Source organism: Lynx rufus, unplaced genomic scaffold (assembly GCF_022079265.1).
Source record: "Lynx rufus isolate CCGP_SWC_20201006 ecotype Redwood Valley unplaced genomic scaffold, mLynRuf1.p SCAF_1, whole genome shotgun sequence".
Lineage (NCBI taxonomy): Eukaryota > Metazoa > Chordata > Mammalia > Carnivora > Felidae > Lynx > Lynx rufus.
In genome coordinates, this window is record NW_025814823.1 from 187,641,840 (window position 1) to 187,786,018 (window position 144,179).

The 144,179-nt window shown below is 40.5% G+C and overlaps 1 protein-coding gene across 1 annotated transcript; it reads left to right on the forward strand.

The window, feature by feature from the left end:
* Positions 1-12,952: 12,952 nt before the first annotated feature.
* ATP10B (ATPase phospholipid transporting 10B (putative)) lies at positions 12,953-117,950 on the forward strand. Its single transcript, XM_047091453.1, is given in 23 exon segments — positions 12,953-13,227; positions 14,220-14,414; positions 31,733-31,937; positions 49,947-50,032; positions 54,141-54,247; positions 57,667-57,798; positions 61,140-61,267; positions 63,213-63,465; positions 64,566-64,804; positions 74,347-74,538; positions 76,022-76,622; positions 78,990-79,099; positions 80,931-81,057; positions 83,977-84,161; positions 88,420-88,741; positions 91,514-91,590; positions 92,961-93,086; positions 100,294-100,494; positions 101,565-101,645; positions 102,963-103,067; positions 112,424-112,611; positions 117,492-117,837; positions 117,840-117,950. Coding segments are annotated over 23 exon segments (4,392 nt in total).
* The last annotated feature ends 26,229 nt before the right edge of the window (positions 117,951-144,179 follow it).

The window sequence follows — 144,179 nt, forward strand, 5'->3', positions numbered from 1 at the left end:
TTGGAGGGTAAAATGGAATAATAGGGTTGAGGTTCCTTGAAATTTTTAAAGATAATATTGAAAAACAATTTTTTTTATTCATCAAAGAAATCAGATACCTCTTGGTGCCTATCATTGTACTGAGTGGGGAAGGAGGTGTAAAGTGCTGATGGTTCCTAGGAGGTGCTGGAGTAAAGTGATGACTGAACTGGCCAAGCCCTGGGGAAGAGTAGTGACTGCTCCCAGAATTCGCTGGAGGGAGAGAGTGGTCACTGCTTTCAGGAGACACTGGGGGGTTAAAATAGTGACTTTCCCAAGAGACCTGGAGGATAGAGTGATGACTGCCCTGTAGAAGCCTTCAACCTAGAGAAGCACATAGGCTCAATACACAAAACTAAGAGCTAAAATGGGATAAGGACAGAGTACTATGAAGCACATTATTAACCCCTCAATCATACTTCCGGACCAAGGAAGGTTTTCTGGGGGAGGGAACATCTAAGTCATAAAAATGAATGGAAATTAGCTAGGCTTTGGGGGTGAGGAGTAGAGAATTCTGCTGGTATTGGTTGTGATGGTGAAAGAGAGACACAAAAGGAAATAAAATAATTTCCTATGACTAGATAGATCATGAAAGAGATAAACAAAAGAGGAGCTGTATCTAGTTCATGGAGGGAAGGACTTGTAAATCATGTTAAAGTTTTGTTCCTTATTCTATTTTGAAAGCTTGGAAGGGTTTTTGAGCAAGGCAATGAGATGAATGGATTCACAATTTGATGATATCTTTTTTATTTCATTTTGTGAAAACAGATTAGAGAGGAGCAAATTTGGAGAGGGACAAACTATGAAACTGTTCAAGTAATTGATGCAAGAGATGAGAGTGGCTTAGACTGATGTGTAGTGGCAATGAGCCCAGAGGTGAGTGGACAGAACTGATAGAATGTGTATAGGTTAGAATCAACAGGACATGGTAGTTGATTGGATACATTGGATGAGAGAGAAGTCAAAAGGGTAGCTGAAGGGGTAGCATCACCATTCCATGAGATAAGAACTGGGGTCAAATAGCAAGTATAGGAGTAAATATAATGAGTCTCTTTGGAAGCAAACTGAGCTTGAGATTCTTAAGAGAAGTCCAGATGGTGATGTCCAGTAGAACAATTGGATCTTCCTTGAAACTCCTCCTTATATTGTGAATAGAAGTTTGGGACACACGGAGGCCTTTTGAGAACCTTGTCATTACTATATTAATTTAGTAAGAGAGGAGAAATAATAAATATGAGAGGATTCACTTATTTCTTTGGAAATATGAGAATGTTCAGCCCAAAGCATGGATGAAAAAAAAAACTCAGCCAAAACAGATCTACAAAAAAGCCTCTATTTCTGAAAAGAAAGGATCAGTCACTTAGCAACTATGTGCTTGAGATCTTCCTTTTTATGGATAGGCTATCACCTGGGGAGGAAATAGTCTTCTCTCTGGCAAAGTCCCTCATGAGGGCCGCTCATCTCCTTGACTTCTGAAAAGTCAGGGTGGGGATTAAACCTGAAGCAAAAGTGTTAGAGACACACATGGGCCTGAGTGATAACCTGCTCCAATTCCCTCATTCATAGTGGAAGGAACTAAGGCCCAGAGAGCCTTGCTCCTGGCCACACAGCTGGTTAGTGGGATGTATAAACCAGGTGTCAGCCTGGCTTGGTTTACCCTTCCCTTTAAAATCCAAATTAGATGAACTTGAAAAATGAAAAACCCTATGCCACTACATGCCTCCCAAATTTCTGAGAATTTTTATGGGACTTATGTTTCTCCTCATAATCTCTGGTTCTGATTTCTAGTATTTGCTAAGTTTCTTGTTCTCCACTCTTTCTTGTGCCTCTTCTTTTAGCTTCTCCCCTTGACATTGAGCCAAATATGGGAGCAACTCCTTCTTGACTTCTAGACTTTTAATCAAAGGTTACCATTTATAAAAGTCCATTCAGCATTGTGAAGTTTTACAAACAATTTTAAAGTAACATGAAAAGAACATATATCATATTTCAATATCATACATATATTAGTACATATCTGACCTTAAAAAAAAGTCTCATATATACAATGGAATATTATTTGGTCATAAAATAGAAGGAAGCCTTGCCATTTGCAACTACATGTGGTGGATCTTAAGGGCTTTATGCTAAGTGACATAAATCAGAGGTAAACAAATATAGAGTATTCTCACTTATATGTGGAATCTAAAAAGCAAAATTTAAAAAAAATGTGCTCATAGAAATAGAGGACAGATTGGTGGTTCCCAGAGGTGGAGGTGTAGGGATGGATGAAATAGGTGAAGGGGGTCAAAATGTATGAACTTTCAGTTATAAAATAAATAAGTCCTGGGAATGTAACATACAACATATGACTATAGTTAATAACAGGTATTATATATTTAAAAGTTGCTAAGAAAGTAGATCTCAAAAAAAAAGTCCCTCTACCCTTTTCTGACAACACAAGCACGAACCTGATGCCATCTTAATCACTATTTCTTGTGCTCTTACCAGCTAATTCTCTCCTCCTTTCCCTCTCCCTTTTCTTCTTCCCCTTAATTTGTGTTCCCTTACTTTTCATCCCAAGTGCTAATCAGCCTATATTCCCTTCCTAAGGAAACTCTGGAGGCACCTGCTAAAATATCAGTTTTTCTTACCCCATTTTACAAATCTGGTGCAATTGCTTTGCACTAAGCCAGGTGTCTAGTCCATTTGACCTTGACAAAGCTTCTCCCAAATTTCCCACTTCCTTCTCACTTGCTGCCTGCCTCACCTCCATCTTTCCTGGAGGTATTAGTGAGCATGTAACTCACATAATCATGCATATGTTTGGAGTGAGGTGAACTGAGCCTGTCAGTGTCACTATTGTCTTTTAATTGCTTTCAGCCCTGCAGACTTTGAACAACTTTCTTCACCCTTCAGCTCAGCACTGATTTATTCAGCTTGTGCAAGCAATTTGTTCACTTTTAATTAGACCCAACTTAATTATTTTGTCAGTAAAGTAAACCAAAAGAATCTATAAAACAACTTTTAAGTGAAATCACATTTCTGCCTGAAGGGATATAAAAAATGAAATTATGCATCTCATTTTGCCTGCCTCTTACAAAAAAAAAGATTGCCCACATTGTCTTTTTATTTCCCAAGATCTTTTGCCTTTATTAAGAAGATACTTGGGAAATCAGGCCTGTAACAGAGGAAAGAAAATGGTTAAAGGTAGATTTCAATGGAGGGAAGATATGTGAGTGCATAAGGCAGGGTCTCTCCATGTTTGTTCTTTGGAAGTCACTACTTTACAATGATCTGGGAGCTGGTTAAGAGTACATATTTCCCACCCCACCCCTAGAGTGCCTAACTCAGTAGATCCGAGAAGTGGGAATAAGAGACAGAGCTTCTCACTTGCCTCTTCTTGCACATTCTGGACTTATCCCTGCTTCTAGATACCCAAGCTTTCTTATTCACTAATAGACCACTTCTGCTTCTCCAAGAAGCTTGCCTTGTCCTCCCCAGTCACCCATATTTTCTTCTATCTTTGACAACTTCCAAAGTGTCTATGTTTATTCAATTCCCTGTTCATACCCTGTCCATTACCTTTCCTGTGTATATACCTCATCTCTCCAACCATTTTGTTGGGGTGGGAAATGTGTATTAGGGAACTTTCTCTCTGCCCTTAGCCAAATACCCTGTATTCAGTTTCATGTTCCCTCTGCTACACCGGTGTTTCCAACCTTTCAGAGCCCGAAGACCTCTTTTTTCATAAAATATTTTCATAACCTATACGTAAGAGTTGGTATAATTTTAGTATCATGGATTGAGAAAATACATAATAGCAAAAGCTTACCATGAAATCAGTAATGCCTTTAAACAAATTTGCAATATATACATCTCAACCATATCTGCTACACTTAAAAGCAGTGGCTTACATTTGCAATGGCGTGGATGGAACTATAAAGTATAATGCTAAGCAAAATAAATCAGTCAGAGAAAGCCAAATACCATATAATTTCACTCATATGTGGAATTTAAGAAACCAAACAAACAAGCAAAGGGGAAAAATTAGAGAAACGGAGAGAGAGACAAAGCAAGAATCACTTTTAATTATAGAGAACAAACTGACAGCTTTGAGAAGGGAGGCAGGTGAGGGAATGGGTTAAATAGGTGATGGGGACTGATGAGTGCACCTGTCATGATGAGCACAAGGTAATGTATGGAAGTGTTTAATTCTATATTGTATACCTGAAACTATTATAACACTGTATGTTAAGTAACTGGAATTAAAATTAAAACTTAAAGTACTGTCTCACATGTGACTGCAGCACATGATGTGTTCTATCTACAGACTATGCCAGGAGCATGTATGAATTCACTAACATCTCACTATCAGCAGCCTAACTCAGGGCAGCATCTGAGGGCCAGAGTTTAGGGGTCACTCTCTTGGCTTCAAATTTGAAGGAGAACACCCAAATAGAAGGTGTCAGAGTGTTTAGAAAGTGTAGAATCCCTTTCCTTAGCTTATAGGAAACAATGACAGGTCTTACCATAGCCTATGGCCATGCTGGCACATTGCGTTAGTAGCCCTCAGTGGATTAATCCTATACCCACTCTGTGAAAAAATGTCATTTAATCTGGGACCTGGAAATGACACCAGTGCTTACCAAAGATTCTATGTGTTCCCCACATAGTCAGCCTCTCCTATTGCCAGGATTAGACAATGTAGCTAATTGTCACCATTTGACTGAAGCAAAGTGATGTAGTTCACTTCTGCATACTGTTATGGCTCTATTTAAAGCCACATGTTGAGACTGTGATGCAGAGGGAGGCTGGACCCCTGAAACGTTGGATTGAGGAGAGTTATTTGGAACTGCAAACTCTTCATAGGTTGTGCAAAGTCACTGAGATTTGGGACTTTGTCTCATAGCCTGGCCCATGGCCTAGCCTGACTAATATGGTAGGCAAAATGTGAAGGAAGGACCCTCAAGGGAAAGGAACTACCAAGTGCCCAGATTCTCATGTAGGGATGGGGAGGGAAGAGGAGAAAGAGAGAAAGCTTGGAGTGTTTGAGAATAGTTGAGTAAGAAGAAAAGAGGTAGGTACAAGCTGGGTCACATGAAGTATAATGTAGGCCACGGTGAGAAGGCTGTGTTTTATACAAAAGCAAACATAATCATCGAGAGCATTAAGAAGAGACCTGACATGATATGATTTGCACTTGAGAAAAACAACACTGGCTGTCATGAGAAAACTAGGTTGGAACAGGAGCAAGTGAGGATGCAGGACCCTGATGGAGGTCTGTGTAGTGGTCCATACAAGACACAGTGATGTCTTTTATTAGACTGAAAGCAGGAGAAATGTTGATAAACAGATGGATTTGAAAAATATTTAGAAAGTAAAGATGGATAGAACTTAAAAATAGATTGACTGTAGCAAATGAAGGAAAAATCAAAGATGAGTTCCAGGTCATTCAGGTAAAGGGAGATGCTATTCGTAGGAATGGGGGCTACTGGACCAAAGACACCTAGAAAAGAAATGAAGATGGCAAAGAAGCAGTGGGATACTCTTGTCCAAAACTCATGAGTGAGGCCTGAGCTCCAGATATACTTAATGGGAGACCAGCTTGCTGGGTGCCTGGTGATGCCCTAAACTCCAAAAAAACTGGGGAGTAATGGAGTATAGCATAGCAGACCACAGATCTTTCTTGTTGTCTAAGAAACAAAATCATGGGGTGCCTGAGTGGCTCAGTTTGTTGGGCGTCCAACTTTGGCTTGGGTCATGATCTCACGGTTTGTGAGTTCAGGCCCCATGTGGGGCTCTGTGCTGGCAGCTCAGAGCCTGGAGCCCACTTCAGATTCTGTGCCACCCTCTGTCTGCCCTTCCCCCGATTGCACTCTGTCTCTCACTCTGTATCAAAAACAAATAAACATTTAAAAAAATTTTAAAGAAACAAAATCGTTGTCCTTGAAAATCTGTTAGATTAAGGCTCTCATGGACCATGGTGCTAAGAAAAAATCAGGGTAAACAGCATTCACAAAAAAGACTAGCGATGGAGACTGAGTGTGGTACACCATTGATGTCTGAGTTCTATAAAGATCTACCCTTTGATCATTCCTACAAAGACCTGTTCTATAGGATTTCGTTTGTCACGTGTTTTTATTACCTTCTACAGAAGTACATCCTTCAGTTAATTTTACTTAAGGTGATTCCTATTTTCTTTTCACTCTGCCTTCCCCTTCCACACTGGTGCCCATTTTCAGCAGCCTCCAAAAGCCACAATCCCCACCCCACCCTGTGCAAGGGCCTGCAGACACATTTCTTATTCAATATTTCTCTCTGGAGGAAGTCAGCATCTGGCATCCTAATTATAGGACACATTTTGTAGCCTGTGAATGAGGCAAATCACAGCTCCTGCTCTTCCCATTGGGAAGGACAGAGCACTTTCTGGTGCTTGTAAGAACTGATTGCACTCAGCAGCTATATGTAGAATCCCATAGCTGCACAAGACAAATGAAGGCTCTGATGTTCAGCCATCTTCAAGGCTTCTAGCCTATCTGAATTGCATTGAAGAATGTCTCCTCTTGGGTCATTCATTTCCCAAGAAGGCCTTACCAAACTTTCCCAGGCAGGTTCCAGAACTGGAAAGCTTAGTGAGGGCTTTTCAAATTGTGATTTCTGTTTTCTAGCCTGCAACTAAACATATTCCCTTGAATCTAAAATGTCATGAATTTAATAATATATTGTGAGGGTAAAAAGAAAAAAAAGAAACCTATTACCATATCAGTTATGTGACATATCCTAGGTTCAAAACGTTAAAATGTGAACCAAAAATTACATCTTGGATTCTAAAAAATATAGGTTTTTCTGAAAGGGAGAGAAAGAAAGTTCTAGAGAGGAATTATTCTATTCCCCTTTTTGTTTCTCCATCTGTAAAATGGGTATGGGTAAAATAGTTAGAAGACTACATAAAAGTTATGACCATTTCCTCAAGCAAATCCAATTAGATTAAGTGGGGAAAAAACAAAATGAATAGAAAATTGGTAATAAGATTGTTGTATTGCAAATCTTTCCTTGATCTAGTAGAATGCTTGGGGAATATATAGGAATCGAGTTCTCTGGATTTTTTATTTAATTCAGGGTAGATGAAAAACCTTTTGTTGCTGTTGCCTTTGTTGTTTTGACACTTCTGTGGGAAATGAACAAACAAACAAAAACCTTGAAAAACATGTTAGCAGCCTTTCCTGCATTAGTACATAAGCCTCCAATAATGAAAATGACTGACACTTTCTGGATAATTGGTGATGTTTCTGAGCCTCATTCTCAGAATAGCAAAGAGAGATATGGAAGGCCTGGGACAAAGCTGTGATAATGGGCCAACAGTTTTTATTTCAATAAAAGTAGGTCTATGTTAGTGCCTATGAAAAAAAAAATCATGTGTATCAAACCCCTAACTTCAGATATCATTGCTTTACATGAGGCCAAAGACAACATTTAAGCTTTTGAAAAGTTATTTGAGGGGTGCCTGGGTGGCTCAGTCAGTTAAGTGTCCGACTTTGGCTCAGGTCATGATCTCATGGTTGGTGGGTTTAAGCCCGCATCGGGCTGTGTGTGCTGACAGCTCAGAGCCTGGAGCCTGCTTGAGATTCTGTGTCTCCCTCTCCCTCTCTCTCTCTCTGTCCCTCCCCCACTCACACTCTGTCTCTCTCTTTACAAAATAAATATTAATGGGGGCACCTGGGTGGGTCAGTTGGTTGGGTGTCCGACTTTAGCTCAGGTCATGATCTCACACTTTGTGGATTCAAGCCCCACGTCGGGCTCTGTGCTGACAGCTCAGAGCCTGGATCCTGCTTCAGATTCTGTGTCTCCCTCTCTCTTTGCCCCTCCCCTGTTCATGCTCTGTCTTTCTCTCTCTCTCAAAATAAATAAACATTTAAAAATTTTTAAATAAATATTATTAAAAATTTTTAAGTGATTTAACTTAAAATATACTGCACTTAATAAAACAAATGATCTTTGGGTATGGCAGAAATTGGAACAGTGATTCAAGAATGATTACAATTTGGGGAAAACTGACATAATTGATTGATTTAAGGACACATTAACCCCTGACTATTCTAAGGTGGTTATTGTTTGTTAACGAGGTGTCTAACAGGAAATTATCTTATGAGATTTACACATTTTGTAGCACACAGGATAGAGTGCTTTACAAACCCCTGTGGTTAAGTGAAGGCCAAACTCTCTTAGCTTCTAATTAATTCTAATATCAAGATAGTGTACTATTTATTAAGAATCTAAGTATAGATTACATTTAATTTTACAGTATTTTTTTAAAAAATTTTTTTTCAACGTTTTTTATTTATTTTTGGGACAGAGAGAGACACAGCATGAACGGGGGAGGGGCAGAGAGAGAGGGAGACACAGAATCGGAAACAGGCTCCAGGCTCCGAGCCATCAGCCCAGAGCCTGACGCGGGGCTCGAACCCACGGACCGCGAGATCGTGACCTGGCTGAAGTCGGACGCTTAACCGACTGCGCCACCCAGGCGCCCCAATTTTATAGTATTTTTAAAGTTTACTTATTTTGAGAAAGAGAGAGAGCACAAGCAGGAGAGGGGCAGACAGAAAGGGAGTGAGAGAGAATCCCTCTCATGGTCCCACTGACAGTACTGAGTTGAATGTAGGACTTCAACTCGTGAACCATGAGATCATGACCTGAGCCGAAATCAAGAGTCGGACACTTAACTGACAGCCCCCCAGGCATCCCCCAACTCACATACTTTTTAAAGAACTGGACCTTTAGGTAAAGTAATTCTCTAGTCACCACTTATTACTGCTTTCTAGCCTTACTTCAGTTTTCTTTCCATTTTTAAAATCAATGTTTGCTCTAGCTAACAGGACACTTGCAAATGTGGCTTCTTTCTAGAATGCTCACTTACTTCCAGACATACACAGACAAACACCACACACACACACACACACACACACACACACATCCCATCCAGTTACCTCACATTGATGATCCTGATCTTAGCTCAAGCCCCACCTCTTCAGCAACAAGGTCACATCCTTCTGTTATGTAATAGCAGTGTACCCTGTTCTCCTTTGTGGCACTTATCCTAGTTGGTGAGTATACACTTGACCCTTGAACAGTGTGGGGGTTAGGGGTGCAGGCACCCCACACAGTCAAAAATTCCCATATAACTTTTGACTCTCCAAAAACTTAACTACTAATAACCTATGGGAAGCCTTTTGGATAACATAAACAGTTAATTAGCACATAATTTGTATATGTATTATATATTGTATTCTTATAATGAAGTAAGCTAGAGAAAAAAATATTTAAAAAATAGTAAGAAAGAGAAAATACATTTACATTTCTATGCTGCATTGAAAAAATTCCACATATAAGCACACACGTGGTTCAAAGCCATGTTGTTCAAGGATCAACTGTATCGTTATTTCTATGAGTGTTTATTTATAATCTGTCAGTCTCACTAGAGTGCAAGTTCCAGAAGAAAAGAGATAGATATATAGGCTTTACTCACTTGGTACAAAACAAGAGTTCAACAAGTATTTTTTGGCTCAGTGAAAGTAGAATTTGCAAAAAATGGGGTTTACTTGGTTCATTAAAATAAAAAAGGGAAATGGGATTAATTGGAATGTGGGCCAGGCAAGATGGAGAAAGTTGGGAGCAAGAACAGGATTTGTCAGTAAACTGTACTTAGTATGTTAGGCTAATGGCCCACCATATAAAAATGCACCCCCCTAATGCGCCTGGGTGGCTCAATCAGTTGGGCATCCGACTTCAGCTCGGGTCATGATCTCACGGTTTGTGAGTTCGAACCCTGTGTCGGGCTCTGTGCAGACAGCTCAGGGCCTGGAGCCTGCTTCGGATTCTGTGTCTCCTTCTCTCTCTGCCCCTTCCCCACTTGCGCTCTGTCTCTCTCTGTCTCTCAAAAATAAATAAATGTAAAAAAAATTAAAAAGAAAAAAAATAAAAATGTACCCCCCTACCATCTAGAGCACATTTTGCCCAGGGGCAAATGATAGTGGTGCTGGAAAGAATTACTACTTCAAGCCAGAAGGATCTGAGTGTAAATTAGTAAAACTAGAATACCTTCAAGTTTATTGTTAGTGGGAGGTACCATTTCAGAAAATTAGAATGAGAGACTTTATCAGTGACCAGACCTTGGAGAGATGCTTCAGACATGTCCCTCCCTTTATGAAAGCGATAAACCACACCTCAGATCGAAGGATTGCACAATCTCCCTTTGTTTCCTGTTCCAATTTTGGAAAGAAGTAGCTTACTTGGAAGAAAGAGGAAGCAATGGGTTAAGGAGCTACTTTCCTGTCCTCTCCTGGCCCCCCTCCCCAGTCCATCGTTGTGTGCTTCCACCAGAACAAAGCGTGGGATCCACAGCTGTGGTCATGTTGTTTCACTGCCTAAAACTCTTCAGGACTCCTTTATACTCTGAGCATAATAAATAGCCTTAACAGGCCATCTGGTCCTTGTCTGTGCCTCCATCCTCAACTTTGACTGTTCTTTGTCCCTCACTTCACGTATTCTATAGGACACTCTTATGAACTTTGTTTCCAGAGCCAGTTCTTCTACCTGGAACACCCTCACACAACCTTCCTACCTAGCTAAGTGTGTATGTGTACATATGTACACACACACATATACAAACATGTACATTATTTTCTAAACCATTGAAACATCTTGCCCCTTTGCTCATAACTACTTTAGGATGGACGTCCTAGGAACAAAAACATTTTCTTACATAACCGCAATGTAATTATTATAATGGAGAATTTTGACATTATTGAAATATTATTACTAATCTTCAGTTCATTTTTAAATTTTATGCATTGTCCTATTATGTGCCTTATACCTACTTTATCTCCCCCAATCCAGGATCCAATCCAAGATGGATCCATTTACTCGTCATATCTTTTTAGTCTCTTTTAATCATAAATATTTCCTCTGCCTTTCTTTGATCTTTGACACTTGAAAAACATAAGCTAGTTATTTTGTAAAATAATCCCCAGTTTAAAGTTTTTCAATATTTCCTTGTGATATCAGAAATGATGCCATGTCCTTGGTACATCATATCAGGAGGCACAGAATGTCAAGTTATACCATATTGGTGATAATTGCTTTGATCTCTGGGGTAAGGTGGTATCCGCCATGTTACTTCACTGCAAAGTGATTTTTTTTTTTTTGGCCATTGTAATTAATGATTTGGGAGAAAGATACTTTGAAACTATGGAAACATTCAGTTCCCCATCAAACTTACGTCTACTAGTTTGGCATCCATTTTGCGTGTGCTTTATTTTTAAGAAAACTTATTTTACAGTGTTAAGAAAAGTAAAGACAACTAAAATAAAATAAAGAATATGATACAATAAATGAACTTTTTAAACCACCCCACCAAAAATACCTGCATCTCCCATATCAACCCAATCTTCTTTTTTGAAGTTCTTATAACCTAAAATTGAAAGAAGTCTGTTATGTATGGCATTAGACACTGCAAGATTTCTCATTTGCATTTTCAACTCTATTCATGAATTATCTTTTCATTTCCTTTTCTTTTATAATAATGAAAAAATCCATGAAAGGGACGTTTTTTAAAATGAGAAAGAAGATATACAATATTATTTCTGGCTTACCATATGTCATAATATTGCTTTTGGTCACATAATAATGGACATCAGTAATTGCATTTATTTTTTCATGCTTGCTACAAGGATTCACTTAAGACTCTGAAGAGCTCCTGTGGATTGAAAATCATTTGGATTGATTAAAGTCATGAGGAGAATTATGATAAGGGTCCGATCATATGGGCATCAGGAAAGTAAAATATTATCATTTAAACTAGAAATGGAACTTTTTCTCCTTTAAAGGATTATATTTTCAATGACAGGTGGAGTTTCTCATAGTAAGATTAATAATATCTGATGTTTACTCATCCATTTATTCAAAAGAAAATCATCCTGTGAGCCTACTAGGTGAGAAGCACCATTATATACAACTTCTAACCTTTCAAAGTATGTCTGAATAATATCCTTCGTGGTCTTTAAGTAAGAATGGCTAGAGGGAACCTTAAAGTTTTGCTTATAGGTTCCATTAAAAGAGCTCAGAAACAGGAATATCCTAAATAACACAGCATTCGTCCATCATCTAGGAGGATCATCTGAATAAGTGCTCAGTATCAGAAACCACTAAATCGAGTGGAGAGGAAGGAAGGGGTTTCCCACCCTCACCCCCAATCAACACATTTAAAAGAAAAAAAACAAAACAGGTGGTGTTCATGGAACAACATTCTATACAGCCCAGTCACCTCAGGCCAAAGTTTTCTAGGAAAGAAACTATCTCCTTTGTACCACCTATTACTCTTCTATGAGGTTCTGATCACAAATGAGGTTCTTCAAAATATCAGTACCCAGTACCTGAAAATTTTATAGCTAGGGAACACCTTTCCCTTTAAGACATACTTTATATACTATCAATTTCATTCCTTACAAAAAGCTGGTGAAAAAGTAGAATAAGACTAGTTTTCCTCATATTACAGTGAGGAAACTGAAGACCGGGAAGGTAAACAGATAGTTCAGCATTAGAAACAAGCCACAGATAGCATTCTGACCTCTGGTGTCATAGCCCACAGGACCATACTTTTCCTGATAGGCCCAACAAGGTCATCTGCACCTTCCCCCCCCCCACCTTAAATGCTTTCATGGTACTTGTCACAGTGTTAGTTGTATATTATTTATATATTTATATGATTATTTGCTTTACGTCTCTCACTCTTAAACATGTGGTTTGTAGGGATTGAACCTATTTTCCTCACATTGTATTCCATAATCTACCTTGGTTGGATGGGTGAACAAGTGGGTGAGCCAATATACCATATATTTTCTTCTGACCATAACAACTTCATGTGTCTGTTTTAGACCATAGCTTGCTGCCAGAAATGGCACTCTCAGTGGACTCATCCTGGCACCGGTGGCAGTGGCGAGTCAGAGATGGCCTCCCCCAGTCTCCATCAGAAGCCACACCACTATTGTCTGAAGAGAAGAAGAGGCAAAGCTACAACCTGATACAACAACGAGTCGTCTTCCCCAACAACAGCACGTGCCACCGAGATTGGGCAGAGATCACCAGGAGATACTCCGGCAACAGAATCTGCACGACCAAATACACCTTTCTCACTTTCCTGCCTCAGAATCTCTTTGAGCAGTTTCATAGGTACACAACCACTTGGCCAAATGATACACGCTTTAACCAAGTATTTGCCGGTATTTCTGAAACAAAGATGCTGCCCTCTGGGTTACCTATCCTTTAATATCCAAATGCATGTACCTTAAAAAGACTTGTCATTCGTTTGCTCATTCATTCATTCATTCATTCAATAAATATCAGATTCTACTGTGTTAGGCCATGTGTTCACTGCTGGAGATACATGAGGGGGAAAAGAGAGACATAGTCTTGACTATATTTTCTCATGAAAGAGACAGACATTAAATTTAAGAATTATATAAACTGATGTCAAATTAGAATTTAAATAGATACTTCTAAAAAGAGGTATATGGTGATGTTAGAGTAAATAAGAGGGAGATCTGGGCTAGTTAAAAAAGTCAGGAAAGACTTCCAGGAATAAGTGACAATTGAAATAATCTGAAAGAAGAGAATGCATTAACTTGGTAAAAACAGAGAGAAGTCAGGAAGGGAGCCAGGAGAATGTCCCTGCCAACAGACCTTTATGTGCAAAGGCACAGTGGCAAAAGGATGCTAGATGCAATTGGAAAAGTTAAAAATGTAAGCCATAATTTTGAGATGATACATGCAAGATCGTATTTTAATTATAAAGCAAAATATACACTTAGATATCATCCTAAATTTTGTAATTATCATTACAAGTTGTCATTTATTGAGAAACTACTATGACTGAGAACCCTCTATTACATATGTAACAAATATAATCCTATGTAATATTTATAAGAGCCCTTTAAAGTACATAGTACTAGCCCCATTTTACAGCTCCAGAAAGTCACACAACTAATAAACAATTTGAGTTTGAATATAGCTGGATCTGGCTTCAGAGCCCTTACCATAATTCGAGGTCACCCTAAAAGAGGATGTCATTTTAGTTGATAAAGGCCAACAATAGGGAAGAAATAGTGTGGAAAGTATATTTCCTTCTCCATGGTTTTCACTCACACTTTTCTTGTCCCTTCCAGATGGGCTAATCTGTATTTCCTATTCCTGGTGATTCTCAACTGGATGCCCTCCATGGAAGTTTTCCACAGAGAAATCACCATGTTACCATTGGCTATTGTGCTGTTCCTCATCATGGTCAAGGATGGCATGGAAGACTTCAAGAGATATCGTCTTGATAGAAAGATCAACTGCTCCAACATCTGGATATATGAAAGGTAAAAGAAATCACCCTTCTCTTTTCTTGCTTCCAAATAGGTTATGAAAACTCATCAGCATTTTCAAAAGATTGGTCTCTCTTGTCACATTTTATTTTCTTAAGTTCACTTAATTCAGTGATTCTCAACCAGAGCAATCTTTCCGAGGAGGAAACATTTGACACTTTCTGGAGACATTTTGGTTGCCATATTGAAGAGAATGCCAATGGCAGGTAGTGGATAAAAGCAGAAGGATGATGCTAAACATCTTACAATATACAGGACAGCCCCTCCACAACAAAGAATTATCATCCAGCCCAAAATATCACTAGTGCTGAGATTTAGAAACCTTAATTTAGCACATGTAAACACTCAAAATATTAAGCACAAAAATGTTATATTATTGAGAGTAAGGTTGAAATCTCAAGAATTGGTCTCTAGAATTTACTGGATCATCTCAAGAGACCAAATTTAAGAGCGGCTCTTTGGAGAGTGACAGGCGACATCTCTCAAACAAGAAAACATATACCATTTTTAAAGCATCTGAGGCTCTTGGCTAAAAATTCTTGTTTTTAAAACTTAACCAGGTAGGTTTTATGACCAGAGTTGGCACACTTGTTCTCAGCTGCCTGGGTGGAAAAGGAAGATCCCTGTGGGTGACGTCTACATTCCAATAGGTGGAGTCCCAACAAGTAGAAGGAAGTGACCTGACAAGTGCACACCTGTTCTCTGCCAGCTTTTTCCTTGTCATTTCTCCCCCAGCATTTGTAAACCAGCCTTTTGTTTTTAATTTTCCTTTTGAAAGAAGAGAGAGAAATTTCCAGCAAAGAACGCAAATAAAAGATATCAGGGACGTGACTCACTGGCAGCTGAACAATGGAACTGATTAGGGGAAAACACTCTTTTACGGAGAACTCACATGCCATCCTATGAGAATTCAAGAAACGGGATTGAGCAGAGATGGGAAAGGAAGTCAAAAGAAGGGAGAAAAGGAAAGAAGACAAGAAACGCATAGTAATCTCCAATCTGCCCTTTGAAGTATGGTCCTACAAAGAGAATCCCAACAGGCATTATTGTGGGAATCAAATTAAGACCAGCAAGTACACCGTGTTGTCCTTCATACCCAAGAACATCTTTGAACAGCTACACCGGTTTGCCAATCTCTATTTTCTGGGCATTGTGGGTCTGAATTTTGTTCCCGTGGCCAATGCTTTCCAGCCTGAGGTAGGTGTGATACCAATCTGTATCATCCTGGCGGTCACTGCTATAAAGGATGCTTGGGAAGACCTCCGAAGATGCAAATCTGATAAAGTGATCAATAACCAAGAATGTCTCATCTATAGCAGGTAAAGCAAAACTCATTGGGGAAGTCTGGTGGGTCCAGAAGATCTTTCTGTGCCTGCTGCCACTGCTGCTACTTTTTATAGAGGGGATACCGTAGGGAGATAGCATCATTTTATCTCAGTGAAGCTGTTTAATTCTCCAATGTCAGAATCATTACCTAAAACCAAAAACCACATAGAAAAAAGGGTTGAGCCCATGTTTATTAAAATTAGGAGGTCTTTATTATTTGGTGTTTTCTTTGCTATTTCAAATGTGTTTAGCATTTAAGAATTTTGCATAAATTCTCCTCCATTCCTAGTCCAGTGTATGAGCACACTGGAGCATATTTAGAGACCATTGGTGGGAAGAGGCATCACTGTTTTTCAGGGGAGCAGTAGAGCATTGTATTAGATGAACTGGAGACACACTGCCTGGGTCGAATCATTCATTAACTACATGACTTTAGGCAGGTTACCCAACCTCTCTGAGCCTGGTTTTGCCATCTGTAAAATTGAAACCTCTCCTGGGGTGCTCATGAGAATTGCATCCTTGGAAGGTGCTTAGCACTATGCCTGATATATAGTAAATGCTCAATGTGCAAGCTACAATTGCTCTATTTTTATAATGTAAAACTCACAGCGCCATCATCAAGGTTTTCTTTATAATTCCTCTCTGACGTCCCAACAAAAGCAAAAACTGCACACCACCCATCTTGCCACATTATTTAAAATTATTTTATACATGCTGTCACTTTACAAAGGTTCCATTGAGCATTTGGCAAAACAGGGTTGTTAGGGAAAGGATATGATCTTGGTCAGTCATATCTATATTCTCCTCCAGTGAAAGAGAAGAAGATAAGAGTTATATAGGTCTCAATTTTATGACTGCACATATAGCCAAGATAGAAGCAAGAGAGTCAAGTCTGGGCTAAGAGAGAGACTTCCATGACTGAGTGCTTTGTGGGCTAGCCTTTGATGATTGAGTCACTAGCAGGTGAGGGCTTGACTTCTTGGCAGATAAGGAAAATGTCCATCTCTCTCTCAATGAGCACCATTCCTGTCTGACTTTTTCCCTCTGACTTTATCAGCCCTAATTGGCAGAAATTCTCCAGTTGCTCTGGTCCCTCTTAAGATGAAAGGGGCTGGCTTCAGGGTGTGCACTGTAGCCATTTAGGGGCTTCTTTCTAAAGAGGGGTTCTCTTCCCCAGGGGAATGGCAGGTAACCGACTTGTAGCTGGCTGATGAGAGGATTTAATGGGAGACTATCGAATGCAAGGGATTCATTTGTCTTCAGGGCACCTCTACGAAAATCTCCATGTCTCCCCTCAGCATCAGATGCACTTCTGGCCTCTTTGCTGGCAGGGCCACAACTGCACGTCTAAAAAAGTTAATCTGAAGGGTGTGTGTGTTTTCTAATTGTCTCGAATGTTGTTAGCACACTGAACATCTAGAGAAGGAAAATAATTGGCAGGCTGCCTTTTTTCAAAGAGACTGTCACCAACCCACACCTTCACTTTTTGTTTGTTACCTTTCTTTTTCCTTAGTTTTTTTTTTTTTTTCTCAGAGAAGATACACAGTGGTGAGCCAGGAAGCTGATTCCTTAGGGAAGAATGAGTGTGGACCTCAATTAGCCTGATCCTATTCTCCCTGCTCTGCCAGAAATCCTCTGCCCTAAGCCTCCTAGAATCACAGGCCTGGTTCTTGGGGATAATCTCAGTGTTTATCAGACCTTAGACTGACCTGTGCTGAGAACTGGTTTGATGTATGCCAGGCTGTTGTTCTGTTCTCAAAATAGCTTCCAGGAAACAGTGAAAAACCAAGGTGACAGCAATCCTAGCAAAAAGAAGCCTTAGTTCATAGGTTCACTGGCAGGGAGGGACATAAGAGGTTTTATAATAGCAATATTTCCTGAAGTGTATTCAGTGGAATAATAATGACTAAGAGGTGGTCTCCGAAAAAAAAGACACTCATGATCAAAAAATTATACATTAGCCCTCCTAACCCATGTTCCATGGGGAACTAAGATATGCAGTAAAGATATCTGTCCATCCTTAACTCAGTGTTGTTCCAAACTTACTAAACCTTGGAAATTTGGGGAATTTTACTTTCTTCAGTATAGCAAAATAATTGACTAGAGGGTCAGGCAGGTAATTGAATGAAATAAACTAAATACAAAGAGGGGAGCAATGTTGTCTGTGTGCTGATAGATGGGAACTGATACTCAGCATCCGTGTTAGATTAAGACAGGGAACGGTAGGCATTGTAGCAAATAAGGGGACCCAGGCCCTCACATCAGAAGGCAGAGCTAGCCACCATGTGCAAATATAGACCTAGTGTTGCCAGATTGTCTGAATTTTGTTAAAGGAGCTAGAAGTTCATATTTTTATTTGAAATAACCTGACATTTAAGTGAAATAACCTAATATAATTTTTTCAATTATTTCACACCTATTTTGTTTGACCTAAAGTTCTTATTTTGCCTGTGAGCCCCAAATTTGCAGACTTTGCTTTATAATCGAGTCCTAGGAATCTGGATCTCTGCAAAAGAATGATTAGATTCTTCTTTTAAGATTCATCTTCAGTGAGGGAACCACTTAACCTCTTAGGGCAGAGATGGGGTATGACTTTGAAGTAAGAATGCAGGCCTCATACTCAGGAGGCCTAAACTTTAAGCCCAGACCTGTGACTGACTACTAACAACAGCTTAGAAAGTCATTTAAATCCTGGATCTCAGTTTCCACTTCCTAAAAAAATTTGTTTAATGTTTATTTATTTTTGAGAAAGACAGAGTGCAAACAGGGGAGAGGCAAAGAGAGATACACAGAATCCAAAGCAGGTTCCAGGCTCTGAGCTGTCAGCACAGAGCCCGACGTGGGGCTCAAACTCATGGACTGCAAGATCATGACCTGAGCCAAAGTCAGGCACTTAACCAAGTGAGCCACCCAGTTGCCCCTCTCAGTTTCCACTTTGTAAAACCTGGGAGTCAGACTAGATCTTGTCCTGTGAAATATGCTAGAAAGAACAGAATCCACAACCAAATAAATTTGGGAAATAGGACATACTTGATCCTACCAGGACCCTCAGTAAGTAGCCTATCCAATTTTGTGTAACTCAGTTGTGTCCTCTGAAATACTCTCTGTTGTAAGCAGCAGAAACCTCAACTCAAATTTAAACAACAAAGGGACTTGTTGGTTTTTAAGTCACTACAAATATTCTGAGATGGGCAAGTGATCAGGCATGAATCTGCATTCTAGATCTCGTACTTGGCTGTCCATTTCATTCAGTCCTCTCTGCATCATTTTTACCCTCAGGCATACTTTCCTCATGGCAGTGAGATGGCTGCAACAGCTCCAGCCTTCACATCTATATGTGGTAACTCACAAAGGGAGAAAGAAAGGCACTTGTGGGATCATTCTTAGAAGGTCAAGGAAGCTTACTTTCCAGATCCTCCTCACACCTCAGTGACCCCAGTGACTCACATGTCCATCCCTGAACCACTCCTGTGAGTAGGGATTATGCTTATTGAATTTTACCTGAACCACAGAGTTCATCACAAAGTCAGCTTCCCTGAAAGCATATGTGCCACCCAGAGAAGATGTAAAACCCAAATGGAAAAAAATAAGATAGTTTCTAAGTGAAAGGGGAATATATATTGGATATGCCACCTTTATGTACTCATCTTAAAATATTTTTGAGCCTAGACTCTTTGTAAATTGCTTTCCACATATTAGGAACATACACACTTGGCATCATTCTGTACTATAGATCAGTGAAGCTCTTCCAACTCTGAAGTGGATTGATTCTATAAAATATTCCAGAATAGGAAGCCAGGAAATGCTAGATAAGTGTTAGTTATTATCTTAACTGATGGATGCTGAAGGACATTTTCTTTTGCCAAATATCGATGACACATGATAGGATGTTAGGCAAAGGATACAAGATCCGAAAGGACAATTCGTTTGTTCAGGACAAGATAAAAGCTTCTCTCTCAAGCACTAGCTGTATCCATTTTGTCTCAGAATCATACATTTGAAAAATGATATCTTTGTAGCGGGTGGGGGTGGGGGGGAAGGGGGGAGGTAGGGGGGAGGATTTGCATACGCTTGTATGTAATTGAATACTAGGGCCCTTAGAATGTTGCTTAACCCAGTCCCATGCATCATACGGTCCAGACTTATTTATACTGTGAAAGAGTCCTTTTGCAAACAGCAGAAGCCTTGTTAACAGAATTACAATCCTTTTAGAGCATTTTCTTTTAATATAGCAACTGTGCTTGTGGTCTAAAGGTGACCCATTAATCAGATTTATGGAATGACTTTAAGAAGAGATTAGCTTCAGAATTGTATTAGCTTAGTTTCTCCCAGGGCTCAGTTTAATAAATCTGGGAACCATACCCAGCAAGAGATTTCTATCCTTCCATTCAGCTTAGTAAATTTTTATTTGTATTCAGAAAACATGTGGTAAGGAAGCAGAGGAGATCCATGATGGGCTTTGTCTCCATACTGCAATGAAACAAAAGTCCTCCAGTGTCTCAGCAGCTGAGCAGTCATTTGGTCCCAAATATTCACCCGGATCTGGTGTGTGTGCACCACATGGTAGGCCCTGAGTGCCCTCCGGGGGCTCTCAGTCCAGTGATCACAAGGAACTTGTAAACAGCCACGGTGTCCCATGCCTCTGTCCAAAGGGCTATAGTCATTAAGGGGATGAGGTGACTCATCTACCTGCAGAAAATATCAAGGCCAAGGGAAACCTTCCCCAAAGAGGTGACATTTCCAGAGGCATCAAAAGACGAGTAGCATTAAACAGGCAGAGGAAACACAATTTTAGCTCACAGCCTCTTCATGTGTCAGCTAAAGGTTGTATGTGTGGCTTATGCTGGTATCAAAAAGACTAGAATCAAGAAATGTCAGAAACTTAGAAGGATGACTCCGATTAGAAAGTTTAAAATTCTGACTCTTTGATTAATACTTGGAGATTCTCTTTTCTGGAAGCCAGGTGGCTTCTATAACAGAAAAATAATTCCAGATGATACGGGAGAGTGGCCAGTCTTCAGACAGCCTAGCACTGAGGGTCTGATTTCCCAGTAGTAGCCAGCGCTGGTGGGAAGAAAGAAGCCTGGCCTGTAGCCTGTTTTTATTTGTCTGTCTGTTGCCTTTCATGACAGAGCCCACATTATTGGAAAGCTGAGAACGAGGAAACCAGAAGTCTTGGTCCTGGGTCTGCCACAATTAACTGTATGATGTCAGTGAAGTCACTTAAGTGGTTGGGGCCCCATTTGTCTCATCTTTAAATAGTGATCATAATCTCTATGGTATATTTTACAAAAAGACGCGCAGTTGATGAGCAAGAGTGCTTGAAAATAACAGAGCTATAGAAATAAACTATACAATGCAGTACCAAAGGAGGGTGAAAAATAAGTCTCAGCAATGGTGTTTAAAATGTGACATCTTACTAGGTGCTTAGCTTCAAGGACTTTGGCATCAGACTTAGGATTGTCCCAGAACTGCCACTTACTAAAGCTGTGAATATATGTAGTCAGTGGATCACTTGAGATTTCATTTCAACATCTCTAAAGTGGGAACAATACTAGCACCTATTTCCTGGAGTCCTGTGGATTGAATGAGATCATCTTTATAAACCCGTTTAAGTCTGCCTCTGTACCATAAGTAGCACTAAGCAATCTTTTTTTAATCTCCAGTGACTTCAACTCTAATTTTTTCAGTGCCAGGCCCAGCCTCAGTTTTGAACTTTCATACCATACTCCCCACACACACAAGGGAGGAATCACTTACATTGTTAGTAAAAATCAAGGATTCTTTGAGCTGCATTTATCAGTGGGCAGAGTTACAATGTTTTCAAAGCAAAAACCTATGCTGTGCTCCCTCATAAAATTCTGTGTGGCAGAATTTTAAACCTGAAATCAAGAAACCCCTCTGGAGCCTGGTCATCTTTCCCCCTCCTCCTGTTCTACAGCACACCTGAGCACACCTATACCAACATTTACACTCAGGCAAGGGATCTAGATGGCCCCAACCAGCCCAGAGCCTAGGGCACTTTGGCCAATGCAACTTCTAACACAGAGTGTGCTTGAGAATATCACACTTGTGTGGATATTAATAAAGCAGGTATTTGGGCCCAATTTCACTATTATTTCCTCTGGGTAACAGCTCTTTGGGAAACCCAAAGGAGATGAGATGATTGATAAGACAGAATTCAGGCTTTGCCAGGGTTATTCTAACATCAAGACATATAAACATGCTTTCATCCTAAAACTACCTCCCGGGGTTGTTGTGGATACTAAATGAGAGAATGCATGTAAAATGCTTAGCATAGTGCCTGGCATTCAGAAAATGTTAGCTAAAATATTGCTAAAGAGAGTTCTATAACCTTGCTACCCAGGAGTTGCCATGAACTGGACCCAAGAGGATTAAGGAAGAAATGCCATTGCCTAGCATTTGAAACTACATGAGAAAAGACAAACTCTTTAGCTAAAGAACTTGAATTCCAGGCTCTTAATAACATAGCGAAATGGGCCTGAGGGGAGAATCTGAAAAAATGCAGACAACAGAGAAACATCTAGTGTCATATGAAGCATGACCATGAAAAGCACCACTGGCTGGAGTTTACAGACCAGCAGACCATTTCTTTCATCGCACACATCTTTGCTTCACATGTGGCATCAGCAAATGAGGCTCTGCTCTGAAGCATCAATTTTACAAGTGCCCACCCTATCCCCACTGCCTGTCCTGTGCTCACAGAAGGCCATAAACTATTTGGGCCAATTCATTTGTCATTTCAGTATAGAATGCATTAGGTCTTCTCCAAAACTCAATGGATGGAAAAGTCATAAAACAAGAATTCAGGTGTCCCTGAAGCTCTGCCCTCATGTCAACAGGCATGATTTATATTTATATTTTGGCAGGTGAGGATTTAAAGCTTCTGTTAAGGAGCTCACAATTCCAAAAGGTAAGGCTCCAATTTTCAACCCAGCTTCACTTGTTTATGTCACTAGCTTCTGAGGCTTCATCTGCCTTGTACCTCACTCTCATACAAAACCAAGGGTCCACAGTAAGCCATGAAGCTCCTATGGCTGTCACTTGTATGTCCTTGTAGACATACCTATGTGACCTCACCCAAGTTAGGTAACCTTTCTGGGCCTGCTTTCTCATCTATGAAATGGAGATAATGATAACAAAATTGTCTCATTATTAGGCAGCTAAATAAGTAATGTAGGTTAAGTGCTGGGCCCAAGACAGATAAGCGTATTGTATTGTATTGTATTGTATTGTATTGTATTGTATTGTATATTATCAGAAGTCTCCCTGCTGAGTCCATAACAAAAACAAATTGGATGTTAAAATGGCTAAAGTTTAGGAAAAGTTTCCCTTCTACTGCTTCATGTTCAAGACAGATCTACACAGAATCAGTTACTGAATATTTACTGAACACTTCCCCATATGCTAGACACTCCACCAGACCCTATGAAGGAACAGAAATATAAGGCCCAGGGTCATCCTAGCTCTCCACAAGCTTATTAGATTGTTGAAAATAAGAGATACATGAAACAGCAAATAGGGCCATAATGTGTCAGGAAATGGGACAAAGAAAAGTGCACCATTGACACTCACTGCCCAGAAGTGAAAGTGAAAGGTAGTGTTTGGATCTGCAGAGACTCAAGGTAACATTTGGGGTAACATCTCATGCCTTTGATGCCCCCAGGCTGTTTCCCCATAATCTGTGAATGTGATCTTGATGGAGTGCACCTGTGAATCTCCTGACCCCTAAGCAGGGTGTTTCCATGGCCATCACTGTTTGTGCCATTCGGTGCTCATTTCTGCTTTCTGCATGTGACAAAGTGCACAAAGAGGTTAGAGAGTAGGCTGCTCCTTGGAGCTTCAATAAAGATGGGGCTCTTGGAGTGCCTGGGTGACTCAGTTGGTTAAGCGGCCAACTTCAGCTAAGGTCATGATCTCTCAGTTGGTGAGTTCTAGCCCCGCGTTGGGCTCTGTGCAGACAGCTCAGAGCCTGGAGCCTACTTCGGATTCTGTGTTTCCCTCTCTCTCTACCCTTCCCCTGCTCATGTTCTGTCTTTCTGTCTCTCAAAAGTAAATAAACATTTTTAAAAAACTTAAAGCTGGGGCTCTCAGTATAAAGAAGGACTTTAACAGCAGATGTGACCTGTTGTGTTAGGCCTCATTGGCCTCTAGGTGAGGTCATATTAATACAAATAATCCAGTGATAGTTAGACCCAAATTGTTGATTTGAGATGTGTCCTCCCACCCTAATTTCAAGCATCCCCAGATATGCCTGGGCAAACTTACATATGGCGAATGTCACTGTGTCCACCAATATTTCCAGCCAAGCCAGAAATCAAGGTATCCTACCACTCCTCTGGCCTCCATTGTCTCCTTCTGGTACTTTCCTCAATCTTGTGAGCCTGAAGGCCACTCACTGTGGTCTGTAGCTGACAGTTAGATACAGAGGACGAGGAATAGCCAGGCAGGGGGCACTCACTGCCCAGGTTCAGACTGTCTCTAACATAACTGCTTTAGCTTCTGTTCCACTTCCTGGGGCCAGGTCAAGGACAAAGGCCACACAACCTGTTGTCCCTTTTCTTTTCTTTTTTTTTTAATTTTTTTAATGTTTATTTTTGAGGGGTGGGGCAGGGACAGAAGGAGAGAGACACACAAAATCTGAAGCAGGCTTCAGGCTCTGAGCTGTCAGTACAGAGTCCAATACGGCGCTTTAACCCATAAGGTATGAGATCATGACCTGAGCTGAAGTCGGATGCTTAACTGACTGAGCCACCCAGGCACCCCTTTGTTGTCCCTTTTCAAGTCTTCTACACCCTCTTGCCAGATTCCTCCTCCAGCAAAACTAAAAACAAAATCCACGAAAAAACAAGCAAAAAAACCGCTTATGCATATGACATCATAAAAATAGACAATTAACACTGTCTCCATAGCAGTGACCCTGTTTGCTCCAAGCTAATAATAACTATAATGATAATAATAGCAGTAGTAAAGGCCATTTGCTGTGCGGTCATTAGATACTTCTCACATATTATTTTAGTTAGCTCTCACTATAACCTATAGAATATATTTTAGTTGTCCCATTTGATAGATGAATAAATTGAGTGTCAGATAGTTAAGCAGTGGGTTCAAGGCATCACCACATATAGGAGATAGTTCCAGGTTTCAAATCAAGTTCAGCTGACTCCAAAGTTTTTAACCACTCTGTGGGACTGCCTCTACCTCAACATACCACTGGCAAAACAATTGGGTAGTACAAGTATTCCTGAGCCAGCCACAAGGCCCTTGGTTCTCTTTCTTGGCACTGTAGAAAGAGTAGAGATTCCAATGCAAGTTTCATCACTGTGTATGTTGACCAGGTCACTCAGCCTCCATTTCCTCAGCTGAGAATTAGAAATCCATCAAATCCCTTCAGCTCTGATTTGTTTTATTTATTAAGACTTTATTTTTTTAGAGTAGTCTACTGTTGGTTCACAGCAAAATTAGGGGAAGGTACAGAGATTTCCCATTTACCCCTAGCCCCACTCATACATAGCCTTCCTCATTATCAACATCCCCCACCAGAGTGCTACATTTGTCACAACACATCATAATCACCCAAAATCTATAGTTTATGGCTCACTCTTGGTATTATATATTCTGTGCATTTGGACAAATGTATAGTAACATGTATCCATCATTATAGTATCACACAGAATAGTTTTAATGTCTTAAAAATCCTCTGTGTTCTGCCTTTACACCTTCTCTGTCTCACCCCCACAACCCCTGGTGACCCCAAATGTTTTTATGCCTCCGTAGTTTTGCCTTTTCCACAATGTCATATAGTTGGAATCAAGCAGTATGTAGCCTTTTCTGATTGGTTTCTTTCACTTACTAACATGCATTTAAATTTCCTCCCTGTCTTTTTGTGACTTGATATCTCACTTCTTTTTAGCATTGATTAATATTTCATTGTTTGGATATACCAGTTTGTCCATTCACCTACTGAGGGTCATCTTTCTTGCTTCCAAATTTTGGCAATGGTGAATAAAGCTGCTATAAATATCCATGTGAAGGTTTCTGTGTGGACATAAGTTTTTTTAACTCCTTTGGGTAAATACCAAGGAGCATGATTGCTGGACCATGTGGACAAAGTATATTTAGTTTTGTAAGAAACTGTTGAACTTTCTTCCAAAGTGGCTATCCCATCTTTCATTCCCACCAGCAGTGAATAAGGGTCCTTCTTGCTCCACATCCTTGCCAGAATTCAATGTTGTCAGTGTTCTGGATTTGGGCTGTTCTAATAAGAGTACGGTGATATCTCATTTTAATGTGCATTTCTCTGATGGCATATGGATCTTTTCATATGTTTATTTGCCATCTGTATATATATATTTGGTTAGGTGTCTGTTCAGCTCTTTTCTCATTTTTCAGTTGAGCTGTTTGTTTTCTTATTGTTGAGTTTTAAGTTATTTGTATATTTTGAATTGCAGTCCCTTATCAGATGCGTCTTCTGTAAAATACATATTTTCTCCCAGTCTGTGGTTGTGTTCTCATTCTTTTTACCATGTCTTTTGCAGAGCAGAAGGTTTTAATTTTAATGAAGTCCAGTCTATCAATTATTTCTGTCATGGATAGCAACTTTGGTGTTGTATCTAAAAAGTCATCACCATAGACAAGGTCATCTGGATTTTCTCCTCTGTTCACTTTTAAAACTCTTATAGTTTTTAATTTTTCAGTTAGGTCTATGATTCATTTTGAGTTAATTTGGAAGATGGGTGTAAGTTCTGTGTCTAAATTTCTTTGTGGACATCCACTTCTAGAACGATTTGTTGAAAAACTATCTTTTCTCTACTATATTGCCTTTGGTCTTTTGTCAGAGATTAGTTGAATTTCTGTTATAAATAGATGAATAAATTGAGGGTCAATTTATAAATAGATGAATAAATTGAGGGTCATATGTATATATGTGTGTGTATGTATGTATATATATGTGTGTATATATATACATTTATATGTGTGTGTGTGTGTATATATATGTATGTACATATATACATACATATATATACACATATATATATATATCTGAGTTCTCTCTTTTGGTCATTGATCTATTTATCTGTTCTTTCACCAGTACCACACTGTCTTGATTACTGTAGCTTGAAGTCTTGAAATGAGGTAGTAATCGTCCTCCAGTTTTGTTCTTCTCCTTCAATATTTTATTGGCTGTTCTGGGTCTTTTGCCTCTTTTATATAAACCTTAGAATCCAGTTGTCAACATCTGCAAATTAACTTGGTGGGCAGCACTGATTTTAAGGATACACTTTTCTGGGAGTTTGTGCCAGTAGCCAGATACCTAAGTCTTCAATGGGCTGGATTTGAATCCCTCTTTTCTGAGCTTGAGGGAAAGGATTCAATTTTTAGAGTTTCTTGTGTTTGTGTGTTGTATAACTGGGCCCAAGCCACAAAATGCAATCATGGGCATAAAATGGGTGTCCCAATAGCATGAAGGAGAGAGTGCTGGGGCTGGCAGAGTGGGGGGTTAGCACGCACCATGATATTAACAATCATTGTCATCATTATCATTGTGGTCATGTCATCATCATCATCATCATCATCATAAAAGAAGCTTGTATTTATTGAGTACTTACTAAATGCAAAGCCTTAGCTCAGTCCCCTACATGGGTCATGTCACCAATCCTTTCAACAACCCTCTGAGGCAAGTGCACATATTATCTTCAACTGAAGAAACAAAGGCTCCTAGAAGTTATATAACTTGCCCAACATCACATGAGTAATAAGCTGTGAAGCTGGAGTTCAAATCTACTCTTTACCCCTCTACTGCACTCATTGTCCCTGACATTCCCTTTTCATTATGGGGTAGTGATGCTGACTGTTCTGCCTCTGGCATTCAAGCTTCCAGAAAGACAGCTGAGGTCAGTTCCTAACCCTGTTTTGAATAGGAAGTCCCACAGATACCTAAATCTCCTGATAAGTCCTCTTTACTCTAGTTCCTTCAAGCCCTTTTCATAAAACCCACACACTTGAGAAATGGAGCCTTAAGCATCCTCTCCTCCCCTATTTCTCTCCTTTCACCTGCTCCCCCATGGACTCCAGTTGGTTAGGTTTCTCTCTTGCTGTTTATTTCTCTCTTAATAAGCCCCATCTCCTCTCAGAAAGCCATTTAGCACGGCACCACTTAATTTCTCCTCGAAGCAGAATCTGCCAGATGGAGTCTTCATCCCAAACCATGTTGATTTGTCTTATTTTTAAACAGCAGTGAACATCCCATGAAACTAAAATAGCAGTCAGTACCCAGGTGTGACTCACTGAGCATGGAGGTGATCAAGAGCGTATGGACACATCCACCTGAGGCAGCTGTTCCAAATGACTTCCTCAGGTGGCACCCAGCCAGCTGCTGGCCACATCTGGATGTCACTCAATGCAGGGACATGCTGATTTTCCGCATCAACTGGGTTCAGCCACTCATTACCTCCTCTGGCTGGACCCCTTGGGCTGTGCATCCTTGCCTTTTCCACAGACATACTCATATTCCTGATTATTGGGGAGACAAAGTGGACCCCAGAGGACCAAGAGACTAGCACAAAGTAGCCAAGTGAAAGAAGGTCTCATTTTTTACCCTGATGTCTCATTGTTTTACAAAAAAATTCCTTTAAAATTTGACTCTGATTTTATAACCTAGCTATGCTAGGGTTAATATAAACATAATTCTTCAAATTATGTACCAGCTAAATACTAAACTGTATCCTCTTACCCAGCCCCCCAAAAAAACATGTTTTTTTACAACTAACATCCCAAAATCATGTTGATTCCATAGCCTCTGTATTCCCAGACACACATAATGGGATGTGTGCCTGAAGCATGCATGTCTCTGTTTGAGAAGCACTCATTGTATTCACAGAGATGTGCATTCTCTTTCTTGGGGATGGTAAGTCTACAACAGGGACTAAGAATGTTTCTTTACCACCACATATCATCCTAAGGAAAATAGGATTAATATAAAGGAAAGACAGAGGTGATTGTTACTAGTAAGGCAGTGACTTCCCTGAGATCCAAGAAATAATAGAAGTCAGAGACTGGTCTGACTTACAGCATCTTGGGTGGCTCCACTTACCACATAACACCTATCATCATGATGGGAATTGACAAGACAACATGCCAGCCCAGCTCACAAAAGTGACCACTTATAAATATGTATATACCATAAGCTCATCTCCATAACCCTCCATCTTCCATCACCGTTATAGCCCATACCCCATAAGAAGCAGTGGTGTCCTTTATTAGAATGGGGAAGAATGAAATTCACTATTCATGAATGGAGGTATGTTGGCCTTGCCTCCAATATGTCTATATATACACCAATCCCAACTAGCATTTGACAATCTTCTGAACCAGTGTGCTCTGGAATAGTTGGCAATCAGGATATTCCTCAGAGTCAAAGCCATTCTCACTAAACCCAATCTCAAATACCAGTCAGAATGCTGAGATTATAGCAATCAGGTGATACCCACCATCCCCAAAGGCATTATCTGATAGGACACAGAACTCAAAGAGGGGAGGTGGGGAAGAATGTGGACAAGTTCAGTGATAATCCTTTAACACTTGGAACAATTTTGCTACAATATTTAGGAATTTTTTGTTTTGTTTTAAGCACCCCCTTAAAAAGAACAATAACAACAAAAAAGCAAGAGAGAAATCCAATCTTTCTTTGGCCCTGTGAGATTCCTTTTCCCATGGAGAGTACAGGCCATTCCAGTTTCTTTAAGTAGTCTTATAATTGAACATTTAACAGGTGTTCTCAGGGCTACTCTGAAGAAAAAAACAAATCTTTCCCTGAATCAGCAGAGAAACCATGAATTATTTTACAGTAATGTTCACCTTTCTGATGGAGGGGTATCCACCCTAAATATATCCATAAACAGATAAATGTATTTCTGAAGTGCCAGAGAAATAAATATGGGGGGTGGGGACTGACTGTCCTTGTTCTTCACGGGGGAAAAAGAAGGTGATAAAATAAGCTGATGGAATCAAAAAGTGTTTAGAAACCTGTTAAATGTCTTTCCATGGAAAGAAGAAATATTACTAAGATGCTCTAGATGCATTGCCTCCCAAATCCTCAGAGGTGATTTCAATAGACATTTGGGTGATATTGCCCATCGACTGATTTTGCCAGTAGCTGCCGTGCTGTGCTTTCTGGAGCCACGGGAACTTCCAAAGAATTCTATGGGTCTTTAGCATGGCAGGGTGTTCCCCAATACTAATGTCCCTGATTATTTTGTAGACTCTGATCAGACCTTCCCTTGGTTGGCCTTCCAGATAGAAGCACACTCATTTCAGGGGACTAGGGGAGTCATCTTCATAGATCTTTTATGACAAGGACAATGGGGTCTTTGGAGGGCTTGTTCAGGGTTCTCCAGGGGGCACCAAAGAGGAAGCAAGACCTCAAGCCCTTATCCTTCTTAGGGACTTTTATGAAGTCAAAAGAGAAAAGTGAAATTCCAGTCACATCTCTTTCTCTGTGGAAGAGTAGTCTTGTCATGCCTGGGCACCCAGATTCTAACAGAAACTGAAGCAATAACATGCCCAGAGGGGTTCAGCATCCGTAAAGAAAACCAGCAAAGGAGAGCTTACCTCCTTAGGCCTGGCTGGTCTGAGAGGCATCCAGCTGCAAGCCAGCTGGGCTCAGTTGAAAAGACCACATGTAGAATATTGGTTTGGTTCCACATCCCATATTTAAAGAGAAACATTTCTAAATGCAGCCTTAGACGAAACAGCTCACACCTCGACAGCTCTTGAAACTATCATTCATACAAGAATAACAGAGGACACTTGGAAAGTTAAATTTGACTTGGGAAGCCCAAAAGATTTCAGGGGCCACCTGATGAATGCCTTAAAATGTTTACAAAATGGTAGAAGATGGAATATATCAGGCTCTCCAGGAGAGCAGATCTAGCTCAATATTTGGCTATGTAGATGGAGGACTTTCTAAGATGAGAGCTCCTTGAAATAGAATGTCTTGCCTTGGGTAGTAGGGAGTCCTTTTGCTGTTGGTGCAAAAGCTGAGGCTGCATAACCACCTGAGACCCGAGGAGGGAGAGGGATACTTTTGAGGCAGTAGGATCTCCAAGCATTGAAAACTGTAGGGATGTGTGTCAAGCTGGACCTGGTCTCAGGTTTCAGCTCTATTTTTGTAAGACCTTGGAAACTTTTCTTGGACCCTCAATTTCCTCATTTGTGAATTGGGTCTAACAATATCTATTCTAGTGGGTTATTATGCAAGTAAATAAAGTATTAACAAACATTAATGCTTGGCACAGTAGAAATCCTACATTTGTGATTATTGCTGCCACTGTTATATCTGAGCTTGATAAATTGAATAGAAAGAGACAGTTCATAATTTCCTCAGATTTCTTTAGCCCTCTGATTCTATGATCACCATGGGTCCCATCTTGTCAACCTTACTGTTGCTGTCTTCCTAATTCCCTGACTGCCCAGAGTTTTCTGTTTCAGCACAGCCCCAGATCTTCCTCCACAATGGTCTATATCCTCACTTTCCTACTGCCACTTTCCTCTCATAATTAGAAATAATCTTTCCTTGCAACCTTCTTTCTACAGGTTAGCTAGCTATTCTGGAAAATTATGTATATTAAGAGTACTATAATAATAATATAATAATATGACTATGTAGTCACCTTCTCCCTCTTCCTTCTTCGGCTAAGAAGCAAGGCTAAGCACAGTCAACAGCCAGCAGTCAATCAAAACTCTAAATGATCGTGAGAACAGATCTTCTACTAGTGGTATTCTATAGGTCATGCTTAGCTTTTCTAGAGAGAGTATGATGGTGGTCATTTGGAGGTAAAATACTAAACAGTCTTGCGACAGGCTTCCTGGCGGACATTTAGGCACAGGTGGGACCTTCTTCTGTTCACTCATTTTTCTAGAGAACCTTAAAACTCACTCTGACCCCTGTTGTTCTCCCATCCAAGAAAACAGCGGAGCTACGTGAAGAAGTGCTGGAAGGATGTGCGTGTGGGCGACTTCATCCAAATGCAATGCAATGAGATCATCCCAGCAGACATACTCCTGCTCTTCTCTTCAGACCCGAATGGGATCTGCCACCTGGAAACTGCCAACCTGGATGGAGAGACAAACCTCAAACAAAGGCGTGTTGTGAAGGGCTTCTCACAGCAGGTAAGGATCTTTCTAAGATTTCCAAAGGTGAGGTCAAAGGGAAGAAGCAAGCCAACTCCACTGGAAAACTGAACTCAATCTGGTGCCAGAGGAAAAGTAGGAGATGCCTCCTTTTCCCAAGCACTTAGGTACACTTAATCTTCCCAGCAAGCCTCTTAATGGGTATTATCCCTATACCACTGATGGGGAAACTGAGGCTTAAGAAAGGTAAATAACTTGCTAAAAGTCTCAGAATTCCTAAATGGGGGCCCACTATGTTTAAGGAAACTGTGGTCTCTGTTCTAAACCAAGGAGTCTAATATCTATTTGGTTACCCTTGGGACCAACCTGCTTTCCATGTTTATGCAGCCCTGCCCATCCTGCCCAGCTCTGCTCCCTCAACCTCTCCCTCCCTGAATCTTCTCTAGTACTACTTTGACCCCAGCATAAGCTTATAGGAAGGTATTGTTAACTATTTTTTCACTTGTGTACATCTTACCTTCCCTCCTAGACAGAGAACAATTGTCAACATCTTTATTTAACCCCCACACTTACACATATGGTACCTTGAACATCATGGGGAAGTCATTATTGTCTGGAGGTTTAAGAGCCCAGGCTCTGGAGGTTGACAGAGCTACACTACCATTTATTAGCATTGTCACCTCAGGAAAGTTACTCCTCTCTCACTTCTTTATTCCCTCATCTGGAAAATGGGTATAAAAATAGTACCTTCTCCATTAGAGTGATTCTTAAGACTGAACAATATGTATAGTAATTACTTAGTATGAAGGTAGACATATAGTAAGAGACCAGTAAATAGTCTGCAGTAAATATCAACAGTGTTCATAGGCAATGTGTTGAGTAATTGAAACTGGGTGTGATTGATATGCCAATTTTTAATTAAAAATCCCCTTGAAAGGGTTGATTTTCAATCTGGAACCTTTCTCTGCACATGGAAAAGAATAAAATTCTATCACTTTCTTCATTCTGCCAGTCTTCGGCAGGAGAGAAATTGGATGAGTCAGGGGATTTATGGGTGAGAAGGCAAGTGCTTCATTCCTCAGAGATTATCATAAGCTAGAGTTAGGTTATCTAGATTGAAACTTCTTGAGAGAAGACAACTCCACTTACCTCACTTTGCCCCTCCCAAAGCACCGGATGAGCAGTTCTCACAAAATCTCTTTGGTACGATGGATTCCTCAGGAGTCTCTTCTCTCGCCTCTGCGTGTTTCTCCCCTAGTTCTGTTATGAGATTCACATGAGATAAAGGAAGGAGCGAATGAAATATAGGGCTTGGTGCATAGTAGGCCCACAGTAAATGGTCTGTTGCTGATACCTCAGCTGCACTTACTGCCCTGGGCATGGAAACCACCATGACCACATGGCTGCCATCTGCTTTTCTTGTCATTTCTCACGTTCAGAGTGAGAGTGGGGTCTCCAGGCCCCACCCAAGTCAGTCACTGCACTGGTGCTGGGTGTCTAAGTTTTCTCTCCTTTGCTTGTACCCACCACATTCACCAAATCACCCTAGAGTTTACAAGGGCAGGATCTGAGGAAAGTTCACAAAGCCATTCTAGATACACAGCAATCTATTTCCTGGCTCAGGGCCCTGTGGCCTGCCCTCTAGATCAGAGACTTTTAAGCTTCTTTAAACATAATTCACAGTAAGAAATACATATTATGCATGTGCAACACACACAGGTGGATGTGTGTATGTGAGATGTAAAATTGCCACCTGATACTACATGCAAAGCACTCTGAGGCTTTCTATTCTATTTCATTATTTTACAAAGCTCTGGGAGCAGTGAAACGTGTGTTTGCTTACAAACCTACCCCTCTGCCGCCCCTTCCCAATCTCCTCATCTCCGTTCTGAGTCCTCTTTATTCTCTCTCAGGCAGCGGGTTTTCAGGGTTGTTGAGTTTCAACCAGTAGCTTCTCTTTTTGTCTCTGGCAGCAGCTCCCAAGCTGTTTCTTGTATTTTAATTAGTCAGATAGTTTGGGATTTGACTGGAATGAAGAGCCAGATAAAAGGGTCATTCACACTCCAGTGCCATAGACCATCCAATTTAATAACATCTCTCAAACTCTAACCCTGAATTCTCACAGGGTAGTTGGCATAATGATTTACAAAAAAAAAAAAAAAAAAGTTAAATTCATTTGTGAAGGGAAGAAGATTTATTTGAGCTTGAAGGTTTTTAGCGTTCTCTATTTGTTCCTTCATTCTCCCCCTCACTTTGCTTAAGTGTGTTTTTCCATTTCTGTAATAATAGTTATAATGATGACGTACTTTTATTAAGTCCTTACTGAGCCTTTGCATGATTATCTCCTTTATCCTCACAAATCCCCACTGAGAGAGGGCTATTATTGTCCCCACTATACACCTGAGGAAAATGAAGCATAGGAAGGTTAAGTTACTTGTCCAAGGTCACTGAGCCAGGAAGTGCTTGAAACAAGATTCAAAACCAAGTTTATCCAAAGTCTCAACTCTTAAGGTTTGTAGCAGCTCATCTCCCTGGCCTATTGACTATTACCCAGAGTTTACCCAGAGATGTTTACTTGAAAGCACACATTTATCATTTTTAATATTCTTTTCACATATAAGTAGTACATGGTAGGAAGAATAAAAGTAGGCTTATCCAGGTCCCTGAAAAAGGAATCTGGGCTGTTCTTTGCTATCTTGCTTCTCCCTTATGTCATCAGTGCAAAAAGATTTCTGAATATAGGTAGAATTCTCTTCTAACTCTATACTATAGCATTTCTCAAATGTGTTGGGCAGACATTGATGACAGTTGCAAGAAAAATACATTTTGCAAAATCAAAAAGACAGAAGACATTAGGTTACAAATTTTCAAATATTTCAAATATTTCTGCCAGACTTCTCAGGTACTTTGGTAAGCCCAAGGAGGAGAGGGGACAGGTATGAGTATGTACCATTTCTAAACACTTAACCACAGAAACCTTTTATTCCAAGGAACACATTCCAGGACTACTACAGGAGATGTGGGATCACAATTTAGGGATTTGTCCCAAATACATTAGAGGTGTTCAAGATGTACCATAATTACCACAGAATCTTTTAAAAATATACATGCATCCTTCCACATTATCACTAAGTTATGGCTCACCAGGACTGAGTAGGGGTCAAGCATGCATATGTTTTAAATGTTCCCCCATATGATCTCGACATGAACCTACTACCTTCTTGAAAACCTGTACAACAGGTGTCACCTGTGTCACCTTGGGCACCTACAAAAAACACTTTTAATAATAAAAACAAAACTACCATCTCCGTGCTTCTTACATGTGCTAGTTTCTTTGCATGCATTGTCCCTGTTAGTCCTTGCAACCACCCTGCGAGATGGATATATCTATCCTCCTTTACAGATGAAACTCTGAGGAATAGAAATAGCATATCTTACCATTGTCTCAGAGAAGGTTTTGAGTACCCACAGATATGGTTTGTATGGAAATTTTATATCTTAAGTAATAAGTATCAATGGCTTTTGTTTGTTTGCCTTCTAAATCCCTAGGGGTTAATACCTTCACCTTGCCAAGAGGGTTTTTACTAACAGATTTCTAGAAATTTTCCACCCCATTCGTACACCCACACTCATTTTTACATCTTGTGGATGATGAGAGATTAGTATATTCTGTTAATTCAAAATCACTAAGACAAACTTTGTCCCAGCTCCCCTATATCAGCATTTCTCAAAGTGAAGTCTGCCAAATGCTTATCTCAAGAGAGAGTTGTTGAAAAACAAGGTTCATGGTCAAATCTGGATGGAAAAATCTGTGTCCTGTCAACCTCTCTTAGAGGGTCCAGCATACATCAACATAGTAAGGTCTCTGAGAAGATCTGCAGGCAACAGATATTTTAAACTTTAACCCTGAGTTTTCAGAACTGTTCTTCAAGACAATAATTCTAGCATTCCCATGAAAATTTGGGGGGAAAATTAACCTGGATTGTGAAGCACACATGATCAAAGCAGGTGAGCAGTAACAGAGAAGTTAACAATCTTCATGACTTAGGCAATTCATTCTCCACTTACCCAAACAGGTTCCAATGAAATTATAAACATAAAAGAGCTTCTCAAAAGTAATTTCCTCCTGTGACATGAGACATCATTCTCAAGGTTTCCAAAGAGTTGCTTTCTTTTTTTTATAATATTTTTTAATGTTTATTTATTTTTGAGAGAGAGAGAGAGAGACAGAGAATGAGTGGAGGAGGAGCAGAGAGAGAGGGAGACACAGAATCCGAAACAGACTCCAAGCTGTCAGCACAGAGCCCGACACGGGACTCGAACTCACAAACTGTAAGATCATGACCCAAGCTGAAGCCAGCCGTTCAACCCACTGAGCCACCCAGGCGCCCCCCAAAGAGTTGCTTTCAAATTCTTTTTCTCAGAATTCAACTTGGACGAGGCCAATTGTTTTTTCAATTCAGACTTTTATCATGCTGGGTGATCTTGGAATTCACAAAATTATTGACCTATTCTTGCAGTATTTATTCCCACATCCCATTGCTGAGGAAAGGGAAGGGATCCAAAATTAGTCTTATGCTAAGGTCTGCTGAGCAGGTCAGAGGACTTTATTAGAGAATTAAATTGTACCATTTTCTCTTTGGTGACATTCTGATACCTGAAATCTCTTCTTTAAAAGGATTTCCTAGATGAGTACTGGGAATTTAATGCCTGAAAAGGAGTATGTGACATTTATTTTGGTAGATGTAAATTACCAAAGCCAAAGAGTCAGAAATGAATTCTTCCAGTTAGTATTTCAGATCAAACATATTTCTGGGTATATCTTATCCAAGTCACTGAATCCTAAGTCCTACTAAAACATGTGTCAGATCATTTCCCAGTACTAAACAAGTGCTTGCTACAGCAAGTATGATATATGGACTAACCTCTTCAGCATCAATTGGAAGCTTGTTAGAAATGCAGAATTTCAGGCCCTGCCCCAACTCAATTGGAATTTGCAATTTAACAAGATCCCCAGGTGATTCCTGTGCACAGTAAAGTTTGAAAGCAGTGGCCAAGGGCATCAATGATTAATGTAATAACTGTGCTTATCTGTTTATTGCCCAAATTAAAGATTTTTAATTGACTCTCCTTTTTAACTAGCTTGCATTCCATGATGATTAGTGATTTTAAACCATTTTCTCAATTATGAAGAACCATTGTAGCTTGGATCCTCTGCAGTGAATGTGTACACTGACTTTAACATACTTAGGCAGCAGAGCACTTTGCCAAAAGATTGAGATAGGGTAAATGAGTTATTTATTTATCACCCTCGTGGTTCACTGATGATGCACCTGGAATGAAGCAAAAGGTAGATGTTCTCTCAACTCTGCCTGCCCTGACAACCAGAGAAAAAGTCTCTTTCCTGGTGGATTTTGTAATGGAACCTGCCCCTGACAGGCTGTTCCACGTTTCCTTAAGAAAGACTCTAAGGGGTCTTTCAGGGCCCCCGGGTGGCTCAGTTGGTTATGCGTCCAACTCTTGATTTCAGCTCAGGTCATGATCTTGTGATTCATGATTTCAAGACCCACGTTGGGGCTCCACACTGCTGACAGCATGAAGCCCGCTTGGGATTCTCTCTCTCTCTCTCTCTCTCTCTGGCCCTCCTCCACTCACACACTCTCTCTCTCAAAATAAATAAATTAATTAAAAAAAAAAGAACGATAGCCCTTCTACCTATTATCCACTGCTTAAATGTTGAGCAGAGATCAAATTTTCTAGTATCCCTTTAATATAAAATCTACATGATGATATATGATGATAATAAATAATATCAACAGATAGGTTGATTAAACATATACTGTGTGCCATAGGCAGTTCTCCTAAGTGTTTTATACCTGTTATCTCTTTATACTCCCCATAAATAACCCTGTGAGATAAGCACATTGATTATCGCCATTTGACAGATGAGTTAAGTAACCCTGCTAGCAGTGGACTAAGCTTGAACTTAAACTCAGGATTATCTTATTTTAACTCTTTATTATGAAAATTTTCAAGCATATCCAAAAGTAGGGAGAATAATATGATAAGTTTCTAATGTGCCCATCACCTGATTTCAACAATCAACTCATAATCAATCTTGTTTTATCAATAGCCTCACCCTCTTCATTCTGCAATTTATTTCAAAGCAAATCTTCAATGTTGCAACATTTTACTGGCAAACATTTTAATATCTATCTCTCAAGGATAGGATTTCTTAAAAATGCCCCTATACCATTATCATTCCTAAAATATTAGCATTAATTCCTTGATATCAACTTTCAATTCAGTGTTCAATATCTTCCAGTTTATTTGAATCAGAATCCAAACAAGTCTAGAGGTGCATGGGTGGCTCAGTCAGTTAAGCATCCAACTTCAGCTCAGATCATGATCTCATGGTTCATGAGTTTGAGCCCCATATCAAGCTCTCTGCTTTCAGCGCAGGGTCTGCTTAGGATCCTCTGTCCCCCATCTCTCTGCCCTTGCCCCACTTTTGCTCTCTCTGTCTCTCAAAAATAAATAAAAACATTTTTTTAAAAAAAGCAGAATCCAAATAAGTCTAAACACTTAGATAAGCTTAACTCTCCTTTATTTGATAGGTTCCCTATTCATCTTTCTTTTTTGTTTGTTTGTTTGTTTGTTTCTCTTGTATATTTAGTTCTTGTTGCTGAATAAATAAGATTGTTTGTTCTATGAAATTTCCCATAGTCTGGATTTTGCTGATCGCATTGTCTCCCAGTTATGTCATTTAACATGTCTCCCTGTTCATTGTATTTCTGTAAATTGGCAGTTAGAGCTAGTGCCTAAATCTGATTCAGGTTAGATTTGTGTTTGTGGGTGGATATGTCGCTGTTGCATGAATTGATTCCCTACCATCCTGCACAGGTGACCAATGAGTTTGTCTATTTTACTATCAATATGCACTCATGGATTTAAACATATTTGATGTGTGTCAAATCAGTGCGTTTGTTATCTTTATTGATTGCCCCATTTTTAGCCAGTGGGACCTTCTTCACATTGGCTCCTGAGCTCTTTTTCATGACCTCAATAGTCTTCAATAGATCTAGTCCCTTTTAAGAGAAAATGGTGTTTAGAAATCACAATAAGTACATGTTGAAGGTACATATTGGTATTAGATTGATCATTATTTCTGTGCCATTAAATGGACAGAACTAGAACTTTTTAAAGATTAAATAGATGAGGATTTATGCTGGTACTTGAAATTCAGGACTAGAGGTCTTTACACAACCTCACCAATATTAAATATGTAAGTCCTTCTCCCACATTAGACAAAGTCAATTAGCCTCTGTAGTACAAAGTATACTGTAGTTTGATATTCGACACAAACAATCCTTAGAAGTAGAAAGGGAAGAATTAGTAATAATTTCAAGATGGGGAAACAATTTCTAAAAGATTAAATCTTATCAAAGATTCCTCAGCTAATGCAGGGTTATGCCAAACTTGGAAGGCAATTTGGATGTACCTGATTATTTTTCCCTTTGCTAAAGTAATTCTTAGATCCCTTTACATGTTTATTTTATTTCTCAAATAAATACAATTTCACAAATATGAAAATAATGAAACTATACAATTATTTGCAATGATAGTAATGAGACCATGATGGACACAACCCTAAAAAAAACTTACTTTTATTTTTTGCAGTCCTCTGACCTTTTTTTGGTGATTCTCCCCTCCAGAGGTCTTCTAAGGCATGAACGTGTGCGCAGGCATGCGCACGCACACACACACACACACACACACACACACACACACACACCACAAACATGGGAGATCCCTTCTCCTTCCCAGTGTTTAGCACTATTTGAAAACTTCTATTAAAAAGTCTTTTTTAGGGGTGCCTGGGAGGCTCAGTTGGTTGAACGTCTGACTTTGGCTCAGGTCATGGCCTCATGGTTCATGGGTTAGATCCCTGCTTCCAGTTCTGTACTGACAACTCAGAGCCTGGAGCCTCCTTCAGATTCTGTGTCTCCCTCTCTCTCCGCCCCTCCCCTGCTTGTGCTCTGTCTCACTCTGTCTCTCAACAACAAATAAATGTTAGAAAACATTTTTAAAAAGTCTTTTTTTAATTTTTGTCCCTTTAGGGCCTTATGAGGAAGCTCTGCTAGGTTATATGAAATATATGATCATCTAAAGGTGTTAATAAATGATAGCTTCAAGTTTTCTTCTTTCCCACTGTCTCCCTACCCCATGATAACATATTTACATTTTGATAGTGGTCTTCACAGTCTTAACCACTAAGGATAACTGTGAGTATTTCAGCCCAATGTGGGAAATATTTGATGCCTCAAAGGAGAACCATACCAATCTAGTATAAGGATTAGTCAAGACTCTTGACTGCATGTGACAGAACCCCAATTCAAAATAGCTTAGACAGGGGCGCCTGGGTGGCGCAGTCGGTTGAGCGTCCGACTTCAGCCAGGTCACGATCTCGCGGTCCGTGAGTTCGAGCCCCGCGTCGGGCTCTGGGCTGATGGCTCAGAGCCTGGAGCCTGTTTCCGATTCTGTGTCTCCCTCTCTCTCTGCCCCTCCCCCGTTCATGCTCTGTCTCTCTCTGTCCCAAAAATAAATAAACGTTAAAAAAAATTAAAAAAGAAAATAGCTTAGACAGAGACTTTATTGAAAGAAAACAGGGTGAATTGGGCCTTAGGGTCATGTCAACCAGAAATTTGGAATCCATCAGTGCAATGCTCATTTTTTTGTCTGTGTTTCTCTCTGTATTTGGCTTTCATCTCTCACAAACAGACCTACACTCACAGCTTCACCTCTTGAGAGGGACTGGGAAAGAGACACAGGTTGGTCTGGCTGGTATTATGTACCCACCCCTAGACCAATTAACTCAGGCCAGAGGGAAAGGCATCCTCTGCTTCAACTGTATGGTGGAAACTGGTCTAGGTGCAGGAGAGTTCTGAGTGGCTCAGCAATAAATATCCATTATATAATTATGCTATATACACCCAACTTACTGTTGACCAAGTTCCTCTATCCTTAAGGAGAGAGGCCTGAGTTTGTCTGTCTTTCTCCCATGCCCCTAGTGGTATTCCTGCTTACAAAACCTTCCTTCCCTATCTGCCTTCTCTCTGCCTCCACAACATCCTCTGCAATGTACCCAGAGTGAATCTCTCCTTCCTCTGTGCTTCCATAGACTTATCACTCTCAGCAGTAGTGCCTACCTCACTGTGTTTCAGTCAATAAATTCATTTACCCAACTAGTATCTGATTAGATCTGTGCTAGGATATTTTGTTGTTGTTCATGAGAGGTGACACATTATGGTCATCTCTTCTGTGACTAACTTAATATTGAAGTTTCTCAAACCAGAATTCATACTGTCTTTTTTGTGATCTTCTTTGCCAAAAATATGAGGTACAAAATATTGGATGTCATGTTACTTTCTTTGGTCTCAGTTATCCACAGCAAGAAAAACGGATGCAGAAAAAATTTGCCAGTTTAACACTGTATTCTGTTAAGGCAGCACTGCCCACTTGGTGGCAGATGTTCATATTTCAGGTATCATGTATTCACTCACTGATTCACCAGTGAGTCCTTGAATATATCCTCTGTGCCAGGTGCTATAGTGTTCAGCTGTAAATGAGAGAGAGGCTGTGACTCTATACTCTAACAGGGAATCACAAAGACATTTATTAATAAACAGTCCCACAAACAATTAGTAATTGTTTCCTTTTAAGAATGACAGAAAACATCATTCTTTTCCCAGTATTTTCTTGGCATGTCACACCTATGCCTTATAGCTTGGAAAATGTCATAACTTGATTTTGAGATTAAATTTAGTCTTAGCCCTGAATAAGAATCAGAACATGTGTACACTTGAAAAAAGGCCACACAAGACTGTATGGAATCCTTAGATCGCATCTCCTGCCCACAGCCCTGTAACCCAGTCTGTGTGCTTTGGTGGGAATCTCTTGGGCAGGCAGGGACACACACCCAGGTGATTGCATATGCAGATCATTTCCTCACCTAGAGTCAGAAAGGAAAGTAACTGCCAGTCACTCTGTTGCAGGTTATCTTGAAAAGAACCTCAACCACTGGCCAGGGACAGGAAGGTTATCAAATGCTGGTAACTGTCATTATTTTTCAGACAGAATTCTCAGAAATCAGAGGGTTGCTTATTTGTATGCCAGGAAGGAAACCTCAGTCACCTGGATCAGCAGCTAGGGAGTGAAGAACATTTGATTTGAGCTTTCTCCAAACTAATAAGCTTTAAAAAAGAAGCGAAACTTTAAAGAGTATTCTCCTAAGGTTGCGTGCGGTGTATCTCCTGTGTAGCCCCTGGAAGGCTGTAATCTGTGTATCTGAAACCTGGCTCCGCCTCCATGAGCCCTCCACAAAGACTTAGTTCTGCTTTGCCATCCTCTCTCCAGTATGGGGCTGATTTTCTAGTCATCTACCCTGAGGGTCATGTAGAAACAGAGACAGAGCTGCACCAAAGCTTGGTCATCCCGGATTCAATTCTTTTTCACACATGTCCCTGGATCAAAGTAAAAACTCTGTAAATAAGTACATTCTGCGTTTAAGGAAAAAATTTAGCTGACTTCTGTCTCTCTTCTACTAACAGACTCTTTCTTGAATATTTCCTAATGACCGTGGTGGGGTTTCAAAGTGATCTAAAGTATACTTCTTATCCTCTAAGAATTAAAGACTGTGGGTACCTATTTTTTTTTAATTTAAAGACCCTTTGTGATTATCAAAAATCTTTGAAAACCTTACCCCTCCCCAACCCTCATACCTGAAAGCAATTGTCCTTTGTCCATTATTATGAAAATAAAACAAAAAGCTGTGGATTTGGATTTGTAATTTGCTGATCTCAAGAATCCCTGCAGAAATTGGAAAACCATGTGTATGAGACTTATTTTTACTCTGTCTACAGATGGCTTCTTGCTGCATATAGGGATTTGTAGATAAGTTGCAATGTTGAATCTACCAATTGGCTTGTAGAAATGGCTTGGTATTTAACTATTAAGAGTGTAAGATATTACAAGTTCCAAGTGAGTAGTATGGATATTAAGAATTGTCTGTTCAAAGGAAGGAGAGATTGCTATTGTCTGTGGTGGACACATGGGTCCTTAAGAAGTCTAACACTTGAGCTTGGCAATGGAAGTTTAAGAGAATTATCAATATGGAAAACCTGCAAATAAGCATGAAAGAGGCCCAGAGGGTTTTTTTTTTTTCCTGTGGGCAGATAGCATTAAATGCTTACATCAAGGAAAGGACATGTATAAGCTTTAGAATCAGACAAACCTTGGTGCTCATGAGCTGTGTGACCTTGGGCAAGCTACTTAGTACAATCAACACTCAGTTTTCTTTCCAATTAAATGGGACTAACCTGTCCTGAACTCTCTACAGGAAATCTGGGAAGATCGATTAAGATCAAGTAAATAAGGGGCAGCATTTTGTGAACTGCAATTTCACCAAATAAATAAAAATCATTAGTTTTTAAAGATGGAGATCTATCCATGCAAATGAATAGGCCACTGTTTTTATCAGACTTCTTTTTGCAAGAAGCAGAAATAGTTCTGGCTAACTTAAGCAAAATAGTATCCTTGCAAAAATGTGGTGGGAGGTAGGGTAGAAGGGAAGAAGAATCACACAGTCTGGCTCACAGAATCAAAGGAAAGTTGAAACCCCAGCTCCCAAAAAAGAACCAAAAAAAGGAAATCTCAGTGCAATGGGAGAGTATTGGAAGAAGCAATTACTTCATGATCTCATTTGTTTTTCCTTCCTTGAGTCATTGCACTCAAGTCAAAGTCCCAGAGTGAGCAAGTCTAATGGGAAGGGCATCCTGACTTAGAATTCATCAACATTACAAAGCACAGAGGAGAGGTAATTTCTCAAAAGGAAGTCAAAGGATTGTTAAGGAAAAGAGAGCAGATTGGAAGGTGGGTAGCCAGAAAGCAACTATCTACTACAAATAATTTAAAAAACTCTTTAATACATTTATATAATCATATTTATTAATCAACTTGAAATTCATTTGTGAAGAACAGTGGAAAATAAGTCTAGGAAAATAAAAGTTGAGGTCAGTGCAGGGGAAATAGCCTATTCTGGCTACTAGAACATATTTCATCCTGTTTGCTACACCTTGGCCTTCCCAGTGGTCCTTGGGGGATGCAGCTTGTTGGTTCTGAGCCGTAAGTCAGTGAGGATACCTTAACCCCAAAGAAGGGGTTATACATATTGCCATTGATGTACCTGGGATAATCTGGGAGTTTTGAGTTATTTTATGATTGCAATAATTGACTTGTGTCAGAAACCTCTCCCTGGTGGGGCACCTGGGTGGCTCAGTCGGTTATGCGTCCAACTTTGGTTCAGGTCATGATCTCATGGTTCATGAGTTCAAGCCCCACGTTGGGCTGTCTGCTGACAGCTCAGAGCCTGGAGTCTGCTTCAGATTCTGTACCTCCCTCTCTTTCTGCCCCTCCCCTGCTCATGCTCTGTCACTCTCTCTCAAAAATAAATATTTAAAAAAATAGTGAAGAAACTCTCCCTTCTTTCTGATTCTCACTTTCCCCCATGCCTCATATATAATGGATATTCAATAAATGTTTGAATACATGAATGAATGGATAAGAGCCTAGTCTGGCCCATGTTGGAATGTTGGGATCTAGGACTTTATCTATTTTTTTTAATTAGTTGAGCCAAAGAATTTCCTTACAAGAAGAAGTCCTATTCCCATGAATCAAAGTTAAGATTTGTCCCTGGGGCTTTTCCCAATTGTTTTGGGTGATCTTTACAGAGAGGTCTTCCTTTCATCTCTTCATCCATCACCTTTCAATATATACATTCCTAATATCACCCTCTCCAGTACTAACCTTATCTCAACAAGTCTTGGTGGTATGCCTGTTGCCACAAGGTATTATGGGAGATGCCCCAGATGAAGCTAGCAGGCTATGAGAGGAAGCATAGATTCAGATATGTAAGTGTTAAATGGAGTCATGAGCAGTGTGATGTGGAAGCACATAAAAAGGAACAATTCTCATTGGTTGGGGTGAAAGGGTCTATGGAGATTTGGGTGGGCTTCACAGAGGAGGTGGCAAAAAAAAACCCTCTTAAGTGCTTAAAAAATTAATATATGTATATGTGTGTGTATGTATGTATGTATGTATGTATGTATACAATCCTCAAAAGAATGTCCCCTATCTAGGTAGGGTCTTAACCTCTACCCTTTGAAGGTACCCCACTTTAAAATGCAAATATACTTGGAAAAGATAACACATTGCATTGGTTATTAGTTGTGGTCTTTTCTATATATTTTCTACTATATTTTAGACAAGGAATTCACTTTTTTCCATTATCAGTTCCCTTTTATTTTTAACCTTAGCACAGTACATATATTGCAAGGAAACCCCCACCATGCTTATATAATAGACTCCATAGTTTATATAGTATAGAGTGATATATGCAGATGTCTCTTATTACAAGTCATTAGGACCCTCCCTCCCCCCCAGTCAAAAAACCTAACCTTTTTTTTTTTCCAATTGAAGAGAAAGGAAAAAAAAATCCTATCGTGTCCTCTCCTGATGGACAGATAGGTTAGAGGGTGTTCTCAATCTGGGCAACTTTATATCTCCTTACCCTGAATTTGTTCTAAAGCAATGCTCAGTTCTATGCAGGAAACACTGGGCAATGTCCTTAAACATTTTTGGTCATCACATCTGGCAGAAGGGGAGAGTGCTACTGGTATCAAGTTCTTAAAGACCAGGAATGCTGCTAAAAGTCAAAGAATTATCCAGCCCAAAATGTCAATAGTGCCAAAGTTGAGATACTCTGGTCTAGAAATGCCTTGACCTGCCTACCAACTAGCTGTCTATATAGATCTTAAGAAAAAGGATGAGAGTGAGCCAATGACTATAAGAAAAACCTTTCATAAAACATAGAAATCTTTTAGAAACAATCGAAAACATTCAATAGAGGCAAATCAAAGGTCAGCATGACAATATTATGTAATTTAGTTTTTTTATGCTTCCTTATTTGACCCATATTAAAAAGGATGATGCTGATCATGATCATGATAATAATGACGATTTCTAGGCATTGGGGTTTGCTTATTTTTTTATTAAGATATAAGTCACTTATTAGTTTTAGGTACATAACATAATTATTTCATATTTGTATATACTGTGAAATCACAATAAGTCTAGTTAACATCCATTACCTCACATAGTTATAATTTTTTTTCTTGTGATGAGATCTTTTAAGATGTACTCTTGGCAACTTTCAAATATACAGTACAATATTATTAACTATAGTCTTGCTATACATTGCATTGCATGACTTATTTTTTAACTGAAAGTTTATTATCTTTTGATCCCCTTTACCCATTTCACTCACCCCATCTCTGGCAGCCTCCAATCTGTTCTCTAGATCTATTAGCTCAGTGTTTTGGGGGTTGGTTTTTTAATTCCACATATATGAATTTATTTATTATATCAGATACTTCAATTATAAAAAGTAGGGAAGGAACATAGGAAAGGAAATGGAGCCAAGAGGAGACCTTAAACACTGATCTTTCCTTTGTGCATCAAAATAACACCATGGTTTAAGAGAGCAAACCATATGACATCAGAAGTCCTATGGTTAAATCCTGTGTTCTCATTTTGCTATCTGTGTGTCACTGGGAAAATCACTGGATCTCCTTGACCTTAATTCCTTCACTTGTAAAATAGAGATAATAATCATACCTACCTGATAGCATTATTGTGTAATTTAAAGGCAATAGTGTATATAAGATATTTAGTTGGTTCTTGGCACACAGCAAGCACTCAATAAGTGCTGTGGCAAGAACAGTAAAAATAGGAGGACAAAAAGGATTAAACATATCGATGATGGTAACACCAATTGACCATGGCGACAACAATGATGGTAATTAGCTTTGGATTCCAGTGATTTGAGGGGCAGTCATGGTCCTGTTACCAGCCACAAGACAATTGCTTTACTTCAGTCTCCATTTGCACATCTACCAGTTACTGTGAGAACCTAATGACAGGTGCCTGGCACATTGTGTGTGTTCAGAGAAGGTGGGTCTGGCCTGAAGAACTGCAGAGACATACACCTTCCTCTCTGGAAAGGCTTTATCTTTTCCTGGACCCTGATGGCTCCCCAGGCCTTTTTGCTTATTAGTGGGGCTTTCTCAGGTAAAGGGCTGAGTCGGAAAGAAATGTCAGATAGGTAGGCTACATCCGCAAGCTAAAAAGAGCTGTGTGGTAATGAATCAGAAGGGAATCAGAAACTTCTGACCAAGGTTAAAATGAGTACCCTCAGGACACCTGGGTGACTCAGTTGCTTAAGCCTTGGGCCCAGATCATGATCTCAGAGTTCATGAGTCCAAGCCTCACAATGGGCTCTATGCTGACAGCTCAGAGCCTAGAGAGCCTGCTTTGGATATATTCTCTCTCTCTCTCTCTCTCTCTCTCTCTCTCTCTGTCTCTGTCTCTGTCTCTGCCCCTCCCCAGCTTATGCTCTGTCTCTCATAAATAAATTAACATTAAAAATAAAAAATAATGACCCTGACAGATTTATAGGGTTTCATATAGTCCACCTCCCCCCCATGCCTTCCTATCCTTGGTTCTCCTGGCAACTCCCTGGAGTGGCCATAGCAAGTCCTTCAGAACAAGTAATCCTGAGAGGTTATCTTGGAAGGTAGCAAGACCCACATGCCCCTCTTCACAGCCCATCTTGAGGAAGGAAGTAGGAAGCCCAGGGAAAAGGTAATTAGAAAGGGCGAAGTCACCTCTCCAGGATAGAGGGATACAGAGGACCCAAGGCCAGTTCCCAGAAGAAAAAGAGAACAAGGGACACTTGAGGAGGAAGGTGACCAGGAAGCCCCAGCTAAGGGACAAGAGTCGCAAACCTCACATTGCTGGCATCTGCTGGGTATGATTAAACAGACACCGTGGACTGACTGCAGCAGGATCATTAGCTCTGAGACCCGCTGCCACTCATACCTGAAATGAGTTTGGATTTAGAAAGCCTGCAATGAGCCGAGAGGTATAGCTCAGAGTGAAGCACACGGCTTAATCAGAGGCATGAAAGCAGCTGACAAATTACAGCGTGATTTGTCATCATCTCAGGACTCAGCAAGTGTTTGTCCCTGAAAGAATCGATACCTGGAGAGAAAAGGACCATATTTTTAGAAACTCCTGGATGGGTAATTTATTTCAAGTGAGTGGAGAGTTTATTTATGTTGGCGCCCCCACAGATCCAATGGACAGTATATTTATACGAAGCCAGAAAATGCTATCATTTCTTCTAATCAATTTGCCCCTTTGAACAGCTGTACCTTGAAGCTTTTGGCAATAAATTCAGGCCCCATGCCGAAAGCTCTACCCAGGAAACCATTTCTAATCCCATCTTTAACACTCCTTCCTTCTACATAGCATGTTACATCTGCTAAAACTTTCCACATGAATTCTATCTTTCCAGACACAAATGAAATGGACAGGGAAGGTGGTGTTAGCCCCAGTCTACAGAGTAGGAAACTGAGGCTTGAGAATTGAAGGGAGTATTAGCCAACGTGGATAGAAAGCAAGATCTCCTCTTCTCCAGTTGTGTCCCTTGCCCCCAACATTGGACTCTAAGATATTGTACAACTAGATAACCTAATGAAAGAGAAATCATGGAGAAAAAGGCAAGAATGTGTCTGAAGTACTTAGCTATAGGAATGTTTACTTGGGCGGGAGGGGGCAGCATGCTGTGCAAGTAGAAAACAAGGGGCCTGCAGTCATACTTTGGTTCAAATCCCAGTGCTGGTACAGCTATGAGCAGCCTACCTACCCTTCTGAGCCATGGTTTTTCCATCCCTAAAGAGAGGATGATTAGTATTCTTCATAGAATAATTATAAATGTAAAAATAAATAATATGTGGGGCACCTGGCTGGTTCAGTCGGTTGAGCATCCAACTCTTGATTTCAGTTCAGGTCATGATCTCACGGTCATGGGATCAAGCCCTGCATCAGGCTCTGAATTGGGTGTGGAGCCTGCTTGGGATTCTTTCTCCCCCTCTCCTTCTGCCTCTCTCTCTCTCCCTCTCTCTCCCTCTCCCTCTAAAATATATATTTATATATTTATATATATTTATATAAATATATATAGTATGTCCTCATCACAGCATCTAGAAGAAGCAAGAGTACAGCAAAGCCTGTTTATTGGCTACAGTTTTCACATCATGTTTACAACAGAAAAACAAATTGAGACAATATAACTGTTCTCTAGTGAAATGGTTAAATGAACATGGTGGCATTCATACACCAGGTTTCTATCCAGGTGTTAAGATGTATAAAAAATTTAAGATGTAAAAACTTTCAGTTTATATGAACACCATCTCATCTTCCAAAATCCATAAATGTGTGCACATTATACATGTATGTGTTTTGTACAATTTACGCACACACACACACACACACACACACACACACACACATACATATGTATATATGTATTTTAACCCTGGAAGTATTATACACACAAGAATATTAATTCTGGTTACCTTTAGGTGGTGTGATTTATAATCTCTTTTTTATTATTTCTGTGCTGCCCAATGTGGTAGCCACCTGCCACATGTAGCTATTTAGCTTTAATTAAAATTAAATAAAATTTCAAAATCGATTTCTTGGTCCTATTTCCACATTTCACCAGGCACACATGATTAGTAGCTTCCACATTGGGCAGTGAGGACTTACGACACTCCCATCATCGCTGTGAGCTCCGTTGGACAGTGCTGGTCAGGAAACTCAAACCCAGGACTGCCGGAGAAATGTGAGCCAGGCAGGAGCCTCCCTCTGCCCTACATCCGACTTTCCAGCATTTTCATTGCACCTACTTCCTCCTTCTTAATGAGGATTTCACTTTTCTTCTCACATTTTATAACTCTTGCAGTGTGACAAAGCAGGGATTACCTTATTCACAGTGCTTCTAACAGTGATTAGCTCTCCTAGTGATCCCATTAAAACTGAATTCCTCTGAATTAATAACCTCATGGTGATCTCTCTCACACACAGGAGGTACAGTTCGAACCCGAATGTTTCTGCAACACCATCGTGTGTGAGAAACCCAACAACCACCTCAACGAGTTTAAGGGTTATATGTAAGTATCTAATGCCCCTGTGCTGCTGGAAACATTTGTTCTTGAAAGGGCCAAAGAAAGAAGCATTGGGGTCCTGAGGATGTGTCTTGCTTTTTGCCTTAAAGAAATGCTAGGGGCACCTTGGTGGCTCAGTTAGTAAAGTGTCCAACTCTTGATTTCAGCTCAGGTCATGATCTCACGGTTTGGTTCGTAAGATTGATTCCTAGTTGGATCTGAGCTGACAGTGCGGAGCCTACTTGGGATTCTCTGCCCTTCCGTTGCTCGTGCTCTCTCTCTTTCCCTCTCAAAATAAATAAGTAAACATTTTAAAAACTGCTAGAGAAACCTAAATTGGGAAACTTTTCCTACTCTTTTTTTTTTTTTTTTGCCAGCATGGCAGTTAATTATCTTTCAGGGTTAAATTTAACAATCAGACTACACTCTCAGGAAAAGCTAGTATGATGTCATTAAGGTCAGTTTTCTAAAAGAGCTTGTATCGCATCGCAGGTAAGAACAGGGACTTTTTAGTTTGACAGACCTGGCTTTGAGTAAATTAACCTCTCTGGGTCTTGGTTTTCCTATCTGTTAAATAAAGATTCTGAGATCTACATCATAGGACTTTTCGAAGAATTAAGTTATCACATGAAAAGCCCTTAGCACAACTAGCACCGAGTAAACACTCAGTTAATGGTAGCTGCGCTGTTGCAATTGTTATTCTTATGCCTCAACTTTGGTTTGGCCTCAGAATCTTACTGTGTTTCTGCTCCCACATCAGACTACTTCATGCAGAGAAAGACCAAAAACAAGCGGTGGTAACAGATGTGAATAAATGCCCTTATAGCCTTTAGAGTACTTACACGGGACATCACCTCATTGAATCTGTACAACCACCCAAGGAAATGAGTATTATGATCTCCATTTTTCAGATAGGGAATCTGATGATCTGAGGCTTTTCCATATAGACCCAAAGGTGCACAATAGGTACCAGACAGCACCAGGACTTAAATTCAGGTCTTTCAGCTCCAGTGTGTTTCCTCTTGTTGTGCAGAACAGAGCTCTGCTTGATAAGGGAAACTCTTGACCAAGCAAGTCTGGAATGAAGCTTAAGTAGACTTCTTAGAAGGCAGATGTCTGTGCTTTCTCTCTACCCACATTTTCTCAGGCGTGTATGGGATGTCATGAAGAGCAGTATGAGAGGGGAAAGGATAAGAACAATACAAGATAACCAGCAGCTCTTAAACACATATTATTTCCAAACACACAGCACAGATGGAGACAGGCAGAGAAGGGCCTGAGCTCCTGGCAAAGAGGAGAATTCATTGCAGACATCTGTTCAGGTAGAGCTTGCCACCTGCCCCAGCAAAGAGGCCCTCCCTCATGCTGTGGTTTGTGGATTTGATTCATCCCAAGTCAGCTGTGAAACATTCTCTTGTTAGAATCAAAAGAATTGCAAATCAAGGGCGCCTGGGTGGCTCAGTCAGTCAAGTATCAGACTTCAGCTCAGGTCATGATCTTGCAGTTCATGGGTTCAAGCCCCACGCTGGGCTCTATGCTGACAGCTCAGAGCCTGACGCCAGCTTTGGATTCTGTGTCTCCCTGTCTCTGCCCCTCCCCTGCTCACGCTCTCTCTCTCTCTCTCTCTCAAAACTAAGTGGACATAGGGGCGCCTGGGTGGCGCAGTCGGTTAAGTGTCCGACTTCAGCTAGGTCACGATCTCGCGGTCCGTGAGTTCAAGCCCCGCATCGGGCTCTGGGCTGATGGCTCAGAGCCTGGAGCCTGTTTCCGATTCTGTGTCTCCCTCTCTCTCTGCCCCTCCCCCATTCATGCTTTGTCTCTCTCTGTCCCAAAAATAAATAGACGTTGAAAAAAAAAATTTAAAAAAAAAAAAAACAAAAACCTAAGTGGACATTAAAAACAAATAATTCAGTGAAGAAATGGGCAGAAGACATGAATAGACATGTCTCTAAAGAAGACATCCAGATGGCCAACAGGCACATGAAAAGATGCTCAATGTCACTCCTCATCAGGGAAATACAAATCAAAAACACCCTGAGATATCACCTCACTCCAGTCAGAGTGGCGAAAATGAACAAATCAGGAGACTATAGATGCTGGCGAGGATGTGGAGAAATGGGAACCCTCTTGCACTGTTGGTGGGAATGCAAACTGATGCAGCTGATGTGGAAAACCGTGTGGAGGTTCCTCAAAAAATTAAAAATAGGTCTAACCTATGACCCAGGAATAGCACTGCTAGGAATTTACCCAAGGGATACAGGAGTGCTGATGGACAGGGGCACTTGTACCCCAATGTTTGTAGCAGCACTTTCAACAATAGCCAAATTATGGAAAGAGCCTAAATGTCCATCAACTGATGAATGGATAAAGAAATTGTGGTTTATATACACAATGGAATACTATGTGGCAATGAGAAAGAATGAAATATGGCCTTTTGTAGCAACGTAGATGGAACTGGAGAGTGTTATGCTAAGTGAAATAAGTCATACAGAGAAAGACAGATATCATATGTTTTCACTCTTTTGTGGATCCTGAGAAATTTAACAGAAGACCATGGGGGAGGGGAAGGAAAAAAAAGGTTAGGGAGGGAGGCAAACCATGAGAGACTCTTAAAAACTGAGAATAAACTAAGGGTTGATGAGGGGTGGGAGAGAGGGGAAAGTTGGTGATGGGCATTGAGGAGGACACCTGTTGGGATGAGCACTGAGTGTTATATGGAAACCAATTTGACAATAAATTTCATATTTACAAAATGCAAATGGAAATCACTCTGTGATTCCATGCAAGTTAGTGGGGAACCCTAGTGTTGGAAAAATGCATGAGGGCTGGTATCTGTGGCCTGGGTTCTTGAGTCCTAGGATATCCCATGTACTAGGTGTGCAGCCTTGGAAAATTCTCTCACCCTCTCTGGGCTTTACCTTTTTCACAAGGAAGGATAATCACCCTGCTAACTTCCCAGAGCTATCAAGAATCAAATAAAATGAAGTAAACTTAGTTTATAACCACTGTAAGGAATAGTTGGTATTAAAAGGCATATTGAGTGGCAGTATAGCACTTTAGAGCCAGACTTTGTGGACTTGAATCCCTATTCTGCCATTTACTAGCTTTATGAGCTTGCCTCAGTTTCTCTGTCTATAAAGTGGGTATGATAACATAACCTATCTTACAAGGTTGTCATGACGATTAACTGAGTTTGTAAATGGAAAACAATTATAACTGGACCTAGAGAAATGAAGCATTTAAGAACTAAACAGAGAAAAGCCCTACAGGTTCAGATTACTTTTTTTTTTTGTTCCTCCTAATGTTTTGGGGAAGTTATATTTAAATGACCTGAATATCCCCAAGGAAGAGCATTAGGATCGAGTAAGGGCCAGATCCCAAGTTATAACAGGTGTTGGTTGGCCTCAGAAGTTTCTGGTGAGAGGTGGAAAACTGCCATGCACCTGAGGCTAGAGCAGAGAAAGAGCTCTCCCTCTGTTTTAAGGAGCTGCCTCCCATACACTACACAGAGGGCCACGTCCACCTCCTTGGAGGTCTGTTTATTTCACAAGAGACTGAGCAAGAGGAGGGTGATACAGGAGAGAGGCGTGTGAGAGATTTAGCTCCAAACAAGAGGAGCCTTGCCATCTCACAGTGTGAGAAATGGGGACTGTCTGGTGACTTTGATGTTGACAGACTTGCACATTGAACTTGTGCCATCTGGTCCCAGCTGTGGGGTGAGAGTGAGCAGGGAACACTGCCTGAAGAAACACAGCACAATCTTTGTAGGGCCACAAGCCAGTTCCCACACTGTGTCCCAAAAATTGTTTTGAGTGAGAAATCTGAATCAGCCAAGGCTTTTTCAGCAGAGCTCTGACTTGAAGGTGGGTGAGTGATGATTTCCAGAGGAATGGATAATTCCCTTGTAATGGTCCAGCCCCCACCAGGACTCCCAGGAGCAGTGGAGTTTGCACTTGAACATGAAGATTAGACGCAAAGTTAATAATGTCCACCGCTCTTCTGAAAATGAGGCAGGAGAGAGGTCGAGTTCACTCACCACTTCTAGTTTTACGACACTAACCAGTGACAGCATAGAGAGGCCACCAAACCACTCTCCATATTTCCTCATCCCCAGGGAGCATCCTGACCAGTCGAGGACCGGCTTTGGCAGTGAGAGTCTTCTGCTTCGAGGCTGCACCATCAGGAACACCAAGGTGGCTGTTGGCATTGTCATCTACGCAGGTCATTGACTTATCTTGTGGTTTCCCCTTATCCTCCCCCCTCTATGTCTTCCAAATCCATCTTCCATTAGTGGGAATTCACATTTATAAGTGGTACAAGAAACTTCCCATTTCTCAGCTAAGCAAAGAGAGGCTAGAATCCTAACAGCTCACTCCATCCACAAGAAATATATTTAGATTCCAAGCTAACACCACTCATCTGAACAGAAAGAGAAATTCATACTTATTCACCTCGAATGGTGTTTTAACACTAACTAAAGGCAGGAAGAAGAGTGTATCTTGAGCCAAACTTAACAACTCCACCTTTTTGTGAAAAGTGTGATGAGTTTCCTCATCTATGCAATGGCAAGAACATTTGGCTCAGACTCATAGCATACTCATGAAGATAAAATGACCCAACATAGGAAAATCACCCAACACTGTGTCTTAACAAACTGAATTCTCAGTGGGTTTTAGTTGTTGCATGTACAGTTATGCATTTATTATTATCTTTATTCATTTTGAGGTGCTCTAGTTCTCCTTTATGCTTTGATTTTGCTTTCCAATGGGAAAAAAAAGATAACATTCACAATGAATCTGAAGTCTTAGGGTGCAGTCTTGAGACTGCTATAGCCCTCCTACTTCGTGTCCAGCATTCAATTGGGGCTCCATCAATTTCTTTTCTTATATCAACAGCTTCAGACTTCTTCCACAGAGAAAACACAGTCTCCCTTGAGTGTCTACCTTCATTGGAAGATCCTAGAACATGTTTTCCTGGGTCTTCGACTCCCTAGGATGTCTTGATATATTTTGCTTGTTCATTATTTTCTTTGATGTGATTTGTTTCAGAATTCATAGAACTCCACTTTTGATGGGCATGGAAGGGAATTTAAGATGCTAAGATTCACTTTTTGGGACTGTCAAAGAAAAATAGATCAAGGAAAAATAATGTCCCAATATATCTAGCTTTACCTAACTTGGTGGAGGCTGGTTGTGCATGTCAGTTCAGGTAACTCTTTTCGAGGGTTTTTGGCAATGGAGTTCAATGCCATCTGGTGGACCTACTAAGATGAACTCCCCTCCAAATGTCCACCCCTCCAAAAAACCCCTGGTCACTTTTCTGCCTGATCAGAAGCAAACTCTGAGTGGGTGATGGATGTGGTAAATGAGGGGGCAGAGTTGGAAGAGAGTGAATCATGACTCTGAGGAGTCAGGCTGCCTGGGGGTGAAATCCACTCACTGGATGCATGTTCCTGAACATGCTGGTTAAGCTTTCAATACAAGGAGACTAATAGTTCCCACCTTATAGGGTTATAAAGTTCAAATGAGATTGTCTGTGAAAAGGGGTTTAACACAATGACTGGCATATATTAGGCTCTCAAAAATTGTGAGCAAAAATGGTACTAAGTGTTTTTAGTGTAATTGTCTACAGCAAGGGGTTCTCCACCTTGGCACTATTGAAATTTTGTTCTAGATTGTTCTTTGTGGTCAGGGGCTGTACTGGGGAATGTTTAGCAGAATCCCTGGTATCTAGATGCCATTAAGATGTGACAACCCAAAATTTCTCAAGACATTGCCACATGTACCCTGGGAGATAAAATCACCCCTGGTTGAGAACGACTAGTCTAGAGTCATATTTTCTCCTCTGATTATATGGATGGAAAAAATAGAAGCACCTCAGAGACAAAAAAGGCCAAAGCGAGCCTTCCAGAAGAAAGAGATACAATATAGAGGTGTTTGCTCCTCACGCCAAACATTTGAGCCCCTACTGTGTTTAAGGATGTAATTTGTGTACTTTGTGTATATTAATTCACTCTCCTACCCAAACATACCCACAACTATTATCTCTCATTCTGAAAATGAGGAATTGAGGTACAAAGGGATTAATTCACCCAAGGTCATTTATCTCCTGAGATTAATTCCTTATAACCTAATGTCAAGTATCTGCAGGGCCAAGCCCTGTCTGATTCTAGAGACCACATTCCAACCATTATACCATGCTACCTCCCCTGTGAACCCAATGTTTTCCAGGAGAACAGAGGAATCTCAGAAGGTGAGAAGCAAGATGGGTGGAAAGGGTGCTCTGAGAACCCCTTACATGGGGTGAGCCTGAAGGTAGGAAGGCCACAGTGCCTTCAGTGCAGTCATCCCGTGCTCATTGTGCTGTGGAAATCCCCCCACAACTACAGGGACTGGAGTCTGGTTAATAAGCCCAGAGTTTGCTCACTCCTACTGTTTTGCTGCCACTTTAAATCCACCAGGCAACCAGCTAAACAGCATTAAAGCCGTTCACTGCTGGAGCTGATGTATTGGTTTTCTTTAATTTTGCACAGCAAATATGTGGTGTTTTTTAATTTGCTGAGGAATACAGCATGGTGGTTAAGTTTAGCAGCCCCAAAGGACTGTCTAAAGACAGAGTCTCGGTTTGGCTCTCAGCTCTTAGCTGTATGGCCTGGGTAACATGGATTGGTGGAAGGAGAAAGAGAATGGGAATCAGAATCCTGGGTTCTCAGTATGGCTCTGATGTTATGGCTTATTTCCTTTGGGCAAGTCCCTTCTACTAATTGGTCCCCAGTTTCCAACTGGAACAAGGGTGGCTTAGATGAGATTGGTACATTTCAAATTTGTTGTCCTCTCTTTGAACAAAATTTTATGCAGAACTCCAAGATAGGCATGGAGCAGCTCAAGGCTAATGCTGGGGTGGAGGCCCTTACCACTCTTGCACAAGTGAAACCAACACCTTAGGCTAAGAAGCACATAGAAAACTACTGGCCTCAGACACTGTCCTGTCACAGGGCCTTGGCATGTACTGTTCCCGAGCCTAAAACCCTGTTCTCCCAACTCTTTTTTCTCCCTTAAGGTCTTCCTTATATGTCACCTCCTCTGAGAAGCCATCCCTGACCATGTTCTCTAACACCATCTCTTATTTACCAGCCCATTGCTTATTTCATGGGACTTATTACTGGCTATAATTATTTATTTGTTTTCTTGTGTATTTTCACCAAAATGTGAGTCATCTGTCTCATCCTTGTATCCTACCATTAGCCCGTAACAGTGCCTTTGTGCAAATTAGAAAAAAATAGCCCTTCCTCCAGAGAGCTTTCTGTCATTTGCATAAATTTATCCTAATAAACCTACAAATCTATGACAAGTTAAAAAATGAGGGGTGTTTCTAGAGTTGTGCAGTATACAACCTGTACATAGTAGCTCTGTCAGCACATACCACAGCGTCTGGTGCGTAGGGGATGCTCAGTAAAACACGTGGTAACAAATTGTGTAAGGCCTCTACAGCTGTTCTCAGCAATATCCCTGAGGCAGAAAATATTTAGGTTAGAGGATGAAGCCTCTTTTCTATTATAAGCTCTTGGAAGAGGTAAAGACATGATCCAGGCCAGAGAAAAACAGAAGCTAAAGGACTTACTACCTCATTTTCTTCCAAAGGCCATGAGACAAAAGCCATGCTGAACAACAATGGCCCACGATACAAACGCAGCAAGATAGAGCGGCGCATGAACACAGACATCTTCTTCTGCATTGGGCTCCTCTTCCTCATGTGCCTCGTCGGAGCTGTAGGTATGGAATGTTCGGAAAGAACAAGACCACAATAATCTTCTGTTTCTTTAGGCAAGTTGTTTCAGCTCTCTGAGCCTCGATTTCCTCATCTACAAAAAAGAACTAATAAAAAATAAGTCCTATCATGTATTTGAATAGGATATCAATTGAATAAAATGTTTGTGAAAATCTACATGCCTATATAATCTAAATATTAGGAATATCATCTGTTGTTTATTTCTCTGAGAAATACTAATTAAACCTAGGCACTCTCTCAGAATAAAAGAATAAAAAGATGTATCAGTATAAGGACTGGTCCTCAAAGAGCTCATAGTTTATCAGGAAGTCCAATTGTGAACAGGATTGATAACAATTTGTCCTACACATTGAAGACTGCAGAGAAGTACTCTATTAGTTTTCTATTGTTCCTATAAAACCACAACACAAACTTAGCAGTTTAAAACAACATTTGTTTATTCTGTTATAGCACTGGAGGTCAGAAATCCAAAATTAATTTCACTGATTTAAGGTCAGGGTGTCATCAGGGCTTACCCCTTCTGGAGGCTATGAGGGAAGAATCTGTCCCTTGTCTTTTTGAGCTTCTAGTGATTCCTTTCTCCTTCTTCAAAGTGCATTACTCCAATCTCAGCTCACATGTCCTTCTCCTTTTTCTATAGTAATATCTCTCTTGTCTTCTTTTTTATAAGGACATTTGTAACTACATCTTTGGGCCCATCTGGATAATCAAGGATACTCTTCCCCATCTCAAGACCTTTAACTTAAATCACATATGCAAAGCCCAGAGGTTTTTTTGCCATATAAGATAGCATATTGAGGGGCACCTGGGTGGCTCAGTGGGTTACATGTCTGAATCTTGATTTTGGTTCAGGTTATGATCTCATGCTTTGTGGGTTCCAGCCCCACATTGGGCTCTGTACTAATGGTGCAGAGCCTGTGGGATTCTCTGTCTCCCTCTCTCTCTGCCCCTCCTCTGCTTGCTCTCTCTCTCTCTGTCTCTCTCAAAATAAATAAATAAACCAAAAAAAAGATATATTGATGGGGCTGGGGAATTAGGATGTGGGCTTCTGGGGAGGCTATTATTCACCCTACTATTGGTAATATGAGAGCGTCAGTGGAGGAAGTCTTCCTGGAGGAGGTAGACAGAGCTGATTCCTGAATGCAGTAGGTGTTCATCACAGGAGGTAGGTGGTAGAGGCAGAATGGGCAAGCAGCTTTAAAAAGAGAGAAGTCACTATTAGCCCTGGAAACAGCACAAGCAAAGCACAGAGATAGGAAGAAGAATCATTTTATGCAGAGAAGCATTTGACTGTTTGGTGTGGCAAGAGCAAAGCCAACCATGGAGACCTGATTAGAACCAGGCTGTGACCAAGTTCTACAAATGCTGAGTGTGGAAAGCTGCAGGAGGTATAGACATTGGTAATCTCAGCCATTTAAAGTTGATTCTCAGAGGGCAAAGAGGACACTTACTGTTGCCTGCTTTCTCTAAGAATGGCCCTCAAGACCCTAAAGGAACCCTACCCAAAAGAACGAGGGACATTCAAAAGGAAACACTTATGTGCTGGCTCCAGACCCCCCACCCCCCCGTTGACCCCAAAACAGTGGGCAGCAATTGTATTTGCTCTTTATTTGCCTTGGTTGGAAATTGTGCCCATTGCAGTTCTTGGAAAATCATGACTGAAAGGCTAAGACCTCCTAGAGCTCAGAGAGATTTTGTGTGCCACCATGGTGAGGACAATGGGATTTAGCCTTGTGAGTAGCCTGCAGTTTTTAACTAATACGCTTCCTAGTTGTGTCTAATGGCACTCCAGGTGAATGTCGCCCACAGCTGGAAGGAGGACACCTGGAGGGCCAGGGAAGCAGGCAAACAAAACCATCCCCATGTGGCCACCTCATGCCCTCAGAGACACTGCAGGAACTGTTGCCTCTGCTTCAGAAAAGGCTTTTCAGGGAATGTCCGAGCTGGAAAGGACATTTGAGATCATCTCACTGTGTCTCCAGAGAAAGGAAGTTAATGATTAAAAGGTCACACAGTGAGATAAGGTATAGGCAAACAGAATCTACTTGGCAGATGGCCCAAAATAATAAATAAATTGAGAAAGTAACAGGAAGGGGCAGAATTGTATGCTGAGAATCAAGACTCATACACAGTGACAGGCCTCTGGTGGCGCCTAATTAAAGCACAGCCCTTACTGTGAAAGCTCTCGAGTGAGTGCCATTTCCAGAGTTCTCTATCACCTGCTTACTTGGATTGTGTCAGGGTAGTGTTTCTTTTTTCTCTGCCCAGAATGCCCTCCTCAGGCATTTCTGATCACCTGACACCCTCCTTCCTGATCTCCAGGACACCTCAAGGACTCCTCCTCTGTGCAGCCTTCCCTGGCTTCCCCTGAAGACCAGTGGTCCTTACTCTGAGTCATGTATTTGGCCCTTGGTCATTTGCCCTATAAAATTACCTTCAAATAACCTCATGTCAGTAACTCCCCTTTCTTCAGCCATATATAAAGGCATTGGGGCCAGCCTCTAACGTCTTGGGCAAAGAAGCATCTTGGGGGCAGGGTACATCCATTATATCTTTAATCCCCTGTAGTTCCTACCCTGGGGCTGAGAGCATTATACACACTCAGTTAGTCTATTTTCATAATAACCCTACAGAGGAGGTATTATTACTAATTGGCAGATGAGAACACTGAGATTCAGAGAGCTCTGAAGCACTTCCTCACACAACAGATGTTGTTATCCCTGTCTGCAGACAAGGAAATGGGGCTTGCTGTGCATTTGCAGATGCTCTGTGTAGTACCTCTCACAATCTGTGGGATTTGTCCCTTTACATCTGGCCTCTGGATTTTTAGCTACCTGCTCAAAGACAAGAACTGAGATTGATTCCTTCCTGAATTAATAAATGGATAGGTGGGTGGATGGATGAATTGTGAAAGGGTGGATGTGTAGATCGATAGATGGGTATGTGCATGGGGGAAGGAGAGGGCCCAGCATACAGGTCTGTTAAGATCCCTGACCATGCACTTTCTGCCACACAAGTAAAAAGAACTGTGTTCCCTTTTCTCTTTCCAATCCTTGTATAAAATGACTTCATCAAAATATAGGTAATCCCAATGCTAGTCTCCTCTAGGTAAGACAGACTTTAATGTCTATCAGGAGATTGAAAGGTAGGTTATGTGAAGGACCACTTTAGATGAATACTCACACACTAGGACTAGGATGTAAAGAATAAGAATGGGTTCCTCCAAAGCACACTCATTTCCAGGAATATATTAAGGACTGCTATAATAGACCAATTTAGAATTAATTAAGGATTCTGCTTCATCTCTGATTTTGCCTCCTCTCAGGTCACAGCCTCTGGAATGGGACCTTTGAAGAACACCCTCCCTTTGATGTTCCAGATGCCAAGGGCAACTTCCTTCCCCTTGCCCTTAGGGGCTTTTACGTGTTCCTTACAATGATCATCCTGCTCCAGGTAGGAAGCCTTCCTTAACTAGGGGCTCAAAAAGACCTGTGACCAATACTCACTCAATTTTGTGAAATAAAGAAAAATAAAATAAAATAAATAAATTAGTTAAAAACTGGCTGACTCAATTAGTTACACATCCAACATTAGTTCAGGTCATGATCTCACAGCTCATGATTTCGAGCCCCGCATCGGGCTCTGTGCTGACAGCTCAGAGCTTGGAGCCTTCTTCAGATTCTGTGTCTCCCTCTCTCTCTGCTCTCACTCTCTCTCTGCTTTCCCCCCCCCCGCTCATGCTCGCATGCATTCTCATTCATTCATTCTCTCTCTCTCTCTCTTTCTCTCTCTAAAATATAAATAAACATTTAAAAAATTTAAAAAAAGAAAGAAAAATCAGTGCTGGACCCAGGAAAGAACTAACTGAACTAAGATGAGAATATGGTCATTGCTTTCTTGTGGGTCTTTGAAAGTACTCAAATTTGGGACAATGTCAGGGCCAGCCCTACCTTGTGGAAGGAACTTTGTCCCAGATAATAGTGGACAAAAATATTTATCAGGCTTTACTGCTTAAGAGTAAGATTACAACAGTGATCCAAGTATACCTGTACCTTTGCCAGATATAATAGAACAGGTAAAATCCTAATGACCTGGGAACAGAAGAAGATAAAATAGCCCAGAGAACTACAGGGAAATGTCAAGCCCCAAGCATGGGAGAAAGAAACCACAGGTTAGTGTTTTAGCATCAAATAGACTCTAGAGGGAAAAAACACAACTGGCCCTGTAAAGAAAAAAACACAAAAGCATAGAGCCACCTACAAGAAAGGGGCAGTAAGGAATAAAAGGATGAATAAATTCTTCAGACTCTATAAGAAATTACAGTCAGTGAAAAGATGAAGTTGCAGTTTTGTTTTATGAAGCTCCATTTACATTCAATTTCTTGCAGTATTTGAGGGTGTTTTATTGTCCTCTTAAAGGTGAACTTTTTCAGTTCATTCATTCATTCAGCAGAGCAATGCTTTTTAAATGTGAGTTGAGTCATACCCTTCCTTTGCACAGAACCATCCAATGGTTTCACAATCCACTCAAATCCACAGTCCTTATGGCAACAAATGAGGCCCTATGTGATTTGGACCCTGACTCCCTCATCTCCTAGCCAACTCCTGCTCATTCATACCAGGCCTGCTTATTCTGACCCCTCAAATACCCAGCCCACTCCCACTGCCCAGGCTTTGCCCACAGTGCTCCTCTTCCCACAGATAAGTTTCTGGTTCACACCCTCATTTCTTCAGGTCTCTGCTCAAAGGTCATCATTTATAAAAGAGTCCCTCCCAGCCACCTTCTACCCTCTTGATTTTTCTTTTTCAATGCCTGATATATATTTGTTTACTAGAATATGAGGTTTTCAAGGCTAGGGATTTTTTTTCTGCTCACTGCCATCTTCAGGACCTAGAACAGGATCTGACACATGACAAGCACTTGAAAGATATTAGGTATTTAATCAGTGGACAGTAATCAACAATGGGTCAGAATACGTTTAAAAGTGAGTGGCAGCCACTGGTGGCATAGAGATCTGAGGGGTGTCAGGAAACTGTGGACAGAGGCACTAGAGCTCCTCATCCCCTAACCACCCAGGCACCCAGATGAGTGCCTACTCCAAACCAGATCTCACTTATTAAAGAAGGCACATACTTTTTGACTTTTTAAATACAATTTATTGTCAAATTGGCTTCCATACAACACCCAGTGCTCATCCCATCAAGAGGCACATGCTTTTCAAATGCCCCTAAGAATTCTTAGGGAGGGATGAAGTCATTGACCTTTAGTTTCTCAGAGAAAGTCTATGATGTGAGCTGACCACAGCTTTCCATTAAATGCTTTCACTACTCACTGGTGAGAGTTCTAAGACTTGGAACTAGCCTGCTCTCTGACACAGTGGGAATCAATCTCCCCACAGGTGCTGATCCCAATCTCCCTGTATATATCCATTGAGCTGGTGAAGCTTGGGCAAATCTTCTTCCTGCAAAATGACCTTGACCTGTACGATGAAGAGACTGATTTGTCCATCCAGTGTCGAGCCCTCAACATCACTGAGGACTTGGGCCAGATCCAGTATGTCTTCTCTGACAAGACAGGGACGCTGACGGAGAACAAGATGGTGTTTCGGCGTTGCACTATCATGGGCAGCGAATATTCTCACCAAGAAAATGGTACAAGGATTCTCAGGGGCTTTCACCACTCTTTGTAAATGAGTCACTCTACTCTCCTAAAAGAATGATAATGAAAGACATTTCCCTGGTTCCCCACAGTTTTTCCTGGCTCTGTGGCAGGTTGCTTCTTATAGCCCTGTGGGCTTCCTTGTCCTAGATCAGTGCTGTTTTTATCACCCGTAAACTTTCCTTTGTTCACAAAGGCCATCAGTGATCTCCTGTGTGGTAGCCCTCCAGTCAGTCTTTGGTGCCATTTACACACAGGATTTCTATCTGTCAGGAATGGATTGGGGATATGTCCAAATTGTGTACCCATTATACAGCCAAGTTTTAAGAATTTGGGGGGTCACTTTACCTGACATGCAAGACAGCCTTAGTGTAGGTACATGGTCAGATTCAATACATCCAGGAAAAGCCTTCCATGTTAACTCATCTCTTGGATTTTTACTGAGGGAGAGCTTCAACTTGGGAGGTGTGGCTGAATAATGCCTGAAATGTCATCATGCATGAACTAAAGCTGGCCTGTAAAGCTGACCTGATTTTCTCAGCAACCCTCTGCCATCATCACCACACACTGCCCATACTTTCTAACTAAGAGAAGGAGTTTCAAGAGAGCAGCATTCATTCCTTTGAGTGAAAGGAACAGAGAAGAAGAAAGCAGGAGATACTATGGGCAGCCCAATCACCTTTGCCATGTTGGTAACCATTTACATGGGAGCTTCTGATCTCTTTTTAATAATAATAACAACTACCATTACCAGTACTTAGAGTATTCTGATCACTTTGACACATTATTTCATTAAGTCTTCAAAATAACCCTATGATAGGTATTTTTTTAAAACCCCTAATTGAGGAAATAGAGGCACAGGTTTAGTCAAAGCTCAGTCACCTAGCTAGGAAGTAGTAGAGTCGGATTTAAATTTGTGTAATTTAGTTGCACTCTTCCCTCTCCGGTCAAGGTAGTCCAGCTGCCCATGCTCCAGGGCAGCAGAGTGCTCTTATCCTGTGCCCTTTGCTCCCCGCCCCCCAATGTCTGGGATTCCCACACCTGTGACTTGGCCAAGGTGGACTGGTGCAATAACAGGACTCCTTTCTTGCAGCCAAACGACTGGAGACCCCAAAGGAGCTGGACTCAGACAGTGAAGAGTGGACCCAATACAAGTGCCTATCCTTCCCAGCCCGATGGTCTCAGCGCCCAGCAACAGTGGGAGGCCAAGGACGAGCCCAGCCTCTGAGGAGGTGCCACAGTGCCCGGGTACCTATCCAGGGTCACTCCCGACAAAGGTCTGTGGGGCACTGTGAAAGCTCACAGCCTCCTGTGGCCTTCAGCAGCTCCCTAGTAAGTCCCTGTCTTTTTCTCTTAGAGTTTCAGTGGCTTCTGTTGCAGATATATGGGAGAGGACTCTGGGGTGTGAAAGAGAAAAGACCGTATAAGCCCTAAAGACCTCTTAAAATGGCAGCCCTTTAAGTCTTATATGCAATCTGCATTTGTGTTTTGTTGGGCAAATACAACTCTCATTCATTTTAAATGTTTAGTGTTTAGAAATTGGGAGATGTCACATAAACATATAGATTTCTGGCTTCTTTTTTATTTTAAAAAAAATTAATGTTTATTACTTTGAGAGAGACAGAGGCAGAGAGACAGAGACAGAGTGCGAGTGGGGGAGGGGCAGAGAGAGAGGGAGACAAAATTTGAAGCAGGCTCCAGGCTCCAAGCTGTCAGCACAGAGCCCAACGTGGAGCTCGAACCCACAAACCGTGAGATCATGACCTGAGCCAAAGTCAGACGTATAACCGACTGAGCCACCCAGGTGATCCTCTGGCTTCTCTTTTTAAAAAGGAATTGGAAAATTTCTTGACACTAAGCCAGTATTTCCTTGTGGCAATAATTGGCCTGAATGACGAAGTTGATGCTCCTTAGACATGCTCCTTAGAAGCAGGTGGGCTTCTGTTCAACACAGACTATCCCCCTTCTCTGTTTACCCCCATCACTAAACTGAAGGCCAGCAGTGTGTCCATGATACATGTGTTTCCAAAATACAGTTCAAGAAAAAAGAAACAGTTGTCAGGCTATGTTTCTATAAAGTAGAGAAACAAAAGACGGGCCTTAAGGCTTGCAGGTTTCAAAAATGAAGAATGTACTTTTTTTGTGATAATCAAAAAGATACTTAAAACAAAGAACTTCTATATCAAAATCAACCAGCACATTTCATTCCCTTAAATTAATTGCCTGGACCCTGTGGGGATTTAACTCTGGTCTGGAGTTTTTGTATATGGTTCTTTCACATGTGATCCAATGATACAGCTATCACTAAACATCCAGGTAGCATGTAAAGAAATTGAGTTTCTTCCCCAAGATTACACAGCATTCCCTCAAAGGCAAGGCCAGAACTAGGGCTTTCTGACTTCTGTTCCATTTTACTTTCCTCCATGTCATGTTCTTTCTCTAGGAAACACACCATCTAGAATCTTCTGCACTTACAGAAAAGACCACAGGGAGCCCCAGCTATCTTGAAAAAAACACACATATTACAAGAAGGACTGAAGTGCTATTATATCATTATTAGAAAATTATCCTCATAATTTCAAAATTATCCTCATTATGAATTTCCTTCCAATTTTTATTTTCTCCATTAATACACACATAACTACATATATGTAACATTTTTGCAGTCATAATACCTATAAATTAAAGGTTCTGGGTTTTTTTTAATCTGATATGATATCAAAAGTATCAAAAGTGTCTTCCATATTGCTACCTGGTTTTCATAATCCAGGACTGTGTTTTCTGATCATGACAAAGTAATGCTGTGAATCTGTGTGTTCTGTTAGAACTTATCTAACTTCAGGTGAGTACAGTTAACTCTTATGTACTGTCTTGCCCAACAAATGCAACATTAACAAGGATAAAACATGAGCCAGGTGTTAAGGCCTATGATGCTCATAAACATACAAGAGGAATGATCCATGGATGCCTTTGGAAAGATTTTTTCTTTTTTCTTTTCTCAGGTGAGATAACAGGGCATGCATGTTGCGTCTTTTCCTTCTTTGATTTAATTCTGACCCCTCTGAATGAAATGCTCTTCCCCAGCTCATTACCTAAATATTTGAGCAACGAATTTAGTGCATTCTCATCAGGCACATGTTCTAAGTCTTGCACTACTTGTGCCTTTTGGCACCTTCCAGTTCTAAGCACCATGGGCATCCCATGTGCCTGAGAATGTCTGCCCCAGGACACAAGGGCAGAAGCAGGAAGATTTCCTTTGTAGATCTCAGTTGGAACACACAGATTCACTGCCCCTTGTTCGACCTGACAAATCTTAGTCACCCAGAAAAAGTGCAGCCCTTAGCCAGCCAGTGCGACTTTTATTTAGGACCTATCATTAAGGCCTACAACCATCACTGGCTGTCCTAAAAGTTAAGTCACATGATGTTTATGATGCCCTGCAAGGTTCCTTCCAGCTATAAATTAGCACATTTGGGGTCAAATGTCCCAGGTTTTCATCTCAGCTCCATCATCTATAATGTGACTTTGGTCAACTTACTGAGCTAGAACCTCAATGTCCCCATCTTTAAAAAGGAGTATTGTTCTGTCTCATTACTTTATTTTGAGGACATAACTCTTAAAATTATAGGTTCTAGATAGATAACTAATAGAAGTCCTAAACTTCTAAATCTTTCTCAAGGAAATCTGTCTTCCTTGCACAAATGTTTGTATCTGATGATATGGAGTGGGAGATGGGAGCTTTCATAAAATGCGATGTCAAGCTCTCTCCCCTGAAATTCTGGTATATTGGTCTAGAATAGGGCCTGAACATTCATATTTTTTTAATTTCTGATGATTCTAGTGAGCAACCAAGGTTGAGAACCTCTCTAAGCATAGCATTGCCCCCTAGGAAATAATCTTCATTTGGCTCAAATGGGTATGTTCTACGGCTTGGGAGGCATTGGCTGAACGGGATGATTCATGCTTCCTTAAGGGACTCTGACGCTAATCCATAAAATATCTGTAGCTGGAGTGGCAGATCCTTGAATTAGCCTATAGAGAATATCTGTGGCAGCCCCAGGTGGACCTCCTGGCTCCTTCCCCCACCCAATATTGGCAGGCTCTCTGAGCTTGCTTCCTCTTCCACCCACCCATCTGGCATCCGGTCTGGTAGGGTAATATTCTCCAGGCACCACCAGGTCTTTATCTTCCCTTTGTAAATTAGTCAGAACTTGCTCTGAAACCTCCATGATGCCAAATCCTGGCAGTGTAAGCACCCTTACACATTCTAAAGAAACCAGTTGTTGGTTTTCTTGGAAATTTGCCCTAAACCCCAAATAAAATGAGCATCAAGGCGAACAGCAACAGAAGATGGCTTTTTTTCTTTTACTACAAAGAACAAGGAAGCATCAGTTATTGCTGCCTAATTGGCTGCTATAAAATCTGTGGCTTTAGGGTGGGGATAATATACTTAGGAAAGTGGTGATTTCTGAGCCAATGTTTAAGAGTACTGGCAGATGGAAAATGAAATCCCCGCCCCCCCGTGTATAAGAAGCCAAGCTTTGAGCAGAGAGTCTTTGTTTAAAAGTGCCACTTGCAAAAGGTTTTCCAGAACCATCAGACCAAAAAATATCTTCCTAATCATAAAATTTGCACTGAGGCTGCTTAGGCTCCTCCAGATGGCACCACAATTTCCTTCCGTGGGCCTGACTTCTCCTGTCTGGAAAGAACATAATTGAGAAAGGTAAAGGAGGTGTCTTTGGCCCTCTGCCTCCTTTCCTTAACTTGGTTTTCCTTCCTTTCTTTCCAGACTGGCAGGGACAGCCCACAGATACACACTCCCACTTTAAAGTTAGGTAAGAGTCCTGATTTAATTAGCCAAGCACACAAAATCTTTTTGGAAGTAATATGACCACACAGGGCAGGAACAGATGAAGCCTATCTCAGCTGGGCCTACCTTAACTTCCCAAAGGGTCCCAAAGGGCAGCACACAATTGCAGTGACCCTGTTCACAAAGGGTGGGATCTTGCAAGATCTAGAAAACTCCCTTCTTGCTCACCCACTTAATTTCTTTCCTTGGGGTTATGTCCCTTTTGGACAAAGCTTACCTTAACAATCAACATGCTTCTATTTAAGCAAATATTTGTTAACATTGGGTTCTCTCGGTTCTTGAATGGAAGGCAGTATCCTCTAGGCCACAACCTCAACCTGGGCAAAAACATCACTCCCCTAAAACATATTTGAGCCTCCAGCTTCCCAGCAACAGGTAAGTTTGTTTCCACAATAGTGATATAACCACATGGTTAAGTAAGTAGTGGAAAGTAACTAAATTTCAAAAGGTAAAAAGTAAGTCTCCCTCTCTTCTATGTTCCCCACAACCCCAGCAGCAACCATTATTTTCAGTTTCTCATGTATGACCCAGAGGTGTTTCACCTATATAGAAGCATACAAGTGTGGTATACACATGAGCACATCCTTTACTGCACATAGGAGCATCCCCTACACATTGATTTGGACTTTGTCATTTTACTTAGTGAATCTGAGGGAATATTTCATATCTGTAGACAGACATTCTGGAGATCTGCCTCATCTTTTCATTAATGGCATTAGAATTTGTTGGATGGTTGAGCCATTGCTTACACATGTATATTTTTCTATAGTATTCATTCTTCTAGCATAATTGTTAAACTGTGTATACCTTTTTTATTTTGATTGATACTTCCCAAGAGGTTGTACCAGGTTAGACACTCACCAAAAATATATAGAAGTTACAGCCTAGTAGAGAGGTGAGAAGAACACCAGTGCCTACAGAAAACTGCTCTTGGTGCTGAGTGTATGGGTACAGAGGGGCTATGGGCACCCAATGAATGACAGTCATCCATGTGAACTTGAGTAAGTTATCATTAAAACTGAGAAGAGACCTGAAATCATTATTACACTCTGTGTTAACTAACTTGGATTTAAATACAATTTTAAAATTTTATAAATAAATAAAAAATAAAACTGAGAAGAGAGTAGCAGATTAGAAGTTGGCCTCTTTTTCCCAGCCTTCAATGTGGAATATACCCCAGTCATGTAGCATACAGTGTCCATATAAATCCTCACTACTCAAACTGTGGTCCTCAGACCAGCAGCATGAGCATATTTGGGAGCTTATAGAAATGCAGATGCTCAGGCTCCACTCCTGACCCACTGAATCAGCATCTCAGTTTAAGCATCTGAGTATAAACAAGATGCCCAGTTGATTTGTGTGCATGTTAAAGTTTGGAAAGTTCTGGCATCATGTTTAAGGGTTCAGCTTTTGGCATCAGGAGGCAGAACTGTATTCAAGATCCAGCCTTTTTCTTGATTTTGTGACCTTGGACAAGTTACTTAAATTCAGTGAGCCTCATTTACCTCATAATTAAAATGGGACAATAATAGTAGCTATTTCAATGCTGTCGTGATGAGTAAATGATGTAGATAAACACACTTAGCAAAGCACCTGACTTTGTTGTAAATTGTCAATAAATGTAATCTAATGATAATAATAGGATCTTTGAGGATATAGTGTGAGGCCTGAGATCACCTTCATCAAAGGTTTGTATGAGCTTTACATGTGCTGCAATAGAAAGAAATCTAACCAGTTGGGTACCTGACTGCCACAAAGCTCTAATCTGAAGAACTGGTAACCCACAATTTTATTTCTTTTCCTTCAGAGAAATAGACTAGCCAAAGGGCCCAGAGGTGGGTGAGGGCACTGCTTTCTCTAAGTATCCTAAGTGCCAAGTTCCTAAATGTTAATGGGCCAGACAGGAAACCAATGGGCTGTGGGCAAGAAGAACCATGAAGAACCTTGCCCCATGAAAACAGTCTGTGGTGACTGGATAAAGCTTAACTGACATCTGCGGCTGACACCTGCAGGCTGGGCTTGCTGCCACTCCCAGAGAGAAGTAGGCCCTTTGCAGAGATTTTTTTTTTAATGCATTGCTTTATGATTGGAAGGAAATATACTAAAGAAGTATTTTAACAAAGAGATCCCATGAGTTAATCAGTGGTGGGGTAGTGTGGTGTCCTAGATAGGAGTCTGTCAACAGAAGTTTGAATGCCTGCAGTCTGCCAGGCACTGGGGACATATCACAGATTGCCTCTGCCCTCATGGCACTCATATACTAAAGGGTAAATGGACGTGCAATAAATAACCCTAAATCATTTTAACTGTGTCACCATTTGGAAAGACGTAATACATAGCTTAGAGCAAAGCAGTGTGTTGTCAGAGGTTGGGAGTCAGGTGGTATGAAAGCTGCCCTAGTTCTGACCCTAATTCATTGTGAAGTCTTGAGTAGTTCACCTCCCTTCTCTCTGCCATTCAATTTTGTCATCAGGAAAATGAAAGATTTGGTTTTGGTGACGTCCAACCTTGTTTGCAACTCTGGGCATCTGTGGTAAGGGTTAAAAGCATCCCATTTGTGGGGTGCCTGTGTGGCTCAGTTGGTTGAGTGCCAGCTCTTGTCATGATCTCATGGTTAATAAGATGGAGCCCCATGTCTGTCTCGTGCAATTAGCATAGAGCCTGTGCTAGGAGTCTCTCCCTCTCCTGCTCAGCCCCTCTAAGAGGGACTCTGCCTCTTTCTCTCTCTCTCATTCCCTCTCTCTCTCAGAATAAATAAAAGGGGTTTTTAAGCATCCAATTGGGGCACCTGGGTGGCTCAGTCAGTTAAGCGTCCAACTTCAGTTCAGGTCATGATCTTACCATTCCTGGGCTTAAGCCCCATGTTGGGCTCTGTGCTAACAGCTCAGAACCTGGAGCCTGCTTCAGATTCTGTGTCTCCCTCTCTCTCTGCCCCTCACATGCTCGTATTCTGTCTCTATCTGTCTCTCTGTCTCTCTCAAAAATAGACATTAAAAAATTTTTTAATAAAAAATAAAGCATCCCATCATGTATACCCCCCCAAATGAAGTCTATTTTCTAAAAAAAAAAAAAAAAGGAGACTCCCATAATATCTTTTATAATCTCAAATACTATCTGATGAGCCTTAAGGACTGGATATATAAACCTGTTAGTTGTGCATGGGATGCCAAACACTAAAGATGCTGGCTGTCAGCAAGTATCAGAGGCTATTTCCTTCTTGTGGGGGACCTTGTCTGGCACAAAGGTTAAGAGCATGAATTCTAGTTGGACTATCTCAAATTAAGTGAAGGAGTCTCGCCTACTTACTGTGTGACCTTAGGAAAAACACTTAATCTCCCTGGATAGCAGTTTCCTTGTCTGATACACAGATAACCAGGAGGATAGTAGTACTCAACAGATAATGTTGCTGTGGAGATACAATGAAATAATGGATGTACACAGAATGTAAGAAGCACTATATGAATAGGAACTATCATTACTACTTTGAGAAATGAGCTCAGAGCTCCTTGAGTGATGATTGTACACTGATGACAGGCAGTAGATGGAGCCTGGAATCTGGTGAGGCGAGTCTGCCAGGGAGCATTAAGAGCATTAGTAAGGGAACAAGTCAACTTTACCATGACCATGGAAAGGACTCAGTTAAAGGGTCTGACATCTGATTCTGGCTTTCTGCTGACTCACTGAGTGATATTGGTCATGTCAGCCATCTTTCTCGGTTTCAATTAAGTTGAGACTCATTTCATCTCAACCTGGGACTGTGAGAAGTTGGTGAGGTCACATAAATGACATTGCTTGGAAAAGTAGGAAGAGCTTGATCAGTGTGAACTATTGCTAGGAAGATGGCATTCAAAGGCTGAGAGGTTGGATGATACATGCTCCCTTCCTTGGCTTTCTGAAAATAGTGACACCATATGGTGTGGATCGTTCACCACTGCTTATCACAAGGCAATGAGAAGAAATGCAGATTTGTTTCAGTCTTACTAGCACTCTTCCTTTTAATAAGAAGTACTTTTTTCTGGTTGTTGTCTTTAGAGGGTATGAACAAGAGGAGGTACAGTGTTGACTCTTAGAGAGCACTCCAAATGAAAGCTAGAACTCTCTGCTCCCGTCCATTTCTTTTCACCTCCCTGTGCTATTGGAAAGCCCAACTCTCATCTCTGCAGGCATCAAGTATCTCCCTGTGTGTCTGGGTTTCCTCTCCTGTGGCTCACCTGTGCCAGCAGCCCCAGGGAGGATAGAGTCTGACTTTTGAAATCATTGCATTTGGTAATCAGAGAAGACACAGTCTGAGGACTCTTTATCCACAGGGTTTTGTTTCTTTTTTTTTTTTTTTTAATCTCAACCTGGGTTCTTATTTGTAAAATCTGTTAGCTCATTGGCACTCAGTCTTACCCTGCTTAAATTAATCAAGATTTCTTCAGTCCACCATTTTCAACCATTAACTCTCTTTCTTCTAAACTTTAATTAACCTATGAACTATTAACACTGATATAAATGGTTTTGTGTGGCAATTTCTTTGCATGGTGGCTTTTGTCCTATCTGTTAAGAGCCAGTGTTTGTTGAACTTCTGCTTCAAACAAAGCAGTAGTTGGGGCTCTAGAATATACAACTTTGTGGAAAATGCATTCTCTATCTCTGAGGCTCTTATCTCTAGAGAGATTCAATATGGATATAAAAAAATTAAATTTAAAATATAGGTCAATATGTGGTGAATTCCAAAGGGATGATACAACTGGCAGCTCCTACAAGGATGTGAAAAATTGGAAATCCATGAGTCAGATCCTGCCCACAGATTTTTCTTTTCAAAAAACAGGAATTGTCACATCATCTCTCTTTATCCTGAAAAATCAATAGATTTGGCAAACTGGACTAGCACCAGAGCATTTCACTAGCAGAACAGTTGCCACCTTTCACACACGGTAGCACTTGCCAGGTCTCACAGCCCCCGCCATCCCACAGTGTCCTCATCTGTACCTGGGCAACTTCCCTCATCCACCTTACCTGCCTGACTCCCATGGAGATTCTGAGTTCAAGAACACACTATTGTGGCTCAGAAGACTGAGAACTCATTGTGGGCTGGATAAGATCTCATGAACATATGAACATTTCTCATGGATCCTGAAGTCTAGGTAGCATTTTGGTAGGCAAGAGAGGTCTTTTCAAGCAAGGTATGATCAGAGGCATAAAAAAGGGAGTACATATCCAGGAGGCAGCAAACAAACCAACAGGCTGAGCTGAGGGCCTACATTGAGAAGCGGTGGAAGTAAAGAGTAGAAATGCAGACTGTGAAAGCATTTAGATGCCAGACTGAATTGATTGTGCTAACAATGAAGATCTCCTGAAAGTTTTCAAGCTCAAAAATACCTTGAGGGAAAGGATGTTTTAAGAAGACCCATGGGGGCGCCTGGGTGGCGCAGTCGGTTAAGCGTCCGACTTCAGCCAGGTCACGATCTCGTGGTCCGTGAGTTCGAGCCCCGCGTCAGGCTCTGGGCTGATGGCTCAGAGCCTGGAGCCTGTTTCCGATTCTGTGTCTCCCTCTCTCTCTGCCCCTCCCCCGTTCATGCTCTGTCTCTCTCTGTCCCAAAAATAAATAAATGTTGGAAAAAAAAAAAAAGAAGAAGACCCATGGATAACACATATGAAGGGTTAGAAAGAAAAGAGGTAAGAGGTAGAAATTACTTTAGAGGCTGATGCAGGAATCTAGATTTGAGGGCTAGAGGTCTGAGTCTGGCTGAAAGCATCAGCAGTGAAAGTGGGGAGCCACAGTGAGGGAAGGGCTGCCAGAGTCTATAACCAATGAGTATGTGACATGTCAGGTTGAGGGAAAGGGAGGAGTCACATAAGAATGCATTGACCAGGCCTGTGGGAGGAAGAGATGTGCTGGAGGCAGGACTTTCAGGAAGACTGTATTATCCTTTCTGCAGGTATACAAAGAATCTTCCAGAGGGGGTCTTCCTCCCAAATCCCTTCATGAAATATTCTCACCCAGGCCTTTCTTTCTCAGGAAAAAGATGTGACTCCAGACAAAAATCTACTGGCCAAAGTACAAGATGCTGCTCTGTGGCTGGAGACCTTGTCAGACACAAAACCAGCCAAGCCTTCTCTCTCCACCACCTCCTCCATTGCTGACTTCTTCCTCGCCCTAACCATCTGCAACTCCGTCATGGTCTCTACAACCACTGAGACCAGGCAGAGAGTAAGGACCACTGATAGTGGGTGGTGGGATGGATGGGAGATGGAACAAGGGGTGAAGCCCTGAATAGAGAGACAAGATACTTGGACCCTAGTCACAGCATCACCATTTCACCACTGTGGGACCTTGAACAGATTTTTTTTTCTGGGCCTCAGTTTCTTCATTTTTTAAAAGAAATGGAATAAGTTATAGATGAGCTTTCTATGTAGCTTTTAAACTTTGTATCTATCTGTGTGTAGGGTAGATATTAAGAGTTAATATTTACTAAGCAGTGCTGTGTGTCAGTCTCCATGACAAACACATCACCTGCATTATCATTTAACCCTCACAACCCAACAACCCTGTGAGCTATGTCCTTGCATTTCACAAGTGAAGAAACAGTGGCTCAGAGAGCTTGGACAACTTCACAAAGGATGTATGGGTACTACACAGCAGAACCCTCTGTACAGCTACATAATAATATCACATTATACTGGTCTCTGTTTTTATGTGAGGGCAAATAATAATAATAATAATAATAATAATAATAACAACCATAGGTGAAGTTCTGCCAATTTTGAGATAATGCAGCTGTATGGCCATTTATAGAAGTTTATACTCTGAATTGTTTTTTCAGCACTAAAGATAGATTGATCTTCAATTATCCACAGACTCTCACCCAAGCTCCCTTATGAGTGACTGAAGAGAATAATTGAGTGTTTTAACTTGTGGCTAATGAAATCAGGAAAAAGAGGGTTCACCCAGGTACCAAACCAAAGCCTCCCATATTACACTTAGATCCCATTCAGCCACTAAAAAGTCACCAAGTTATCAAAAGTTTTTAGGAAGATTTGGGAGGCAGGAAATGTTTTCTGAGAAATTAACTCTATTTTCAAGAAAGGAAGAAGTACATATTGGGAAGGACAGCATCCAACTCCCAATTTTCAAGTTAATGGGGAGATGTTAGCTGACAGGTAACTCAGGAGTCCAATCTCTGGAGCTAGGAACACCCAGATTTTAGTCCAGCTCTATTACTACACTCTAGGTGGTCATAGACAATTTATTGAACCTCTCTGTGCCTCAGTTTCCTCATCTAGAAGTTAGGATTACATGGCATCTGCTAGAATTGCTGGGGAGGGCGAGATAAGATACTGCATGCAAGGATAAAGCAGACAAGGTCATGGAAAAGGCCCGGGGAATGTAAACTTTTACTATGGGTCTGGCTTTTGTCTCCTTTTCTTTCCTTTGTCCATGACCAAAGCAGGATTGTAAAATTGAGTATTACCAATCCCTAGAATGTCAAATCTGGAAAGAAATATCTGGCCTAATCTTCTCATGCTGTAGGTAGGTAAACTGAGGCTCACAGAGGTGAGACTTGCCTATAATCCCTAAAGCCCTAAATAATCCATTTATTGTAAAATGACCTTCCTCTTCTGCCATAAAACAGCTTGATATTTTTTTTCCAACACTGAGAGTTAATGTTCCACTTCCCTCCTTTTACCACAAGGTCACCATGCCACCTTCTGCCAAGGCTCTGGGGACGTCCCTGGAGAAGATTCAACAACTGTTCCACAGATTGAAGCTTTTGAACCTTAGCCAGTCATTCTCATCCACTGTGCCCTCTGACACCGACCTGGGAGAGAGTTTGGGGGCCAACATTCCAACCCCAGACTCAGAAGAGAGAGATGATGTGTCTGTGTGCAGTGGAGGTAACTCCACTGATGGTGGCTATAGGAGCAGCACATGGGACCAGGTTGACATCCAGGGGTCAGGATTAGACGCTTCCTTGGAAGAGGTGCTGGAGGCCCCAGCTCTAGGCCTGGCCAGCCCTGAGCTCTGTTATGAGGCTGAGAGCCCTGATGAGGCAGCCCTGGTTCATGCCGCCCATGCCTACAGCTTCACTCTGGTGTCCCGGACACCAGAGCAGGTGACTGTGCGCTTGCCCCAGGGCACCTGCCTCACCTTCGATGTCCTCTGCACCCTGGGCTTTGACTCTGTCAGGAAGAGAATGTCTGTGGTTGTGAGGCACCCACTGACGGGTGAGATCATCATCTACACCAAAGGCGCAGACTCAGTTATCATGGACCTGCTGGAAGACCCGGCCTGCGGTGAGTCCCACCTCACCAGGGCTCCAGGAAGAAGGGTCCTTGGTTTGGGAGGCAGTATGGAACAGTAATGAGGAGCTGGAGTTATAGTGTCATTTAGTCCAGCAGGTCCCAGCTGAAACAGAGGCCACAAGATGCTTTCTTCAAAGGAGTTCTCTTAAATCATGCTGCATTCTGCATCTCCTCACCCTGGATTATTACAGTGTTCATGAGCTTATTATGGTCTTATACTGAAAAAACTTCTTTCTTTATCCCAGTTTCTGGTTTTCCAAACTCATTTTTTAAACATGGATTATCCACACACAATTTTTTTTCTACCAGGACACTCATTAACATAACCTAGAACACGCTGTGGTCCTAACTCTTACTTGTGGAGAGAAGCCAGCTGAACCCAGAGAAGGAAGTGACTTAAGAGAGGTGGCACAGCTAACCAGTGGTAAATCCTAGGCCTAGGTATATTGAATCTCAGTTCAGAGTTCTTTCTATGCCACCAGAATTCTGCACCAGGCTCAATTCTCTCTGGGAAGCCTCAGGTGTCCCCCTTTATCATCCTTTTCCCCAGCCTCCCCCAAATGGATTTTCATAAACTTGCTCCAAGCCAGAGAAATGTTCCAAAGTCCCTACATATCAGTGTCCAATTTTGAAGCAGCATGAATTAGTGTGCAGCCGCTTCCTGATTGCTAACAAGAAGAAGACAGTTATGGGGCTGTGATTCTCCCAGGATAGTAGATTCCAGCCAAGCTTTAGAATTGCCCAGGCAGCCCTGTGCCTCCTGCATTATCAGCTATGGATTAAAGCCAAGAGGTTCATGGGGATTGATGAGTATTTAGAATGGGAAGGGAGCTAATTAGGTCTCTTCATCCCCAGACTCTGGCAGACAAGTGAATTCAGTGTTCCTGAGTCAAGGGAACCACGGCACTCTATCCCTGGGCAACAGCCATACAAGCTGCCCTGGAGATATTTTTTCTATTTGTCCCTCACCTGATTCAAAAATAGATTAGAGAGGCTTCCAATAAAAGACACGTACACAATATTACTATTAAAACTGAGAGTCAAAGCTTTGAAAAGCAGGGAAGAAAATAACCTGAGATGTAATATATTTACAGTGTTTGAACATTCAACTTGACCCTGAGGTTCCTAGTAGCCTGAGAAAAAAAAAGTGAACACTCCAGGGCACACAGGTAGAAGGCAAAAGGGTTTCATCTTGGGGAGCTAATGTCTTTGAAAATAAAATGTTGTAGATAGTGCTCAATAAGACAGTAGTGCTCAATAGGCACAAAGATTATGCTTCAGGCACTAGGGGAAAAGTAGAACCTGAAAAATAAGAAGATAATCTTTAAAAGGATTTTTATATTGCATAAAATATCCTTGGAATAATACCATGGGAAAAATCAGAGATTTGTTGGATTTCCTTATAATTATTTTACCGTAAAGAATTGTATGTTTAATTTTGCATTATATGAAGGGAGTAGATGAGGTACATAAAATCTGCTTGCTACTTCTGGCCTCTAAAGATTGCAATCCAGCCCTGGTAAAGAAGGATTCTGAAGCTTTCTCCCAGCTGACTTTTACACAGTGCTGCACCTGATTAGTGATGTCTGTGACATCTTAGATAAAGGAGGTGGTGATGGCATCAATCCTGCCCCATACCCACCAACCCAGGCTGAAAAATTATTTTTATCTGATAGATAAAAGTACTGTAATTGCAGGAGAGAAAGATAAATTTCTTCTGAAAGAAACATGTAAGACTTCCTAAAGGGGACTTTGAGCAACACAATGAAATATTTTTATACTAGAGTTATAGGAAATGCAAAAAATATTTTTTCTAAGGCCATTTCCTATTATAGAAAGAAAGCCTAACTCAGAAAAACACCCCCCTATGTGGTGAAGAACTGAACAATGAGATTCAGATCTGTGGCTGTCTTGGGATCTAACTTGATATAAAGACTGAAATAGATGACACAGGGGATGGTGGATGATATGTCTAAGACTTAGCAAACAGTTTATGCAGGGATAAACTGGCTACCTGGAAAACACCTGAGGTAATAACAAAGATTCAGACTTCTGGTCCATCCCCTGATTCAGAAGGACTTCAACTGGACCTGGGAATCTCTATTATTTGTTTAAGTTCCCAGGTGATTCTAATGCAAACAAGTATTTGGGAACAATACCTAAAATGACCTACCTTCCCTAAATAGAACTTTTCTCAGCTAGGCCTTTTTGGTCAGATACAGAAGGCAGAGAATTTAAAGACTCCTGGAGACATCACCTTTTGGGACTTCCTGACAGCCAAGAGAGATCTTCTATGTTTCTGGGGTGGGTTATAAGGGGATTCCTCCTCACTCATGGAGGACAATGACTATTTTACAGCAACTGATTCTGATATGGAAAAGAAGGTGAGGAAAATCCGAGCCAGGACCCAGAAGCACCTAGACTTGTATGCAAGAGATGGCCTTCGAACACTGTGCATCGCCAAAAAGGTAAAAATTTCTCCTTTAGTGGCTTTAAGGTCTCAACACTGAGTTGGTCATTTCTATTCCATTTTAGAAGGTCCTTAATAGTGGTTGTTTTAATATTTTCAAAATTAGCTATTTCAAACATTCCAAATTCTGACTCACCACAAAGACCAAGGATTTTGATAATTATTCTGGGACAAAACTCTGGATGGCAAGATTCCATATTAGCATGGCTTTGTTGTTCCCCATTTTTCATTATTTATACATATAATTGGTAACCCATTACTCATAAAACAATTTTTACTGTTATAATTTTACCTTCAAAGTATCCTTTTAAATTTTGCATTATTTGCCTAGATTTGAAATTTAAGAGATACTATGTGATCACATAAAATTCTAGATTTCTGATTTCTCTTATAAATGTAGAGCATCTGATGAATGGGGTCAACATTCTTGAAAGGCAGCTAATAGCTAGAACCAAGTAGTAGCTGATCCCCTTGATGAGGGATGTATTCTCCTGTGTTCTATAATTGGTCACAGCCCCTAACTTCCCTGTTGCATTGCCCTTGGCTCAGCTATAGTCACGTATTTACCCACCTCTCACCCTGCAGGCCTTTGACTTTGCAACACCTGCAAGGAAGGCAGGCAAAGAGAGATGAATATCAGATTAGAGGCATCTAATGAGGCACCTAAAGTCAGATGGGGAGCTATGATGACATCCACTGCTAGATGGCTAAAAGTAGTTTCTTCTCTGCAGATCCCCAGAGCTCTTCATCTTTTATGGTGCTTAGTGCAGCAAAGTTTAAGAGCACCCACTTTAAAGTTAGACCTACCTGGGTACAAGTTCCAATCTCACCACTTACCTGGTGTGTGACCTTGGGAAAGTTTCTTCACCTCTCTGAGTTTGGGATTTTCTTATCTGTAAAATATACTAATGCCCCCTACCTCAAACAGTTGTAACAGAGATTACTGAAATAACACATGTGTAGTGCCTGAGACAGTGACCAGTGCTTACTACTCCACAGATTATAATTATACCCTTACCACCTTCTATTTTCCCCTGAAATTATTTGTGCCTACTTTGCCTCCTCTAATAAGACTGTGAATTCCTCAAAAGCAAAGGCCTATTGTGTCCCCTTGGTTTTCCTTATAATTCCATGTTGGACAAAAGAATAATTTATTGTAATAAGAGACAGTATGCATGTCATGCTAACAGAGGGATATAAATGTGCTGTGGACTCCAAAGGAGGAAGAGATGCCCTCTAGTTTGGTTCTTCCAGCTATTGGGTACTCCAATTGCTGCCACCTCTCTACCTGGCTCTCCATCCTTCAACTGATGTCTTCAAGGAACAGAAAGAAAGCCAAGTCCATTGCTTGCATTTGCCCCTCCCTGTGACTGACCCCTTCTTATCAGTGTATCTCAACTTGGACTTCACTTTGTCTAAGAAAACTAAAAATCCAAATGAAATAATCCTTCTTCCCACAGCTATCACTCTATCCAGTCACATTCTATCATGTCACTCTTTATTTTCCTAAAATTATCTGTTCTTTTAAATAATTTACATGGATTAATATCTCTCACCCTCCACTACCCCATAAGCCCAGGAATCTTGTCTGTCTTAATCACTGCTATACCTCCAGTGCCCAGAGCATAGCAGGAGCAGGGGCTCAATGGATATTTGGTGATAATGGAACATGAGGATCAATCCTTCATTGATTCATGCATTCAAAACAAACAAACAAACAAAAAACATTGAGGAGAAATAATTGTGTAGGGAAGCTCAGACAGGCCAGGCACATCTGAATTGGCCAGTATTCACCCAGCATTGTGAAAGAGCCTCTTCCTGTTCCGTAGGTCATAAGTGAAGATGACTTCCGACGATGGGCCAGTTTCCGGTGTGAGGCCGAGGCATCCCTCGACAACCGAGATGAGCTTCTAATGGAGACGGCACAACATCTGGAGAATCAACTCACCTTACTCGGTAGCTAAAAATAAGTCATCATTAAATTAAAAAAAAAATGCTACAAGCTGGAAAGGGAGTTCTTGTCCCGACTCTGACACTGCTACAGATGTGTCTCAATTAGGAACCTTCCCTGGAGTGCCCTTCCAGGTATTTGGCACAAATGGTGCCAATATCCAACCCAGACTCCACACACCACTTCCTGAGGATGCCCAGGAGCATTCCCACACTTTCTGTTGGACAAAACCCAGGAGCTTGGTTGCTTCTCCATTTTTTCAAATGCTTATTGAGCACCTACTATATTCCAAGGTGCATGCTAGGCATTGGGACTAGGGAACAAGAGCCACAGGCCCTATCTTCTCAGAGCTCAATCTAGCAAGGAAACTGGATGATTCAACAAGGAATTTCAAGTGAGTGTGATGAGGGTTGGGCTGGAAGACACGCCTGGTTGTATGGGACCACAATCTAGACTGGGGCCAAGGAGAGTGCAGGAAGGTAAGAATTGAGCCGAGCAATGGAGCTAGTCAGGCAAAGAGGAAGAATTTTCAGGCAGAGGAAGGGGACAGAATGAAGAGATAGAGGTGAGACAGACCCAAGAGGCTAGAAACTCCAAGGTCTGCTATGACTGGACCACAGAGTTGGGGGGGAGAAATGATGTGAGGTGGGAAAGGTCAGCATGAACCACGTTATGAAGGCACTTAACTCCTATGCTAACAGTTTAGAGAGAAGGGAGTAAAAGCAAGAACAGGTTCATACTTTACAAAAATTACTCTGGCTGCTGCTGTATGGAAGTTCGATCGATACACTGAGGGAAGAGGAGAAGCAGGGAGACCAGCTAAGACTGTAGTATTGTGTTTCTGTGGAAGGAAAAGCATTACCCAGGTAGAAGGAGGAAGCTTTATTTAATCAGGGTTAATTACCTCACAGCTCAGGAGCAAGATCTGAAAGAGGCAACGTGTGACAGCACCCTGCCACTGGCCACATGGCTAAAGCCTTCTTTCATCTTGGGAGGCAATGCTGAACTGGGGATGAGGGCCAAATCTTGGCCTTGTGCTATATACAACCCCCACCCCCCTGAGCTTCAGTTTCTCTTCTGTATAAACCATACTGCTCCAAGCTCTCAGCCACGCAGGGGTGCAAGGCGACAGACCCAGGGTTGCTGAAAGAAGATGGTGATGCCTTTACATACTAAATATAGCAACAGGATTTGGCAGGAAGAGTGGCAAGCAAGGGGAGACCATTTGTTCCCCACCTCCTTCTGCCTTATTTTTGTTCCTGTGTTTTGACTCCAGGACCTTTGCCTATTGCCTCCCAAAGCCCCTCTGAAAGCTGGCCATGAGAACTTATTTTAACAGAAACCAGAGGGTAGCCAGGCCAGACAGCTCTATCCACCACACGAGGCCACAGAATGTCATCCCATTAGGGCATGTGACTCCTTCCTCACCTGCCTGAGGCTGCTTTTGTTTCAGGGGAGGGTTCTAGTTTCAGTCAGTGAGAGGTGCTCCTCAGCTGGTTCGGCATGAAAGAGAACGTGCTTGTCAAGATCTGTTGGCTTCCCTTGCTGGGAAAGACTTTCACCACCTCTCTGTTTCATTTTTTCTTTCACACAAATAAATGTGTTTTTCCTCTCTCCTCCTTCACTCTGCCTCCCTATAGTATAAATCAGCTTCAGAATCTCACCTTCCAGGCTAACCCTTGGAGAGAAAGACAAGGATTGAAGCAACACTTATCATGGGGTTGTTTACCTGCACATCTGGGCCTGCAATACAAAAGAGGCACTTATCAGGATAGAGTCATCATTTTTGTTCCCTCAAGGTGGCTTTGGAAGGAGAGGACTGGGACTGGGAAGAGATTTCATCTTACCACCAAGAATCTGCCCTGCCACTAATACTGCATTTGCATTTACACTGAGTCCCACACTATGAAATGGTCTTTTCAGTATCCATCCAGTGTAACTGCTTTGCCAACCTATTGTCACTAGGGATTGTTAAAAGAAATGAAATGCCTTGCTCCTGCCCAGAGTGAAATGGGTAGCCATTAGTCTGTGGTCTAAAAAGAATCTCAATTTAAATACAGATTTTTGCCTAATCAGTTAGTAATTATTTGATATTTGGGTATATATTCATCAGCGTTGGTGCAAAGCTTGAGATCATTCAAAAATTATGGAATCTGCATGTTTAATTCCAAGATTATCATCAAAAACCTGAGTCCTTATTTTGCTGTGAACTGTTAGAGAGCAAAGGTCTCAGTCTCTCTACTTCTCTCCACTCCCATTGCTGGTAGGCCCACAGGGGCTACTCCTCCACAACTCTGCTAAACCTCTAATCTCATCCTGCTTCCCACTCTGTTCCCTAGAATGATCTTCTTAAAACTCAAAACTGATCCTGTCACTCTCCAACTTAACTCCCTTTAATAGCTTTCTTGTCTACCAAATAAATTCCAAATCCTTTAATGCTCTGACAAGGCTCTACATGATCCAACAGCCTTACCTCCCTTCCTGGCCCCATCTTTCACCCCATTCTGCCTCCCTTTCTTCACCTTCGTCTACTCTGGCCTCTGAGCCTTCATACATGCTCATCACTCTACCTGGAATTCTCCTCCTTTGCCACTTCTTGGCCTTATCTTCCAGGTCTGATATTAAATAGCACTTCCTAGCAAGGCCTTCCCTGACTATCTAGATGAAGTTCAGGTCTTCTAGTATATGTTCACCTGGCATCCTGGGCTTTGCCCCTCATATAGTTCAGTTATAAATTCTTTTTCAATAATGTTTTGAGCTGCAAGAGGGACCAGCTCCGTTTCACTGCTGTATCTTGGGTGCTTAGCACAGCCTAGAACATTGGAGGTATTAGATATCATTGTCTAACTTGATAGGGCTTTGGGGAAATTAAACAGCTACTTTTTCACTCTAAATGTAAGCTCTGGTGTCTTTGATCACTCCAGGAGCCACTGGGATTGAAGACCAGCTGCAAGAAGGGGTTCCAGACACAATTGCTGCCCTGCGGGAAGCTGGGATCCAGCTCTGGGTCTTGACTGGAGATAAGCAGGAGACAGCAGTCAATATCGCCTATTCCTGCAGATTGTTAGATCAGACTGACACTGTTTACTCCATTAATACAGAAAATCAGGTGAGGCCAAAGTAGGGACCACATGTCCAAGTGCAGAACAGCCCCTAGACCAACAAGAGATAGGGTTATGGGAGGGATTTGTGTACAGAGGGGAAGCACCCCTACCCTTAAAATATCACTGAACCTTGGAGCTCAGAGGTCCCCAGAAATCATCCACCTCATCCCAATGCATGGCTGACCAGTTTGATTATATTACATCTAGTAGTACATGTTAGAAAGTTTTGATCTTCCAGATTTCACCTTTGGCCCAATCTCCTCATTTTACAAATAAGGAAACTAAAGACCCTTGAGACTAAGTCTCTTGCCCAGAGTCACCCTGGTAGTTTCTGATAGAACTAAGTCTAGAACACTGTTCTCTGCCAGGCCAGTGCTATCTTCATTATACCACATTGTTTGCTCACAGAACCCCAGTTGTTAGTTTCTTATACTTTGGACTAACTCTTCCATTGAAAAAGCCCCAACTAAATTGAAATGATTATGAGTTTAAAATTGCAGCTCCAATTTGTATGTCAGATTGGTTTGCCACAAAATAAAACCTGAAGGAAATGATTCATGAGACCAGTAAATTTTGACAGGATAGGAGAGAGAGAAGCAAAGTCCTAAAACTGCAATTTTAAACCCCAGTAGGTTGTGGGTGGCAGGGGATGGGGTTTGGAGAAAGGGCTGTGTAAAATCTGGAGAAGGGTATTCAAAGTTATAATACAATTTTATACTTAGGAGAAAAAATCTATTTTCACAATGCAAACCACAGAAAGTGAAGTTTTAACACCTTGGTTGATGAATATGGGAAGTAGGCATTGAGATGTATGCTTCCAAAAGGAAGCAGGAAAACATTGTCCTGGAAGGGCAGTGGGAGCAGGGCACTGGAAGGGAGACCTAGACGCACCATGGGAGAAAGGATGGAGAAGAGGGAGGAACATGGGAAAGAACAGCACAAAAAAAGGATACAGGGACGGTGCCGGAACCTCTTTTGGTTTTGCTTAAAACGGATATGGACCCAGAATAGAAGTTCGGAAGATTTAACTCTGGTTTTTATTCCATAATGAATCCACGTCACATACTTTTTTTAAACAGTAGTGTATACTATGAAAAGTGCCTGAGGCCCTTTAGATGAATTGGAAAAATCACTTTCTTGTCAGGTGCACAGATTATGCTCTGATTATATTAAACTCCAATGAATTTTCAAAATGAAAATAATCTTGGGGAAATCTTTGGCATTAATATTATGCTTAGGAAAGAAAGTAATTTGCTGCTTGCTTGAGTACTTGATCCCTGTAATAGCGTTGATGTCTGCCTGCCCTACTCACAATGGAAATTCTGTTTGCAATGATCATTTCACTTCAGGTAATTCCAGGAGGAGGACATGGGCAAACTTGTGAGTCAGCCAGTCCAAGGGGGATAGAGTGAGCTTCTGTGGTTTCTGTTAAATACAGTGCATTCCTATAGGAAGCTGAAGATGTTTAGCAATTAATTATCCAATGTTCCTAAGGAATAGCGTGTCACATTTCATGTTTGGTTCAGTCACTGTTAAATCATTCAAAGATGTTTGGGACCCTGTTGGTACCTGAATGTTAGGACCAGCCCATGCTCTGAGTCCTTTAAACCTGTAAGATTAGTCTTTCTACCTGAGAAAAAGTGGTGGGTACATGGATATGTTAAGCCAAAAACAGGAAATCCATTCCAAATCTCAGATTTATTTAAACCTTAGTTTAATATAATTATGTATTCAGTGGATATTTCCTCCAAGGGTTTTAATCTGCCTAATTCATTATAAATTGATTTAGGGCTACTGTTTCTTTGTTATGTATCTTAAAGCTGTAAGCAGGTTATGGGATCTCTCTAGACCTCAGGGTTCTCTTTCATAAAATGAGAGAATTACTATCATCATCAGTGGAAGTGCTGGTCTGTCAAGGAATTTAGAAGGAACTAGAGCATTAGAAACCAATAACAGAAATGATTATTGTCATTATTAGTAGCATATATTGAAAGCTTAATATGGTCCAGATATCATACCTCCCTAAACTTCACCCTCCTCATCTGTAAAATAGGGATTAGAAAGATTTATTTCAGGGGCGCCTGGGTGGCGCAGTCGGTTAAGCGTCCGACTTCAGCCAGGTCACGATCTCGCGGTCCGTGAGTTCGAGCCCCGCGTCAGGCTCTGGGCTGATGGCTCAGAGCCTGGAGCCTGTTTCCGATTCTGTGTCTCCCTCTCTCTCTGCCCCTCCCCCGTTCATGCTCTGTCTCTCTCTGTCCCAAAAATAAATAAACGTTGAAAAAAAAAATTAAAAAAAAAATATAAGAAAGATTTATTTCAGAGGCTATTGGGAGGATTAAATAAGATCATAGAAGAAAAATACTTATTAGCACAGTATTTAACACACTCCAAAATTCAGTGGCTGAAAACAACCAACATTTATTATCCCACAGTTTCTGTGGGTTAAGAGTCCAGGGTCAGCTTAGCTGGGTACCTCTGGTTCAAAGTCTCTCTGAAGGCTGAATTCAACCTGTCAGGTCTGTGGGCTCATCTAAAGGCCCCAACTAGTGGGTTGTTTGGGAATGAAGAGAAGGCCATCCTCAAAGCTTACAGACATGATTGCTGGCAAACTTCATTTCCTTACCACATGGGCCTCTCCATAGAGCTGCTTCACAACATGGCAGCTGCTTTCTCCCACAGCAAGCCATCCAAGAGAGAGGGAAAAGAGTGCCAAATTGGAAGCCACAAGTCTTTTTATAAGCTAATCTGGAAAGTGACATCCTATCACTTTTGCAGAATTCTCTACATTAGAAAGGAATTGCTAGGTGTGGCTCATAACCAAGGAGAGGGATTGCACAGGGGCATGCATCTCAGGATGGCAGGGATCATTAAGAACCATCTTGGAGGCTGCCTACCACAGTACCCGGCATATACTAAAGGTTAAATGAATGGTAACTATTGTGGTTATTACATCATACTTTGAAATAAGCAAATTCAGAAATTTTATTTTGAAACATATCTCCAGTGACTTCCTGCAGTCCTGCGTTGGAGGAATTTATATAATTTATGCTGGCCCCAACTCCCAGCAAGGACTATCTTGATCTCTTTCCCAGATAAGTGCCTCAGGCATAACCACCCACCCCTGGCACAGCTTCCTCTCACCCCTCTAGGTTCTGGGCATACCCTACTGCTTGCAACACTCAATTTAGCATCCCCTAAGGGAAGACTCAGGAATGATTAACTGCAGTTCTGCTCACTCCAGAAGAAAGTATCCCAAATAATCTCAGAAGCTTCTAGATCAATGGTCCCCAAACCTGTCATATCAGAAAAATCTTCACAATTTTTGCTTAAATCCACATATTACCTGTACTTTTTTTTCATGTAATGAATTCATTTAAATTGACTCACTTTGAACACTTTTAAATTTATTTTTAGAATAATTTTTTAGGACTATACTAAATGAAAACCATCATCCTTGCCATGGATAAAAGAACACTGCTAACTAAAGATCATGTGAACAAAACAATGCTATTAAAATCAATAATACTGACTGCCACAACTTTATTTGAAAGTAATGTTGCAAAATCTAATAAGGTACTAAGGATATATTTAGAACCAAAATCTGACTTGATCTCTGATATAATCAAAAGTAAAAGAGGAAATAAATTCTTCACTATGTTTCGAGGTAAATGTCAGAAAAAATAAGTTTCTTTACATCAGTAAAATGTTCACATTCATAGTCAGTTTTAACATGTATGAGCAACACATTCATATCAACAGGTAAACACGCAGTGTATTTTTTCAATTGGGAAGCGATAATTCAAGCAGTGATGATCTGCCTCCACTAGTAAGTTGGATGAGCTAGCGCAAGTTACTAAAGATTTCACTGTTTCAATTTCCTCATCACTCAGTTTCCTCAGGAGAACCAAAATGATTTGTAAGAAATAAAAAGCACTGTATTATCATGACATATTATCATTATTTACCATCACATTCATATTTATTAGCTTATACCATCCCTGTATCATTCCCCATCTTGCTGAGCTATTTCCACTCCCATTGTCTAGCAGTCTCTCCTATTTTGCCATTAATTTGCTTCCAAATTAATATTGCTTTGATGCTTTTTGAAAGGTTGAAGAGAAATGTAAGAATCAGAAAATGATTCCTGGGTAATCTCTATGGTGGTAGAATTTCATAACTATTTTACTAAAAGATAAAGTGAGATCTTTAACCTACATTTCTGTGTTGTTTACTAATACCATATTTGTTATTCTGACTCTATAGGAAACCTGTGAATCCATCCTTAACTATGCACTGGAAGAAGTGAAGCAATTTCATGGACCACAGAAGCCAAACCGCAAGCTCTTTGGGCTCTGCCTACCTTTTGAGACACCACCTCCTACCTCAAGAGCTGCAGTTCCAGAAGTTGGATTGGTCATCAATGGGAAGACATTGAATGCCATTTTCCAGGGAAAGCTGGAGATGAAATTTTTAGAGCTGACTCAGTATTGCCGGTCTGTCCTATGCTGCCGTTCTACCCCTCTCCAGAAGAGTATGATAGTCAAGCTGGTGCGAGACAAGTTGAGCGTCATGACCCTTTCCATAGGTACCCATCATGCTGAGATGTGGGTGCAGCTTGTAAGGCTGATCTGACAAAAGTCCTGGGCCAGAGGTGGGAGGTCACATATCAAAGTCGAGACAGCCAGGCTGAGGATCATTTTCTCAGACTGAGAGAGTTCAAAGTGACAATCAATACGTGGCAGCTGGAGATGAAACAGAGCCTAAGTAGAGTGAGAAAGTGATTCACAGCTCTGAGGATTAGCAGGTCACAAAGGAAAACAGGGCTTGGATGGAGGTCAAAGCCAAAAGAGGCCTCAAATTCAGAACATTCACATAACTCAATAATGTACACTCAGGCCAATCAGTTCTGGGATGCAGACCATTTCCCTTTCGATACTTAACACATGGCATAATAACATAAACCTAAGATGTTTGTGGATTTGATATTCTGCGTATTGACGGCTGGTGGGGAGATTTTAGAAGCTGAGCCTTTCACATATGTTCATTCCTAAATACAAGGCCCAGCACAAAGCACATTCTCAACAAATGCTAGCCTCTTGGTTGATGAAAAAATTTCTCATAAGAGACTAAACTTTAATCATGGTTAAGGCAGAGAAATAAAAACTGTACCTACATCAACAAGCAAACCTGGTTTGCAGGAATCTTCATGATGTAGTCTCTGCTAACCCTCCAGTCATGTCCTTAACCACAGAAACCCCTGTCCCCAACATTTGAACTCCATGCTCCAGTCAAATGGAACTGTCTCCATTCTCCATGAGGTTTGTCCTATCTCTCTCACTCCCAGGCCTTTGTATAAGCTATTTCCTCTATAAAACACCCCTTCTTCTAATCCCACCTAACTTTCCTTATCTCTGAGAACTCCCACAGCACACAGCCCTCAGAGCTGCAGAGCACTGGTTTGCCTTCTGTGAGGGCCTGCTCAGTAGACCATGAGTTCCTTGAATAGAGGGACCATATCATTCATACCATTTCATCCCATGCTCTGCACACTCCAAGCACATAGTAAATATTGCATTCATTTAAGGATATTCTGCAGATGGTTCCAGGTTCTATCCTTCCTACACAGACATGGAAAGAGATTTTCCTTCCTGGCATTTCAAATAAGTCTATATTATATATTGTTCTTTTCTCCCATTCTTCAGGTAAAAGCAGTTCAAAACAAAAAGGGGAGGGGAGGAGTGGGTAGACAGGATACAGGGAGCAAAACTTTAGCAACTGCATCCTAATTTTATTCCCTGAATTGCCCAGGGAATAAACTTTAGACACACACAAGGCAACAGCCCAGGACTGACTCCCTGAGGTAAGAAATTGGTTCTGCTGCCATAGAGGCAGAAATAAAAACAGCAGGGTAAGCAATGGCATGATTCCACACCTCTACTTCCAGTAGTTTGCTAACAGAAGAGGTTAAAGGGTAGACTTGTTTGCCATGGGGAAGATAAAAATTATGTCCTGTTATGCTACCATGAAAAAAAAGTAATCATTACAAAAATAATGGCTACTTATAGTGAGAAAATTGTTAATATTAACAAATTTCATTGCCAGATAATTAAGGGAAGAAAATTCTCCCAATCCCATAGTCTCTATGGTATCTAATATAAATTTAATTACATATTATTATGAGAACTTACTGGAAAAAGAGGTGTGGCCAGGAGGAGAATAAAGGCAATGCAGTCCACAAACCAGTTCACCAGGCTGAATCCAGCCCACTACATGTTTTTGCAGGGATACTAAGAATGATTTTTATGTTTTTAAATGTGAAACGTGTAAAAGACTGCCTCTCAGCAAGAACAGTTGTTCAATTTTGCTTCTTGGCCACAGAGCTTAAAATATTTACTATCCGGCCCCTTACAGAAAAAGTTTGCTAAACTCTATTCTGAAAGATAAAGGTCTGGAAAAAGCCAGGTTTGTAAGGAAAGCCTCAATTGCATAGAGCTGTGCTGTCCAAAATGGTTGACACCCAGCTCTGCATAGGTATGGAAATTTAAAATTAAACACAATTCACCAGCTGCATTTCAATGGTCACATGGGGCTAGTGGTTTCCCTCTTTGACTGTAAAGATATAGCACATTTCCATTATCACAGAAAAAGCTATTTGACAGTGCTGGAAGCTATGTGTATATGTGTATTTCCATGCCCTAACCTCCAATTTTCTGAAACAACTTAGTTCATTAAATGGGAACTCAGTGTGATTAAATGTTCCTCAACCAAAAAAACCCAGTCGATCCTATTTTCTATATTCAGAAACAAAACTGAATACCATCCCTGTCCCTGGACGCTATTGACAATCTTTGATGATTTAGCTGTCCAGACATTCTAGCAGTCTTAATATGGTCAGTATTTTAAGTTATACTGAGTTAGGAAAGTTATCAGAAAGATCTTAGTGCCAATGCTCCTGGACATTTTCCCTAGCTGTATTACCCTTGCTAAATCTCTACTTTGCTCAAATTCTCCATTTCGTCATTAGTAAAGTCCACTGTAACATTTGTGAAGGCCTGTTTTGTAAACTGTAAAGCACTGCTCAAGTCTCAGTCACTACTGTATTCCCAATACCTAATGTGCCTAAAAAAAAAGACACAATAAACATTTGTTGAATAATAGAGCTTCTTGTCAAAAAAGAAAAAAACCTCTCTCAGGCCAAATAGCAATGACTTTTCCTATAGGACTAATCAGAGCATTGTAAAAGGATTTGATTATATACAAATGGGGACATGTTAGAGCCACTCATGTAACACCATTTTCATTGTCATGCAGCAATTAGACCAGCAATAAAGATACCTCATGACCTCTCTTCTTTCAGGTGATGGAGCAAACGATGTAAGCATGATTCATGCTGCCGACATTGGAATTGGAATATCTGGACAGGAAGGCCTGCAGGTATTGTTCCCCTCCATTCTTCTCCTTTCTACCCTAACTCTCCTTATTGGAGAGTTATGGAATTCCCCACAGTGTTGGAGGAATCTCTCCCCAAGAGCTTTGCAGAATTATCATCTTAGAGTTGGGGGGTGGGGGGGGGGGCTTCCTTCTTACGTAACTTACTTCCTCTTACATAACCTCCATCACTATACCCCTGCTGCCCTGTCCCTCTGGTACAGAGAAAAATAGAAGGATGTTTGGCTTTTTATAGACAGCTGGCAATACCTGTATTCTAAAGCCAAAGAGTGCCTAACCATTCAGGTAGGGCTAAGCCTTCCTCTGACTCCATATTTCCTCCCTGTAGCCTATACCCACATCCAAGGGTATAGTGCCCTCCATGAGCAGTGACACATATAAGAACATTTGAAAACACATTTCAATTGCCATTTTAGTCTTGATGGCTAGATTGACCTATAAATTGTTTGGTACAGTTTAATAGACATACCTAAGTCAAAATTCAGCTTGGGACAAGCATATAACTTGAGCTACTAATGTCTCCCATTAAAACAAACCCCACCTTATCATTCTGAACTATTAACAATCATATTCCCACCTCTGGTGCATACAATAGGTACTGCCTAAGTTTGTTGATAAGGATGAAAGAATACAGTTACCTTTTGAGTATCTACCATATGCCAGCACTTGATATTCCAATTAATATGAACCTCACTTGATATTCCAATTAATATGAACAATCACAACCCCATGTGTTAGGAATTATTACTCCATTTGTTTTTTCAAATGAAACTTAGTCTGGGAGAGGTTAAACAGTCTGACCAAGACTCACACCAGGATTTATAACCAGGCATATTTCAATTTTATACTCTTAAAAGAGTACTAAGAGCTATGTCCTGTTCCAAGCAATCCTAAGGGCAGAAGACATATTTCAGCTCCATGTAAAGGAAGAACTATCCAACCATCAGCTCCATCTAAGAATGGATCAAATGGTCTGCCACAGGAGGTGACCAAGGGAGTTGAGAGGTTTGAGAATTACTTGCACAGAAGCCCCTACTCTCTTGTTAGCCATCGTATCTCTAGCATGGTGCCAACACATTTTAGGCCATAGTTACTGTTTATTGGATAAACAGAAGGAGACAAAGGGCCAGACTAGACCAGTGGTCCCTTATGAGCCGCCTTTCTTGGATTCTAGTAAGGTTTGGCTTTTCCAGAAGAGAGGATGGGGTGAACCACCCAAGGATGCCACATAATTACAAAGGGTCTTTTCAGCCCTACCAGCTGTGGACCTAGAACAAAGCATGGCCCTTGAGGGAGTCTCTGTGGTTCACTGGCAGCTGTGGATAGAGGCTGATGTCTCTGTTCTGCCCTCTCAGGCTGTCATGTCCAGTGACTTTGCCATCTCCCGCTTCAGACACCTCAAGAAGCTGCTGCTTGTGCACGGCCACTGGTGTTACTCACGCCTAGCCAGGATGGTGGTGTACTACTTCTACAAGAATGTGGTGAGTAGCCCTATAGAAATCTCCCACCCAGGCCTTGGGAGGCCCATCCAGGGACCCAGTTCCCACCACAATGGTAGACAAACCTTTTTAGCATAAGGGAGTAAGTCAGGATGGCCTGGATTTTGAATCCTGAGACTGTCTCCTACTAGCTCTGTGAACTTGAGCAATGTAATTCATTTCTCTGAGCCTCAATTTCTTCTTTGGTAAAATGGGCTAAGACTATTGTGTGAAGTTATTGTGAGCATTAGCAATACTGTATGGAAAGCACCTGGCACACAGAAGGCAGTATGAGTGGTTACAAGCACAGACTCTTGCGTCAATCTTATTTGGTTCAAATCTATGCTCTTACATTTGATAATGGCCTTACACCTTAGTTTCACCAGCTGTAAAGTGGGGATAAGAGTACCTTTCTTGTATATTTGCTACAAGGATTAAATGGGAGCTTGTATATAAAGTGATTGGCACATAGTAATCACCTTATAAAGTTAGCCATTATTTTTTATTATTGTTACTATTGTCATCACTCTTAGATGGGCTCCATAAATGAGATTTATTTTCTGACTGCAAGGAAGAAAGAACTCGAATAACTATCCTGACATGTATCTGAGATTTTTCTCTCCCTATAGAGCCCAATGCAAGAGCTATAGCCTATCCCTTGGGAGAGTACAGGTTAAGACCAGTCTCCTAGCTTCCACCTGAGACTCTATGTATCACTTCAACTTTGCCAGCCTTCCCAGCAGAGAATTCACAGAGGTCAGGATATTTAAATAAAATATCTATTAGCAAAAATGTTTTAAAGGGGAGATCATCTGGATTTTAGTTTTGCCTGACTCTAGCATGCTGTGTGAACTTGGAAGAGTCACTTAACCACTCTGAGCCTTGGTTTCCTCATCAGTAATATGGAGACACTATGACTCCCTCTTCCCTAGAAGTATTATTTAAGAGGCTTTAGAGTCAGAGCTCAGGAAAGTATGTAACACTATAAAATACAATCCTAGGAAGATACCATTGTTTCTCCTGAAAAATAGTTCATTTCTGAATTATCGATAAGGGCCCAAAGCAGGCACACACCAACTGAGGCATTAAAACTGTCAGCAGCTCTTGTTTGAAAAGTGGGGAGGTGGGGAGGCACAGGGGAACTGAGTTTTCATTACCTAGTTCAAGGACCTTTGAATAATCCCCAGGAGTCTGCAAATAGAATCCGATTCCTGTTTGCATAAGGAAAAAGGGAGGATTAAGAGCAGGGTGGTAGAAGAAAAATGCATTAGCCAAGTAGCAGCTACGAAATTGCATTGTGTCCCCTTATTCCACTCTCCCAGTCCTGATTTAGGCATGTCACAGTTGCCCTTGCTCAAGAGTGAGCATTTTTGTGCAAAGTTCAATGTGTATGTAAATAAACAGCATGACAAAAAATAATGTAAATTCGATAAACTGGATGGTAATATTCAGCAAGTCTATGCAAACAAGTCACTCTATTTAACTTGAAACTCACTCTGAGCATGAAAGACTGTTTACTTAGAATTCAAAATGCCCATTTAATTTTTTTTCTTGCCTCCAAAGGAGCCGTTCTTTTGAATAAGCACAACCTCTTCTCTGCATTAAATTTGTGAAATAGAAAAGGAAACGTTTCCAGCCAGCCATGCTTTCAAAGCTTAAATGGTATTTATTTCCAGCCCGATGCCGTGCTCGAAATTGTGATACTGATGCGGCATTATCTCCCCATTGCAATTAGAGGGTGGAGAACTATGACTTCCACATCCAAAACCAATTTCAGAGGGGATTAAAACTCTGCATGCTCTGAAATTTGAACAATGAATTAATTACTGCACTGTAGCTACTTGGGAGGAAAACGCAGGCCCCAGTCTCCGTGAGGCTGTCACCAGGTTCAGTGGGTGCCCTCAGAGGCGCAAAGATTCCAACCAGAGGAAGTGGAAGCAAACAAGGTCCTAACAGGGCCTGCGGAGGAAGGAAACACTTCAGTGTTAAACTCCAGGGTGAGTATTGGGACAATAGAACGGCAAAGATTTATTTCATTTATTCAAATCATCATTGAACAGCTGTGTCTGGAACCTTATCAGACACTGGGTATAGAGAATTAGACAGACGTGGTCCCTGCCTCATGAGGCTGACAGTCTAAATCAGGGCTCAGTAAGCTTATTCTGCAAAGAGCCAGATAATATTTTTAGTTTTGTGGGCCATATAGCCCATTGTACCTACTCAACTCTGCTGCGGCCACATGAAAGCAGCTATAAGACAGCATGCAAATGAATCCATGTGGCTGTGTCCCAATAAAACCTTATTTATGGCTTGATTCAGCCTCCAGGAAGTAGTTTGTCATCTCCTCGTCTTAATAAATCTTGCTTCTCAAAATGTGGCTCCTGGACCAGCACATTTGCATCACCTGGATGCTTATTAGAAATGCAGATCCTCAGACTGCATCCCAGGCCTCCTACCTCAGAATCAGCACTTTTAGTAAGAGTCCTGGATGATTTGTATGAACGTTAAAGATTGAGAAGCACTGGTATAGGGGAAGGAGATTAAAGTTTTACAAACATTTTCTTAGGCACATCTCCCTCAAAGAAGGTCAGGGTGCTATGGACATATCACCAGGAGATTCTTGACCAAATAAATTAGACAATAACATTTAAGCTATGACCTAAAAGAAGAATTTGCCAGTTTCCCTGCCAAGAAAAAGAGGCTTAACAACCTGAGTCTTTACAATTTTATGTCATATGCTGTATCTAATTCCAAAACGAGATGTACGTGACTTACAGTAAGAACGCAAAGCAATAGGGAAGTTACAAGAGAAATTTATAAGAGTACAGACCAGAACCATAGAAAGAGAAGAGGTAGTTTGCACCAGGAACTTCAGATAAGATGCTAAGTATTAAATGTTTGGTTAAAACAAGCAGACCAGTTCTTCATGAGGAATACCCTCTCTTTGCTTTAAATGCAGAGATAATTATTCAAGGAAATCCTTAGAAAAAGGTCACACAAAAACCTTCAGGAAACTGTCTTCAGTGGCATTTTTGTAGGAAATGAAAATTAACCTCCATATGGCCACTCTTTTTCTCTAACAACCCTTAATAAAAATCAATATTAAATTATAATTCAGTAAGAGTATTTCTATGGAAAAATGAGCAAGTGATATCCAAGCAGTGTTTTATTGCTTTGACTAGGGCTTAAAGCCCTTTAATACTGCAGTGTGTGTAGTGTAAGACAAGTTCAGTAAATGCTAGTCCTCCAACACCCAGGTCACCAACGTCCCCCATGCCACCCTTGATTCCTGTAGTTTTTTTGGTACTTAGTACAACTTGGTACTGTTTGGCATAGCATTATTAACATTAACATCCACCGTCATCTACAGGGAACCTACCACATACCAGACACTGTGCTAAGAACTTTATGTATGTATGTAACTATGAGAGATAAGTGTAATACAGGGGTTAAGAGAGTATGTGCTAGACCAAGACTGGGTTCAAATCCCAGCCCCACTCTGCTACTCAGAAGCAATATGGCCTCAGAAATTTACTTAAGCTCTGTGTCTCAGTGTTTTCATCTGTAAAAGGGAGATACTACCTAATTCACAGGGTTATTGTGTGCATAAATGAGCTTACATGTGTGAGGTACATAATAAATGCTTCATTTGTCCAGATTAAACTAGATGATGATGATGGCAGCAGGTGCTAACAACCCTGTGAAGTGGGGACAGTTATCTCTCTATAGATCTGGTTGCTGAGAGCCAGAGGGGTTACCCAGGTCACATAACTAAGTACATCACAGAATCGGGATTGGACCTAGTTCTACTGTACTCCAAATTCCCCAGACTGAATGCCCTCACTACCATGGCACTCAGTGCCTCCTAGAGGTCTGAGAAGCCTGTTCTCCAGTGGTTGCCAAACTCTTTGAAGGCAGAGATCACTCTGATCCATGTTGTGTGTTGTCCACTGTCCAAGCTTCTCTAGCACTGTGTCTCAACATAAGTTGTTCAAGAAATATCATATGATGAGATCATCACACTTGGACACAGAGCTTCAAACAGCCTCCGACACCAGCCAGGTTACTGCTCTCTTCCTCCCTTGGCTTTAGCCTATGTCTGAGGTTTGGGTGAAAACTGGGTCAAGCATCACAGCATCCACCAGATAAGATTGCACAAATTAAAAGCTGGAATTTGGAGAGATGAAGTTGATGGAGAGGAAAGACTGAGGCTTAGAGTCAGAAGGACCAAATCTACATTGCAACTATCAGAGCATGGCCTATAACTGGCAAACTTCCTCCCTTGGCATCCCTGGAAGAAACTGCCAATCACAGCATTCTGTGTTCAGTACTTTCCCCACTTCTAGCACTTTAAAATGGATCCTACTGGCCTCTCATAGTGTAGAATCAAGGATTCTGGACATTAGTGCCGGAGACTGAACTGTGATCTCCGATCTTGAATTCACTTTAACAAGTGCATCCACTTCCCACATCAAGTTCATGAGGATGGATTCTGCATCCAGAACCTCTGGATTTGAACTCCAATTTTGTTACTTACTAGCTCTATACCCCCAGCCCAATGACTTGACCCCTCTCTGAGGCTCAGTTTCCTAAATTGTAAAATGAGAGTAGTAATCACTACCTCAAAGGGCTGCTAGGTAGATTTAATGGGTCAGAACATAGCTTAGCATATAGTATGTGCTTTATGTGTCTTTGTTGCTATTGTTATTTGCTGTTGTTGCTATTATTGGCCTCATCTGTAAGATGGTGTCCCTTCCAGCTCTGGTATCCTAGGGTACTACAGCCTCAAGTCACAGTTCCAGCCCCAAGTGGCCAAGGGCATTTGGTGTGGTCACTTAGCTCATCTGAGCCACTTGACCTACCCATGTGTAAGAGAGAGAAGAGTTATTATTTTTCCCATTTAGCTGAGGAGGGAGAAGTGAGACAAGATTCTCAAAGGGGAAAGAAAGTCAAAGCTTCATAACAGCTGCTGAATGATAGTATCAAGGGAACTTCAGTACTTCAGTTCTTCTTAAACCCACCATGTCCAGTGCACAAGTGGTTGCTGTTGATCTGGAGTCTCAAAGTCTTCCCATAGTGCATTTCAAACCTACCTGTAGCTCAGTAAACAGAGACTGAGCCTTCTCCCTTCTTTGGACAGAAAGATGCAAGATCCAGGAAATCTCAGGGCATCAGGATCTCTTTCAGAGCCAGAAAACTTCCAACTGGTCACCAGAAAAGCCAAAGGATGGAGCTCTTTGGCTAGAAGCCTCTCAGTCAGCATTGTTATTGTAGAATCCAATAGGAGATTGAGAAAGTTTAGGAATGGTCAAAGAGGAAGGCTTGAAACTCAGAGGCTGGTTGTGTGATTTTCTGGCTCTGAACTTAGGCAGGAAGTAACTGAGTATCTTAGAGCCTTAGGTTCCTTATCTGTAGAGTGGGGCTAATAATATTATCATTGAGATAGAACACTAATATAACATGTACTATCTTTAGCAATAATCTTTCAACATGGGACAAATTATAAGGTCTATTGCACATCTAATATACTATATACTAATATGCTATAATATATATCACACACCTGGCACAAATAGAAGCTCCAGTATAATCATTGGTGTCACTAATAATATTAACATGCCCATATTATTACATCCTTTTCAAAATAACACTAGTCTGGCAGTTAGGTTATGGGCATTATAGTTTGTACACAAACCTAAGGAACAATTTCTTACTATACTTTTTACCCTGTGTGCCTCAGCCACACAGGACATTCTGGTCCCAGCACTGGGAGCAGCAGCTTAAGTGATGACTTTGGTCAAGTCACCAAGCCACATCGCAGGGGGTAAACAATACTAGTGATCCCAGCCCATCTCAGGTGGGTAGTCTTTTTTTTTTAATGAAAAAAAATGTTTTTATTTAAATCCAAGTTAGTTAACATATAGTATAATAATGATTTTAAGAATAGAATTTAGTGATTCATCACTTACATATAATACCCAGTGCTCATCCCAACAAGTATCCTCCTTAATGCCCATTGCCTATTTAGCCCATCCCCCACCCAACACTCCACCAGCAACTCTGTTCTCTGTATTTAACAGTCTCTTATAGTTTGTCTCTCTTTCTCTGTTTTTATCTTATTTTTGCTTCCTTTCCCCTATGTTCATCTGTCTTGTTTTTTAAATTCCACATAGGAGTGAAATCATATGGTATTAGTCTTTCTCTGACTTATTTCAATTAGTGTATGTTCTAGTTCCATCCGTGTTGTTGCAAACAGAAAGGTTTTCTTTTTGATAGTCAATATTCCATTTTATGTATATGTGTGTGTGTGTGTATATATATACATATGTACATACGTATATACACATAACATCTTTTTCCATTCATAAGTTGATGACATTTTGGGCTCTTTCCATACTTTGGCTATTGTCAATAGTGCTGCTATAAACATTGGGGTGCATTGCCCCTTTCAATCAGCATTTTTGTGTCCTTTGGACAAATACCTAGTAGAGCAATTGCTGGATCACAGGATAGTTCTATTTTTAATTTTTTGTTTTCCAGAGTGGCTGCACCAGTTTGCATTCTCAGGTGGGCAGTCCTGAGTGGAAAACAGCTTCAGAAACCATAAAGCAACAGTTAAGGAGAAGATATTCTTCCTCACCTGTCTGAGTTGCATCACCATTAGGAATATATTGTGAGGAAAATCTCATGAAGTCATCTTCCCACCAGGCTTTCTGCCCAGGATCTGGTCTTTCTATCATCCCTTCCCCGGGACACCCCCTTCTCTTCCCACACTACTAATCGTAACTACTGCCTTTTGATATCCTGTGCCATGGTCTAAGATGCTACTATTCCCATCTGAAAGATGGCAAAATGATGTTCAGAAAGGTTAAGTGATTTGCTCAAGCTCACACAGCTAGTAAATAACAGATGTAATCATTCCAAACCAGCCTTTTATGCCTCCATAACCTGTGCTCTTAACCACCCCATTACACTTACCTTAACAAGTTGGTGCAATTCCCTTCAGGTCCCGAAGAGCAGTAATAGTAATAGTAGTAGCAGCAGCAGCTCTATGGATTAGTTATCTCTGATGCTTACACAACTCTGCATGTCACAAATGAGAAAATGGAAGCTCCAAGTCAGCATAGTGACTTGCCAGAGGCTTCTAAGCAGCGGTTGTTGACTACTGCCCATGGGTCCTCACTCACAAGGCCACTCTTTCTGCCTGCAGTGTTATGTCAACCTGCTCTTCTGGTACCAGTTTTTCTGTGGTTTCTCTGGCTCCACCATGATCGATTATTGGCAGATGATATTCTTTAATCTCTTCTTCACCTCCTTGCCTCCTCTCATCTTTGGAGTCCTCGATAAAGACATCTCTGCAGAAACACTCCTGGCATTGCCAGAGCTGTACAAGAGTGGCCAAAACTCTGAGGTAAGCTGGAGGGGCCTCAACTCCTCCCTGTCTCTGAATCCTCCCTGCAGGTGTCAGAGAAAGAGCACTGGCCTGGGGTTAGGGGTCCTACACTCTGGTCACTACCCTGCCTCTTACCTCCTTTGTGACCCAGTAGCTCCACTCCCTGTTCCTGGTCTGTTTCGCATTTGCTGTTGAGGGCGATGGACCAGACCAGTGGGTATTTTTCTTTTTTAGTTATTTGTTAATTAAGTAACATGGGACTGCCCTAGTTGAATGCGGAGAGGACATACAGAGAGATCCCATTGCCCTCAACTGGCCCCTTTCTCCAGGCCTTTGACAGAACCCTCAAGGCTTGGTTTGGGAACCCCTGGGATTAAAAGCTAGTTTGCTCATCACTGGGTGATAAATAAGGGCTTCTACTCATGTTGGGGAATACAAAGCTTAGAACACAAGATTATACATGGTCTAGAATTTTCTGGTAGCCAGTAGACTAAAGAAGGCCTGGGAAACCATCAGGATGGTTTCCTGGAAGACAGAGGTCACACTGACACCCTTAGTGATTTGGAGAAGCCAGACCATGGGCAGTGAAGCACAAAATGAGAACACTGGTCTCTGAAGCCACTGATCCCTGTCTCTTGGGAATCTGTGATCCTGGGCTGTGATGGAGAGCTCCCTTTCAGATGCTATATAGAAACCTTAGAATCTCTAAACTTACCCATTGTGTATTAGCACTAGCGTGGTGCTAATGAATGACAGTTATTGATAACTGAGCACTTACTAGGTACTACAGCACAACCACATTTAGATTTCTTGAAACCCAAGGAGATAGTTGGTGTTTTCATCCTTTTTTATGGAAGAAGAAGCAATTATCAAAGCAGTTTAGTGACTTTCACAAGATCATAAGGTTCAGGCAGAGCTGGGACTTGAACTAAGGTCTGTCACCCCCAGGTCTGTGTTCTTAATGGTCCCATTCTATTGCCTCTAAGATAAAAAGCATTCTAAATACCCTATTGTTTGCCCCAGATAGCACAAGAACATTCCTTACAAAGGCTTGCTTTGATGGTGGTTGATGTGTTCTTTCCTGGCAGTGCTATAACTCTATGACTTTCTGGATTTGCATAGTGGATGCATTCTATCAGAGCCTTGTCTGTTTCTTCATTCCTTACCTGGTAAGTCGTATAGTCCCTTTCTAATCATACAAATCACAGAGTGGATTGCAACTGGTACTGTAAACATGAATCCTAGACTAGTAATGTCTTTCTGGATGATGCAGCACAGAGGATCCAAACAGGTGGTCTGCAGACTATATCCAACTCAGGGTATTTGAAAAATTAGAATTTTTTCCAAAACATCTTAATTTCTGTCACCTTTTAAAAAACTGGAAACTGTCATTACACTGGGTCATTTTTGCCACGTGGCAAAAATCCAGAATTGATTCACAGCCCTGCTTAGATGGGGTGCATGTTCTTCAGTTTGCCATAGTCCCTACCACTCCATTTTGTCTTATACCTAGCTCTCTTCACTCATTTACTATTTCTTACTTGAATATTGAAGGTATTTGAATTTACAACCCTTGATTTATATTTAGGTTTCTGCTTTCAAGGACAAGGCCGCACACATTCAGGAAATAAGTTCTGATAATAAAGGATACTACATTATCTGAAATAAAAGCAAGAATACAGATAGCAAGGGATACCAGCCCCATCTCAATTTGGGAACAAAGATAGCAGAATATAATCCGTATTTCTCCTGGACAGGGAAAACAGAATATGGGTCAAGTGCTAAACTGTGGTGTCTACCCTGCCTCACATCCTTTTGCAGTCAGCAACAAGATGGGTCGAGTGATTTTGTGCTTCATTTGAATTTCCCTAGCTTACAATACCTTCCTTCTCTAGGACTCTGCTTACCTTTCCTACTTCATTTTTTCCCCTACTATGTGCTCAACAAATGGACCATCTGGGACCTTTTTGAACTTTTCAGCATCAAGTTCTCACTTTTCCCTGGTCTGCCTTTCCTCTCTTTTCAAGAGATGAACTCCTCTGATTATGATATATATTCTCTTCTGTAACCCCTGGGGTACTTTGTATACCTGGTACCATTGTATCATTTGCTACCTTAAATTGTACTACATTTTCCCTGCCTAGTAGACTATAGACTCCTTGAAGGCACACAGAAGCATCTTCAGCAGTTGGCATTGTGCCTGCTGGTTGCTCAATAAATTTCTTGTTCATCCATTCTGCAATGTTCTGGAATACCCATCATGGCTTCTGCTACAAATATGTTTCCAAAGATTTTAACCATATTAACTCACTCCTCATCTTGTCTGTTCCTTGGGTCAGTTCCCCAGGGATGGCAGCTGAGTATCTTCCCATTCCTTCCCCTCCCATGATACCGGCCTTCACTGATGCTTTATCATCACTGTGTCAAAACCAAGGCCTTGAATCCAAGGATACATCTGACAGTGCCTGTTTTTTCCTCCTCTGCAGACCTACAAAGACTCTGATATTGATGTCTTTACCTTTGGGACACCCATCAACACCATCTCCCTTGCCACAATTCTCTTGCACCAGGCAATGGAAATGAAGACCTGGGTAAGCACCCAAGAGCCCCTTTGACCTGAAAATTTTCATTCATTTTACTCTGTATCATTGATCCAATCAATAACTAACTGCTGAACTCCTACACTGTGTCCCATTTGTACAGGAATGAGGGAGGCATAAAAGATAAAGTCCCCAGCCTCAACTTGCTTATTATCTATCCAGAATGATAAAACTAAGACCTATAAAACAATGAGACAATTTTTTGCAAAAATAGAATGTATTTTCCAAATTTTTATATAAATTCTAGTTAGTTAACATACAGTGTAATGTTGGTTTCAGGAGTAGAATTTAGTGATTCATCACTTACATATAATACCCACTACTCATTACAACAAGTGCACTCCTTAATGCCCATCACCCATTTAACACATCCTCTGACCCACCTCCCTCCATCAATCCTCGGTTTGTTCTCTTTAGTTGAGACTTTATTATGGTTTGCTTCCCTTTTTTTTCCCCCCTTCCCATATGTTCATCTGCTTTGTTTCCTAAATTCCACATATGAGTGAAATCATATAATATTTGTCTTTTTCTTACCGACTTATTTCACTTAGCATAATACACTCTAGCTCCATCCATGTTATTGCAAATGGCAAGATTTTATTCTTTTTATGGCTGAGTAATACTCCATTGTGTGTATGTATATATACACCACATCTTTATCCACCCATCAGTAAATGGATGCTTGGGTTCTTTACATAGTTTGGCTATTGTTGATAATGCTGCTAGAAACATTAGGGTGCATGTACCCCTTCAAATCTGTATTTTTGGTTTAAAAAATCAAGGATGTTTCAGAGATGAGGAAAATGGTAGCCTGACTATACTTGAGGCTGTGTTAGGGAGGTCTATTCTCTCCATTTAATTTCAGGGCAAGCACATCACAAGCATGTCTAAATATCACATTTCAGTATCTAAAAATGGCAATGCCAGCTTTCTCATTAAATTCTTCTAAACAATGGTAATAACAACAAAGAGCTTAAAATTATTTACCAGGTACCTATTTATATGATTTTTAGTGTATTATCTCATTTAACCTCCTAGAGACCTTTGTTGGTGGCGGGGGGGGGGGGGGGTCAGTGTCAGTCTTACTGAGGTATAATTGACTTATATAGCACTGTATAAGTTTAAGGTGTACAGGATAATCACTTGACATACATACATTGTGATATAATGGATTTTAACTAAACCAGATCAGCCCCTGACATGATGTGCAGTAGCTAGTAAGAGCCACCCAAGGAAACTTCAGATCACAGACCCCCTCTGTTCCAATTCATGCCAAAGATAAATAGAATAAAGTGATAAATCCAAAAAACGTATAGCAGAGCCAAGTACAGGATAAATTTCCTCAAGAAGCACCAGCATGAGGAGAGACTGAAAAACAGTGGGACAGGGGAGGAAGAGGTACTGGGCTGGCCCAAACTGAAGGCTTTCTGGAATCCAGGACAGGAAACTGTGGCAGAGGAGAGTCTTATTCCTATGGGTTAAGAAAGACTGGAGCCCTGTTTACTGCTAGGTCCAGGGTCTGGGCTGAAATTCCCCACTCAAGAAAGGAAGCTGAAGAAAAGTTGACATGCTATTTGGAATTCCAGTTTTATCAGAAGCCATGAGGAAGGTGGTTAAGAATCAAAGAGACAACTTTAATCCTGGGAACTGAAGCAAGCTAGGGAAACATTTAGAACTCTTCAAAATGAAAATTTTGTCATTGAAATTAAAAATTCAATTCATGGGATCCACTCTAGATCAGACACTGGCAAGGAGTAAACTACCAAATTGGGAGATATTACTAGGAACTCATCTGGAATGCCACACAAATATGAAAAAAGTAATTCAAAGGAATAATGGCTAGAAGAAGAATGGTAGAGAAGCAATATCTGAAAAGATAATCATTGAAAAAGAAAATTAATATAAATCTGGATATATCATAGCAAAACTATACAATGTACAAGAGACAATCTTAAAGTCTACCAAAGACTATGGACAACTTACTTGAAAAGGAATAGCAGTTAAACTGACAAGCAATAGAAGCTAGAAAACAGTGGAGTAATCATCTTCAAAGACCTGAGGGGAAATAAAGAGTTGCACATCACGTAAGACCAGAGCAAAATAAATGACATTTTCAGATACTGAAACAAAAGTAGAAACATACTTCTGCAAGAACATGAAAGCTAAAACTGTAAGAAACAACATAACGGTAAGAAAGAGCTATTCAATAGGCAATTTATGCTACAGCCTTTGTCATTAATGGGAGGAAGATAGAAATAGGCAGTTAACTATCAATTTTTCCATAGAAGTCCCTATTTAGTGTGTCTAAAGATGTAAGGTATCTTAATACTTGAAAATGTAGCTTAAAAACTTAAGGTTAACCATAAAGGAATGGAAATAAATAAGAGGAAAATAGAAAACTATCAATTCTGCAGGATGTAGGAAAGATAAAAAAGAGCAAAGAAAAATGATTGCCCCCCAAAATAAAACACAAGATGTTCAAGAGAAACCCAAATATATCAATACCAATAATAATGTAAATAGATTTAATTCACCTGTTAAAACCAAAAATTATCAGATTGGATATTTTTGTCCAGCAAATATAAGGGGAAATAGACAAATTCACAATTATACTGTGAGAACTGTGATATTTATATATAATTCTATCAGAAATGGATCAAACAAAAACAATATAGAAGCCTTGAATAAATTATCACATTTGATCTAATGTAGTTAGATATAATATATAAAATCCTGTTTCAAACAAATACCAAACATGTATCTTTTCAAACACAGTTGATATAACAAAAATTAAAAGACCAAATTCTCACAAAGGAATTTGAAAGAATCATAAACATCAGATTTTCTGACAACACATTTAGATTAAAAATGAGCAATAAAAAGAGAGCCAAACAAACTTAACATACTTGGAAATTTCAAAATGTACTTCTAAATAATTCACAAGGTCCAGCATATATCATGATGGAAATTATTGCTAAATGCCTATAAAAGTACCATATATGCAAACTTATGGGATGCATCTAATGCTTTTATTATTTAAAAAAAAAAAAAAGAATTCAATTCAATTCAAGGAACCTAAAGAGAAAAATCAAGGAAACAATTGAAAGGATCAGTAAGACCAATAATGGAGTTCCTCAAAACCCTAATAAAAACTAATCTGTGTTACTCAGCCATAAAAAAAGAGTAAAATCTTTTCATTTGCAATGACATGGATGGAGCTAGAGAGTATTATGCTAAGTGAAGTAAGAAAAATACCATATAATTTGACTCATGTGGAATTTAAGAAATAAAATAAACAAGCAAAGGCAAAAAGAGAGAGAGGCAAACCAAGAAACAAACTCTTAGCTATAGAGAACAAATAGAGGGTTACCAGAGGGGAGGTGGGTGGAGGGATGAGTTAAATAGGTGATGAGGATTAAGGATTGCACTTGTGATGAGTACAGGGTGTTATATGGAAGTGTTGAATCACTATATTGTACACCTGAAACTAATAGTACACTGTATGTGAACTAACTGGAATTTTATTTTAAAGTTTATTTATTTATTGTGAGAGAGAGAGAGAGAGAGAGAATGAATATCCCAAGCAGGCTCCATGCTGATAGCCACCCAGGAACCCCCAAACTGGAATTTTAATTAAAACTAATCTCTGGCAAAACTGATCCAGGAGAAGACACACGCACACACAGACATACACAAAGACCACAAAAATAAGACGAAAAAGACTGATAAACATAGCTATAATCATTTTTTTAATATTTTTTGAAAATTTAAACCAAGTTGATAATTTCTTTAAAATTTACCAAAACATAACCGAGGTCAGTCAGCAAACCTGAATAAACCAGTCACCATTACAGAAATTAGCTAAAATAATCCTGATACCGAAATAAGCATAGGTCACAAGGAAAGAAAATCATAGACCATAACAAACAGAGATATAAAACTTCTAAATAAATTATTGGCAAGGTGCCTGGGTGGCTCAGTCTGTTAAGTGTCCCCCTCTTGATTTGGACACAGGTCATGATCTCTCAGTTCTTGAGATGAAACCCTGCATTGGGCTCTGTGCTCACAGCACAGAGCCTGCTTGGAATTCTTTCTCCCTCTCTCCCTGCCCCTCCCCTGCTGGAGTTCTTTCTCTCTCTCAAAATAAATAAACATTTTAAGTGAATGGCAAATCGACTCAGCAGTGTGTTAAAGATAATAAGTCCCGACCAAGGAACTTTTATATCCTGGTAGTAGACTACAAAATATAAGCTAATGCCATCACTCTGGAGAGCAATTTGAAAATAGCTGGAGGAGTTTAAGTACTCATCTGCTATGACACAATTCCACTTATAAGTATGATGCATCCTGAAAATTACTCTTGCATGTGTATATACAGAAACATGTTCAAGAATTAATCATTCTTAATAGAAAAAAAAAAAGAAAAGAAAAAGCATAAGTGTTCATCAATAGGAAAATAAATTGTGGCATATTCATACAATAGAACAGGTAAAATAACTAACTAAAGCCATATCTATCAACATGGATGAAACTCCAAAAGGATAAGGTCTAGTGGAAAAAAAAGTTGAAGGATACATATACATGATAAAGTAAAAAAGTATTCATAAAAATGTAGGTATAAAATGTGTATGAGAGTGATGAGAACACTGAATTTATGTTCTAGACTAAAAAGAAAACATTTGCGGGGTATTATGGGTGCTTTAATTGTATATGTTAAACTTAATTTTTTAATAAAATTGGAGGCAAATATGACAAAGTTAAAATTGATAAAGCTAGGTGCTGGCTATATGAGGTGTACTATCTGTATGTTGAAGTATTTCACAATTTAATTCCATTTTTTAAAAAACTAGCCCAAGATATTTCCCAAGAAGAATTCTACTCTCTTTTAACTTTTCAAAATGCCTTGAAATGCATAAGCAGTCCTCAACCATATATCATATGGGTGATGAGACTAAAGATTCTATATCCTAACTGGTCACTCAGCCCACTTTCTCACAGCACTGCATCTGGCTGCTTTCAAAGAGGGTACCTGTTCCTTTCACTCACCATTCAGCATTATTAACTCACCTAATGCATCTCTAGACTAGCTAACCCAGTGGTTACTGGCAATTTCCAGTGCTCTTGGCAAAGGAGTCAGCTATTGGAATCATTATGAAAAAACGCATTTCTCTTTTGAAAGTACCTGAAGCAGAAGGACAGTCTCTTTGTTTTCCCAGATAGAAATCAAACATGAATTTGAATAACTGTCAGTTTCCACAGTTCCCACCAAAGCAGCTAACTGCTACCTAACAAAACTAACTAAATAACAACAACAACAAAAAATAGCTAACTGCTTTCTTCTTCATGAACAGGGGCTGGATTATTCAGATCATCTCTCCTACTGAAAACTAAAAATGAATAATTAAAAAAAAAATCTCTTCAAAATCATAAAAAAGCTAACAGGATAGTAACAAAAACCTTTGAGAAGGGGGGATTCTAGACAAAGACCCAAATCCTGTTTCCTTGAGGGTATTTGCAACCCTGCTCAAAAAGAACTTTGTTTCTGGCACCTTGACTGAGCAAAAAGTTCAGAAACCAAACCCAGCCACCCAAGGCAAGAGTCTAATAAGAGCCCACATTAAATTAGGACCCCCAGGGGCGCCTGGGTGGCGCAGTCGGTTAAGCGTCCGACTTCAGCCAGGTCACGATCTCGCGGTCCGTGAGTTCGAGCCCCGCGTCAGACTCTGGGCGGATGGCTCGGAGCCTGGAGCCTGTTTCCGATTCTGTGTCTCCCTCTCTCTCTGCCCCTCCCCCGTTCATGCTCTGTCTCTCTCTGTCCCAAAAATAAATAAAAACGTTGAAAAAAATAAAAAAAAAAATTAAAAAAAAAAATTAGGACCCCCCAAAGAAAGCAAACTGGTGTAGCACTCTGGAAAACAGTATGGAGGCTCCTCAAAAAATTAAAAATAGAACTACCCTACGACCCAGCAATTGCACTACTAGGCATTTATCCATGGGACACAGGTATGCTGTTTCAAACGGGCACATGCACCCCAATGTTTATAGCAGCACTATCAACAATAGCCAAAGTATGGAAAGAGCCCAAATGTCCATCGATGGATGAATGGATAAAGAAGATGTGGTACATATATATCCAATGGAGAATTACTCGGCAATCAAAAAGAATGAAATCTTGCCATTTGCAACTACATGGATAGAACTAGAGGGTATTATGCTAAGTGAAATTAGTCAGAGAAAGACAAAAATCATATGACTTCACTCATATGAGGACTTTAAGAGACAAAACAGATGAACATAAGGGAAGGGAAACAAAAATAATATAAAAACAGGGAGGAGGACAAAACAGAGGAGACTCATAAATATGGAGAACAAACTGAGGGTTAACGGAAAGGTTGTGGGAGGGGGGATGGGCTAAATGGGTAAGGGGCACTAAGGAATCTACTCCTGAAATCATTGTTGCACTATATGCTAACTAATTTGGATGTAAAATTTTAAAAATAAAAAATTAAGTTAAAAAGAAAAAGGTACAAAACAGATGAACATAAGAGAAGGGAAGCAAAAATAATATAAAAACAGGGAAGGGGGGAGACAAGGGATTCTTAAATACGGAGAACACACAGGGTTACTGGAGGAGTTGTGGGAGGGGAAATGGGCTAAATGGGTAAGGGGAATTAAGGAATCTACTCCTGAAATCATCGTTGCACTATATGCTAACTAACTTGGATGTAAATTTTTTAAAAAGAGAGAAAAGAAAAAGAAAAACATCAATCAACTACTGATACCACCTGATGCTAACCAGATGATGGATTTTCTTCCCCTGGAAGCCATGAAAAGTTATTTTCAAAGACTTTTTTTCAAAGAAGTTTTTATGATTTATTGCTTCCATCTTTTTAGAAGGCAAATAAATGTTTAATTCTTAAAAATAAATAAATTAGGACCCCAAAGCTATACCTCAGGGTAACGGTACACCCAAAAAAATGGACCTACCTATTCAATCTCCCCAGCAGGTACTGTAGGAATCATTCTCATTGTGAACAGGGCTTGGAGAATCTGTAAAAAAGAACTGTCCTAGGAAAAGAACCATGGGTTGGCCTCAGACATATTTGCAGCCCAAGTTTCTAGTACTTCGTTGAGCCAAATTTTGACATATGAATTCAGTTTAAAGTGAATTCAAGACTGACAGTTGCCAAGGACATTGCAAAATAAACACATACACCCTCTCTAGAGAAAGGTATCTCATCCTATGTCTCAAACTGTTCCTAGCAACTTTAAGGGCAATGAGCATCACATAATCCAAAGTAACCAACTCTCAAAGAAACAAAAACCAATTGGTGAGGATCAAAAAAAAAAAGCATCAGGGGCACCTGGATGGCTCATTCAGTTAAGCAGCTGACTCTTGATTTCAACTTAGGTCATGATCTCACAGTTCATGAGATAGAGCCCCACATTGGGCTCTACACAGATCAGAGCCTGCTTAGGCTACTCCCCTGCTTATGCACTCTCTCTCCCAAAATAAATAAATTAAAGAAAAAAATATATTTCAGATGTTGGTATTATCAGATATATATTATAGAAAATTATGTTTACTATGTTTAAAGAAGTAAAGAATAAGCTTTAAAATATCTGCAAGGATTGGTAAACTATATAAAGCAACCTCACAAATTTAAAAAGAAACCAAATAAAACATTTAGAAATAAAATACAGTGGCTGGCTTAACAAAAAATCAGAAAAAAATTGAAAGGGAGATTTATTGAATTTGTCAAGAGAAATTATGCAAAATATAAAACAGAAGAAAAATAAAAATTATGGAAAAGGTACAAAATGTATAGAGGATAGTGTGGCATCTGAAAAGGTCTACATACATTTGATCAGAGTCTAAGGAAAGGAGAGAGAAAATGAGATAGGCAGTAAGTTTAAAAGATGGTTACTAAATTTCACATATTAAAAAAATAAATAAAATGTAAAACACACACAAAAAAAGATGGTTACTTAAGAATTTTGCAAAAATGAAAAACATCTATCCACAAATTCAAGTTCAACAAAACCCAAGATAAAAGAAACACATACTTACCATAAAGAAACTATAGAATACTAAAGACAAAAACCATAAAAATAGCCAGATCTTAAGACATAAAGATTTCATTCTTAGAAACAAAAGTAACAGACATCTCAGTAGCAAAAACATAAGCCAAAAGACAATGGAGTGCTATTTTAAATATGCAAAGAAAAAAAGAACTGCCAAACAAGAATTCTGTTATCTGTCAAAAATATCCTTCAAGTATGAGAATGAAATAAAATATCAGAATAGATCACCAGCAGATTCCCACTAAAGGCAATTCTAAAGGAGGTACAAAGCAAAAGGAAAAAAATCTCAGATGGATGGTCCAAGATGCAAGAACGAATGAAGTCATAAACAGTAGTCAACATGTAACTGAATTTTAATGAATATTGACAATATTCAACTATAAGGAGGCAAACCATTAGAGACGCTTAAATACAAGGAACAAACAGGATTGCTGGAGGGGAAGTGGTGTGGGGATGGGCTAAATGGGTGATGGGCATTAAGGAGGGCACTTCTTGGGATGAGCGCTGGGTGTCATATGTAACAGATGAATCACTGGGTTCTACTCCTAAAACCAGGACAACATTGTATGTTAACTAACTTGAATTTTTTTAAAAAATCGGGAAAAAATGCAGTAGCAATAAGTCAGGAAAGAGGTTAAGAGTTAAAGTGCTCTAAAGTCCTTGTATAATTCAGGAGGAGGGAAAAGTAGTTACATATTTTAGACTGTGGTAATTTAAGATTGCTTATTATCATTTATTGAGTAATCACTGAAAGAATAGAAATGGAGTGTATAACTTTCAAACCAGTAAAGGGAGAAAATGAAATTGTACAAAATAGTAAGTTTAAAAGAGGATAAGAATGGGGAAAGAAACACAAAACAGAATAAGATCAGACAACAGAATACTGTCTGCTTTGAAAATAATAAACTGTAGCCACATGTGAAAAAAAATGGGTTCATCACACCAAATAGGATTCTATTTACCTAACATTTAGAAAACAGTAGATAGGCAGTGAAACTACAAAGGATGGCTTGGAAATTATCACCAAAGTCAAGGGTGAGACAGAATCTTTCAGGGCAATTTGGGTAGATGTGTTTAAATTCTGGATTATAGCAACACGGGTGTTCACTTTATAATGATCCATTAAGCTGCATGTTTTTTTTTTAATTTTTTATCTCCCCACAAAAAATGTTTACAACAAAGTTAGCCAAGTCCCATGATTGTACTGCCTCCCGATCTAAGCTATACTTTTAACAGTGTTTACTTCTCCTTTCCTTCCACAGACCATTATCCACGGACTTGTTCTGGCAGGCAGCTTCCTGATGTACTTTGTGGTGTCCCTTGTTTACAATGCCATCTGCATCAACTGCAACAGTCCCACCAATCCCTATTGGGTGATGGAAGTCCAGCTCTCAGACCCCACTTTCTACCTCATCTGCTTCGTCACACCAGTCACAGCTCTTCTGCCAAGGTTTGAGCACAGGGGCTGTCGTCTTCATAGAACTACCAATGCCCACTTATTAAGCCATTTTCATAATCCAAGAATCAGGAGTTTGATTCCTGATAGGAACCTTGTGACTACAGTTTCAAAGACAGGGTACTAGGACAGAGAGACCAATAAACTAAAAAGCAAATAACACAGAGTGTGGTCCCAGGTCAGCCACAGAGTAGCAAAGTCCCCAACTGGCTTGGCCTCAGTTGTGGTATCTGTAAAATGAGTAATAATTCCTGCCCTCCTGCCTTACAAATTTTGTTGTACATAAGGGATCATTTATTTACTAGCCAAGGAGTCTCATACTCAAATATCTACAGGGACAGACAAGCAACTGCAACAAACCAGGTGAAGTACAGACATGGGGAAAAAGACCTTCTCAGCTTCACCCTATCATTGCCACCAGGAAAGATCAAGTCTTAGCATTCCAGAGCTTTGGATTTTTTTTTCATAAATCCAAATTTTGCATGAAATAGCCAACTTTTTAATGTTACTCAAATTTGTTTAACACACACACACCCACAACCTGTATTAGCCAAATAAATCATTTATGTCCAGGGACTATTTCTAAAATTTCTAGCCTAAACCTTCTGCATTTGCCTTATCCAGAAAAACAGCAACAATAATACCTTATATTTCCTTGAAGCTCACTCTTGCCACATGCTACCTAGCACTTCATTTTACTTTTGCCATCACCTAGAAGTTAAACAGAGCTATGGTTCTAGTCCCACTTGCTCATGGGACAGCTAAGTCCCAAGAAAGAACATAATGTGTCCACAAGTCCACCACACATAACAGTGGGAGCTGGATTCTCCCAATTCAATGGCCAGTGTTCTATTCTGCAGCCCACACTCTAGTCAGAGCAGTGAACTTCACGATGATGTACCCCATGGGCAAGACTTAGCCCCTCTCCATTCTTAAGATCTTTCCACTCTAAACATCAAAATTCAGCCTCCCTACCATTATAAGCTATAGTAAACAGACTATCTCAACACTGCACAGAACTTTTTCTAATCCAAAATTAGAGAACTATAGCAGACCTTACTTCCTTTAATAAATGTGGCACCTTGCTTAACCTAGGTTGGTTTCCATTTCCTTGTCCTAAGCCAACTCAGAGCCTTGACCTCTGATGCATAAAGGCTGAAGATACCTAGATGGCAAACATAAATATCAGTTGAGTTCTAAGTATGCTCTATGTGCAACGCCTCCCTCCTTGTCCCTTGCTGGTGTCTGCAGCATCAGTCCTCTCCCACCTCCCTGCTTCAAAGTTTGGATTCAACACCACCAGGCTTCCTGTGCTCCCCTGAAGGCCCATGCCTTCTCACCTTCCTGCCCTTATTCATGCAATTTCTTCTACTTGGAATATACTTCCTATTACCAAACCTCCTCATTCTCTGACATCATTTCAGGCATCAATTCCAACCCTTCTGTGACTTTGCCTACCTTCCTACCTGGAAATACATCCCCCTCTCCTATGTGTTTCCATCACCTTGGTGTAACCCTGTCACTGCCTTCAGCCATTTGTTGTCTGTCTCTGACCATTAACTCCTGGATAGAAGGTATCCTTCTTACTATTATATAACCAGCATTTAGCACGGTTCCCATCATATATGCTGCACTCTGAGATAAACGAGCAATAGATGTTAGAACAGAAAGGTGAATAAAACAGAGCCCTTGTTCTCAAGAAACCTGCAACTCAGTATATGATTCAGACACAACTGTGACCATAATACAGGTGAAAGTGACTAGTATTGGTAGAGGGCCCTGAGTGAAAAGCAGGAAGCAATTAACAACAAGTACAAACCTCAGAGGAAATATTGCCCACCCCACACCTTCTTCAGCCCAAACCCTTGGGGGAGACAAAGAAGATTGTGCTCTCATTGGAAAAACATCAAATATATGGATTTTTTGTCCACACTTTTGGGTTACACACAGTTATGATCACCATCACCCAAGGACTGAGCTCCCTGTTCTGTATCAGATTTAGGATATGGAAAGAAAATTATCATACATTCTTTGCTTACCCTTGGCTAGAAAACACTTAGAGCCAACAGCAACCAGTTTGATGATGATCCTTGAAAAGAATGAAGACTGTTGACAAGATGAACCTTCAGTATTATAGATTGTTAAAACAGATGAGGGACAAATTAGGGGAAAGCTGGAAAATATTTACTTGCTAGTTACCAATAACACAGAAGTTAAATCTCTGCTATTCTTTATTATCATCATAAAGTTGGATTTCTGTTTAATGTTGTTTACTAAGAAAGGCAGAGGTTTCCTCTGATAGGGAAACAATTATTTTAATAGTTCCAAGGACTGTGGGCTTATAACTTTGGAACAATAAATGTTTCTTAAAGAAATCTACATAATCGAATGTTCACCACAGAAAACTATTTGTTCATATGATGTTATAAGCTATATTTATCATAATGGAGATTGATCTCACTCACCAAGCTTGTGATAATTAGCCCACTAGCTGTGACCTCACTTATCTTGGTCTAATTAATTCAAGCAATATTAAAGAACTGTACTGAGTCTCTTAAACTAGGAATATGTAAATTATTTTACAGATAAGACAAAAGAAATAACACACTAACTTTACAACACAAAGCAGTATCTTAATTAGCTACAAGAGAGGATAACAGTCCTTGAACACTCTTTCCTTGGCTTAAATCACACAACATTCTCTTCATCTTTCTCCTACTTCTCCTTTATTTTCCTTGCTGCTTCATGTCCTTGACATAGTTGATGTCTAGTCTTAGTCTTGGGTTCTTCTGTCTTCTGACTTTATGTTCTCACCATATACATAGCAACCACTATTGTGAAGTTAAATATCATTTTTAACAGACAAATCTCCAATATAAATTCCCAGTCCAGACCTCTCTTCTGAATTCTAGATACATCTTTCTAGATACCAATCATCACCTCCACTAGGCATGTTAGGTCTGAGGAAACTGAGAGACCTCTATAATTTAATTCATAATCCATCCTCTGTCAGCACCACCATCAAAGAAACTTGGGTCTCCTCCAGAGTTCTCTCAAATGCTACCCACACAGGACCAGGACAGACCCCTGGGAGTTATCCTTGATACCACTCACCACCTCATATCTGGCTTGTCACCAAGACCTGACAGTTTTGTCTTGTACCTATTTCTTATATCCATCTGCTCTATTTCTAATCTTTTTACCCCAAATTACTTCAGTAGTCTCCTATTGGGTTTGCTCTAACCTATTATTATTGTGTCAAAGTGTAATCGTGTCATCCGTGTATGTCCCTCCCAAGGGCTTCCCAAGGTCATCACAATAAAGCACAAAAACCAAGCTATGGCCCCCAGACTTTGCCTGCTCTGGCCTTACCAACACCTTCTGTGTCATATTTCCACACTCTGTCCTCACTATCCATACTTCAGCCATCATGCTCAGGATTTTGTTCTCTCACCCCCTCTTTGCCTGGCTACCTCCTATGCATCTCTCAGTCCTCAAATGTTTCCTTCTCAAGGAAGGTCTCTCAAACTAGGTCAGGTGTTTGACACTCTCTGTGCTCTCTGCATTTAGAAGTCTACTTATGTGCTACATGAGAGCAAGAACCTTGTCTTGTTCACACTTTAATCCCTTGGGGCCTGGCCCATTGTAGGGACTCTACAAATATTTGTTAAATAAATGGCTGGAAGAAGGAAAGTGATAGCTTGGAGGAAAGGCTTAAACTGAGAAAATTCAAATTTCCAAGCAAGAAAGTTAGTATTTCCTGAAACATATATATGGTCACCAGTACTGCCTCACTGGGTGAGAAGAGAAAGAATGAGGGAAAGTTTATCTGATTCCATGGAAACTACTGTTGTCTTCAGAAACCCTTTGGCTACTGTAATGTCACCCTAAAGTTTTTAGACAATAGTGGAAGGATGGAGTCTTTCTATAAGGCTTTAGAAATAAAAACTTTTAAAGGATTATTTTTGGAAAAGATCACAGGTATCCTGAGCAACTGAATTACACTTTAGGTTAAGAAACTGACACCAAAAGAGGGAACATGAATTGCCCAATATCACAAAATGATGTAATGGTGTGATTTTTTTCTCCATATACCACATGGTTTTATTCACCTTCTCATTCCTTTTTTCCCTAAACTTAGATTCTAAACACAGATGGAGACTCCCAAATCCAGAGTCCACTACCTTCAACTTGGCAGGGGGAAACACCTGAGTTAACCATTCAGGGAGGTCAATTAACTTCTCTGGAAATCTTGGGAAACCCTTCTTATCACTTAGGGACTCAGTTTCTTCATCTAGCAAATAGTGATAATATAGTGATGCTGTCAAGTCAACCCACAGATTCAGGGAAAGAACATGTATTTAGAAACTACTTAAACATTAATAAGTTAGACAAAGCATTGACATTACAAAGGAAGTACATTTTCCTGATTTAGAATTGCCCAGAAATAGAATGCACCACCTTGTACATGGTGGATAAAAGCCTTGGGGTCCAGAGTGCTTGGTTCTGATCACCACTCCATCACTGTGTGGCTCCCCTGGACAAATCACTAATCTCTTGGTGCCTCAGTTTCCTCATCTGTACATACAGAGAAACGAAAGTACAACTTCATGGGATTGTTGGAAGAATGAAGTAAGTTAACGCCTAAATCACTTAGGATAGCCCTGGTAGATAATAAATGTTAGCTATTATATTTTGTTACTGTTGAACTCCCCAATTCCAGAGATGCCTAGACATAGATTTGATAGCCAACAGGAGTGTAACAAAGAGGATCTTGCCCTGTGTGGGGAGTTAGATTCTAAGGTCCTTTTCAATGCTGAAATTCAAGAAGTCAACAAAAATCAACATGCCTTTATTCTTTTATTTCATACCAGGTACTTTTTCCTATCTCTACAAGGGACTTATGGGAAGTCTCTGATCTTAAAAGCTCAGAAAATCGACAAACTCCCCATGGACAAAAGAGATCTAGAAATCCAGAGTTGGAGAAACAGACAGAGGCCTGCCCCCATTCCTGAAGAGGCTCAGCATACCCACCATCCAGTGCCACCTGTCCCAGAACAGGACTTCAGAGCCAACAGCCCAAAGAGCTCTAGCCCTTCCAAGTACAAGTGAAAGAAGGACTGGGTGCTGCATGGAGAGAAATGCAGTAGAGACCATCTGAGGGATGACCCATGCCCAGAGGACTCCTCAGCTAAACTCTAATCCAGGGAATACCTTCTTCTGGGTCTAGTAGGACAATGGCTTCTGGAACCTACTCAAGTGGACAGATTGCTGAGTACTGGCCCTCAAGCAGGAGCAGTCATCGCTGATCCCAGAGTTCACTGACCATATGAATAGCCTGCAGAAATCTGTATAAACTCAAAGGAAACCACCCAATCAATGGTCTAATTAACCCATGACTCTTCCTTTTCATGGAGGAAAGGATGTGTCATTCTTGTTCTTTTCTCCTGACCAGGTTTGACTTCCTTGAAGAAAGTGCTGGCCCCAAGGGCTTTGACATAAAAAGACTGGAAACCAGTCACCCTCTACCTTTCTCCTGCTGCCAGGTAGCAGATCATGCAAACAGAATTTTTATAAGGAAGCTATGTTTCTCATGCATTGAGTTTTAATTTTTTTTAGCCCAGAGACATTCTTGTGGCCCTTTAGATAAGTATAGCCAGTGGCCAATGCAACTAGGCCATACTTTTCCAATATTCTAAGAGATATATCTACCCAGGCAATTTCTCAAGGTATGGAAGTTTCTGGGCTTGTCAAGCCCAGACACATCACCTTGTTGTGCCAAGAATTAAAGTTTCAAAAGAAACCCATACACACAGGTACTTTATCTTGAGTATATGAATTCTTGAGTATATGAATTCTTTCATTCATCAAGAATTGGGTTATTTTTGTCTCTAACCCAAAGAAAACAATATCTAAAGATTAAAACTAGATTTTAACTCAGTGTCACAGAGACTTTTGAGAATTATAGGTCCACAGCTAGTGTAAGAGGCAGAAGGAACATGCTAAAGCAAATGGGTGCACTGGAAACCCCAAGCTTTAGCTAATAAACCATATGTCCACAATCTGTACCAAGAGGATAGGAGCAGTATTCTTTTTTAAAGCTATTTATTCATTTTTAAAATACAAGTACACATCCTCATTCAGCTCTAAGATTGGTAGACTTTAATACATCTGCACCCGGAATAGTATGTATGACAGCAACACTGAGCCCAAACAATTACACCTTAAAGACCTGGAAGACACCGACCCATGCTTCAGTTATTTTAGGGAGAATCAGAGTAAGTCTCACTGTAGAGGTAAAAGGATTACACAACTTCTTATCCATAGAGTTATAAGTGCCAAAATGTAAAAGAACTCAAAAAAGTATTGAAATTTTAAAAATGGCTGATAGAATTCTAAGAGGCTATCAAGAGAATTAAGGTATACTATGGGCAAGTACAGCCTGTCCGTAGTTGTTAAGATAAGCCAGAGAAGGCTACTGAACCCTCTCCTCTTTAGGATAGTACCTATATATTCAGCAAAATCCCTGTATATTAGGGATGAATGCAATGTTGTGATAAGTCTTTGAGCCTAAGAGTCATAGCACCCCGCACACACAAGTTGACTTAACACTTGAGTAACTTTTCAGCAAAGATGAACAAAAAGATCTCAACAATCAAGTTGGCAAATGGCAAACTGAGCTCATCCACTGACCATTCTGCTAACAAACCTAACTGATGGGACCATTTGAAGCATTATCCTGGAGTCAGTATGCTGTATCTGTTTTACTGACTGTGCCACATGATGTTACTAATAATGGCCAACAGGAGAATCCTACATGGAGATTGTTAGAGAGGCAAAGCAGTAATGATATGAATTGCTCCAAATGAGAAGATTGAGCCAAAACTTGGATCTCAAGGTCCTCCCTTTCCCCCATTTGATTCCTGCCCACTCCTGCAAGCCATATTGAGACAGGTGGGATGTTTCAGAGAGGAAGAGAATAGTGGAAAGAACACTGGCTTCAGGAAATCTGGATTGAGTCATTGCTACTGTACTCTCTAGGAGCCAGGAGCCTTGAAACAAGATGCCACACCTGCAAATTAGGTTAGAACTGCCCTACCTCCTGGACTTGGCCTAAGGATCAAGTCAAAATTACATAAGGGACATGAAAACCCTTTGAAAGTTGTAACATCCTCAACAATAACACAGGAATTTTTATTTCAGAGCTAAGAGGAAACAAGGTAATAGGAAAGTCATGCAGATGTCAGACCACTGTACCTAAATGCCAAGCCATACCCAACATTGTGATGTCGCACTCTTTCTTTCATGACCAACCATCCCAGTTTGCCTGGGGTTTTCCAAGTTTTATACTGAAAATTTCCTCAGTCCTGGGCCACCTGAGATAGCTTATTACCTACTCTTGCCCCCCTTTGAAACCAAAGCAACTGTGACCACCCAACATGCCATTTAGGGGAAAAGGTTATAATTTTTCCTATAACATTATGCTAATGACTGTACTAGTAATTTTTATACTTTTTCTTTTACTGGTTGACTGGAAATGTGCTATTCTTTATTAGAAAAAAAGAAATATTGTTTTTCACAATTGCCGGAAGTTCTGGGCACCATCTCATTTGTTCACCCATCCTTCTTCACACTCATTCATTTATTCTAGTCATCTGTCCATCCATTTATCTATCCAATAAACTTCTGTTAAGCCCCTACTAGATGCCTTGTGATGTGCTAGGGGCTGTGAGTTTAAGACAGAGACTCAGTCTTAAGACTCAGTCTTAAACTCACACTTTGTCAGACAGACTATCAGGAACATATTTGATCCAACATGAGAGTGTGACACAAACCAAAATGGCCGTAGGAATCAGAAGCAGCAGCACAGAGAGTCTCCTCTGTCTGAAACTCTAACCTGGCTACTCTCCTCTTGCTGGAATCCTGACACTAGCCTCAATTCCCGATTGATACAGGTGCCTCTTTTCAGTCACTCATTCAGAAAATATCGAGTGCCTGCTATACACAGCACCGTATTAGGCAGCAAGGATAAAATAGGAAACAAAACAGGGCCATCTCCTCCCCTCAAGGAATTTACAACCTAAAAGGGAAGAGAGGCAATAATCAAGTAAATAAATAGGATCATTGTACTCCATGAGGAGAAAGAAGAATGGAGAAGAAGGGACGGGGTGGTTCCCAGGGTGATCAGGAAAAGGTCTTCCCATGGAGGGGAGGAGAGGAGACTTCAACCATGAAAATAAGACCGGGCCATTCCAAATGGAGAGAATTAATTACAAAAGTCCTAAAAAGGACAAGTTTGGTATACAGAAGGAGGAGGAGGAGAAAAAAAAAAAGGAAAGGTCAGCATGACTAGAACACAAATAAAAAAGAGATAGTGACCCTGTGATAATGCTTATAGTAACAACTGTACTAGCTCACTGTGTGCTACACACTAGACTAAGTGCATATCATCATGTAAACCTCAAAGCAACCCTCCGAGATAGGGACTGTTATTTTCTACTATTTCAGTTAGTTTCTGTGACATAACAAACCACTCCCCTTCCCCGCAAAATTTAGTGGACTAATACAATTACTTATGTTCTCACAATTCTATTTGAGGTGGGATGGCTGGGATCTCCCATCCTTAAAATCATCAACCAACAGTGTCACATGTCAGCAATGTTCTGGGAGTGAGAACATAATCTACAAAGCCTCTTGAGACCTAGGCTCAGAACTCACACATCATCAGTGCTGCTGATTTGTATTCTATCAAACAAATCATAAGGCCAGCCCAGTTTCAAGGGGTTGGGAAAATATCCTCTACCTTTAATGATAGGATCTACAAAGAAATTTGAGGTCATTTGCAATCCATCACATTACATTCGATTACAAAAGGAGAAACTGAGGTAAAGTCAAGTTACATAAATAGGACACAGTCTCACAACCAGTGGGGAGGCAGCATTCAAGAGTCTGAAACCAGAGCCTATACTCCTAGCCACAAAGCTACACAACTACAAGATGGGGCTGAAGGGGCAGATAGGAACCAGATGACAGAGGGTCTGGTTTTTTCCATTCTCCTGAGAGGCAAGGTAGTTCAGTAGTTAGCTAGAATTCCACCACAACTCTGTCACAGACTGGCAATGTGACCTGAAGAAAGACCACACCATGTTCAGCTGGATTGAGCACCCACACAAAAGTCTCAGAAAATACTAATAGCTAAGAAGAACTATAACTCATGCCTGCACATCCCTAAAATATCTTCCAGTGAGCTGATCACCTAGCCAGAACTTTCTATCCTGCACTGAGAGTCCTAGGAGAAATCAATCATACAGGAGCAAATTCTCCCAGGAAATTAGAGAACACACACACACACACACACACCTACCTCTAACCCAGGCAGGATTTCACTGATAAGGAAGGTGGGGATGGGGTGTCTGGGTGGCTCAATGATTAAGCGTCAGACTCTTGGTTTTGTGTCAGGTCATGATCTCACGGTTAGTAAGTTAGAGCCCCTTGTCGAGCTCTGACAGCACAGAGCCTACTTGGGATTCTCTCTCTCCCTCTCTGCCCCTCCCTGCTCATTTGCACTCTCTCTCTCTCTCTCTCAAAAATAAACAAACTTAAAAAAAAAAAGAAGAATGGGGATTGTGAGCTGGGGCACGTAGGCCTTTTGAGAGCACTACAGAAGGAATCTTGCCCATCCCAACTTTAGGCCTCCCACAAGGAGGATCTGGGCATTGTCAGACAGGAGCTGAGACAAGAGCCTTTTTGTTCAAAGGCGTTCTGGTGCCACCTAGCATCAGTGGAGGAGCTGCCGCTTCTGAGGACTCTTCTGTAGCTAGAGCAAGGTAAACAAGACAGAAGAGAACTGAGCCAGGAACTGGGAGCCTAGATTTTAAGTCCACTCTGCCAGTGGTATCCACTGTGACTCTGGACAAATCCCTTCACCAGGTTTCAACCTCAAACTAAGGTTCTTTTGGTTTTTCTCAAATGCTCAAGGTAGGAACAGGACTGGTTCTAACATTCTGTGGTTCTAAGAGCTATTTGGGGGAGATTACAGTGCAGGAATGCCCCTGTGCAATCAAAGCCTTTAGTATCTGTGCAGCTGTCTGATTCTCTGTCATGCACACACATGGTGGAAGATCCCATGAGGGAGAGACCCTGCAATATCGTTCTCTGCTATGTTCCAACTGCTTAGCAAACGGCAGGGTTCAACAATGTTGTGAGTCTTGCTGTTGAAGAAACTCATTGATGGGGTCTGGTCTCGGAGTATAGCAGGCAGGAGAAGAGCAACACTATTTGAGAAGATAATGAACCCCCTAAGCCTTTTTGAGGTCCCTCGTTGCCTTTTTCACCTCAGTGAATAGTAAGCGGCAAATACCTAAAGCAGGTCCAGGACAGCCACTATCTCCAGCTGTCATGAGGGAAACCAGAGCTAGGACACCTCTTTCCCTCAAACAGGCCATAGGCTCACTCAAGGTGCTGAGGAGTCTAAGGAGTGGGGAAGAGCAGATTTAGTCTCCTATGACCTCCATCAATACCTCCACCTCCCCTTAAACACAGCTGCTTTCTCTATAAATAAAGCACCAAGTTGAGTCTCCAGTAGCCCCTTCCATGCATATCACGGCCCCTAAGCCCCTCCTCTGCTGATATTTAAACTATCACTGGGCTCCTGGGTAGCTCAGTCAGGTACACATCTGATTCTTGATTTCAGCTCACGCAATGATCTCCTGTTTCACAGATTCAAGCCCAGCTTCAGTCCCCATGCTGTCAGTGCAGGGGATTTTCTGCTTGGGATTCTCTGTCTCTGCCCCTCCTCCACTTGTGCTCTCTCTTAAAATAAATAAACTTAAAAAAAATTAAACTGCCACCATTTTTGCCCTCTCAGTCTGTCTTCAAGAGAAGCCAGCCCCTCAGAGGTCAGGCCTGAGGGAAGAGAAGCCCAGGCATCTCAAGAACCAAGACCACCTGGGAGGTGACATTATCCTCAGTGCCTGCCTTCAAACCCAGTTCAACAAAGGGAAGCTGACTGACCAGACACTTAACTGAACTTTAAGGAAAAATGTTTTTCCCCCAGTATTATAGGCTTTTCCTACCCCAACTAACCTCTATCCCACAAGATGTAATGAAAGATATTCCTGCAGATGCAGATGACAAAACTCAGATAACAGATATGAGTCCAAGGATTACCAGGTAATTTAGAATTAGAACTGAAACTGGAATTGAAGTCTCCTAACCATTCAGTGAGGGCTTTTCAACTATCTTGTCAGCCAGAGATTAACTGGCAATCCTTTCCAGGGCTGATTGGACATTTAAACATCAGAATATTAATGAAAAGGAGTAAAATTTTCAAAATATCAGGCCACATGGCAGGTGAGTCAGGGTAGACCTGTTTAACCATGGAATCCTTCCAGAACTCCTCATATCACCCTCTTTGCCAATGGGCAGCCTAGGGTTGAAGAAGGGGATTATACCAGTAAGCCAAATTCTCTTCTCCCATCTGCAGGGGCAGAAATGAATTCTGAAGCCCCACCAACCACTGCTTCTGAGCCTCCGATTCTGCCTTCAAAACAACCCACCTTTTTCTGAAGAAAGAAGGAAAAGAAAAGAGAGGGAAAAAAAGAAAAAGAAAAGAAAGAGGGAAGGAAGGACTGTATTATGCTTTTGTCCCTTTTACAAAAACAAATGTTTAAAAGAAACATCCTATTGCTTTCCCCATTTGTAACAGACCGGTATGTTGGGCAGTGAGAGCTCTCTTTCAAGAGGGAAGTACAAGAACCTAGGGCAGCTTAACATTTGCTATGCTTCTAGACAACCATTTCTCTTTTTAAAGAGAAAGGAACCAAAGAGGCAATGCAAGGCCCAGATAAGAGGGTGAACTTGCCAGAGAATGAGAATCACCTCTGCTATCCTCAGATAGCTCATGAGCTTGCCCCAGGTGGCTGAAAGACAGTAATTTAGAAGATACATTCTATGTTGAAAATAAAATTTATGGGATACCCTTAACAGGTGCTTTTACCAAATAGACCCATTCAATCAATTGGTTCTGGATAATCAGAGGATGTCTTTCAGGCCATGGTCTTAATATCATGACCTAATGTGAGATTTTGGTAACTCATCTATTTTAACAGCAGTTTGGGGTACTTCATCACAAAGAATAAGCAGGAGTTCAGGCAGGGTGGCAGGCCAGAGCAGAGGGGTAGGGGATATACACCTTTGACCAGAAGACCCTTTCTTTAGAAATCCCTTGCTTCACCCCCTGGAAGTGATGGCCTACACATCAGACAGCTCTTGCAATAGGACAAACAGAGAATATACCTCCTTTTTTTGTCCCCTGCAAATGCTAATGTGTTTTTCCACTTGGTTTCCTTGTTCCATTATATAGAGAAGCAAACTGATGTTTGATAACTTACCCAAAGTCAACAGGCAAATTTGTGGCTGAGAGCAGAAATTCAACCCCAAGTTGCCCAACTTCAGGACCCAAAATATTAACCACTAGGCTACATACTTACATAGAATAGAAAAGAGCCCTGACTGAATTTAGAGTTGGGAGATCCAGACCCCCAAATCTACAAGTTTCTTGTTGTGAAGGTTTTCTTCCCCTTTCTTTCTCCATCTGTAAAATTAGGGGATTGGTCAGAGACTTCTAAGAACCCCAGATTTTTCTGAATTTATGATTCTCACCTGTAAGAACACATACTCCGTTTACTCGTAAATGCCCTTGAAGCTTTCACTCAACCTATCAATAAGAAATCTTTTTTCAAGTAGATGTGTTAGAAACCAGACTAATCACCTCTTGTAAAGGATAATTAAAGGCACTAGTAAGTCAACTGAAGACCTGCTGACTGGCTAAGCAAATCACAAATACAGCTTGGGGATGGTGAGCAGGAGGAGTAAGCAGGTGTTAGGGAAGAAATCTGAAGGATATTAAGATAACTCCCAAAGGAAATAAGAGTTGTGTCCTCTACTTATGCCCCAGTTCCTGAGCCAAGTATACACTGGACTTCCATTACTTGGCCCTGATCTACCTTGCCAGGCTCAGGGCCCATGTTCAAGGAAACATAATTGCTCCCATTATATAACTACATTTTATACTTTCCCACCTCTGTGCCTTTGGTTTGAGCCATCTCCTCTACCTAAAATGCCTGCTCAAAGCCTGAACCTCGAATACAGCCCTCTACAGACCACTTCTTCCATAAAGCTATCCCTAGTTGCTGACTTCCCAAAGCTCTCTGCACATCACTTACAGAACTCAATACAGACACATCTAGTTACTCAGATCTTTTTCTTTCTTTCTTTTTTAAATCATTCCTTCTAGAATGACAGAGCCTGAAGTAACAGGTCCTAAATGATTCATCCTAGGGCTAGACCAAGGCTTGGCCAATGATAGTAGGGGACTAGCTCATAAGAATGTTCTTAAGAAAAAAAAATGTTTTCTCATCTACTCCTGACTACAAATCCAGGGGGCAGGGGTAGGGAGAGGCATTTCATCTACCTCTCCCCATCCCAGGAGGTCTCTGCCTTGTCCTCCTCCTTCTTCTCTTCCTAAAGGCAATGACCAGAAGATGATACAATGGTCAATGTTCCAGGAAAATCAGTGGTTCTTGAGGGCCTAATATTAAAATGGTTCTAGATACATCCTTGGCTCTTCTCTCTCTCCTGTTTCCTCCTTCCATGAGGTCAAACGGCACAACTAAGCTAAGATTCACCCCACAGGGAAGGCCAACCTCTCTTTTACTCCCTTTTCCCTCTTATACTTTGGGCCATGGGCTCAGTTATTAATAAACTCTTTCTGTTTCCATTCTTCTAATGACTCTGGTAGTACTAGTCTGGGGAGAAGGAAGTAGAGCAATGGGAAACTGGAGGCCCACAGAGGAGAGACAAAGTGACTATTCATGTAAGATGCCCACATTCTTGTATTCTATGTCCATGACACCAAAATAGCATCAAAATTTTAATTGGTATTTTTATTCCCATTTTATAAGTAAGCAAACAGACTCAGAAAAGTTAGGTACCTTATACAAAAATGCACTATTAATAAGAGGCAGGAATAGTATTCCAAACCCAGACCAGATTCCCAGCCCACTGTAACTAACAGAAAGCCTGGTGTTTGGTAAATAGCACATCATGTAATTTTCCACAGTTCTGTCTCACAAACTCCCACAGGGTCTTGTCTGTACCTCCAGGCACTTAAGCTTTCCACCCTCTTTCCCTCCCAGTTTCTCCATAGACACAACTTCCAAACACTGACACAGAGCCTAGGAGAAGGACTGGCACCCTGGAAGACATGATGACATTGGCCTAGCTCTAATTACAGCTCCAACAGCCTGTCTGTGCCTAGCAGACAAACCATACCAGAAGCACATTAATTTCTGCCCCAGCTGGCTCCCACCATGGGAAGGCTCACATTGCCATGCTCAAAGGGGCCCTGCCTGAACCCCTGATGAGGGAGGAATGTACCAAGCCCTGCCTCTCTTCTTATTTTTAATTAGAAGTTCCATTAAAACCACTACAGCAATGAGGCACACACCAGGCAACATACTTCAGAACAATTAGCACACTCTTCAGGGGGCTAAAATGGCCTCAGCCCTGGTCTGGGCGACATAATTGCACCAAAACATACAGCCTACCAGGAGGCTCCCATTTTAAGTGGAAAGAAACAATTAGTCACACAATCTATCAGGCAGTTAGATCTGTGGGAAATTATTCAATGTACATAATTTAAAAGTTTGCCAGGGGTTGAGGTATATGGAAATTATTACTTGCCTACAGCTTGGTACATCCATAAGCAAACCACTATCCCCACCCACCCCCACCCCATGCTATTAATGCTCTGTGTTTGTGTGTAGATAACCACTAAGTAAAGAGACTGGTTGTAATTATGTGTCTGGATCATGGTAGACAAGAGTATTTCATTCCTAAAATGTGGGAAATAATCAGTGGGGCAGAGAGGTTATGGAACCCCAATCTACCTCACTGCCACTTTCTGAATCCCCAAGCCACTAATTAAAACCTGCCCCTAAGATAGCTCCTGGCCAACTCATCCTGGTGATTTTGAGAAGTAAATAAAAAGAGCAAATTAGAAGGCCAAAAAGACCTTGAACACCAGGAAAGTTGCAGAAAACCACCCGAGGCTCCCTGGACTCTGTTTGAAGCCACACTCCTGGATTCCACATGCAGAAGCATCTTGCATGCATTCGATAATCCCTCTCTAGTGCTCATTGCTGAACCTTCCACAGACCAGCAGTGCTGCTATAATTAATATTCAACCGGCATTTCCACTGCGCACTCAAAGCCTGTTCTTTCAGCCTTTTCAAATCCAATTCAGACCAACGTAATCTTTGCCCTTGCATTTTGGTTCAGGCAGCAGTGATTGTTAGGATGGCAGATTATGCTTTATTAGCATCTATTGAACAGCAAAGAAGCCTGGCATGATAGTGGTCATCACTAGGTCTCTGAAACTGAACTAGGTCTCACAAACTAAAATTAACAAGCCAGCAGTACACAAATACTGGGGCAGGAAGGAGACTGTTTCAGGAAGAATTATTATTTATAATTTTTCATACAAGACTAAAGATGGAGTGCAAGGTTATGAGGCATCCAAAAAAGGGGGTAGCCCAGCTAATAGGCCACTGTTTGACTATTAACTTTAGAGTCTCCACAATTTCCCTTCAAGTGTCATGATTTGTGCATCTAGAGCAACTGGTATAGTATAAGGAAGCCTTAATTCAAATCCTGGACTAATCTACTGGATGACCTTGTGCAAATTCTTTCCCTCTCAGGGACTCAGACACTTGTGTTTAAAATGAGAGTTAAAAAGGATCAGTGGTATTTAAACTATCTCTCTGAGATGGATATGGTCAAATTCCCTTCCCTACATTACCCAGAGAAGCTCTCATCCTGTTTCATATGCCAGCCTTTTCCCTAAGATTCTGTTTTTTAAAAAGCATTTTTAATCTGTAGAATACAAGTTTGAAGCCACTAGATGATTTCTAAAATCTTTCATACCTACAGGGTCTATGAAGTAGTAAGAACTGAAATGGTACAAGGAACACAACATGCTAGTACAGAAGCAGCTGTATGAGTATATTTTGTGGCCAAAGAAATATAGGAGGTAGACAGAAGCAGCAGCAAATTAACACAGAATCTCAGCAAAGTGCAGAAAACACTCAGAGATGATATTAATGACTGTAGATACATAAACACAGAGCACAGGAGACATGTGCTATGTCTGAGAGATATGTAGACTTTTTTAGTAACTAATATAGCTCAGCAATATTCTATGGCAGATTTATTGGATATGTGAAAGGCCCCTGGGTCCACGTTGGTAAGTCCAGATTGTTAAGACTTTCTACCCCTTCTCTTGAATGGATGTATTGCTCAGTCATACAAGCTTTGAAACTTGGGAAGATATCAACAACTTGAAAAAAATCTTCTAAAGACAAATTCTTAAGCTTAAAAAAAATACAAATCTTCCAAGATGAAACCAAACGTCTCTAGTTAATGAAAGCCTGGCAAACTCAAATAACCAACAATAACAAAGTTAACTTCTGACAAATAAAAAGAAATAATCAGCTCAATTTCCACTTAAATGTGATGGATTGACATACACATTTTTCTCCATTCTTTTCTAAAATCCCATTAGAATATGAGTTAAGGAAGGAGAAAGTCTAAAACCTCAAGAACAATAAGACACGGAAAGAAATAGATGCAAAAGGGAGGGATCAATGAAACTAAAGAAAATGGAAAAGAACTGAAGGAGTGGTAAATAGATTAGATATCATCTTTCCTCTCTCTGCAAAGGACCTACAGGGTGAGAAACCAGGATAGTGTCAAAGAACCTCAGAAAGGCTCAGAAACAGAGAGCAATGGGAATATGGTGAAGCAGGAAGATCCTGAACTCACCTCTTCCCATGAACACACCAAGGCAGCAGCTACATATAAAGCAACTCCCTCTGAGAATGATCTGAAGACTAGTAAAACAACTCTTCCACACATAAAAAAAAAATCAATGGTAGGAGGAGCATACATGTGATCTGGTCAAAATCAAATCCCTAACACAGCAAACCACATGGTTTGGTGCACCAAGAAAATGAGCTCCCATAACATTTGGCTTTGAAAAATCAATGGAGCTTAACTGAGAGTTGCAGAGGGCTATAGGAAACTGAGACTCCACTCTTAAAGGGCATACACACAATCTCACTTATTCTAAGATCCAGCAGAGTCAATAGTTTGAAAAGCCCTGGACCATACAGGAAGATTTATTGACTAATTTTAGGGCATGTGCCAGAAGGCCAGGGATGTGTGGGAACTTTTCCTGGAAAAAGAAATACTGAAAGTTTCCATTTTTCTTGCCTTCCTTCAGCCTAACTGGCCAATGCTAGTAGGCATTAGTTCTGACACTCTCCATCTACTTCTTGAACACCAATTACTATGCCCCAGTGTTCCCATGTGGGCCGACCCTGCCCCTAACACCTTTCTTAGCAGGCACTCTTCCAAAGCACCTCCCTTCCTATAGCACCCAACAGGCAGCCTTGATCAGAACCATGTACCTTCAAAGTGACTTCTGTCCCAAGGAGGGTAGGAGCCAGTCCCACCCACCCAAACATCTGTAGTAGCTACAGCATGTCTCTCAGCCAGTCATGCCCACCATTGTGCTTGCATCACTTACAGCCCAGTCATCAACAGGAGGACACATGCAGCCCACACAGGAGTACCCCTGGGGTACCTGGTTCTCATGACCAAGAGGGATTGCATTTCTGGGTCCCACAGGACACTTTCTATATGACACCACTCCCTTCAACACCAGGAGACATAGCTAATCTACCTAATACATAGAAACAAACAGAGAGAGATAAAATGAGGAGACAGAGGAATATGTTCTAAACAAAAGAACAAGACAAAAATCACATAAAAAGAACTAAATGAAATGGAGGTAAGCAATCTACCTGATAAATAGTTCAAAGTAATAGTAATAAAGATGCTCATTGAACATGGGAAAAGAATGAATAAACTCAATGAGAATTTCAACAGAAACATACATACATACATACATACATACATAAAACCAATCTGAGCTGAAGAATATAATTACTGAAATGCAAAATACACTAAAAGGAATCAACAGATTAAAGGATGTAAGAGTGATGCAAGGTCAGTGATCCGGAAGACACATAATAGAAATTATCTAAACTGAACTGCAAAAAAGAAAAAAACAATTTAACAAAAATAAGGCTAGGTTAAGGGACCTCTGGGACAACAGAAGAAGAGAGAGAAGGGGGGAGGGAGAAATTTTAACTGAAGAAAAAATAGGTGAAATTCTCCCTATTTGGGGAAACAAACAGATATCCAGGTCCAGGAATCAAAGAGAGCCCCAAACAAGATGGACCCAAAGATGTCTACACCAAGACACAAAATAATTTAAATGTAAAAAATTTAAAGATAAAGAAATAGTCTTAAAAGCAACAAGAGAAACACAACTAGTTATCTACAAGGGAACATCCATAAGATTATCAGCTGATTTTTCAGCAAAAACTTGCAGGACAAAAGGAAGTGGAATGATATGTTCAAAGTACTAAAAGGAAAAAACCTACAACCAAAAAGACCTCTACCCAGCAAAGGTAATATTCAGATTTAAAAGAAAGATATGGGGCACTAGGTGGCTCAGTAAGTTAAACGTCTGACTCTTGATTTTGGCTCAGGTCATGATTTCACGGTTCATGGGATCAAGCCCTGCATTGGGCTCTGAGCTGACAGTGTGGAACTTGCTTGGGATTCTCTCTCTTCCTCTCTCTCAGCCCCTCCCAGCTCACATAATCTCTTTCTCAAAATAAATGAACTAAAAAAAAGAAAGATAGAGTTTCCCAAACAAAAGTTTAAAAAGTTTGCCACCACTAACCCAGCCTTACAAGAAATGTTGAAGAAACTTAAACAGAAAAGAAATTGCCATAGCTAGAAGAAACTTATGAAAGATAAAATTTCACTGGTAAAAGCAAACGTATAGTAAAGATAGTAGCTCAATCACTTATAAAGCTAGTATGATGGCTGAAGAACAAAAGTAGTAAAATTAGGGGCAACTGGGTCGCTCAGTTGGTTAAGCGTCCAACTCTTGATCTTGGCTCAGGTCATGATCTCACTGTTCATGGGATCAGCCCTGCATTGGGCTCTGTGATGACAGTGCAGAGCCTGCTTGGGATTCTCTCTCCCTCTCTCTCTGCCTCTCCCCCAATCACACGAATGCTCTCTCTCTCAAAATAAATAAATAATTGTATTACTTTTTAAAAATGTTCAATTCTATCTATAAAAATTAGTTAAGGAAAACACAAAATAAGAATATTAAAATGTTACATCACATACATAAAAAGTTAGGGAGGAGTAAAAATATAGTTCTTTTAGAATGTGTTCAAATTTCAGTGATCATCACTTTAAAATATACTGCTATGTACACAGGGTGTTATGTATGAACTTCATGGTAACCACAAACCAAAAACCTATATTAGATACATAAAAAAAAGAAAGAGAAAGGAATCCAAGCATAACACTAAAGATAATTATCAAATCACAAGGAAAGACAGCAAGAGAAGGAATAGAGAATAACTACAAAAACAATAAGGAAACAGTTAACAAAATGGCAATAAGTACATGCCTATCAATAATTACTTTAAATGTAAAGGACTGGGGCGCCTGGGTGGCGCAGTCGGTTAAGCGTCCGACTTCAGCCAGGTCACGATCTCGCGGTCCGTGAGTTCGAGCCCCGCGTCGGGCTCTGGGCTGATGGCTCGGAGCCTGGAGCCTGTTTCCGATTCTGTGTCTCTCTCTCTCTCTGCCCCTCCCCTGTTCATGCTCTGTCTCTCTCTGTCCCAAAAATAAATAAACGTTGAAAAAAAATTAAAAAAAAAAATGTAAAGGACTAAATGCTCCAATTAAAAGACATATAGTGACTGAATTGATTTTTTAAAAAAATACCACCAGTATACATATGTATGTATGTGTGTGTGTGTGTGTGTGTGTGTGTATGTGTATACACACACATACATACTACCTACAAGAGACTTACTTCACATCTAAAGACACATACAAACTGAAAGTAAAGAGACAGAAAAAGATACTCCATGCAAATGGAAGAAAAAAAAAAGTTGGGGTAGCAATACTTATATCAAACAAAATAAACTTTAAAACAAAGACTATAACAGACAAAGAAAGGCATTAGAGAATGATAAAGGGATCAATCCAACAAGAGGATGTAACAATTATAAATATGTATGTACCCAACAGACATATGTCTGTTATGTATTAACAGACATAAAGAGAAATTGACGTTAAGAGAGAATATGATAATAGTAGGGGAGCTTAACACCCCATTTACATCAATGAATAGATCATCCAGACAGTGGATTCAAATGACACAATAGAGCAGATGGACTTAACAGATACATACAGAAAATTCCATCCAGAAAAAAAATAGAATACACATTCTTTTCAAATTTGCAGGGAACATTCTCCAGAATAGATCACGTTAGGCCACAAAACAAAATCATATCAAGCAACTTTCCCAACAATGGCATGAAACCATAAATTAATTACAAGATAAAAATGGGGGGGTGGGGAGGGGGAAACAGGCACATGAAGGCAAAACAACATGCTACCAAACAACGAATATGTCAAGGAAGAAATCAAAAAAGATAATAAAAAATATAGAGACAAATGAAAATGGAAACATAATGTTCCAAAATCTTCAGGATATTGCAAAATCATTTCTAAAAGGTCAACTTATAACAATACAGGACTACTTCAAGAAACAAGAAAAATCTCTAACAATCTAACTTTATACCCAAAGGAACTAGAAAAAGAAGAACAAAGTTCAAAGTTAGCATAAAGAAGGCAATAATAAAGATCAGAGTGGAAATAAATCAAAACTAAGAAAAAAGAAAATGGGCACCTGGGTGGCTCAGTTAAGTGTCCAATTCTTGAACTTGGCTCAGGGTTCTTGGGTTCGAACCCCACATCGGGCTCCATGCTAATAGTGCAGGGAATTCTTGGGATTCTCTCTCCCTCTCTCTCTGCCTCTCCCTCACTCCCTCACTCTACTCACTCAAAATAAATAAACTTTGAATTTTTTAAAAAATCAATAAAATGAAGAGCTTGTCCTTTGAAAATATTAACGAAATTGGTAAACCTTTAGACACACCCCTCAAGAAAAAGAGAGAGGGCTTAAATAAATAAAATCATAAATTAAAGGGGAGAGGTTATGACCAACACCACAGAAATATAAAGGATTATGAGACTATGATAAAAATTTATGTCAACAAATCGGACAACCTAGAATAAGTGAATAAATTCCTTGAAACATACTATCTCCCAAGACTGAATCAAGAAGTAGAAAATCTGAACAGACAAATCACTAGTAATGACATAATGAATAAGTAATAAAAAAAACTCCCATCCAAGTCCAGGACCAGATGTCTTCCCAGGTAAATTCTACCAAACATTTAAAGAAGAATTAATATTTATCCTTCTCAAACTATTCCAAAAAAAATTGAAGAGAAAGAAACACTTCCAAATCATTCTAGGAGGCCAGCATTCTCTGATCTCAAAACCAGATGAAGATACTACAAAAAAGAAAATTACAGGCCAATATCCCTGATGAATACAGGTACAAAAATTCTCAACAAAATATTAGTAAGCCAAATTCAGCAATGCATTAAAAGGAGCATTTACTACAATCAAGTGGGATTTATTGTAGGTATGCAAGGATGTTTTGATATCTGCAAATCAATTAACATGATACAGCACATAAACAAAATGAAGAATAAAGATTATATGGTCATATCAATAGATGCAAAAAAAAAGAAAAAGAAAAAAAAAAGCAGTTGACCAAATGCAACATCCATTTGTGATAAAGATTCTCAACTAAGTGAATATACAGGGAACATATGTCAACATAATAAAGGCCATATATAACAAACTCACAGCTAACATCATACTCAACAGTAAAAAGCTGAAAGTTTTTCCTCTAAAATCAGGAACAAGGCAAGGATGCCCACTCCTACCACTACTATTCAACATAGTACTAGAATCCTAGCTCAGTAAGCACACAAGAAAAAGAAATAAAAAATATCCCAACTGGTAAGGAAGAAATAAAACTATCACTGTTTGTAGATGACAGGATACTATATAGAGAAAACCCTAAAGACTGTAGCAAAAAACTATGAGAATAAATGAATTCAATAAAATTTCAGGAAATGAAATTAATGCACATAAATCTGTCACATTTCTATACACAAATAATAAAGTAGCAAAAAGAGAAATTAAGAACACAATCCCACTTACAATTGCATGAAAAAGAATAAAATGCCTAGGAATAAATTTAACCAAGGAAGTTAAAGACCTTCACTCTGAAAACTATAAGACTTTGATGAGAGAAATTGCTGATGACACAAATAAATGGAAAAGTATACCATGTTCATCAATTAAAGGAATTTTGTTACAATGTCCATACTACCCAAAGCAGTCTACAGATTCAGTGCAATTCCTACCACATATCAATAGGATTTTGTGTAGAACCAGAACTAATACTCCTAAAATTTAGGTGGAACCACAAAAGACCCTGAATAGTCAGAGCAATCTTGAGAAAGAACAAAGCTGGAAGTATCATGCTCTCAGATTTCAAATTGTATTACAAAGCTATAGTGATCAAAACAGTATGGTACTGGCACAAAAATAGACACATATATGGCATAGAATAGATAACCCAGAAAGAAACCCATGCTTACATGGTTAATTAGTCTATGACAAAGGAGGCAAGAGTATGCAATGGGGAAAAGACAGTATCTTCAATAAATGGTGCTGGGCTAGTCAGAGTGGCTAAAATGAACAACTCAGGAAACAACAGATATTGGGGAGGATGTGAAAACAGGGAAACCCTCTTGCATTGTTGGTGGGAAGGCAAACTGGTGCAGGCACTCTGGAAAACTGTGGAGATTCCTCAAAAAATTAACCTATTGCTATAACCCAGCAATAGCACTACTAGAAATTTATCAAAATGATACAGGAGTACTGATTCACAGAAGCACATGTACCCCGATGTTTATAGAAGTGCTGTAAACAAGGGCCAAAATATGGAAAAAGTCTAAATGTCCATCAACTGATGAATGGATAAAGATGTGGTATATACCTATACAATGGAATACTACTCGGCAATGAAAAAGAATGAAATATTGCCATTTGCAACAATGTGGATGGAACTGGAAGGTATTATGCTAAGTGAAATACCTCAGTCAGATAAAGACAGATATATGTTTTCACTTATACGTGATAGTGGAGAAATTTAACAGAAGACCATGGGGGAATGAAAAGAAAAAAAAATAGCTACAGAGAGGGAGGCAAACTATAAGAGACTCTTAAATACAGAGAACAAACTGAGGGTTGAGGGGGTGGAGGTAGGGGGATGGGGAAAATAGGTCATGGGCTTTGAGGAGGGCACCTGTTGGGATGAGCACTGGGTGTGGTATGTAAGTGATGAATCATGGGAATCTACTTCTAAAGCCAAGAGCAGTTTTACACTGTTAGCTGACTTGACAATAAGTTATATAAAAAATAAAAAATAAAGTGCACAATTCAAAAAAATTTTTTAATTAAATAAAAAAATAAATGGTGCTTGGGGGAGGGGCCAAGATGGCAGAACATCATGGAAGTTTTTTCAGCTCTGTCAACCCTGTAATGCAACCAGATCAACACTAAACCATCTTGCACACCTAGAAAACTGATTTGAGGATTAACACAACAATCTGCACAACCTGGACCACAGAACTCGGCAGGTACATGGCACAGAAAGGTGAACTGGGGGAGAGAGAAGCCACAGAGGACAGGGAACTGTTTCTGCTTGCAGAGAGAGGACAGAGATGGGTGGAGGGTGGGAGGGAGTATGGGAAAATCACCCCTGCCCCAAAATCAGCTGGAAAGAAAGTGGAAGAGTGGACAAGGGACTGAACAAAGAAGAGAAAAAGGAGAAAGGAGAGGGTTTAAATTCCCTTTCGACTCTATAGACAGGGGGAGATCAGAGTCTGAAACTCCACAGCTTGATACTTGACGGTGCTCTGGTGGGAAGGGTGAATCCCCAGGAGCAGAGAGCAAGGTCCCAGGGGTCTTAGGGCCACATGGGGAGTGGTGGTTCCCTTGCTGAGAAGACATTTGGTAGAGGCTGTACAGCCTCCACACAAAGGTCCCAGCAGACCCTGGAGAACAACCACTTAGAACAAGGATGTTAAGGGTGTAGCCTGGTGCCAGATGTATGTTGTGATTTACCATAATTCCTGAAAAGCTTCTGCTACACAATCGCATGAACTTTTTCTGGGGTGGGCTGGCACCTAGCCACAGTCACTGGGCATTAGCAGCAGCACAGTCTCATAAACATTCCTGGGGGTGGGCCAGAGACCCTCCCCCAGAGGGTCTGAGCAGGTCAAAGGCACCATCCCTCAGAAGTTGGGGGTTGGGAAACACAGCCCCATCTGAGATAAAACTCAGGAGGGAGGTGCCGCCTGGCGGCCTGACGACTTGGTCAGGGACAGTGTAGAAGCAGGGAGTAGACAAAAGCAGGAAACAATGGAGGGATGCTTGGTTGCCAGTAGGGGAGAGCAGAGAGTTCCGATATTAGACACTGTGTAGCTGGGTGACGCCATTTTCACCTCTCCCACGCGTGCACATATATGCCTACACATGCCACAACAATCCACCCAAGTAAGCTAAGCATTGCAATCTAGTGGAGAATTAAGCCGTTACACTACACCCCACCCAACTGGGCCAAGAGCAGCTCAACTGCTCTTGAGAAACACCACAAGTCTCTCCACCTGCTTAGTTTACAGGCTATAAAGTGCTTCATAGTTTGACTTCTAGGGGAAACCAGATGTAATTTTAATCATACTTAATTCTGTTTGTTGGTCCATCTATCTAACTTTTTTTCTCTTTTTCTTTTCTTTTCTCATTCAAATACAGGAAGAGAAAATTTTTTTCCATTTTTATTAAAAAGATTTTTAATTTTCTTGTACTCTATTCCTTCATTTTTTAATTTTTAAATCCTATTTTACTTTCATCATTTCATTTTATTCTATTTTATTGTATTTATTTTTTCAAATTTTCAAACGTTTCCTTTTTTTTTTTCCTATCTTTCCCTTTTTTTTCCTAATCTACCAAGCTTCTTTCAACAACCAGACCAAAAGATACCTAGGATCTAGCACCCTTTATTTTTTGTGTTGTTTTTAATTTTTTAATTTTTATTATTTTACTTTATTAATTCCTTTTCTTCCTTCAAGATGATGAAATAAAGGAATTCACCCCAAAAGAAAGAACAGGAAGAAATGACAGGCAGTGATTTAATCAACACAGATACAAGCAAGATGCCTGAACCAGAATTAAGAATCAGTATAATAAGAATACTAGCGGGGTTGAAAATAGATTAGAAGAATCCCTTTCTGGAGAGATAAAAGAAATAAAAGCTAGTCTGGAGGAAATAAAAAATGTTATAACTGAGCTGCAATATCGAATGGATACTACAGTGGCAAGGATGGATGAAGCAGAGCAGCAAATCAGCAATATACAAGACAAACTTCTGGAGAATAATGAAGCAGGAAAAAAGAGGGAGACTAAGGCAAAAGAGCACAATATAAGAATTAGAGAACTCAGTGACTCATTAAAAAGGAATAACAGAGAGAGGAGTCAAGATGGTGGAAGAGCATGGAAGCTTTTTGTGTGTCTCACATCCATAAAATACAACCAGACCAACACTGCACCATCCTACATACCTAGAAAACTGATTGGAGGATTAACTCAACAATCTGCACAACCTGAACCACCGAATTGCAGGTACGTGGTGTGGAGAGCTGAACTTGGGAAGCAAGAAGCCCTGAAAGGTAGGGAACCACTTCTGCGGGTGGAGAGAGGATGGAGACTGGGGAGGGGGGTAGAAAATGGGAAAATCACCCCTCCCCAAAAGCAGATGGAAAGAAAGTGGAAAATTAGAAACAGACACAGGGCTAAACTAAAAAGGGAGAAAGGAGAAAGGCGAGGGTTTAAATTCCATTAAGACTGTAAACAAGGGGAGCGCAAAGGCTGCAATTCTGCAGCTTCATACCTGGTGGTGCTCTGGTGAGAAGGGTAAATCCCCATGAACAGAGTGGGATCTGGGAGATGCCAGGGCCACATGGGGAAAAGCGGTTCCACTGCTAGAAGGACATTTGGTAGAGACTGTTGAAGCCACCTGGTTCCAGCAGACCCCAGAAGGCAGCCAAGTTCACTGGTCTGGGGCAAGGTTGTTAAGGGTGAAGCCTGGTGCCAGATGTGTGTTATGATTTTCCATAATCCCTGAGATGGGGTGCGTATGTGCATGCCTGGGAGCAGTGAAAATGGTGCCACCCAGGTACCCAGTCTGTTCCAGAAGACTGTCTCGCGAACATTTTCTGGGATGGGCTGGCACCTAGCCACAGTCTCAGGGCACCGGCAACAACAGGGTCCAGCGGGCGTACCTGGGTGCAGACGATATTTGGCCATTGCTCATTTGGCCATTGCTTGGTGAGACCCTCCTGCAGAGGGGCGGAACGGGTCAAAGCCACAGTCCTTCGGAAGTAGGGAGTCGGGGAAAACAGCCGTATCTGAGACAAGGTTTGGGAGAGAGGTGCTGCCTGGGGCCAGGTCATGGAGAGTGAAGAAGCTGGAAGTGGACGAGAGCTGAAGACAGAGGGTATACAATTGCTGATCGGGGAGAACAGACTGGGTACCTGGGTGGCTCCATTTTCACTGTTCCCACGCACGCACATACGCAACTATGAGCCCCGCAACAATCCACCCCAGTAGGCTAGCAGCGCCACCTAGTGGAGAGCAGAGCTGTTACACTGACAACCGCCCAACCAGGCTAACTTCACTCTTCAAGAACACAAGTCTCACTGCCAACTTAATTTATGGACTATAAAGAGCTACATAGACTGACTTCTGGGGGAAAACAAAACAATTTCAGTCCTACTTCAATCTGTCAGCAAGTTCATCTATTCAATTTTCTTTCTTTCTTCATTTTCCTTTTTCTCTTTACAATTCTTTTCGTTTTCTTGAATAAAGAGAAAAAATTCATTTTTATTTTCAATTTTCATTAAAAATATCTTTAATTTTTATTACTATAATTTTTATACTTTTGTGTAAATTTTTTCAAATTCTACTTTACTTCCATCATTTTATATTAGTCTACTTCAGTGTACTCACCTTTTCAAATTCTCAATTTCCTTTTTTTCTTTTTTCTTTCTTTTTCTTTTTTCCTCTTTTTCATTTCTTTTGCTTTTCTTGATTGCAGAAAGAGAAAACCTCCATTTTTACTTTCAATTCCTATTAAAAATATTTATTAAATTTTTATTACTATACTTTTTGTTATGTTTTTTCAAATTCTATTTTAATTCCATCATTTTATTTTAGTCTACTACAGTGTATTCACTTTTTCAAATTTTCAAATGATTTTTTCTTTTTTATCTCTTTCTCTTTTTCATTTTTCTTTTTTCTTAAATACAGAAAATTAAAAATTCATATATATTTTTAATTTTGATTAAAAATATTTTTCTTTAATTTTTTATACTACATTCTTCACTTTTTTTAAGGAAAACATAAAGAAATATTTATAACAAACAGAGCCAAGTATCTTGCTCCAGAATGTTTAGCTGTCTTAATCCAAAGTCTATAAAGACAAAGTGCCAATACTCTTTCTTCAACAAATTCTTGAATTCAGAATTCACATTCTTAGTTATGTGCCAGCTTCTATTGCACATAAAAAAATTTAACTTTTAATTACATATAAAAAATTTAAAATACCTCTTAGCAAGGAAGACAATTAAGAATCCCCAAAACTAGAAGTTATTCCTGGAAAGAGGTTACTAAACCATAGAAAGAGGATCTGGGAATAAAGGTCTTAGAGACATTGAATTAATGTTCTAAGACAGGGGTCAGCAATCTATGGCCTCTGACCCAAATCTGCCCCACCTGCTTCTGTAAATAAAGTTTTATTGGCTACATCAATTTATTATTCTTAATGTGTTGTCTCTGACTGCCTTCACATAGTTATAACAGAAACTGTAAAGCCCAAATTATTTAATAAAGCCAAAATTTTAGGGACAGAATATTTAATATCTGTCCTCTTACATAAAAAAAATTACTGGCCTAAATTTTAAGAGCATGATTCTATAGACTTTATTAAAGGGGAAAGCATGAAAAGAAAAAAGAAGATTCCTAGTGAGAATAAGGCCTATATATGTAACTGAAATTAAATAAAATCTTTGTCATAGAAACATTAGGAACCAAGGAAGCCATACTAATACAAATAAATTATTTAAGAAATAAAAATGGAGAAAAAAGACAAATCTCCTATGCAGAAGAATTCCAAATGGTTTGTGTAAATACCCTGTCCTTAAGGAGATAGGACATTTACTTCCCATTCCTTTTTTTTTTTTTAAGATGGAACTAGTTTATTTTTTTTTTCAATATATGAAATTTATTGTCAAATTGGTTTCCATACAATGCCCAGTGTTCATCCCAAAAGGTGCCCTCCTCAATACCCATCACCCTCCCTCCCCTCCCCCAGTCACCCATCAACCCACAGTTTGTTCTGTTTTTATTTTTTTTTTTAGTATATGGAATTTATTGTCGAATTGGTTTCCATACAACACCCAGTGCTCATCCCAAAAGATGCCGTCTTCAATACCCATCACCTACCCTCCCATCCCTCCCACCCCCCATCAACCCTCAGTTTGTTCTGTTTTTATTTTTTTAATATATGAAATCTATTGTCAAATTGGTTTCCATACAACACCCAGTGCTCATCCCAAAAGATGCCATCTTCAATACCCATCACCTACCCTCCCCTCCCTCCCACCCCCCATCAACCCTCAGTTTGTTCTCAGTTTTTAAGAGTCTCTTATGCTTTGGCTCTCCCACTCTAACCTCTTTTTTTTTTTTTCCTTCCACTCCCCCATGGGTTTCTGTTAAGTTTCTCAGAATCCACATAAGAGTGAAAACATATGGTATCTGTCTTTCTCTGTATGGCATATTTCATTTAGCATCACACTCTCCAGTTCCATCCACGTTGCTACAAACGGCCACATTTCATTCTTTCTCATTGCCACCTAGTACACCATTGTGTATATAAACCACAATTTCTTTATCCATTTATCAGTTGATGGACATTTAGGCTCTTTCCATAATTTGGCTATTGTTGAGAGTGCTGCTATAAACATTGGAGTACAAGTGCCCCTATGCATCAGTACTCCTGTATCCCTTGGGTAAATTCCTAGCAGTGTTACTGCTGGGTCATAGGGTAGGTCTATTTTTACTTTTTTGAGGAACCTCCACACTGTTTTCCAGAGTGGCTGCACCAATTTGCATTCCCACCAACAGTGCAAGAGAGTTCCCATTTCTCCACATCCTCTCCAGCATCTATAGTCTCCTGATTTGTTCATTTTGGCCACTCTGACTGGCGTGAGGTGATATCTGAGTGTGGTTTTGATTTGTATTTCCCTGATGAGGAGCGACGTTGAGCATCTTTTCATGTGCCTGTTGGCCATCCGGATGTCTTCTTTAGAGAAGTGTCTATTCATGTTTCCTGCCCATTTCTTCACTGGGTTGTTTTTTGGGTGTGGAGTTTGGTGAGCTCTTTATAGATTTTGGATACTAGCCCTTTGTCTGATATGTCATTTGCAAATATCTTTTCCCATTCCGTTGGTTACCTTTTAGTTTTGTTGGTTGTTTCCTTTGCTGTGCAGAAGCTTTTTATCTTCATAAGGTCCCAGTAGTTCATTTTTGCTTTTAATTCCCTTGCCTTTGGGGATGTGTCGAGTAAGAGATTGCGATGACTGAGGTCAGAGAGGTCTTTTCCTGCTTTCTCCTCTAAGGTTTGGATGGTTTCCTGTCTCACATTCAGGTCCTTTATCCATTTTGAGTTTATTTTTGTAAATGGTGTGAGAAAGTGGTCTAGTTTCAACCTTCTGCATGTTGCTGTCCAGTTCTCCCAGCACCATTTGTTAAAGAGGCTGTCTTTTTCCCATTGGATGTTCTTTCCTGCTTTGTCAAAGATGAGTTGGCCATACGTTTGTGGGTCTAGTTCTGGGGTTTCTATTCTATTCCATTGGTCTATGTGTCTGTTTTTGTGCCAATACCATGCTGTCTTGATGATGACAGCTTTGTAGTAGAGGCTAAAGTCTGGGATTGTGATGCCTCCTGCTTTGGTCTTCTTCTTCAAAATTCCTTTGGCTATTCGGGGCCTTTTGTGGTTCCATATGAATTTTAGGATTGCTTGTTCTAGTTTCGAGAAGAATGCTGGTGCAATTTTGATTGGGATTGCGTTGAATGTGTAGATAGCTTTGGGTAGTATTGACATTTTGACAATATTTCTTCTTCCAATCCATGAGCATGGAATGTTTTTCCATTTCTTTATATCTTCTTCAATTTCCTTCATAAGCTTTCTATAGTTTTCAGCATACAGATCTTTTACATCTTTGGTTAGATTTATTCCTAGGTATTTTATGCTTCTTGGTGCAATTGTGAATGGGATCAGTTTCCTTATTTGTCTTTCTGTTGCTTCATACTAGCGTATAAGAATGCAACTGATTTCTGTACATTGAGTTTGTATCCTGCAACTTTGCTGAATTCATGTATCAGTTCTAGCAGACTTTTGGTGGAGTCTATCGGATTTTCCATGTATAATATCATGTCATCTGCAAAAAGTGAAAGCTTGACTTCATCTTTGCCAATTTTGATGCCTTGATTTCCTTTTGTTGTCTGATTGCTGATGCTAGCACTTCCAATACTATGTTAAACAACAGCAGTGAGAGTGGACATCCCTGTCGTGTTCCTGATCTCAGGGAAAAAGCTCTCAGTTTTTCCCCATTGATGATGATGTTAGCTGTGGGCTTTTTATAAATGGCTTTTATGATGTTTAAGTATGTTCCTTCTATCCCAACTTTCTCGAGGGTTTTATTAAGAAAGGTTGCTGAATTTTGTCAAATGCCTTTTCTGCATCGATTGACAAGATCATATGGTTCTTATCTTTTCTTTTATTAATGTGATGTATCACGTTGATTGATTTGCAAATGTTGACCCAGCCCTGCATCCCAGGAATGAATCCCACTTGATCATGGTGAATAATTCTTTTTATGTGCTGTTGAATTCGATTTGCTAGTATCTTGAGAATTTTTGCATCCAAATTCATCAGGGATACTGGCCTGTAGTTCTCTTTTTTTACTGGGTCTCTGTCTGGTTTAGGAATCAAAGTAATACTGGCTTCATAGAATGAGTCTGGAAGTTTTCCTTCCCTTTCTATTTCTTGGAATAGCTTGAGAAGGATAGGGATTATCTCTGCTTTAAACATCTGGTAGAACTCCCCTGGGAAGCCATCTGGTCCTGGACTCTTATTTGTTGGGAGATTTTTGATAACTGATTCAATTTCTTCACTGGTTATGGGTCTGTTCAAGCTTTCTATTTCCTCTTGATTGAGTTTTGGAAGAGTGTGGGTGTTTAGGAATTTGTCCATTTCTCCCAGGTTTTCCAGTTTGTTAGCATATAAT